General features: G+C 40.9%; 1 protein-coding gene across 1 annotated transcript; it reads left to right on the top strand.

The window, feature by feature from the left end:
- Nucleotides 1–38,181: 38,181 nt before the first annotated feature.
- On the top strand, nucleotides 38,182–129,534 carry LOC124132754. Its single transcript, XM_048397512.1, has 22 exons — nucleotides 38,182–38,316; nucleotides 47,030–47,299; nucleotides 52,311–52,512; nucleotides 57,598–57,662; nucleotides 62,393–62,520; nucleotides 64,188–64,413; nucleotides 77,134–78,043; nucleotides 84,679–84,779; nucleotides 85,494–85,691; nucleotides 99,292–99,496; nucleotides 101,849–102,051; nucleotides 103,360–103,545; nucleotides 104,114–104,281; nucleotides 105,000–105,686; nucleotides 107,556–107,957; nucleotides 108,705–108,845; nucleotides 112,820–113,041; nucleotides 115,204–115,404; nucleotides 118,804–118,922; nucleotides 122,137–123,947; nucleotides 124,692–124,862; nucleotides 125,691–129,534. Exons 2-22 carry the CDS (start codon nucleotides 47,098–47,100, stop codon nucleotides 125,854–125,856), a joined length of 6,714 nt encoding a protein of 2,237 aa, XP_048253469.1. The 5' UTR covers nucleotides 38,182–38,316; nucleotides 47,030–47,097; the 3' UTR covers nucleotides 125,857–129,534.
- Nucleotides 129,535–144,179: the final 14,645 nt, after the last annotated feature.

Raw genomic sequence — 144,179 nt, 5'->3', positions numbered from 1 at the left:
GAAAGAACTGACATTGCCAGAGAACATTTAGAGCTAATTGGGGAAATTTTCGTCAAATTCAAAAAGAGATTAGTAACGGGTGATGAAACATGAGTCAACCACTATGAACCCGAGTCAAAACGTCAATCCATGGAATGGCACCATTTCGTGGATCCGGCACCAAAGAAATACATGTCTTCAAGATCAGTGAAGAAAGTTATGGTCACTGTATTCTGGGATGCAAAGGGCTTGATCCTTGCTGATTACTTAGAAAGTCAAAATACGATTACTGGTGCTTACTATGCTGATATGCATCATCGCCTGAGAGATTTTATCAAAGAAAAGCGGCGAGGAATGCTGACTGCTTGAGTTCTACTACTTCATGACAATGCCTCTTCTCAAATCTCTCGACTTGCAAAGGCTGCTGTACGACAATGTGGGTTCGAAGAGCTTCCTCATTCTCCATTCTCGCCAGACCTGGCACTAAGTGATTTCCATCCGTTTCCTTAACTGAAATAACCCCTTCGTTGACAGCGCTATGACGACAACGATGACCTCACAGCTGCTGAATGGGGTTTTCTGGGTGGCTTCAGAAAGTTTCTTCCTGACTGGAATTGAAAAGCTTCTCTATAGATATGAAAAGTTGTCTTTAATAGCAGGGAAATTATGTTGAAAAATAAAAATTTTGGTTTTGTTTGTTAGGCTTAGAACGTTTTGACCAGCCCTCGTAAATCGTTTGATATCAACACATATATACATGTCTGCTTGGGATATGAACATCTATCATATAATGGGTACATTTCTCGGCAGAATAAAGACAACGGATAAAAACAATATCCGTTGGGGTCATATGCGGATAGAGATAAAAAATATCAAAGGTCAAGTCGGGACTACTTTCATTGTTTACAAACAAATATGGCGTCGCCCTTGTCATGCGGCAATCCAGTCAGAATAACGCATCAGGAATCTGGAGATACTACTGGGATAATTGTTATCATTATCAAAAGAATAGTCTAATATACTGAAGATCAGTATCTAGCTGTGACGTAGCTAATGCATTTTACATGTTTTGGCAACTTTGGAGATATAATTGGCGAAACAGTTTAGCGGGGACACTAGTCTGGACGGATCAGTTTCCGTATCTGAACATGGGCCTTCAGTGTGACTAGCGAAAAAGGCTTTCCACAACACCCCTGTCCCCACCAAATCTTTCTGTAAATTGCATGCCATAAACCCATATAACTTTCACTGCACATACCTTAAAATCTGATTGCTTATTTCCTTCGGTGGTTGTAAGGTGAATACATATATTTACTTTGTGCACTTATTGTTTTGCGGTTTTGGGGCGAAAACATAAGAGTTAAGAAGAAATCCGTTGCGTACAAAGGTTATCAGATCACTAATTGATATGTAATAAATTAAAGAAAACGAAGAAAACATTTATTATATATAAAAGAAAAGAGCCCAGGAAAACTCTTCATTTCGAGGAACCAAGCAAATCTACAAAAATATATTTTCTGGGAACTGAACCGATGGTGGAAAGATTCTATCACCTGCGTTTGTGACAGGAATATGTATGACCCTCAGTGCCTCCACCCAAACTGAAGCAATTGGACAAAGTATTCTCGACTTGCTTGGGATTTATCGGATTTGTTTTCTTGTTGAGGCAAATACAAATTGCTACACATTAAAGGATCAGATGTTCGAAGGACCGATTCAGGTCCAATATAGTTTGTGGACTGTGGAAAATGTGTAGATGTTTTATGAATGTTATTATAATGTCCTGAGATTTTCAGGTGAATGAGCCAAACTATCAACCTTTGGTTTAACCATCCAACAACAGCATATGTATATGTAGGGCATAAAAACGTGTTTCTTATATTTGAACATGAGTCTCCCAAAGCCAAACTGATGTTGACTTTCTAAGGTCAAAGTCATGTCAGAAGCAACATGAGATGAATACTTCATCTCAACGGACCTGCTCAAAACAATAATAAAATGCAACAGACTAGTCGTGAGTCAAAGGAACTTGTCCGATAACTGCCAAAACAATACTTGAAGTCTTCCATAATGTAACATTGTATGTTGGACAAAAGGTCCACATCCTTCTTCACAAACGGTTTGTTCTTTGAACACAAACTTAGTAATCTTCGTTTACCAACTTCTATGCCCCTAATATTAAAACTTCGGTTTAACCGAATTCCTCCTATGTTGACCTCGTTATATCCGGGGATTATGTTGAAGGGGAAGAAGTTGGAAAGCAATTACAAATGTTCGTCATTAGAATAAAAAGAAACAATAAAAAAAAATTAAAAAACGGTTTTGAAATAAAAAGAGCGATGTCGCTCTGAATAAGTGAAACACTGCATGTTTTGAAATGTGTATGTGTGTGTGTGTGCTTGTGTGTGTGTGCTTGTGTGTGCGTGCGTGCGTGCGTGCGTGCGTGCGTGCGTGCGTGTGTCTCTGTGTGCGTCTAAATACCTGATGAAATGTTCAAGGAAATCAAAGGAGTAATTATCCCTCATGAACTTTTAAATTGCTTGCTAACTCCCGGATGCGTCGGACAAATACCTACCTCATCCCGTTTATACCCCATGAATGCATGTAAAAGAGGCAGACAGTCGAAATGTTAATAGGTCTCATTGGACTAGTGTAACATTAACACATTTATTGACAATCGGAACATGATCGACCAGTGATCTCAGACGCCCTTACTGATGGTCAACTGGAACATCTGCCACCGTTATCAGAAACAACTCCAGCTCAGAGCAGGGTGACTTGAGGCAGCATGTTGTTGTCAAATGATTCATTCCTACTCGAGTTTTATCAACAATGTCATTTATCATCCGCTTTTTGACATATACCTTCAAACATGGAGATCTACTGTAGATGTTTCTAGCAAATGCGAATATTATAGATATTTCAAAATGCTAATATATGCGCAGAAAATTATTGAAATAAATGTAAATATAAGAAAATACAGAATACCTCTTGCATAATGTGGATGCAGCTCACACAGATTAATGGTTGAAGTTGGCAGGGACAAAAAAATACCAAATTGTTTAAGATTATATGTAGACAATTTTCTTTAAATGTCGTCGAAGATTAATTTCACTTTTTGCTTGAATGTTGTAAATATGATGATTTTAAGGAAATACTATATTGAACAAAAATACTATGTACATCCAAATAAATACAAGTTTATCTTTTACCACATGTGAGCCAAACGGCTATACGAAATCTATCTCTATTTATATATCCCTCCATGTTATTAAGGAATGAATCCTTGCAACACCTTTAACCGCTTCCACATTGTCCTGTATTCTGTACTATGTGCCTGTGGCATTCCTGTTTTATATAAATAAATTGAATTGAACTGAATATACAAACGGAAAAAAGTAACCCTGCTTTAAATAAAGTGTAATGTTATGTTATTGAAAATAACATAATATTTGGTCATTCGTCTGATCAATGTAAGACACCGGATGATTGAAAACAGCCTGGAGGATGTTGTTCCAAACATCAACAAATGACATGTTCTATAGGGGAGTGGTATAGAGAAAAAGCCAGTCATGATTTACAGGAATGTTATGCTGCTTCAAAAAAATCTGTAAACGGCATTACACTGCTACAACTTGACGTTACGCCCCTGTATTTGCACAAAAGGAAGAACAAGATCTCGAACGATGTAATCGGGGTAGCACAAGCCATTAAAATTGTCATTAAAAGTGATGAGTTGTGTTCTCCCATGAGTTGTCTTTCCACCCCATACCATTAAACTTCCAACCCCAAAATGACGACGTTGAGTAACGAAAGCGTCGCTAAAACGTTTCCGGACGCCAGTGGATCCTTGCACGACCATCAGATCTGTTCATGAAGAAACCTGGACTCATCTGTGAAGAGCATACTGTCCCGGTCTCGTCTTCTGAACCTCAGATGCTGTCTACACCAAGCTAGGCGTGCCCTGACGTGGACGTGGAAACAAAAATTGGCATATTGCTGGACGTCGGGGCCGGAAGTTGTGCTCCCTCAATCGGTTGCGTACGGTTCTGGCACTAATTGGTCTTAACCCTGAAATTGTCCGAGCTGTTAATGGGGCAGTTTAGTATCGATTCCGTAGATGCACCAACCGAATATGTCTGTCTCGTTGACGTCGGGTCACACGTGGACGATCGGCCCGTGGAGAGTCAGGAGTGTTACCCTGCTGTAGATAACGCCTGCAAAAAAATATTGTTTTTCGATGAAAATTAAAATTCCTGTTTGCGGCGTACCCACTGGGCGTAAACGCTGACTTTCAGCAAACCGTGGCATGACGTAAGCGATACGTTTAAAGGGCAAGTTCACACGGAAATGAACCAATTTTTCTTGTACTTTTTCCACATTTAAAGTGTTAACATAGAAGTGTCATAGACAAAAATATAAAAACATCATATTTAATTAACATATTTTTTGCATTAAAACGATTTATATTTTTCACATTTACCAAGTGTTCTATTTCCATAACAAAAACACCATGGCTTATGCCCCTTGCAATATGACGTCATTGGTGCCAATTGATAAACATTATGACGTCATCATGCTTTGTTAGAGCCGCTTCACGTGGTGTAGGTCTAGGTGTGTGATTCTAGCGTCTCAGATGCCAGCCAGCATAGTGTTATGCTGAGTCACCACTGCGCCGGAGTGTGTCGTAGGCCATGTTGTTTTACCGCAAACTGGTACTTGATATCTTTTGCGTTGAGAATAGACAGGGACCCAGTTGAATTGGCACCAATTACGTCATAATCTAAGGGGGATAACTCAGGCCTGTTTAGCTCGAAAAACGAAGGCCTCATAACGGCATATCATTTTCACACTATTGTGAGCTTCCTACTTTCACTGTGAAAAAAATGAGTGTATATTTTCAAACACAGATACTAATTAATTCTAAAATTGCGTTTTGTTTAGAAAAAGAAAGAAAGTGATTTTTGCGTGTACACTTCCCCTTTAAGCAAACGTGTTTTAATGAGCACCAGTTAGCTAAACATTCATTGTGAGCTGTTCACATTCGTAACCAATTGTGTGAGTATCATGCTCCAATAAACAGCACACATCCAAAATGTCTCTATGAATACGTATTTTAAGATCTGTTTTATTGAGCTTCATATAAAGCAGACTTGTTTTGTTTCGTTGTAACATGGTACCCGCCCTGACACACTATACAGATTCATGCTGTCTGAATTAAATTTAATCATTTTCGCATTCACGGCACATTGTGGGCTGTTGCTTATAATCAGCTGAAGCTGTCAAGTATTGTTCCGTTACAGAGAAGATCTATAGGTCAGGACATCTTATTATCTAAACGTCAATATAGGTACTGTTTTGTGAGAGAACTAATTTGTTGTTTTTTAAGGACAGACAACTATTATTTTTCAGTTCAAAATGTTATGAATAAAAATACCTACGTAGTCGGCATAGCCTTTCCTTATCTCGATCCATTCATTTTTAATTTTTCTTGTTAGTTAAGACAATTACTGGAACGTATATATACTATATTTATAAGAAAAAGAATCACAACAAAGGAAATAGATTATTATTATATATATACATGTATATGACTCGGGGGGTTTTCCTACCCCAAACCTGTAACATTTCCACGCATCTGATACTAAATTACATACGCAAATGTTACAATGCATGGCGTTGGTAAGCGGAATGCAGAAAAAATAAACTTCATTGATCTTTTAACAATAAATTGTAATTAATAATCAACCTGTTTTCATGTTGCCATGCCAGTGCCACGTTTTTTCAAATTTGAGAAATGAATCTTATAAAAAGGTGAGGTATAATGGGGTTTAACGTCGCTTCCAAGATTATTGCATGCACGGTGTGTGTGTGTGTGTGTGTGTGTGTGTGTGTGTGTGTGTGTGTGTGTGTGTGTGTGGCTGCTTGTACTAGTCCGGACTGACGCCGATTTATAGTGCTAGCCCACTGAGATACCATGCCGCAGTTTTAACATGAATACCCCAATCAGACACAGTATACTGACTCCGAGCCGACCAGTCCTTGTTTTAGCCCCTTAATGCCGAGCACCAGGCAGGTTAACAACAAGTACCATCCTTTAACGTCTTTTGGTATGACGCGGCCGGGGATGGAACCCCGGACCTTCCGCTCTCCGGGCGGACGCTCTACCACTAGACCACGGAGGCGGTCGAACTTATAAATAAATAAAGTATGCAAACGTAATAAGAAGATTGACGCGTACCAAATCCCAGTTATTGTACATATATTTTCGAATTCTTTCTTCAGTACTATACAGGCCATGTATGTCAGGCTATGTATGACATATTTATTACAACAGTCACAATGATAAAATACGTGTTCTTTCTTCTTTAATGGGATACAGATATTTAGCGATATTAACAATGAGCTTTGTGTTGGTTGTAGATAAAAGAATATGAAACTTATTGACATTTGGGTGAAGATAATATTTTGAAGAAATTTAGATATGGCATAGGTGAGTATATGCAGGGCACACTACCACGAAATGACACACACACATATTTATATATACTCGTCAAAACAATTTAGGGAACACTGACATTTTGTAGCACTGTTCATTCTATTCCTTTTAAATTTGGTAAATGGCCTCCTGGTCGGCGGCTAACGTACTGATATTGAAGACTACCCTTACTCAAGTGACTTCATGACCAGAACAAAGAATTTGAATCATACTGGACTCGTCAACGTTCATTTTGACCAGCACTCATTTTCATGGAATTTTTTGTTGTAATCTCCTCCTCACAGCTCCGTAAAAATGGAGATCGTGCATTTGCTCACTTATTCTCATGAAGCACGAGCCACAAGGAATTTTTGTGCGAAATTTGGGTTGATAAAGGCAGGTCGCTATGAAACTGCATCACTGTGTTCAACATGCCACAACGTCGACACCTCACGATTGAAGAACGAGCCAGAGCTATTGGGTGGCTAAATGAGAATGTTTCACAGCGGGAAGCTGCTCGAAGGTTAACTGTTAGTCCATCCGTCATTTGCAGATTACGTCAGTGATTCCAACAAACACAGACAGTACGTGATAGACAAAGGTCAGGGCGCCCTCGTCGGACAACAGGAAGAGAAGACCGGTACGTCGTTGTTGAAGCATTGAGGAGGAGAACAGTCACAGCAAACCATCTTCGAAGGCAACTGAGGGCTGCTACAGGAACAAATGTCAGTGACCAAACTATAAGAAACCGAGGGAAAGAAACATCAGGCCTTGACGTCGAGCCGTTAGACCGCTTCTTCTTTCGCGTCATCAACGGGCATTTGAATGCTGTTCGCTACAGGGATGAGATTCTGAGACCAATGGTGATTCCTTGTCTTCATCGAATAGGCCCACAGGCGGTTTTGTGGGATGACAATGCTAGACCTCATCGTGCACGCATAGTCACTGACTTTCTGGGACAAAACAATGTTACTCGCATGGAATGGCCAGCATATTCTGCTGATATGGCAGCCATTGAACACGTATGGGATCTGTTAACGAGACGTGTTAGGGAGAACCACCCTCCACCTCAAGATCTGCGCCAGCTTGCTCAATGGCTGAGTTCGGAGTGGCATGCTATCCCACAGAACACACTTCAGACATTAGTGACATCTATGAGGCGTCGTTGTGTTGCACGTGTGGCTGCTAGGGGCGGACACACTCGTTACTGACTTTTCTCTCATGGCCTGGATTTCCAATTTTGACCCCAGTGACATTATTGACATCAACACTTGTTCACGTTATGAAATGTAGTGGATTGTTCATGATTCTTTCTTACTGTATACTCGGTCATTATTGAATTTACTACACATGTCTTCGTCTTCTGTTCCTTTTTTATTTTAAGTGCAAACATATCAGTGTTCCCTAACTTCTTTTGAGTAGTATACAAACAGGTTGTTTCCTTATCCTATATGGATTGTCTTTTCTCATATCTATATTCCTAAGGATAGTTCTGTTTTGGGATAACAAATGAGTTTTCAATATGATCATTTTTGGCTTATGTCAGTATGCGTTCGGGAGGTAATAAAGTTTTTAAGCACGCACACATTGATAAAGAATGATACTAATCTTCTTTTCCAAGATAACAGATCGGACGTATTCGTAATGACAAATCAATAACTAACCGTCTCCCTGGTTCATCATTAACCTTATCATACCAGACATATTGTTCATTAATTGTTCTAAATTTCCTCTCCCTTTTAAGATTACAATATAGTTCAGGTTAAAATGCTCTTGAATTGTTTGCATATAATCTATTTTGTGTCACTTTGAATCGTACAATAACAAGTCGGAAAGAACATATTGACAATTACACTCTTATATGCTCTACGGAAGGCAGTTCTCCGTCCACTAAAATAACAATGCTCGAACAACAGGTGAGGTGAGTTGAGGTGGGGTTTAACGTCACGATAAAGATTATCGCACTTTTATAGCGACGTGCAGGCACGTGTGTGTGTTGCTGCTTGTAATTGTCCGGACAAATGTTGGTTTTATAGTGCTAGCCCACTGAGATATCAAGACGCAGTTTAACTTGAATACTCACTCGACACATCATACAACCAGTCCTTGTTTGATTATCATGCCGTGCGCCAGGCAGGGTAACCACAACTACCATTTTTTAACGGCATTTCGTATTGCGAGGCACACACACACACTCCGCTTTCCGGAGATGCGATCCATCACTAGTTCATGGAGGCTACATATGAGAGAAACATAATGGTTATAACCAAGAGTGTTATGGTACATAAGCTTATTGTAAATATTGTTCGGAATGCGACCTTCGTACATTCAATAATTCTCAATCAATATGTTAAAGTTCGACACATTGCAGTTAAAGCATGCTAGGATCTTTGTATTTGTCCAAACATTTAAATGTTAGTAAAACATCACTTGGCAATTTCAGAAGTTATTTTGTTTGATTGCTTTTGATTTTGGACTAAACACTTTCACAAAATCAGCATCGAAGGTTGGCGAATGTCATGGCGATATGGAAGAAAGTATGTAGATAAATAAATATTTACTGACATCACGACCAACAGTTAAAATTTTTTTATGAATGGGAATAGACTCGATTATTTACCGACCGCCGTATATATAGCTGGAATATTGCTTAGTGCGGTTACACAACAACCAAAAGGCACAAAAATATCTGCTAAAAGGTCCCCAGGGAACTGGGAATCCCCTTGAAATGCATACTCGTTTTACAGGGTTAATAATGTTATCGGCTAATGGAATATCCTTCCTTGTTGTTCAGTGTTTATAATAATGAATGAGTGAGTATGGTTTTACGCCTCTTCAGCAATATTCCAGCAATATCACGGCAGAAGACACCAGAAATTGGCTTCATACATTGTACCTATGTGGGGAATCGAACCCGGGTCTTCGGCGTGACGAGCGGACGTTTTAACCATAAGCTATCCGACCGCCACACGCGTTATAAAAAAGCAACAAAACACCTTCCATAACCACAGGAAATCTCTGCGAAAAACAGAGTTCATTGTGCGAGTCCGACAACATCCCTTAACATGTGTTAATGAATCACTATCAAATAGGTATTCGCGAAAAGGTCAACTATCCCGACCCAGACATAAAGCCATGTATATTTTACGAGTTGACTGGGACCAGTCTTTATTCATGAAGGTACGTATTATGTTTGTTTATTTGTTTCAACGCCACAGTCAGCACTTTTCCAGCTGTATCACGGCAACCTGACCACCCATCAGTTTAGTCGCCTCTCACGACAAGCATCGATACTGAGATCCCATTACCTTGATTCCTCATGAAGACTGTTATGTTGTACTTTCTACTAACAAAACATACAGCACGCTTAAACGCTCATAAGGTTGGTAAAACTCCGGGTTAGAATTGGTCTTCAGCAACCCATGCTCGTCAGAGGCGACTAACGGGATCGGGTGGTCAGGCTTGCTGACTTGGTTGATTCATGTCATCGATCCCAATTGCGTAGATCGATGCTCATGATATAAATCCCTGAATTGTCTGGTCCAGATTCGATTATTGATAGACCGCCGTCATATAGCTGGGATATTGCTGAGTGCGGCGTTAAACAACAAACAAAAATTTTATGTTTGACTCAAGATGATGCCACGTAGATGTATACTGGCTGGCTACAAGAACCGACAGCAAGTGCCCGACAGCTTACCATTATGGCACGCAGGTGATAGCTGTTCGTTTTTCTTATTTTACCTGACGTTATATTCAACGTACACCTGATACCTTATCCAAAAATAACTCCACTACACACACACTCGCCATGGATTTCAAGAGACTAGTTCACTAAAAATACATCAATGTCATGCCCATTTATTTTAACCATTGTTCACAAGCTAACCATAATGTATTTATGAACATATAATGACTTTTCAACTAAATTCAGTATATTTGCAAACATGCTAAACTGAATATACAGAGGATATCTCATGTGTCGACTGAAATATCTCCTTTCCCCTGTCACGAGATGAGAGAAACATGATATTTCACGAGACACATGGAATATCTTATTTATTATATACTTTTTGTGCAGTTGTCTCCCGGATGTTTTTTCATTACAAATGTAAAACCTTGAAACGTAAATTCTCGCTACCACAGAGGGGCGTGTAGTTGCGACTTAAAAATAAAAATAAACATTTGGAGTCATCAAACTTCATAATACAATTGGATATGATTACATACAAAATCAACTTTAACAAATTCTTTGAAAGCTACGAGTCCGCCGTCGGAATCGATGGGATACACGCTGCTCACGTAACAAACACGGCGCTTTGCGAAACGAACAGTCTCGGTTGACGAGTTAAATGCTAAATTTACAATTTATAACGAAACATTTTCAAGAGAAAGACGAACGGCAAGAGGCGATATTAACTCTAGATTTGAACAATACATACAAACGTTATCACAACGTTACTGGACTGAAAACAGTCGCCGAAACACTGCAAATTAAGGTCCAAACTATGATATCGGTATCAAATACATCACCATCGAATAGCCGTTTCTTGTTTGTAACCATTTTTAGCCTCTATAAAACATGGGCGTATACATCTTTTGCCCGGTAGTGTAGTCGGAATCGTACAATGGACTATGCTTTTAGCAGAGATTTCCAAAGGTTAATGGAGGTGTTTTCTTACTCAACACTACGGATGTATATGCTCTAAGCGGATGACATTATTACCCCAGTTAAACAATGGCATTTCAATGGCATTCTCAGCTCCCTGAGGAGTACACAACTCAATCTGTACGCAAACTGCTTAACTTTGTTTGATTAATTCCCTGTGTGTCACACACAGTGTCACATGTCAACACAGTTAATGGAATTGTATTGGCAAAGTGGGTTGTGAAATTTAAGCAGCGAATTCTGTAAGTATGGTGGTCCTTTGAATTCCGGCGGCGCCATTTGATCCGAAGACAAGAATACATCAATAGACTGTGGTGGAAACTTTTTACCGCCAGTGTCTCAGAGGGACGACAGATGAGAAGAATAAGATGGGTCTTCTCTAGCAGTCAATACATCACATTTCCATTCTAGATCACTATGAGTGAGTGAGTTAAGTTATAACGCCGCTTTGAACAGTATTCCAGCTGTCAGGTGTCGGCGTGTCAGGGTCTCAGTGATGCAGGTCTCGGACATTTACCACTTTGGTGAAACCCATGACCACGGTTATTGAGCTGACAAACCTAGAAACATAATCGGATCGAACGAGGATTCGAACTCACGATCATAGGTTCCTGGCGTGTCCATGGGACGCAACTCTGCACAGCGAATTGCAGCACCTTAGACGACTGGGCCACCCGTACCCTAGTCCGTGTAGGTTGCTGGCAAACGAAGACATAGAAATAAGTGCGAAATTTGGAATTCGGCCCGGAACGGACCGCCTCCGTGGTCTAGTGGTGGAGCGTCCGCCCGGAGAGCGGAAGGTCCAGGGTTCGATCCCGGGCCGCGTCATACAAAAAGACGTTAAAAGTTTGTATTTGTTGTTACCAGGTCTGGCGCTCGGCATTAAGGGGCTAAAACAAGGACTGGTCGGCTCGGAGTCAGTATACTGTGTCTGAGTGGGGTATTCATGTTAAACTGCGGCATGGTATCTGAGTGAGCTAGCACTATAAATCGGCATCAGTCCTGACTAGTACAAGCAGCCACACACACATATACACGTGCATGCACGTCGCTATATAAGTGCAATAATCTTGGACGCGACGTTAAACCCAATTTCACCTCACCTTCCGGAACGCCTAAGTGACGCACCTCTGCACGGCAAACTCGTACCTCGTTTCTCTGAGCTGTTATCAGCTGCAGACAAAAACAGATGGTTTCGTGTTTCCAAACGTTCTGTCTCATATTTATCAGGTAAATATTTATTAGCTTTTGGACGTGGAACAAGGACTTATAAAATGATTAAAGTTCACGTTTTTATCGCGTCAATCAACTTTTATCCCCAACTCGTACATAATACACGACCCATACAAGGCTGTGATAGGAAAACTTTGATGTCAGATAATGTAGAAGACAATTGAAGACATGCTGAATGGTTTTCCCATATACACTTTTGAAAAAAAGAAATGCACAGGTAGCTTTGTAGTACATTTATTGAACCTAATGACGTCGATATATTTAATTGAATAGCATAGATTCAAATATGAAATGTTGAAGCTCGATAGTCACATGTTGTCGTGGTACAAAGGCATTGAAAACTGTTCATTGTCGTGTCACATAAGGCCACAACGTTGCGCTGAACTGTGGTGGACGAGGTGTTCGATTGGGTTGAGATCTGGAGATCTCGACGGCCAGGGCAAATCGTTGATGTTGGCATTATGAAGGCAGTCTGTCGTGACACGAGCTGTGTGCGGTGGAGCGTTGTCCTGGTTGAAGAATTTGATTCATGTAGCGATTTGCTGTCAACTTTCCCTGAACCACAACCAACTCAGATCTCGTGGTGTAGGATATGTGTAGGATAGTGTAGGATAGTGGTGAAGTCTTGTATTTACATGTCAGCAGTACAATACCTTGGTGAAGTCTTGTTTATACATGTCAGCAGTACACTACCAAGGTGAAGTTTTGTATATACACGTCAGCAGTACACTACCTTGGTGAAGTCTTGTATATACATGTCAGCAGTACACTACCTAGGTGAAGTCTTGTATATACACGTCAGCAGTACACTACATAGGTGAAGTCTTGTATATACATGTCAGCAGTACACTACCTAGGTGAAGTCTTGTATATACATGTCAGCAGTACACTACATAGGTGAAGTCTTGTATATACATGTGAGCAGTACACTACCTTGGTGAAGTCTTGTATATACATGTCAGCAGTACACTACCTAGGTGAAGTCTTGTATATACATGTCAGCAGTACACTACCTAGGTGAAGTCTTGTATATACACGTCAGCAGTACACTACCTAGGTGAAGTCCTATACAGACACGTTAAGTACCAAACGAGTAAATGTTCTAATACAAACACATATAAGATTCACTGACGACAAAATGTCGTGGTCATTGCATATTGATCGCGGATTTATTTATTCTGGAAAGATATTAATACATTCATTATAGATTTGTTCAATTTCGTACACAGGCAAGCTGATCGGAGCACCATCAAAACAACCCGAAATATCCAACGACAGGCACATCCCACTTCCAACCCATCTTGAAATTATCAGTGACAATAAATCATATGCTTCAGTCAGATATAAATGGAGATCGTAAATGTTGCATCGCAGAATGCAAGCGATTTACTGACGTATGAGGCGTTATTGATATGTTCTCAGTGTCACATAGAAAGACTTAAAGCCATTTAAATTATTTTCTTTTCAACATAATCCTTTACGACGTTGATATGACTTTGCTAACTAACGACGTTAGAGGGATTTGAGCCCAGTTTCTTGTAACTCATTTTTCTTGCTGTCCATGGGGCACGGGTGGCCCAGTCGTCTAAGGCGCCGCGATTCGGTGTGAAGAGTTGCGTGCCTTGGGCACGCCAGAAACTTATGATTGTGGGTTCGAGTCCCGGTTCGCCTCAATTATGTTTCTAGGTTTCTCAGCACCATACGCAGCTCACTCACTCCTTCTCTCCAAGAGGTACTCCACAACGGCTATGACGGCATCGTTCGAGTCGCAATGGGCTCTGTCTAGAGCTTACATCATGCTTGGGCGCAGATGGAAATCTGACGGAGCCATATTAGTGTTGGGTGCTGAAGGAGCAATGGCAAAAACTAGTTTGTGCACTGGCGCATTGTCCTGGTGGAAGAGCAACCTTTTCCGAGCTCCTGCGTCTTAGTTTCATCCCGGAATTGCCGACAAATGATGCAGAACATGCACCGTTTGTCTGGCCTTTTTGAAGATCGTTCACTATGATGCCACCCTCGGCATCCCAGACAACGGAAGCCATAAGCATAGTGACAGGCCTTCCAGGACGGGGAGGGGGGCGGTCGGGTAGCCTAGTGGTGAAAGCGTTCGGTCGTCACGCCGAAGACCCGGGTTCGATTCCCGACATGGGTACAATGTGTGAAGCCCTTTTCTGGTGTCCCCCGCCGTGATATTGCTGGAATATTGCTAAAAGCGGCGTAAAACCATACTCACTCTCACTCACTCCAGGACGGGGGTCGTCTTCAAGGCTCCCCCTGCTACGCTGAAACTCTGCTGCCTTCTTCTTTACGGTGGCATTGGAAGTTACATCCTTCTCTAGTGTTGTTCTCGTATTTTCACAGACTGCCTTCCGCGTTAAGTCCCTTTTCTGCAAGTACTTGATCACTGCACGTTCTTCAATATTTTCCCTTTTCCAGAGGTCTCTGAACCCTGTTTATTTCACCGGCTTGAATACACTTCTAGGACATCATGTAATGTCCACAGCAACGTTCACTATTGCGTATTTCCTTTTGTTTGAACCTTACTTGAACGTATCAGTGAGCCCTCCTACTTCACCGAATTAATAAATATTACCGGTATTGTTCATTATTTGGAAGTTTCCAACTCAGTAAAGTATAATTCTAACTAAAACTGTTTGAATTTTGTGAATTTATCCCATCAATGAGACGATGGAATCAAAACCGTTTTACATAATTTTGACTCCAGTATACACGTAAACGGCATTTTCCATCTGCCAGTTAATTCCATACATTGATGTTTTCCGAAATATTGGGCAACAGAGATGGGCAAATGGTCATAGGAGTAAAGGAGTTCTTACAAAGTTTAACAATAATGACACGTCAAACATATTAGATGATTCAGAAACCATCTGAACAGCGGCTCTAGACATTGTAGTATGAGAATTTGATTCCACAGTTTCTCTTCAAAATCCCCGTTACAAAATGCCTGATTTTACCCACTTTTAACGTCTCCTTTCATTACTTCCCAACCCAAGCAAAAACGCTGTTAAATACGTTCATTTTCTTTCACATGGAAGGGGTAATGTGATTGCTAAAATATAAAACTAATAAATTAAAAAATTTAATCAGATAAATCGTTCCAAAAACAAAAAATACAATTGAAATCTGAGCATTCTACTTAAAAACATAATCTGCTAGTCAGCAAAATAATAAACTCGTTCTGGAAAAATATAATTCAAGCTGGGTCATCACAAGAACACTGAAAACACTAAGTTTTATTCCAGCAATATCAAGGCAGGGGACACCAGAAATGGTCTTCACCCATGTGGAGATTCGAACCGGGGTTTTCGGCGTGACCAGCGAACGCTTTATCATCCAGGCTACCCCACCGCCCCGTTACGGAAGATGAACATATAATATAATCCAAGTCAATATATTGGACAAACGATAAACAAGACGAAAATAAACACTATGTAATTTATGGAGTAAACTATCTTCGAGCTGAAAATAAATCTTATATAATTTATTGAGTAAAATATCTCAACGAGGTAATAAACAACAGTGGATTATTTTTAACGTTCGATGAGTTCAATGATAAATAATATCGGAAGTATAAAATCAAAAAGAGAACAATCATACCCCAAAAATTTTAAATTATCCCCCCAAATCTACAACATTTATACAGATCCGTTTCGTAAGATAGGTTCTGAGCTATGATAAAAACACAAACTTGTAGTGAAACTAAATCCAACTCAAATAAAAAAACACACACGAATACACAGTATAGTATTACATTCAGGATTTGATTTGATTTAAAAAACGTTTTGGAATCAAGCTCACAAGACAAAACACAACCCTTTCCGGGCCCTTCCTTTACTTGCAATTATATATGTAGTTACAAGAAAGATACTTTTCATGCTAATAACATATGTTATACAATTAAAGTCTGTATATGACCACAAAAAATTAAAATGTCATTTGCCTTATTAATTCGATCCAAACCTCTTAGATGGCTTTCTGAATGAGTGAATGAGTGAGGTTTTACGCCGCTTTTTTAAATATTCCAGCAATATCAAGGCAGGGACACCACAAATAGGCTTTACACATTGTACCCATGTCGGGAATCGAACCCGGGTCTTCGGCGTGACGAGTGAACACTTTAACCACAAGGCTACCCGACCGCCCCATATGACTTTCTGACTTAAGGTACATCATAACGATGATGACAAGAATAACGTCCGATGCAATTCCTTATTTTTACATGTACCATTCGTTAGACTCTGTGTGTTTTAGATGAACCGTTGACTGGCCTTTGCATGTATTTGTGCCGGGTGCCACCGATGGGGCAGGATACGCTCACCTTCACCTGATATCAGCTCTATTTGATGGTGATTAATAAAACTATCTTGTGATGTAGTCGGAATCGTACAATTGAGATTTCTCATGATTATGGAAAAATTTAATGCAGTTGTTTCAGAGTGCGCAGGACCACAGCCCTAGCAACTCTCAGGAGTCAAGCTTGCCGAGCACGGTCACCCATCCAGCTACTCTCCGCAACAAACGTTGCTGACCTTTGCCTTACTTCATCAATGGTGAAGTGATCTCCTAGACATATTGATTTAAGTAGGCAGCACAATGTACCAAGAACGTTTAGTCTTCCCCAGGGGCACCCGTGAATATAAATAATACACGAGAAAAATAAGGCTGAATTATAAAGTGAGTGATAACAATGTGTACTGTCTTTAGTGGTGAGACTGACTGTAGCTGGCGGGGAAGTGTCTGGTTCTTAAGTAACTATTCAGCGTAGTATTGCAAAGATTGAATTATCCCCCCAGATTCAACATGAGGTAGGTATCATGTCCATACTGTATGTTTGATTTAATACCTCTTTTAGCTGCTTAAATATTAATATCATCAATTAATGTTAATTAGGTTTGGTCTGGACATGTATTGTGTGTCAAGGGCACGAAACCTTAAATTGTCTTGCCAATCTGACGATCCGCACTGAAACACTAATGGGACTATACACTGAGTCATTAACTGACATTGGTGACTGTGTTTAATAGAAGGCAGGGTTTAATTTCGATGAAGTTGTTCAATATTCATTTTGATATAACCATATTACCACAGTAACAAATACTTGACTTTATTCAAGCCGAATGATTCAGATCGGATTCGGATCAATCAGTCCTCCAACACACAAATATGAAACAATGTACAAAAACAGAAGTTTAATAATTATCCGAAAGTCATCAGACCTCGAGTGTAGTGAAATGTGGAACGTTTACACGGCTGCAACATAAGTGACAGCCATTTTTCCTATTGACATACTACTAAAATAGACAGACACGTCTCCAGAATACATACAGCGTTATGATTAATGTCTATATCTATATATATCTACAGTTTGGCCCTACTCTCCCCGAGGCAAGGGGGGTTAGTTGTCTATAAAAGTCCAGTTTCCACTCTTGCCGAACTAGACTGGAATTTTGTGGCTCGATCGTAGCGCCACCAGTGGCTATTACGAGTGATGTCCCTTCTATGTCCCTCCTATTGACCAATCAGATTCCATCTCTAATATCACTTGCATTTGCTTCAAGCAAAATGGCGGCGCCCAGTCAAAACGTTCCGATCGATAATTGAGATCTATATTGTAATAAAACGGGACTTGCCTCACAAAGTGCATCAAATCACTTCAGCACCTTGATTAAAGACATGAAAAGATTTGCAAAATAGCTGCCGATGACCAGGAGACGGTACACATGCAAATCCGGAAACATGCACGTTAAAATTCACGTTGTTTACAAACCTGATGTCTAGTTCGTTACGCGAATTTGATTGGAATTTGAATAGATTCGTTAGTCCAGCCAAAATGTAACTCCGGAATTCCAGCCTAGTTCGGCAAGGGTGGAAACTGGACTTTTAACGTCCTTGCCTCGGAAAGATGATACTCGTGAGAAAGTCGGAATCGTAACGGAACGAGTTTTATGGCCATATTTCAGTTTACAAACCTGGAAAACACACAGTTCCGATTAACGAGTTTTATCTCCATATTTCAGTTTACAAAACAGGGAAACATAACCGACCACTGGGAGTAATTTGCAACTGAGTGCCGGGTTTGAATGTCTACAACATCATTCCCGACGCAGCTTACTTGAACTTTTAAGTGATTTTCCCTTAAACTGTAAGAAATTGTAAGAAATGTGGTTTTGGGCCTTGTCAGGACGTATTGTTGCTTGGCGTGTCATCGAAACGACAAATCTTGGAAACGACATAATTGTCAACGGCGTAGGTATTTCTTGTTTATCGATTATTGTGGAATTTATCTGTAGAAGATACAGGTGTGCGTGCGTGTGTGTTTCTTATCCCGGATGGAGTATCCATGAAATTCATTCATAATGTAAACTTCCATATTTCAATGTTCGAGAACAGCACGAGTATTTATTTCTATTCGTCTGGTAATGGTGACATTAAAATGACAATGCATAACTCTTCAATTCTATTATTAAAAGACTTTAAATATTAGTAGATCACTTGGTAGACACGTGGAAGGCACTTCCTAATTTAACGCATCAGTGACAAAAAATGATAACTTGTACAATATGTTCCCGTGTTTCGTCAGGTGAACAATTGACTTGCCTTTGAATGTGTTCGTGATGGATCCCACCGATGGGCCAGGATACGCTCATCCTTTCGCGAACACCTGTAATTATCACTATTTGATTGTGATTCATAACACATGCTCATGAACCTTCCCGAGACAAGGGAGTTAACTGACTACAATAGTCCAGTTTCCACTCTTGTCAAACTACGCTGGAATTTCGTGGCTCGATCGTATCGCCACAAGTTGCTATTACGGGTTATGTCCCTTCTATGCCCAATCAGATTCCACCTTTCATATCACTTGCATTTGCTTCAAGCAAAATGGCGGCGATAATCAAGATCTATGTTTTAATAAAACGGTTATTACCTCGCGAAATGCAACAAATCATTTGAGTACCTTGATTACGAAAAGCATAGTCGCCTTGTACGGCAAGAATAAGTTGCTGAAGACCTATTCTACCCCGGATCTTCACGGGTCGCAGGGACTTGTCACATGAACAAGATTGATAGTGTATTAGTACAGAGGCATTGTCACAACTATATAACATATCCAATAGTACATCAATAGAAAAGCATCATATTACATTCAATGTATGAGTTAGCGTGTCGTGAAGTCTGGCGTATACATTTTCACGCGTTGCTTCGCAACTGGGGCAAAATTAATGTCACTTCGTGAATTATTGATAGTATTTGACAAAGAACATGCAACGTACACAGCATAAACTAGCGGAGGAAAAGGGAAACATCTCATGCACCATAAAAAAATCGCATAAAACCATACTTGCCATGGAGCTTTCTGAAACGTGTTTTGGTAATCACATGTACCAACACTTTGTCACGAGTAACCATGATTACCCATGTTGACCCTGACATAACACGGTCATTACATGCATAAAATCACATGAGTGAGAAATTCGACACACATTCGCAGTACACGTGGGGCCGAGTCCATTCCAACACACAGTAAACCGCTTAAGTGTTGCAACTGTGAAAAGCAGCTTGGATGAAGCCCGAACCTCGAAAAAATTATGCCATTCCAATCTGAAAATGAGCGGATGCGTGCAATTGCAATGCTTGAAACCGGAGTGAGTGAGTGAGTTAGTTGGGTTCTACGCCGCTTTTAACAGTATTCTTGTCATATCACGGCGTGTCAGCTTAATGTGGGAGGAAAGCCCGAAGTGATGCAGGTCTCAGACGTTTACCACTTCGGTGAAACCCACAAGCACGGGTATGGTGCTGACAAACCTAGAAACATAATCGGGGCGAACTGGGATTTGAACCCACAATCATAGGTTTCTGGTGTACCCAAGGAACGCAACTCTGCACAGTGAATCGCCGCGCCTGAGACGACTGGGTCACCCGTACCCCAGCTTAAACCGGAACTGCATGAAACATTGTTGCTGAGCGTTTTAGTTTCGAGTAATAACACCATACAGGTAGGCACCCAGGGGTCGGTACCAACAGACTGGCAACACCAAGGACCGACTACGTTTTTGACGTTCACGAGTAACGTCACGTCGGCAAGGAATTTCGAAACATGCTCCAGCAGATATGGACAGATATCCCACAGGACTTTGTGCGACGCCTGGTCCATTCCATGAGACGATGATGTGTTGCTTGCATCGCAACCAGAGGTGGACGCACACGCTATTGATTTGTACATTGACATTTTGGCTTTTTCATGTTGTTGTTTTTATGAAATCACGCATTGTCTGAAGTCAGTACTGCAAATTAAACCATTTGAACACTTACAGGACTCTTTTATCTGTTGCAAACCGAAATTGTTTCAGATTTGGTAAAAAATATAACTTTGCATTAAATCTTATTCAATGTCACAGGAACTTTTGTTGTTCAGTATGTTTGCTTCCGCTGTAATGCGTATGTAAAATGGAATGATTCAAAAAGAGGTGATTTGATACCAGTGCTTGACAATCGGAATTCAGGATTTTCTAAATTCATGAATATTTTGTGTGGGTATGTTTTAGTTATTCTTGGGTTTATTTTCCAATATGTAGAATGACATAAATCGGTTGTTAATCTTCTCACTATGTACTTCCATGTCAACTAAATGATACAATTCCATGATCAAAGGTTCCGATTCTAGTCGCTTTGTTTGTAATGTATAATCCTTTTCATACAGATACACGCAAATGCCCTGAATGTATAGTACATTAACCTTTAACACCGTAGAAATACATGCACATATATATTTGAATTGATATAGCTGAAAAACATTGTATTTCAAAATAATAAATGCAATGTGGAATCTAACACGGTTTTTTATGACATTTTGTGTTGAAGGTCGGAACATAAAATTGAATTATTTATTTATTTTTATATTTTAAATATATAATCGATAGGACATATCCATTGATAAGGAGATACAAAAAACTAATGGTATAGTCAGCGGAGACTTTTGGTTTTCATTATCCCTAAGACCCGTAAGGATCTGGGGTAGATAGGTCTCCAGCAACCCATGCTTGCCGTAAAAGGCGACTATGCTTGTCGTAAGAGGCCACTAACAGGATCGACTTGAAAATGGGCGCCCCACAGGAATTGATCGGCATAGAAAGTTCAATAAACCCATAAGTGATTCACTTGCCTCAATTACACTTTCTCACGATATGCAAAACCGTGAAGAAAATGTTTACATTGACTGATTTTGTCTGTCGGTATTCGCAATTCCATGGTCACTGTATATCAATTTCACATCCAAGGAACGTGAAACAAGTGCATGGAAGTAATGTCTCTGGCTGGCAATAGGACCTCCCAACTTCTGACATAGTGATATAATGGTGACAAGAGCGCCTGGCAAATTTCCAGGGTTATGTGAGCTACCAAAAAGAAAGTCATCCGAATAGTGAAGTAATGCCCCTTGTTTCAACCTGCATTGAGTAGCCCAGTGTAGAAAACTTGCTACTTTTTTAAACTCTGCACAACTTGTGCGGTGTCCCAGTGGGTGGCACATTTCTACATAATAATTGTCCTGGGAGATCAAAATCCGCTTATTGATTGAACCAAACCAACATGCGCGTTTAATGTCTGCCTTTGCTAGCATTGCACCTTTGCCAAATTACTTGACTAAAGCCACCGCTTCCTAAATGTACTAGATGTACACTCATCATCAATATAATCATAGACTGATGTAGCCCCTGGGTATGACAAATTGTGAATTAAACGATATTTGCCTTGTTCTTTCATTATAACGAGTCGAATTGGTGACACCCTTAGGTTTGGGAATGGTAGGAACTAAATGGCCCTGCCATCTACCTGGTGTGATTTCTTTCTGTATTTTCTGCTGGACTAATTCTGGTATCTCTGTTCATGATTTCAAGTTATGAGAAAGACGTGATTCACCTGGGCAAATATATTTCACACTAAAAAGAAAACCAACACCCTGCCATAGGTATTCAGCTGCATCTAGGTCTGGGCAAACCTGTCAACTAAAACGATGGAAAGTCTAGATTGACTGGTGATTTACCTCTATCTGACAAAACTAAGTTTCTTTCCCATTTGTCAACTTTGACGTGCTCTTGCAAAGGCAAGAAGGGCGAGGCTTACTTCAACTGGTACACACATATATGCACACACTGCGGCTACATTTCGTCAGATTGAAGCCATAGCATTTTGCCTGCTAGTAGTGCTTAACATAGTGGCCTTGACCTTAGTCTTGCTTGTAGTATGGATTGATAATACCACTTGATGAGGGTGTCGAAACATAAGCCAGAGTTCATTATTGATGACAGACCATGGTTCGTGTCGGTTGTGAGCGTGGGCTAGTCGAAGCTGATGATCACGGGAGCGTCATAACCTTTCATCCTGTTAACTGCCATGCGTACAAGATTCATGTATTTAAGCATTTGCTGCCCACACATTTCTCCAGATAAATACTGACAAAATATTAAAAATGCATCCGTCCATTCCCCGACTGTGTTGATTGTGGGATAACAATTCAATACCCCCTTGTGCAAAGAGGCCCATCAGTTGTCATACGTCACCTGTCTGAACCCTTTAGTTTAGATCCCTAATTCGATATTTTTCCACATTCATCCTTGATATTTTGAGGGACAGTTAAGTTATCTTGAGAGAATACGATAGGCTGAGGAACAATAAACGTTGAGAAATTATGCACGCCAAGCGCCTGAATCTTCCCGAGGCAAGGGAGTTAACTGACTGTAAAAGTCCAGTTTCCACCCTTGCAGAATTTGGCTAGAATTCTGGGCTAGATCGTAGCGCCACCTGTGGCTATTACGAGTTATGTCCCTTCTATGACTCTACCAGTGACCATCAGATTCCACCTCTCGTATATCTTGCATTTGCTTCAAGCAAAATGGCGGCGCCCGGTCAAGACAGTTCGGTCAATATTCAAGATACATATTGTGATAATCACATCTTATTTCGCGAAATGCATCAAATCACGAGAGCACATTGATTTAAAAAAATGAAATAAAAGGTTTGGAAAATATATAATGATGCCGAGTTGGCGGTACACATGCTTTTCAAATCCTGCAATCGACCGAAATCTGGACGGCAGTTTAGGAACCGGATGTCGATTTCGTTACGCGATTTTGATTGGACTATGCATAGACTCTTTCGTCTTACTCCATAATTCCAGCTTAGTTCGGCAAGGGTGGAATCCGGATTTTTAGTCAGTTAACTCCCTTGTTTGTTTTTTGTTTGTTTGTTGTTTAACGCCGCACTCAGCAATATTCCAGCTATATGACGGAGGTCTGTAAAATAATAGTCTGGACCAGACAATCCAGTGATTAATGTCATGAGCATCGATCCACGCAATTGGGATTGATGACATGCATCAACCAAGTCAGCGAGCCTGACCACCCGATCCCGTTGGTGATGCAGGTCTTGCCACTTTGGTGAAACCAGCAGGGATGATATGATGATGTGAAACGTAATGATAGGTATTCATATCCACCATAACAGGGAAGCCTAAGGAAACGATTCTGCATAGCGAATAGACGACCTGGCCACCACGACCCCGCTCCTGATCATGGAAGAGCCATGTTGTGTGTTAGATGCCGCAACACACTAGTTGTAATGGAAACGGTATATTGTGACAATATAAATATGTATTATTCACGTAAATGTACCTCTTTAGGTATCTGTATCTCAAAAAGGACATTGATAATGAAACCTTAGCGTAAGTATCTAATAATTCATTGATACGTCAAACCATATATTGCATTGAGGTGAGGTGAAATGGGGTTTTCACGTCGCGCTCAAGATTATTGCACTTATATAGCGACGTGTGTGTGTGCGTGTGTGTGTGTGTGTGTGTGTGTGTGTGTGTGTGTGTGTTATATTCCGATTTCTAATGCCGAATTTATAATGCTAACCCACTGAGATACCATGTCGCAAATTAACATGAATACCCCACTCAAACACAGTATACTGACTCCGAGCCGACTGGTCCTTGATTTGGCCCCGCAATACCGAGCATTATTAACAGGGTAGGGAATATATGGCAGGGTATTAACAAGTACCATCTATTAATGTCTTTTGGTATGATGGAGCCGAGGATCGAATTCCCGACCTTCCGCTCTCGGGGCAGACGCCCTACCACTAGAACATTGACCAGATGGAGAGCGATATTTATATAGAATCTGTTGAACAAGGCTTCGTCTCAGTCTATGTACAGAGTTGCCACCATAAGCGACACCAGGATGCGCCCATCTACGTTCGAATCCATTATCATCTGTCAAGACTGATTAACTATAGTAATATGAATATCAATGACCCACTTCGTTCGTAAGAGCGTGCATGAGTGACTGAGTTTGTGAGTGAGTGAGTGAGTGAGTATGGTTTTACGCCGCTTTTAGCAAAATTCCAGCAATATCATGGCGGGGGACACCAGAAATGGGCTTCACACATTGTACCCATGTCGGGAATCGAACCCAGGTCTTCGGCGTGACGAGCCAACGCTTTAACCACTAGGCTACCCGACCGCCCACTGAGTTTGTGCGTAGCTGCTTGTACTATTCCAGACTATTGCCGGTTTTATAGTGCTAACCCACAAGTAACAAGTACCATAATTTAACGCCATTTGTTATAACAACACCGTCTTTCCGCTTTTCGATTAGACGCTCCATCCACTCAATCTCATTAATATCAGATCTTAGTTCTCGCTTTCGCTAAACAAAGATCTGAGGACATCTCATTACGGGTCACGTCTGAACGACCTTTCATCCGACCAATCAAAGCGTCGCTTACCAGATCATGAAAGCGACAGTCGGAATCTGATTTCTAATCATGCAACCTCGAAATCGTTAACACGGGACCCGTGAAGATTCCGGGGTAGAATTGGTCTTCAGCAACCCATACTTGCCGTAAAAGGCGACTATGCTTGTCGTAAAAGGCGACTAACGGGATCGGGTGGTCAGGCTCGCTGACTTGGTTGATACATGTCATCGATCCCAATTGCGTGGATCGATGCTCATGATGTCAATCACTGGATTGTCTGGTCCAGACTCGATTATTTTACAGACCGCCGTCATGATAGCTGGAATATTGCTGAGTGCGGCGTTAAACAACAAACAAACAAACAAAACAAACAAACAAACGTTAACACGGGGTATTCCGAACGACAGTTCCAGTCCGTACGACTGATTCCGTCAAAATTATCGTCTGTCTCTCGCTTCCGTTGGATAAACATTAGAACGGAGGAGGCGTTGCACAGTACGTGGGAAGCACTGCCAAACAATCGCTAGACATTCCGGAAATTCAGTTGTTTAGTTTTCAAAATTTTAATCGAGAACTCTGTCAACATATTTTCAAGCGTAGTCTGAAATGGAAGTCGCCGGGTTGAAATGAGTGCCGTAAAGCTCGAGAAAGCTGCTTTCTAATTGGCTGATGTCAACTTCTTGTTAGTCATTTCAGTGATCGGTCAAAGTTCGCGAAAGGTCGTTCTGACGTGACTCGTAATGGGATGTCCTCAGATCTTTGTTTAGCGATAGCGAGAACTTTGATATGATTTTAATGAGACTGTGTCCACTTGGCCACAGAAGATGTCCGGCCCAAACCAACTCAAAAGAAGGAAGAATTTGGTCAAAGACCACAAGGTGCTCCTCTGTCCCAGATAAGTAGAATCAAATAAATAATTAAAACGACAACTGAGTCAGCAAACCATTCCATTCCATTGACAGCAAACATGTCATATACTCAAAAAGAAGACAATAATCATTATAACAGCATAAGAATAATAAAATAATTAACTAGTTTTCATAATCATTGAATCCCGTTAGACGCCTCTTCCGACAAGCACAGTCGCCTCTTACGGCAAGGGTGGGTCGCTGAAGACCAATTCTAAGCCGGATCTTCACGGGTATGTGTCTATACAAATGGTGCTGCACCAAAATGTCTGACTTCATCCGGTGAATGAATGCCAGGATGCAGAGAGCATGTTTATATACATTTAAAAAACAAAAATATGTGATTAGATAACAACGGACAAAATTCCCCATTTGAAGCCAACAGTTATTAGCAATGGACAAATTGAAGCCAGGAGTTTAATTAGCACAGATAGGTAAGAAGCAATTGGCAAATAGAAGGTAGGGGGTTATTAGCACTAATTGGTAATTAGTAATGGACAAATAGAAGGCACCAGGATAAATTAGCCCCGATAGGGGGGATAATGCGATAGATAGTTGTTGGCACAGATTAATTAAATCAATAAGTCCTAAGAATGGATTAGCATTGTAAAAGTTGGTGAGTAAATAAAACAACAAACAGCTTTGTGGATAACTACATGTACTTCCGGTTTATTGCATTTAGCGACGTTGGTTTGGTTTGGTTTGTTGTTTAACGCCGCTATATGACGGCGGTCTGTAAAATAATCGAGTCTGGACCAGACCATCCAGTGATTGACATCATGAGCATCGATCCACGCAATTGGGATCGATGACATGTATCAACCAAGTCAGCGAGCCTGACCACCCGATCCCGTTAGTCGCCTTTTACGACAAGCATAGTCGCCTTTTACGGCAAGTATGGGTTGCTGAAGACCAATTCTACCGACGTCCCGATGTAAATTCGTAAACCCTCATCACGCTGGAGTATCACCACTAATGACTTCGAACAGATGACGTCCAATAGGAAAGAGCTTCTTAGTCAGATGACACAGATGATGAAGAAATTAAATCGTCACAGATATCGTCACAGTAGATTTCGGAAAAGTGAAGTTGAATGTGGATCGCAAATACAAGAAGAGAGGAAACGAGTTGCTTAAAACTTACAACATGAAAATTTCGAATATATATTGAGTGCGGCGTTAAACAACAAACAAATAAACAAACAAAAATCCTATATATTCGAAATTTTCATGTGCATGTCATCATATCCCAACTGCGTGGATCGATTCTCATGATGTCAATCAGTGTATTGTCTGGACCAGACTCGATTGTTTACAGACCACTGTCATATAGCTGGAATATTGCTGAGTTCGGCGTTATACAACAAACAGGCGTTATACAACAAACAAACAATCAAAAGATATAACGGTGGCCTACTCATTGCCAACACTTCCCGTGCGACTGCGGGGCTCTGTGGGCGCGTGGCATCCAGGTTATACAACATCGACTCGACTCTGAACGACCTGGCGTGACTCACAGTTGACGAGCTGCTATTGGAGTATGGTGACAGCACGTTGCAACGTTCTCCGATACATGACTTCACGGCGCCCGATCAGTCGCCCAATAGTCTGTGGGCGAGACGGTTGTTCGAGGCATTCGACAGCACGTGACTGTTTTAATATTGCACATACACAAAAAACTTGTTTTATAGGTATGTGAGCGTGCGAACGTAGTCTATCTCACGTTGAATAAAACTCTGTGTCCGCCCTTGCGTTAGGTAAGGCCGTCTGTATAATATTATTGTGTTTCTCATACCTCGCTTTTCCTAAACTTCAGTCGAGTTTGATTTTATCAAATTGATTTTATAATTAATAAATCCATTCGCAATCTTTTCCATAAATATGTTACAGTCAATGTGTAAAATGACTGAAATATTCACTTAAACAATTTACAAAACGCAAAAATGTTTCAGTCATTTTTCAATTTATTATACTATGATAACGAATACCAAACATATTCACGCTGTTTCATCACCCAGTGGCTGACAAATAATTAAGCATCTCCAACTGTATATTTCCCTGCAAAATAGCAACTTTTTCAAATCGTATCCACCCGTGGAATAGGTCTTCAGCAACCCATACTTGTCGTAAAAAGGCGACTATGCTTGTCGTAAGAGGCGACTAACGGGATCGGGTGGTCAGGCTCGCTGACGTGGTTGATGCATGTCATCTTATCCCAATTGCGTGGATCGATGCTCATGATGTTAATCACTGAATTGTCTGGTCCAGACTCGACTTTTTTTAGAAACCATCGTCATATAACTGGAATATTGCAGAGTGCGTCGATAAACAACAAATAAACAAACAAAATCGCATCCTGTATTTATTATCTGAAGAAACATTTTTATGTACTTATACTTACATGTTTATTAAAATACATAAAGTACGGAAAATATGTTCTACTCAAATAAGTTGAAGAACACCCACGATTATTTACAGACCGCCCTCATATAGCTGGAATATTGCTTGGTGCGGCGTTAAACAACAAACAAACAAATGTTGTGCCCTTTACGTACAAAGAATCCGTTCCGGCAGATTATCGAGATCTGATTATTCCCAGGGGTTGACGTTGTATATTTACAGCTAATCGCCACTGTTACAGTGAAACCACTTTGTACGTGTCTCCCGTCGCTTTTATCGTGTCGGTCATTTAGATGTCGTGTACTTGGAAGTGAATGCACCACCGCACGCTGTGGCTGATATACCAGTTAGTTCTAAACAGACATTCTCCGTTAATGGTGATATTATTGAAATCCATTTGTTGGAACCAATCTTCAAAGAAAGTTCCTGTATATCATTTTGAGCATAATACGCTTATAGTATCATACATCACGTAATGGGTGATACATGATAAGTTAAACTTAATATGATTGTCAGTGTGTCCTAATGTACATCTGTGATCTCACGTTGACTAGAATACACAATGGATTTGTGTGACAATTCTGTGAGGTGTATATATTGAAAACAAGAAGAGTCATCCATGTCCCGGCTAAATAAACAGTTCTGTTTTCTGTGGAATGGTTAGGCACTGGTCGCAACTAGCCTCATTCATTTGCAAAGTTTCATGGAGAAATAATGAAATGTTTAGCACAAGACAAAAACTACCCTAATGTGAACTTGTCTTGGAAAAGCAAATGTTAAACCAGGAAAGTACCATTTCAAGACCTGATTTATACGTTATCCTTTCGAATCCGACCCTCGGAGCCAACGTAAAAACACCCAAAAGGAAAGTCTGTAACATAGTAATTGTTAGGGGCTGGTTTCAAACTGGATAATATATTCCTCACTTAATGATGTATTTAAGTTTTTGGTTTGGTTTGTTGTTTAACGCTGCACTCAGCAATATTCCAGCTATCATGACGGCGGTCTGTAAATAATCGAGTCTGGACCAGACAATCCAGTGATTAATATCATGAGCATCGATCCACGCAATTGGGATCGATGACATGCATCAACCAAGTCAGCGAGCCTGACCACCCGATCCCGTTAGTCGCCTTTTACGACAAGCAAAGTCACCTTTTACGGCAAGCATGGGTTGCTGAAGACCTATTCTACCCCGGATAATGATGTATTTAAGATGCCATACGTAGTGGCATCCGAGAAAAACTTCCATTTGGGGGTTCAGTGCACCATGTCCAAAAACATAAAGCAATGGTCATAACTCTGTTAAATATTAATTCCCGATGTTTGGTTTCGAACTCGATCAACATATGACGGATGCAAAAAATCATCCTTGTATCCACAGTGTTTTCCCAATGAAGTCGAACGAACGAAGCCCAAATCTACATCATAAAAAATCTAGTCATCTCAGTTATACAGTTAATTGGGAGGGTTCGAATCTCGGTCCGCTTCCATTATGTTTCTTGGTCTGTCTGCACCATGCCCGTGCTCATGGGTTTCGCCCAAAGTGATAAACGTCTAAGAGCTGCATTTACGTCGGTCTTCAAGCAGATACGCCGTGATATAACTGGAATGCTGTTCAAAGTGGCACAGCAAATTGCTGCCCCTCCGACGACTGGGCCACCCGTGCCCCTTGTAGGTTTCAGGCGTTCACTCCATTGATGAAATCTGTGACCACATGTATAGTGCTGACAAACCCAGAAGCATAGTCCGGGCGGGCTGGGATTTGAACCGACGATCATAGGTTTCTGGCGTGTCCAACGACGCAACTATGCACAGCGAATTTCCGCACCTTAAACGACTAGGCCACTCACTCACTCACTCTTAACCCAATTTCTGTACTGGGGTCTTAAGGCCATTGGCAAAGCTTATCATTCAATTTTCCCAATTTCATATGAAACTATTTGGTTTCTTTTAGCGAGTCTTCTCAATTTCTTATCAAAAGAAACTATTTGGTAAGTGTAACCTTTCTGATCGTGTAAAGGTCCATTTGACATAAAAAAAAGAATAGTTTATATAAATTTGAACTTCATGTTAGTTATCCTTATTATTCATCAATTTCGTTATATGGTGAATGAATTGAATTATTTATATAAGTTTAGTTTAAAATTTATAATCTGGCACGGCTTTATTAAATAGAAGTATTGATATATTTCTATTTGAATGTGTTAAACAGGAGTGATATATATAGACAGTATTTTCCATTTTTGATAGACATGACTAGGGTGAGTTGCTATCTATGTAAAATACTAGACAATATTGGCGACAGGATTGCAAGATCGAGTGAGTGAGTTGGGTTTGGGTTTGAATATTCCAGTAAAGTCACGGCGGGAAAGCCCGAAGTGATGCAGGTCTCAGACGTTTACCATTTTGGTGAAACCCATGAGCACGGGAATGGTGCTGACAAACCTAGAAACAAAATCGGGGCGAACCGGGATTTGACCCTTGAAGATTCCGGGGTAGAATAAGTCTTCAGCAACCCATACTTGCCGTAAAAGGCGACTAAGCTTGTCGTAAAAGGCGTCTAACGGGATCGGGTGGTCAGGCTCGCTGACTTGGTTGATGCATGTCATCGATCCCAACTGCGTGGATCGATGCCCATGATGTCAATCACTGGATGGTCTGGTCCAGACTCGATTATTTTACAGACCGCCGTCATATAGCTGGGATATTGCTGAGTGCGGCGTTAAACAACAAACCAACCAACCAACCAAAGAACCGGGATTTGAACCCATGACCATAGGTTTCTGGCGAGCACAATGGGCGCAAGTCTGCACAACGAATTGGAAGCGCCTCAGACGACTGGGCCACCCGTGCCCCCTCGCAAGTGGGTACCACATACATTTGCAAAGAGACTGTATGCTCTTCGCTCCACGCTTCGACCATCCAATTCACTAAATGTTAAAATGACCAGTCCCAGCAAGAAGCTTTTAAGGATATATTAATTTCTTGTCTTTAGCTTCAGCTGTAAAAACAAGATGGCAGTACAAAATGTTTTTTGCAACGAAACTTACGGATATATTTAGGATGCACTGCCAAGCACATCCAAAATAAGAATAAACAGTGTTTATTTAATCTGCAATCAATATGCCACATATATATACTGATTTCGGTGAATTCTCAATAGCGTGTGTCGTTAAGTGCAAATTTTGATAAGTATCATGTTATGTCAAGCCCAGAAGAATATATGATAAACAGATTAATGCCTGTTATTAACTATTGTTTTACGCTATGGTTGTAAAGTCAAGCGAGTAACGACAGTTACCTTTGCATTAATCCGTAACCATAGTAACATTCACATTGCTTTGCATTTCAGCGCTGGCATCAGGAGGTGTCAGATTTAATCCGGTCCTCGTCTGTGTGCGTCGCTCGACGGTCGATAGACATAACACTAAGGTTGGGCGTGGCAGCGATGCACGGATTTCACGTGATGGTACGGCCTGCTCGTGTTTAGTACGTGTTCAACAGGTGTGCGGCGGTGCCCGTTATCTCTCAGAGGCAAAACAACGCAGACGACAGAATATCAGGTGTGAGGATTTTACAGATACTTTGTGAAATTCAAATCGTGAGGATTTGTCCTTAAGGATGACTTAAAATGTGTGGCTTCTAAAATGGAGTCTTAAAACAGACCCTGTGGATTTGATTGTGTGATATATTTCAAATGGAATTAATTACCAAATATCATGATATGATGACGACCTTCTGAAGTGGAAACCTGGATGACCACTTTGGAAAAGGTAAGTTTTTAACATTCGATTCTTTTTAGACCAAGAGATCGTCAAGTGATATGACTTGTTATCCATTTTGTATACAAATTATGAACACCCGCCATATTTGCATACTGTCTGTTAGTATTGTAAATCAAAAAGCTTTGACTGGAATTACAAACGATCAGTGTGTATGTAGCTCATATTTGAGTTTATTACAATTAATATTTTGGGATTGCATGTAACATTTAAACTTTAAATTGTTAGTGTAGCTACCCAAAACGTATTATTCATGCTAATCGTTATTCTAAATGATATATTCTGAATTTTCCACGTTGTCACGTTTACCTGAAATGCTGTCATGGCTGCGTCGTATCTTGATCAGCTTGAATAACATATTGATAATGTGTGCCTGTTGAGTATTGACGTTCACAAATCTTTTCATGTTTCTGTTACGATGATATGAATATCATGTTCTCTGTAGCCCATGAATGATATGTTTAGACAAAAGGTTGGTTGGTTGTTGGTTGGTTGGTTGTTGGTTGGTTTGTTGTTTAACGCCGCACTCAGCAATATTCCAGCTATATGACGGAGGTCTGTAAATAATCGAGTCTGGACCAGACAATCCAGTGATTAATATCATGAGCATCGATCCACGCAATTGGGATCGATGACATGCATCAACCAAGTCAGCGAGCCTGACCACCCGATCCCGTTAGTCGCCTTTTACAGACCAGGGGGAGAATACATTAAATTTGTATTGAATACACATACTTGGTAACTGAATGAATACGAATACAAATGCTTTTTCCTGTGCAATTTTGTTTGTTTATTGTTTAATGCCGCACTCAGCAATATTCAAGCTATATGACGGCGATCTGTAAATAATCGAATCTGGACCAGACAATCCAGTGACTGAAAACGTGAGCATCAATCCATGCAATTGGGATCGATGACATGCATCAACCAAGTCAACGAGCCTGACCACCCGATCCCGTTAGTCGCCCCTTACGACAAGCATAGTCGCCTTTTACGGCAAGCATGGGTTGCTGAAGACCTATTCTATACCGGATCTTCACGGGTCCTGTGCAATGTATTGAATATTAATACATTTAAAATGTATTCGAATACATTACTAAATACATTTAATACGAAAATACGATATAATTCAAGGAAAACCAAATCCAAATATCATATACATGTGTATATGTTTTTATTATGTTCACATACATTCATATATTTATACGCATATTGAGAAATATTAAGTTTAATGAACATGACAAGTATTGAGCTTGTTAATAGTAAATACACATGAACACTCTGCATGAGGTGAGGTGAGGTGAAATTGGGTTTAACGTCGCGTCCAAGATTCTTGCACTTATATAGCGACGTGCATGTACGTGTGTGTGTTTGTGTGGCTGCTTGTACTAGCCCGGACTGATGCCGATTTATAGAGTTAGCTCACTGAGATACCCTGCCGCAGTTTAACATGAATACCCCACTCAGACACAGTATACTGACTCCGAGCCGACCAGTCCTTCTTTTAGCCCCTTAATGCCGAGCGTCAGACAGGGTAAGTACCATCTTTTAACGTCTTTTGGTATGACGCGGCCGGGGATCGAACCCCGGACCTTCCGCTCTACCACTAGACCACGGAGGCGGTCACACTCTGCATGAGTCAATAAACTAAAGCTGAATCATTTCACATCCGTAACTCCACTGACAGGTGCACATCTCTGTGTTTTCTCTAGGAATAGATAATTAACAATTTTATAGTTATCCAATAATTAATAAGATGTAATGTTGTGTGGTTTACTCTTCACGTCAGGTACTGTTATATATTCACCGACAAAAGAAACGCGAATATCATACATGTTGGTCAAAATATGAAGAATTACTCATATTCAAGAGATATTAGATTGGCTCGATGCGCAAACGAACATAATGTTATGTTGTGTGAACCGACGCTCATGAACGCATCACATGTGACGTCATAGAACCATGACTCGAGATGCACCATTTGTCTCTTGCATGATTAGCGTGTAAAGTTTGGAAATCACGTGCAGCATATCGTGATAAGAATGAAGACACTGTGATAACACTCGACTGAGTGTTCGTTTTGTCATTAAGTGGTACACATGGGAAAACCTCTTCGTAACATACATACTTCTGTATTTGTTTCTATGGTTCGCGTTTCTTTTGACGGTGAGTATATAAAGTACAACAGGAAACAACAGCATTGATGAATACACAATGCCATTTAGAAAGTGGTCAAATGTAACACATGTTATACTTGGTTTAACATTTCCTTAGTAAAGTGGGGGCACGGGTGGCCCAGTCGTCTAAGGCGCCACGATTCGTTGTGCAGAGTTGCGTCCCTTGGGCTCGCCAGAAACCTATGATTGTGGGTTCGATTATGTTTCTAGGTTTGTCAGCACCATATCCGTGCTCGTGGGTTTCACCGAAGTGGTAAACGTCCGAGACCTGCATCACTTCGGGCTTTCCTCCCACATTACGCTGACACGCCGTGATATAACTGGAATACAGTTAAAAGCGGCGAAAACCATCTCACTCACTCACCTTAGTAAAGTATACAAATACCTTTTGGGTTGAATCCCATCCGGGATTCGAGACACCTAATCGCCATCACACGAAGTCAGCGATCTCACACACTCAACCAACGAGGCTTCCACAAAATGTAAGTCCGACAACTGGTAGTCCGGATCTTTGTGTACCCCTCTGATAAGTGTAAATTGTCACGGATCCCATGGTCCACAGCTTTGCATCACTGATTATATCAACTGTAAATAATTTTAATACTAACATCAGATCAAAGTGATGGCTGAGAAATATTTTGAATACACAATGCCATTTAGAAAGTGGTCAAATGTAACAAATGTTATATTTGGGATAACACTTTCTTAGTTAAGTACAGATTCTCGTACTTTTTGCGGTTGAGTCCCGTCCGGGATTCGAACCCACACTTGCCAGAATGGGGCTCCTAATCGCCAGCACACAAAGTCAGCGATCTGATGGAGAGAAATATTATCTCCCATACCTTTAAGGGCCAGGTGTATTGATGGAGAGCATGAAAGGGAGCGGATGGAGGAAATTGGAAGTTTGCTTAAAGGGGGCGGGGGGGATAATACTTGCTGCTAAGTGAGAGAAGTGCTTATTAAGCCTATTGTTTTCATGCAGGCATGTGGGTCGTATAAATTGTAATTAGACAATTTGTGGTACAAGCAAACGAAAGGATGTAACATTAACAGATAAGCTATTTTGTGCAGGACAATGGTAAATAAATGGCCCAAAGGTTTAGACATTACAGATGAGTAACGTAACTTTAGGTGAGTCAAGAAGTTTGAGGTACTGTTTTTAGGACCAGAGATAGTTGATGTACAGTGCTTACACATGGCTCGGACTGTCCCTGTTAAATGTTTTGGTGTCTCGAAATGTGTGAACACACCTGACTGTTTTTTACCAACCATGATGAAATAAGTAATTATGTTTAACAATGGTGATGACGTGTAGGCTAGGGCAGCCAGTGAACGACTGGGTAAATACTGACGTGAAGGCTTGGACAGCCAGTGCGAGACAGGGTAAATGCTGTCACAAAGAACAATGACACCCCAGGTGGACCCCAAGTGTAGATGGAAAACAAACCTGCCATACGTTGATTACCAGATGATCCATGGATGTCCAGATAAGCAGCCTTGCTGTACATCACATGTGTCATGAGTACCAAGAGCACAGTAAGGGAACTTGGCTATATTGTTAGATGTTTGGTAAAGACAATGTTAAAATTACTGTAGTCCAAACACACAGTGACATCAGTTAAGTGCCCAGCATGATCAGATGTTGGCCAAGTGCAGGTTAGAGAAATAATAAAATGGAGCTTTTGTAACTGCAAACAGTTGTGAATGAAATAAGGTGTATTTTTAATATATGTACAAAAGTATTCAAAATGTATTCAAGAAGACAGGGGTTTTCAAGTGTGTATTCGAATACAATACGAATATATATATATTCATGAGTTGTTATGAATACTGAATGCATGTGAATACTAGTACTCATTTGTATTGAATAATATTCGAATACGAATACCCCGGGCCTGGTGACTATCATTACAATAGGTAAACAGGTGCGTGAAGTGTCGCCTGGTGAAATCATTGTTAATAGATATACTGTTGCAAATATGTGTACACATGTACAAATATGGCTTATATATTTTTAGGATACGAATGACGAATTGCTAGAAGAAATATTAGAAAGCAAAATAGTTCATGTGTTGATGGCGAAATAAATAACATTGTTAAAAGGGTTTTGTCGCTTTTCAGTTTATCTGTGCTGTTACCCTTTTTGAGAACACCTGGTGTCATCGCTGTTTTTCAGTGATCCATGTATTTCATTTGTATCACTATTCGTTGACATTTAATATTGGTATTTTATTTTACAAGTCAAGATTAAACATGTTACTTGAACGCTAGATACTCATGAAAATGTCACTCAATGAAATTTTTAATTTTTAAATGTTTAAACCCAAATCAATTAAACCTAGCATGCGTCTTACGGTAGGAAGAATGCTTCAAGGCTTCAAGCTGAGACCTTATTGTTCATCACCCTGCCATATCCTAAAAAGTGGAAGTATATATAGGGATGAATTTTCCAGATGAGGTGGATCATATGTTGTTTGTTTAAGGCCCTGGGGTCCGTTCCACAAAGTGGTTGTAGGGCAAAGGTTATCGTAAATCACATACTTTAACATAGACATACGACAGTCGTTGCGCTACGATCGCCTTGTGAAACGAGACCCTGCACTACTTTCGTTTTCCCTCCAGACTCCTCCTGTAAGACCCATTGAGAAACTTGCCATTTTTTCACAGCCTCATACAGTAAACGACGTTTATATAACGAACACGCTTTTAACGAACTGGCCGATATAACGAACTGTTTTCGGGGGGGGGGGGGTATGGCTTCCGTCCATATGCTGTATACGTGCTTACAACGAACTACGGTTGTGACGAATTAAATGAAGTGGTCCCTTTGAGTTCGTTATAACCGTAGTTTTCTGTATGGTGAAGCGTATTTTGGCCCTCGTGAAACCAATTTCCCCGCGTTTCAAGTCTGACATTATGGTTCAGTGACTCAGTGAAAGCTGATTTGTATTGGATAATTCTTTGGGTAAACGTTCTTTTGACGAAAACTCTTAAAGGTTACCGTCAAGCCTTCAAGAGTTAATATTTATTTATCTTTCACCATATGACGTGCTTCTGTGCGTAAATGTCAAGCCTTCGAAAGTTGCAATTTACATACTGAAATAATGTTTCGACTGTTTTAAAGAAAATTATGTTAATCTGTTCAAGTCGTACCATGGCACGTGTGTTTATTTGATGAGTATGCTGACAGGTATCACCCTAATGATGTCAATGATTATAGCTTAATTAGGCACCAGCTGCATTTTGGGGATATTCGTACTCATCGACCCCTACACAAACGGAAGTATTGAGGCGCACAAATAAGATGAACGGGAAAGAACGACAGGTGCTGATTCGGTTGATCAAAGGTGACTGACTCTTTATTGACTTGCCTTTCACTGTGGTAATTATATGCATCCCCGTTGTGATCCACAAATTCGAGTGAGTGAGTGAGACTCCGCTTTTACCAATAATTCAAGAACCGACAAATAATAATCAGGTTGTCAGATCGTGTGTCCAGGCTACATGAGTAGGTGTCAGATTTAATCCGGCCCATGTCGGTCGACGGTCAATAGACATAACACAAAGGTTGGGCGTGGCAGCGATGCACGGACTTCACGTGATGGTGCGGCCTGCTCGTGTTTAGTACGTGTTCAACAGGTGTGCGACGGTGCCCGTTATCTCTCAGAGGCAAAACAACGCAGACGACAGAATATCAGGTGTGAGGATTTTACAGATACTTTGTTAAATTCAAATCGTGAGGATTTGTCCTAAAGGATGACTTAAAATGTGTGGCTTCTAAAATGGAGTTTTAAAACAGACCCTGTGGATTTGATTGTGTGATATATTTCAAATGGAATTAATTACCAAATACCATGATATGTTGACGACCTTCTGAAGTGGAAACCTGGATGACCACTTTGGAAAAGGTAAGTTTTAAAAAAACAATCATCCAAGAGATCATCAAGTGATATGACTTGTTATCCATTTTGAATACAAGTCATTTGCCTACTGTCCGTTGGTATTTTAAATCTAAAAGCTGGACTTACAAACGATCAATGCGTATGTAGCTCTTATTTGAGTTTTTATTTCAATTTGAATCGGTTTTAGAACACTCTTTTGGGATTGTCTGTATCATTTGAACTCTAAAATGTTGATTATTCATGCCATTGTCACGGTAAGACAAAGTACATTGTCTTGTTATTGTATTTCACGATAAGCGACACTCAGGATCTCAGAATGTGGTTTAGTAAACTGTCTGTTCACATTTACCTGATATGCTGTTATGGCTGCGTCGTATGTTGATCAGCTTGAATGACATATTGCTAATGTGTACCTGTCGTTATTAACGTTCACAAATCATTTCATATTTCTGTTACGAACATATGAACATCATGTTATCTGTGTCAGTAACACTGGTCCTGTAATGGAGATGTGCTCAATGGTCAAGGGTGTCTAAAAATAAGAATAGACTAAGGAAGAGAATTTTTGGATGTCAACTTCTTTATTATGAGGAACACAAGGTTTCGGAGTATATCCTTATCCCTTAATCAGTAGGAGTAAGCATATACTCCGAAATGTTGTGTCCCTTATGATAAAGAAGTTGAAATCCATAAATTCTCTTCCTTATGTGTATCACTTCTGTGAACGCCTTTCTGAACAACATTTTTGTCACTGACACGTCAAATTTGGAAATGTCCTCCACATGTCGACTGTACCATAAATCTTTTCGAAAGATTTACAATGCAATGCAAATGTTGTTGCATTCTTGCAAATATTCTTGACTTTTACATGACGTAAGTTGCCTATTATGGAAGTTCTGAACGCCTTTTAAAGACTTGAAGAATAAAGTAATTTATGAAAACGTGGCAATAAGTACCCAGGTTTATTAATAACGGCTAATTGTACTAATAGATGACAATAAAGGATCGGATAAACACAAACAGCGCTGACAACGATAACTGATTAATTGCATCAGCGCAAATATACGACCGGCTTAGCTAAACAACTTATTACATTCATAAAAATGAGTAGCTACAACAACACTTTGACAAGATACGGAAAAGATGCGTTGACAGTCAAATAAGTCGGCTGCGACCAATAAACACCTGAGTCCATTAACTCACCACTCTAATAAGTGAATAACCTCGGCTGGGTAAAATAACTGGAAATAAACACAGAGGGCCTCTCCCTAAAATAATCCCAGACCATAAGCTATCCAACGCTATCATTAAGGATACACAACAAGCTATGTACAGTTATTGAGGAGGCAAAATTATCATAAATACAATCATTTTGCCTCCTCATTATTCTCAAACAATGAGAAATTGTGTGTCCTTTTTTAAACATGAGGTCTATGTCACTGCCAAAACCTGCTTTTTAATATTACAACGCAGAAAACTATTGCCATATGGGTAAAACGTTTTTTATCGGTATATATCATCGAGTTCTGTGTATCGTCTCTCATAACTTTATATGTGTGGCGCTGTATTATTAATTTTATGACTAAACGTCTATTTTATGCATGTTGTTTATGATGTACAGCAGTGAGACGAAAATAAAATATCTGTCTGACTGTCTGAGAAATATCTGAGTGTACATATAAATTCCCCTGAGATTTGAAATTCATAGTTACAAAAACAATACAAGAATAATGTAGCAAACATATAAGAGATAACATACATCAAGTCAATACATGGTTTCAGAGTGATTACAAGAGAATGAAATAGTCGGGCCACTAAATCTCTTGCACAAAATGTAATCACGCAATACGTGGACGACCGCCGGACTTTGCCGAGCGGTGCCGGAAATATAGCCGGTCACTTGGCCGTGACACGAGCAGATCAATGCCCCGATGATAATCTGCAGCTCTATGTGATATGTTTAGACAACAGAGACGATATGACTCATGATACAATTCTCCGGAAGAAAAGGAAAAAGAAACCCTTTTGTTATTGACAGTTTAACGCACAATTCTTCAAGTGAATAAACAGCACAGCTTCGGATTATATGGGATGAGTCTTTTACGTGGAGTGTTCATTGCTGAGTGCGGCGTTAAACAAACACGCAGAAAACGAGAACTTTAATATTATATAAGGTTGTATCTTGGTTATTGAGAAGCCAAAAAAAACATATGTGTTCATAGCTATTGAAAGCATATTTTGAAAACAATAATGCTTCCTTACATCATCGTTGATTGCTTTTATGGACTGCAATGTGACATACACACTTCTAGTTTTGTGGCGCTCTGCAACATACTCTTGTTGAATGTCCATAAAAAATATCCATCAAAATTAGAGTCAGTTGCACGATTCCGACCGTAACATAACATGTGCTTATGAATCACTGTCGCGAAAAGACGGGAGTATCCTGCCCCACCGGTGGCACACGTCACAAACACAAGTCAATTGTTCACCTGAAAACACATGGGAACATATGGTACAAGTCAAAATAGAGAATTGCATCGAACAACATTTTTGTCACTGACACGTCAAATTCGGAAATGTCCTCCACATGTCGACTGTACCATCAATCTTTTTGAAAGCTTTACAATGCAATGCAAATGTTGTTGAACACTATTCTTGAGTTTTACATGACGTAAATTGCCTATTATGGAATACAATTTTTTTTAAATTTGAAGTTTACACGACATACGGCTTTTTCATTGGACGAGAGGTCGGTCACACGAACGCAAAATTGACGTTCATTTATGTGTATGAACGACACAATTTGACGTTCTTACGTTTTTCACGAGGCCGTGTTCTGAAATGACGTAAACACTGACTGACTACTTCCACATCCTGGGGGAACCCCTGGGATTTCCCGAGGACGAATACATACAGAAGCGCTGTTTCTGATCATTTAAACCCTTTAATCTTGATTTCATCGTTTTGGGAATACACTGAGAAAAGTCAGAAAGTTTAACTGCACGATCTTTCACGAATATCCTCGCTACGACCCATCCTAGTGAACAAAAAAATGAAATGCACATCCAAACTATCGTAGTTTCGACTCGGTCCGTGTCTAGGCTGACAGTGACAGTCTACAGCAATCTATAAATTTTAGTGTTTGTTTAACATATCTTTAAACCACCTTTCAATGATCATTGATGACTAACACATGTAACCGCCACAGCTTCACTAACAACTTCTGAAATCTCAAGATCCCCCGTCACGTTGTCAGCCATTTTGACATCTTGTACTTGATGTAAATGTATTACGTCACGCTGTCTTTGTGACTGACTTACTGACGTAGTTCTTAACAAACATTTCTCATCTTATGGTGATACTATTTAGATACATGTGTTGCGTCAGATGTTTCTGAAGAGCAAGTTGTGCATCCATACGCCCATGTCACCTCTCTTTTTGAGGAACTATTGTATTCCGCGATACAACTTGTTGTTGTATGGCTATCAGTGTAAACATGAAGTCACACGTCCTAAATAAAATTGTGTAGAGTCCAAGGCCTACATCAGTCGAGGAAAAAAAATGTGCTAAAAATTATAAGAATTGGCTCTCACTTTTGTGAGTTCTTTGTAGTATGAACCTTCGTAGAGTGAGGGCCAAACATTGTATCAACGTCATTTCAAGCTCCGACGTTCATACAGTTTGGCCCTCAATCTATGAAGGTACATACTCCAATGAACTCACTCAACGTGAAAGTCAATTCTTAATTAAATCGTATTATAACATTTACACAGTGTAGCTAGGAGAAATATTAGAAAACAAAATAGTTCATGTGTTGATGGCAAAATTATATTTTTTTAAAGTGTTTTGTCGCTTTTTATTTCATCAGTGCATTTACCCTTTTTGCGAACACCTGGTGTCATCGCTGATTTTCAGTAATCCATGTATTCCAGTTGTATCACTATTTTGCAATTTACACCCAATGTAATGATCTGTTTTAACGCATAATCGTGACTGATTCTCTTTCGTTGACATTTAATATATATATATATTTATTTTGTCCGTCAAGATTAAACATGTTACTTGAACGCTAGATACTCATGAAAATGTCACTCAATGAAATATTTAATTTTTAAATATTTAAACCCAAATCAATTAAACCTAGCATGCGTCTTACGGTAGGAAGAATGCTTCAAGGCTTCAAGCTGAGACCTTATTGTTCATCACCCTGCCATATCCTAAAAAGTGGAAGCATATATAGGGATGAATTTTCCAGATGAGGTGGATCATATGTTGTTTGTGTAAGGCCATGGGGTTCGTTCCACACGGTGGTCGTAGGGCAAAGGTTATCGTAAATTCAATACTTTAACATAGACATAAGACAGTCGCGCTACGATTGCTTTGTGGAACGGGACCCTACACTACTCTCGTTTACTCTCCAGACTCCAGGAAAACCCATTGAGAAACTTGCTGTTTCTCACAGACTCATATGGTGAAGCGAATTTAAAAAACAGTTTCCTCGCGTTTCATGTCTGCCATACTCTGAATAAATGCTGACTTTTATTGGTTAATTCTTTGGGTAAACGTTCTTTGACGAAAAAGTTACCGTCCTTTTATTTAACGTATTTGTTGTGGCAATTATAGTATGTAGTTACCTTTCCCATTTATATCCTTTATTATCCTTTGTGCAGTGGAACCCGAATGCATGTATGGTTGTGAACCTAAATGATGACAAACGAGTAGGTGCTTGACTGGTACGAATCAATTAAGGCCACAAACAGTCGGGCCCAGCTATCTCCAACTCAGCGGGACCGTGTTGTAACGTCAAGGTATCCGGACATTCGAGGTTTCGAGAAAGTTAGACTTGGACAGCCATTTCAAGATAGTTCGAGATAGCGCTATGTATCTTATCTCGAATTCGAGATAAGCGGTCAAATGAATATGCATTTTTATAGTAAGGAGGTCTTGACCGGAGAATAGGTTTAATATTTCCGCACATTCGAGAAAATGAGGATTGATATAACGGGATCCGTCTGTATCACACTATTCTTCTTTCTCACCACTTTTGCTTTAACAAAACATGGGTATTATTAATTATTTCGATACCCCAATCACTCCAACATAAATTCACGACTTCTTTACTGTATGAAAACAATGATACAAAAACGTCTCTGAAATATTTGCATGTAACTTAATCTACAACGACATAAACAGAAAAATGGCGCTGACATGTGAGACTGAAGGTCCTGTGTCCTCGACCTATGACTGCTCGCTGTCACGTGACTGCCGATTTGCACACGGATAGCAACCACGTGATCAAAACTCGATGTTTATCGCTGGCAAAAGGGATATTTCTTGCAAAGCGCTGTTTGTATTATTTGTCATTACTGTATATTGCGTTGGAATGGCTTGTTTTCTCTTGAAGTCTAATTCTAAGCCGGATCCCCGCGGGGGCGGTGTAAACTGTAAAATCGTTTCTTTAACATTCATGCATTAATTTTAATGCTGTTGAAGACGAATTTCACTTTTTAGTCTTGTGCTCATTTTATTCGGATTTAAGATATGATAGATTTGACAAAATTGCCCAGTTTAAACCTGTTTTCCTTTCCATGCAGCTCTAGATAAACGTCCTATAATATGATTAACAATCTATTTTCACAATCTGTTGCTGTAACACTTTTGCAAAATGTATAAAAGTTAACAAGCTAACTACACTCATCTCAAAGTTATCCTACTTAATGTTAAGTCGTCTTATTTTAGATATTTGTTGTTTGAACATGTTATATGTATATTATTATGGTGCTATTTGTCTCATAAACCTTTATAGACTGGACTTGGCATTTGAACATATATGAATGATAATTTAATTCCAATGTTGTTTTCGTGCAAAAGTGTGACACATTAATAAAATAATTTTCTTCTCCAATTTCTTGTCATCATTCATCGCGACATTTTGTGAATCTGTTCCTAGTGGCGAGGACTAAACACATGGGTATGCATTTTGTCAAGGGCCAGTGTTTTTGTTAGTTTGTCTGTTTAACGTCAAACTCAGCAATATTCCAGCTATGTGGCGGTAGTCTGTAAATACTTTAGATCAGACAATCCAGTGATCGACATCGATCAAGAGCATCGATCTACGCAATTGGAGATACGATTACATGCCCCAAGCAAGTCGGCGAGTCTAAGACGTCCGGATCCCGCCTGTCGCCGCTTACGACAACCCTGGAGTGAGTGAGTGAGTTTGGTTTAACGCCGCTTTTAACATTATTCCAGTTATATCGCGGCGTGTCAGCATAATGTGGGAGAAAAGCCCGAAGTGATGCAGGTCTTAGACGTTTACCACTTCGGTGAAACCTACGAGCACGGGTATGGTGCTGACAAACCTAGAAACATAATCGGGGTGAACCGGGATTCGAACCCACAATCATAGGTTTCTGGCGTGTCCAGAGGACGCAACTCTTCACAGCGAATCGCGGCGCCTTAGAAGACTGGGCCACTCGTGCCCCCGACAAGCCTGGATTGCTGAAGACCAATTCTAACCCGGATCGTCGCTGAGGCCCTGTATTCTGTATGTGCGTGAAACAGCTCCTTTGCTTGGTCGTATCAGTACCCTTAAAGTACTGTATCTAAATGTCAACTTTTCCCTTTGGTTATTGATATACTTATCAATGATACCAGTATATTTGTATTAGCTTGAGTACATAGATGTACTGTATTGCCCTCGTACATCGTATTTACATTGTCGCTAGGGTTATAGTAGGAGGGAAACAGATAACAGTACTCGTTTTTCACAAACCTACTCCATCATCAATAAGAAGTATTGAACAGTAGAATAAAACTGATCAATGTGATCATGTGTCTGGTATTGACGTTTGTTCCGTGTGCTGTCATTACCTCATACTCACGTTTCCCGGATCAAATAAGACAAGTCAGTGTCCTGTTATCATGGCGTGCGGCTTCTAGTAAATGAGCTTCATCGATGGGAAGTGCGGAAGTCTTCATTAAAATGGGTACACTTGCAGTCAGTGATTGCTATTTCCGTCATATATTGTACACGTTTTATCCATACGTATTCTGAGATGCTTGGGGTAAAATATATATTATATATATATATCTATTTTGTTAAATCCTCTTCATATAATTTGTCACACACCATGGAAACACTTTTAAAAAGAACTTGTTCCAGAAGATACTGGTAAAAAGTAATTGTGGGTGTGGTTAGTGGTGTGTGTCCTCCCTTCAAAGGGAGACAAGTGTCGTTTGTACTGTTGTGCAACAGCCTCGCATGTCGTCAGCTGAATTTCAAAATCATCAACCATCCCTCGCCCCGCAGGCAACGATTTACCCTTGCTTTCATATAACGAACTAAATTAAGTGGTCCCTTTGAGTTCGTTATAACCGTAGTTTTCTGTATGGTGAAGCATATTTAGGCCCCTTATAAAACAAACCAGTTTCCCCGCGTTTAAAGTCTGCCATTATACGAAAACTTTTAAAAGTTACCTCAAGCCTTCAAGAGTTAGTATTTATTTGTCTTTCACCATATGACGTGCTCCTGTGCGTGAATGTCAAGACTTCCAAAGTTGCAATTCACAAACTGAAATAATGTTTGTACTGCTTTAAAGAAAATTGTGTTTATCTGTTCAAGTCGCACCATGGCACATGTGTTTATTTGATGAGTATGCTGACAGATACCCTCCTAATGATGTCAATGATTATTGTCAAATTAGGCATCAGCTGCATTTTGGGGATATTCGTACTCATCGACCCCTGCACAAACGGAAGTATTGAGGCGCACAAATAAGATGAACGGAAAAGAACGACAGGTGTTATGTATAATTCGGTTGATCAAAGAACTCTTTATTGACTTTCACTCACAATGCTTACCTGTTGTGAGTTAAGGGTGTTAATTTGTGGATGGATTAAATGAACAATCCATCTGTCAAGATATACTATGTTGACAATGCATATGGCTTTAGCACTTTACATTATAAACTTACACCATCTGTCTTTGAGGCTATTGTAAAACATGGCAACGTGTGGGTGACAATATCGATGGGTGTGTTACTGCTTCGCGTTGTGTAGAGTTTTGTCTTCCAGATAACAGAATCCACACGTTGTAGAAGGAACTTCGAATCCAAGAATCGATCTGATATTGAGAGAGAGAGAGAGAGAGAGAGAGAGAGAGAGAGAGAGAGAGAGAGAGAGAGAGTGTGTGTGTGTTTGAGTGTGTAATAAAGGATTAACTCCGCTTTCAGCAATAGTTCATACTTAATCGCAAAAAATCGACAAATGTGAATCAGGTTCATACATCTTGTTACATTGGCTAGGCTGCACGAGAGTGTGTCACGCCTCGTCGGCCAACCACGTGATCAAAACTCAATGATGATGTTTGTCGCTGAGGAAATGGATATTTCTTGAAACGCGCACTTAGCACTTATTGTCACTTCTGAAAGTAATATTCCTTATCGCCGGGATGGCTTGCTTTCGCTTTATATGTATTAGCCACATACAGCTATCTTCGTTAACTAATCATCGCGATATTTCGTGATTTAATTTCAAGTGGCGATTACGATAGATAATATCATGTCCAGTTGGTGGATCAAGGCTACATTGATATGTCTGTCTTGATCCATAATATCACAGCATCAAGCTTAAATAATGGAATTATTAATATCATAGGCATATCATTTGTTCGTTAAGATAATGATCTCTATAGATTCATATTTGTGATTTTCAGAACGGCAACCATGGCAACGTAAAGAACTCAAAATCTGCTATGAGTGTTTACAATGAGACCGCTTCAGAATGTCGTATCTGACCCTTCTATTGTGTTTGGTTTTACTGAACTCAATAGAAAAATCAGGGCACGTCATTGGACATCTCATATCATGTGGGGATCCCACTTGGCAAAGCGCGGACGTCGTAGAGGACACAGGCGTTACGATGTTGGTTTCTCATTCGTTGATGCCCAATGACGTCGAACTCATACCAAGCTTGGATTATGAAGGTAAGCTGAAACAGAATAAAATCCTTGACTCAATATATCAACAAATACGTATTCTAACTACCACGGGCATTAATGAGATGGCACATTTCATAGGTATAAATGTTTAAAAGTGCATTTCTAACATTGAATGCACTTTAGTGAGGTCACGGTATACAGGCGTGATAAAAATGATATCGTTCGTACAAGAGGACGAGACGAATTTTATGCAATTGGCAGACCCAACTTTCAAGCGATAAGATCACTTTGTGTAAAGGGATCCTTTAGTTTCAGATAAATTACACCAGTCATGTTCCGGAACCAAAACCAGGAAGAGTTACGTATACAAGGTAGATAATATTGAAATTAAATAAACGGTGTGTGAAATAAAAGAGACAAAACCCTTTCCACGATCATAGCGACGACACCAAATGTTCGCGAAAAGGTGAGAATAACCTGCCCTACCGATGGCACCCGTCACACACAAAGGCATGTCAATTGTCCACCTGAACAAAAAGTCAAACAAGGGAACTAAATGGAACCTCTTTTTTATACTGATAACACCAATTTTGAACTTTCCTCCACGTTCAAGAGAGGAACGTCCATAAAACATTTTGAAAGCTATAGTTAGGCCTTGAATGTTGCAACCCCGATCAAACAATTTTGTTTAAGAGCCGTATGACGCTCTTTGAAATCTCAAAAGTTGTGAACAGCGTTTTTTCACTCTGAATAACTCAAATGTGTAACTATAGATAAGGCGGTTTGACTGGACCCTTCTATTACTAATTCCTTTGTGTAAACCAGTGTAATACACCTCAAATAATCGAATCCGGACCGTACAATCCAGTGATTTATATCATAAACATCGGACTATGCAACTGGGATACAATGACATGCATCAACCAAGTCAGCAGACCTGACCACCCGATCCCGTTAGTCGCCTGTTACGACAAGCATAGTCGCCTCTCAGAACAAACAGGGATTGCTGAAGACCCAATCTAACCCGGATCTTCACCGGTCTGATGTTATCTATAAACACGCTCAGAATTTCAAATATGTTTTCTCAGCAGACTTCAGGTAACAATAAAAGTTTTGAGGAAACTTTACCCAAACTTCACTTAAACTTGTTTTTCATAATGTGTAAACAGTTAAGATGAATAAAGATATGAAAGACATAAAACCCGAAGTAAACCAAAAGGTATGCAGAGTTGCGTCGTATGAGCACGCCAGAAACCTATATATAGTCGTGGGTTCGAATCCCGGTTCGTCAGTCGACACACGGCCATCCAGTTTAGAAATATCAACGCCGTGTTTATTACAAAGTATACGAGAAACTATTTCAAGATGTCGCCATGGTAACCGGTTGTAATTTGAACATCTTCTGCGTCTAGATTTACAACAACAGCATAATCAGCAATAATACCGATTCCCATCCTACTTCAGTTTGGCACAAGTGTTCTGCCTTGAGCTACAGTAAACTACGGTTATAACGAACTCATAGGGACTACTAATTTTAGTTCGTTATAACCGTAGTTCGTTATAAGCATACATCATTACTACAGCAAATAGTCGGGACCAAAAAAGTAAGTTCGTTATATCCGTCAGTCCGATATAAGCGTGTTCGATTTCATATTTTAATTCGCGACAGGTTTTTTTGTGATCACTGCAAGTTTCTTAAAAACATTGTTCTTGAATTGAAATTTGACTCCCTCATGGAAATAGATTCCCAACGACTTCTACAAATGTCAAGGGATTAGTTATACAGCATCAACGTGTTGTCATGTAGACAGGTTCGGTGATTTTCTTTACTTTTCTGCGTCTTAGATTTCAAAGTGTCACTGTCATAAGGGAAACATGTGTATTGTAATTTTACTTGTGATCGGCGATTCTGCATTAATAACCTGCGTATCGTGGTATTCGAAGAAAACGGCGTTGGCATTATAAGAAGACTGTTATAAGATGAAAGGGAAAAGAAAAAGCAACGAAACCAGGAAGTTTACATTCAGTCGGGGCCCTCGTCTTCTAAAACGCCGCAATTCGCTGTGCAGAGTTGTGTCCCTTTGGCACACCAGACACATATGTATGATAGTGGGTACGAATCCCGGTTCGACCCGATTATGTTTCTAGGTTTGTCAGCACCATACCCGTGCTTTGGGGTTTTACCAAAGCGGTAAACATCTGAGACCTGGATCACGTCGGGCTTTCCTCTCACATTAAACTGGCACGCTGGGGTATAAGTGGAATACTGTTCAATGAGGCGTTAAACCCAACTGAAATAGTATAATTGAAATCCTCAAAATGTGTTGAAGTGCTCCTTTTGGCTGTCTTGATAACGCTTTTGTATTTTGCTCATTATCTTCTATATCACTCAACATGTGCTGATATGGCCCTTAGCAGATGTTGAGCAGTATATTTAGAATGAATTAGAGTGAGTGAGTTGGGTTTAATGCCGCTTTTAACAGTATCCCAGTCATATCACGGCGTGTTAGCTTAATGTGGGAGGAAAGCCGTAAGTGATGCAGGTCTAAGACGTTTACCACTTCTTTGAAACCCACGAGCGCGGGTATGGTGCTGACAAACCTAGAAACATAATCGGGGCGAACCGTTTTTCGAACCCACAATCATAGATTTCCAAGGGACGCAACTCTGCACAGCGAATCGCGGCGCCTCAGACTCCTGGGCCACCCGTGCCCCCACAATGAATAAGAAGTTCTGATATATTAATAACTATACTGATAAGCCAGCAATACGTGATGGCCTGCATAGCTCTTAAACCATGTACAATATCGATAGGAAATAAGAAACTGCATCCCCTCCGACCATTTGCTATTGAATACATCTTTTAATTTGAAAAACTTAAAAAATTTAATGATCATATACTCAGACACAATACTCCCAAGAGAATTCAAACTTTATGAGGTTGTGTAATATTTGACATGGAATAAATATCATATTGGCATGGCATGAAATTGTAAAATGTTGTTCTTAACTGGGGAAATATCCATCTTCGGAAACCATTTGGCTTAGAAAGCTCGGAAGGGAAATAATTATTGTAGCACTATTGTTGGTTTCAGATGTAATCGTAGCTCTTAAATAAAAAACATGAAAACTTTCTGAAGCAATTCAATAGCCTGTAATGATAACGGAGCTGAAACTTGCGAACGAAATATACATATCTACATATTTCGTAACAGAAAATGTTCAGCTCATCAGATGTGCGACCCGTGAAGATCCGGGGTAGAATACTCATGCATAGAACTATGCTAACGGGATCGGATGGTGAGGCTTGCTGACTTGGTTGATGTATGTCATCCTATCCAGTTGTGTGGATCGATGCTTATGATGTCAATCAGTGGATTATCTGGTCCAGACTCGATTATTTACAGACCGCCGTCATATGGCTGGAATATTGCAGCAGGCGGCATTAAACAAACAAACATCAAATGTGCAGTGTCGGAATGGGCAGAATAGGTTCCCGGTAGCATACCCTGATGGCAAGAGGCTCGTTTCTTTATCGGATGGTAAGGTATCGTATCTCATGATATCTATGACTGGATTGTCTGGTCCAGAATTGATCATTTCCAGGCCGCCATGCACTGTAAAAATGGTATCACTATTTGATAGTGATACATAAACACATGCCGATGATATAGTCGAAATCGTACAATCGAGGATTGTCATCATGAAAGACATGTTTATATCTGAACATGTTCAGAAGTGTGTTTAAATTCTGAACGGAATACACATTTGTTGTGTTCCATGTTGACACATGTAGGTTCAAAACACATGAAATGAACCATCTTCCCACGGCCTAAACACCACTTCAACACAAAATACCAATAATCTAAACGTGTAGAATTTAAAAAAGGTATTTTATTCCTAAACGCCATAACATTATGGGACTGGAACGCCCTGAGGTTTGTTGACCTAAACACATTTTTTGCAGGGCATGTAGCTGGAAATTTGCCTTGAATGTACCTGGTGAAGCGCAGTGCCATGGCGTTATTTCTATTGTACCTAAGTTAGAATCAGAGTAACAAAATAACTTGTATGTAATATATATGTAAGTATAATCACAAGGGTATTGTGCCCATTTACTTCTAATAATAAACGCTTCCACTTTGTTGTTGAATATATCAGATACGCCAAATATCAAAGTAGTTTCAACGCAGTATGCGGGGGCTGTGATTGTTTGTTTGTTTGTTTGTTGTTTAACGCCGCACTCGGCAATATTCCACCTATATGACGGTAGTCTGCAAATAATCGAGCCTGGACCAGACTATCTGGACTATCGATCCACGCAATTAGGAAACAATGACATGCATCAACCAAGTCAGCGACGCTGACCACCCGATTCCGTTAGTCGCCCCTAAATACAAGAATAATCGCCTTTTACGGCAAGCATAGGTTGCTGTAGACCTATTCTAATCCTGATCTTCAAAGACCGCCTCCGTGGTCTAGTGGTAGAGCGTCCGCCCGGAGAGCGGAAGGTCCGGGGTTCGATCCCCGACCGCGTCATACCAAAAGACGTTAAAATATGGTACTTGTTGCTACCAGGTCTGGCGCTCGGCATTAACGGGCTAAAACAAGGACTGGTCGGCTCGCAGTCAGTATACTGTGTCTGAGTTGGGTATTCATGTTAAACTGCGGCATGGTATCTCAATGAGCTAGCACTATAAATCGGCATCAGTCCGGAATAATACAAGCAGCCACACAAACACACACACGTGCATGCACGTCGCTATATAAGTGCAATAATCTTGGACGCGACGTTAAACCCCATTTCACCTCACCCTGATCTTCAAGGCTGCGTAGGCTAAGAAACGACTCGTTTAGTCGAGCACGGAAAAGCCTATGCATTTTTGTTGATTAAATACAGTTTAAGATTTTTTTAAAATGGAGTGAACGCTTAAGTCGATATCATAACGTGTGTTCACCATAATTGGTTCGCATAGCGTCAGTAGCCAAGTCAAGTCGTTATTTCGAAAATAATTTATTTCATTCATATGAGTGTCAAACATTTTTTCGATTTCAGTGCATGTGTCCTCCACCCGCTCGGATGTTCGACTCCAAGGGTTCTTCCTGTCAGCTCTCACACACTCGGACAATACAAGTGCCATTAGCAGCTGGCCAAGCCCATCGAACAGCAGCTGTCCATTTAATACCACTGATTACAATCTGCCAATCACGTTGGAATGGACAAGTCCCATAACAATCGATTCCTGTATCACGTTAAGGTAAATGACACTTATTATCACTTGCTTGGTGCGAACGATTTTTATCAATACATGTGTTTGTTGTTTACCTTAGGTGGTCGGCGAATGGTGAGGTGTTGATTAATGGTTAGGCTTGCGATTTGCTTGTGTTGTTAAGCATAATCTGTACACGCTAATGTGACGTTCGTGATTTACGAGGGGCGTTCAATAAGTTTTGCAGCTTCAATATAAGACAAAGTCGCAGAATAGCTTTTTCACTTTTATTTTTCAATATAATCTCCATTCACCTAAATACACTAATTATTCCATTTGTCCTTCAAGGTTTTAATGCAAAATTTATAGAATTCCGCAGATTTGCCCTCTAACCACGTTTCTGTGGCAGCCTTTATGTCGTCATCCTGGAAGCGTCTTCCACGTAGGGCAGATTTCATTTGCCGGAACAGGAAATAATCCCTGGGGGCTAAGTCTGGGCTGTAGGGTGGGTGATTTAACTGTTCGAATCCACATTCACATAATTCACATATGGATTTCTTTTGCTTGGCCTCTCTCCTTGGTAAGGAACTTTATTACAGCGCGTTGTTCATGTTTGAGAGAATCCATTATTGTGACCACACTTAGGTGAATGAAGCCATCACATCTAAGTTATTGTTGTGTCTGGAACTTGTTATAACTCGTGTCAACCTGATGTTATGACTAGTGTCACATCTGCCACAAGTTGTCATTGTTTGTGTAAACACAAACTCCCAAGTTGCAAAACTTATTGAATGTCCCTCGTACCTATTTTTATTAATTGAACGCACGGAGCTGTACTACGATGCGGTCTTTACTTGCGTATCAGATTGACCTGAAATAGCACTGTTTTCCCTGTGGAAGTATCGGAGTAAAATAGGTCCCCAAGCTTGTCATGCGAGGCGAATAAATAGGTTGGCTGGTCAGACTTGGTTAATTGTGCGTCAACGAACCCCGTTGCTCATAACATCAATCACTGGTTTGTCTGGCCCAGATTCGATCATTTAGGCCCACCAAATAGCTGAAATACTGCCGAGTTCGGCGTTTAAAAATAAACATGCAAGTATGTTCGATGAGGTATGCTTTCTCGTTGGGAAATCGTATTTGGACTCATAAGTCGGAACATTTTGGATGTAAATAAAACATACGTCAGTTGGCGTGAAACATCAAACATGCAAATATATATTCAAAATGTATGCATGCTCGTTTTCAAATCGTAGTTTTACTGTTCAGTTAAAAAAATGTGAGGAAGCAGAACATATGTCAGTTTCACATTTCAACCTGAATTCTTTTGCATTCATCTGTATGTGCCATTTTGGGGGCAATTGCAACTTCATATATTGGCCTTAAACTCCATAAACAAGAAATTAAATTGAGTGTTTTGAGTGGTAACCTCATGGTTAAAGCGTTCCCTCGTCACGTCTCTGGGACGGTGGGGTAACCTCATGGTTAAAGCGTTCCCTCGTCACGTCCCTGGGACGGTGTGGTAACCTGGTTAAAGCGTTCCCTCGTCACGTCTATGGGACGGTGTGGTAACCTCATGGTTAAAGCGTTCCCTCGTCACGTCCCTGGGACGGTGTGGTAACCTGGTTAAAGCGTTCTCTCGTCACGGCTCCGGGACGACGGCTAACCTCTTGGTTAAAGCGTTCCCTCGTCACATCCCTGGGACGGTGGGGTAACCTCATGGTTAAAACGTTCCCTCGTCACGTCTCTGGGACGGTGGGGTAACCTTATGATTAAAGCGTTTCTTCGTCACGTCTCTTGGACGTTGGCTAACCTCATGGTTAAAGCGTTCCCTCGTCACGTCTCTGGGACGGTGTGGTAACCTCATGGTTGAAGCGTTCAATCGTCACGTCTCTGGGACGGTGGGGTAACCTCATGATTCAAGCGTTCCCTCGTCACGTCTCTAAGACGGTGTGGTAACCTCATGATTCAAGCGTTCCCTCGTCACGTCTCTGGGACGGTGGGGTAACCTCATGGTTAAAGCGTTCCCTCGTCACGTCTCTGGGACGGTGGGGTAACCTCATGGTTAAAGCGTTCCCTCGTCACGTCCCTGGGACGGTGTGGTAACCTCATGGTTAAAGCGTTCCCTCGTCACGTCTCTGGGACGGTGGGATAACCTCATGGTTAAAGCGTTCCCTCGTCACGTCCCTGGGACGGTGTGGTAACCTGGTTAAAGCGTTCCCTCGTCACGTCTCTGGGATGGTGGGGTAACCTCATGATTAAGGCGTTCCCTCGTCACGTCTCTGGGACGGTGGGCTAACCTCATGGTTAAAACGTTCCCTCGTCACGTCTCTGAGACGTGGGGTAACCTCATGGTTAAAACGTTCCCTCGTCACGTCTCTGAGACGGTGGGGTAACCTGGTTTAAGCGTTCCCTCGTCACGGCTCGGGGACGGTGGGGTAACCTCATGGTTAAAGCGTTCCCTCGTCACGGCTCCGGGACGGTGGGGTAACCTCATGGTTAAAGCGTCCCTCGTCACGTCTCTGAGACGTGGGGTAACCTCATGGTTAAAGCGTTCCCTCGTCACGTCTCTGAGACGCTGGGGTAACCTGGTTTAAGCGTTCCTTCGTCACGGCTCCGGGACGGTGTTGTAACCTCATGGTTAAAGCGTTCCCTCGTCACGTCTCTGGGACGGTAGGGTAACCTCATGGTTAGTGCGTCCCCTCGTCACGTCTCTGGGACGGTGGGGTAACCTCATGGTTAAAGCGTTCCCTCGTCACGTTTCTGAGACAGTGGGGTAACCTCATGGTTAAAGCGTTCCCTCGTCACGTCTCTGGGACGGTTGGGTAACCTCATGGTTAAAGCGTTCTCTCGTCACGTCCCTGGGATGGTGGGTTAACCTCATAGTTAAAGCGTTCCCTCGTCACGTCTCTGGGACGGTGGGGTAACCTCATGGTTAAAGCGTTCTCTCGTCACGTCCCTTGAATGGTGGGTTAACCTCATAGTTAAAGCGTTCCCTCGTTACGTCTCTGGGACGGTGTGGTAACCTCAAGTTTAAAGCGTTCCTTCGTCACGTCTCTGGGATGGTGGGGTAGCCTCATGGTTAAAGCGTTCCCTCGTCACGTCTCTGGGACGGTGGGGTAACCTCATGGTTAAAGCGTTCCCTCGTCACGTCCCTGGGACGGTGTGGTAACCTGGTTAAAGCGTTCCCTCGTCACGTCTATGGGATGGTGGGGTAACCTCATGATTAAGGCGTTCCCTCGTCACGTCTCTGGGACGGTGGGGTAACCTCATGGTTAAAACGTTCCCTCGTCACGTCTCTGAGACGTGGGGTAACCTCATGGTTAAAACGTTCCCTCGTCACGTCTCTGAGACGGTGGGGTAACCTGGTTTAAGCGTTCCCTCGTCACGGCTCGGGGACGGTGGGGTAACCTCATGGTTAAAGCGTTCCCTCGTCACGGCTCCGGGACGGTGGGGTAACCTCATAGTTAAAGCGTTCCCTCGTCACGTCTCTTGGACGTTGGCTAACCTCATGGTTAAAGTGTTCATTCGTCACGTCCCTGCGACGGTGCGGTAACCTCATAGTTAAAGCGTTCATTCGTCACGTCTCTTGGACGTGGGGTAACCTCATGGTTAAAGCGTTCATTCGTCACGTCTCTGGGACGGTGGGGTAACCTCATGGTTAAAGCGTTCCCTCGTCACGTCTCTGGGACGTTGTGGCAACCTCAAGGTTAAAGCGTTCCCTCGTCACGTCTCTGGGACGGTGTGGTTACCTCAAGATTAAAGCGTTCCCTCGTCACGTCTCTGGGACGGTGGGGTAACCTCATGGTTAAAGCGTTCCCTCGTCACGTCCCTGCGACGGTGCGGTAACCTCATAGTTAAAGCGTTCCCTCGTCACGTCTCTTGGACGTTGGCTAACCTCATGGTTAAAGCGTTCATTCGTCACGTCTCAGGGACGCGGGGTAACCTCATGGTTAAAGCGTTCCCTCGTCACGTCCCTGCGACGGTGCGGTAACCTCATAGTTAAAGCGTTCCCTCGTCACGTCTCTTGGACGTTGGCTAACCTCATGGTTAAAGCGTTCATTCGTCACGTCTCTGGGACGCGGGGGTAACCTCATGGTTAAAGCGTTCCCTCGTCACGTCTCTTGGACGTTGTGGTAACCTCAAGGTTAAAGCGTCCCCTCGTCACGTCTCTGGGACGGTGGGGTAACCTCATGGTTAAAGCGTCCCCTCGTCACGTCTCTGGGACGTTGTGGCAACCTCAAGGTTAAAGCGTTCCCTCGTCACGTCTCTCGGACGGTGGGTTAACCTCATGATTAAGGCGTTCCCTCGTCACGGCTCCGGGACGGTGTGGTAACCTCATGATTAAAGCGTTCCCTCGTCACGCCCAAGGTCCAGATTCAATTATCCACATCGGTACAATGCGTGAAGCCCATTTCTGGTGTCCCCATCCGTGGTCTTACTGGACATTACTCTTAAAGCGGTACAAATCCCAACTCTCTCACTATTACGTCTCGGTAGTTTTAATTGGTTAGCGCTTTAAACTTGTACTAAGTCTCGTTTGGCCATAACGGATTAACGGACATGAAGCTATATACATCTTCTTTGTTTTTAACCGGAAAGTGAAAATTACAAAAAAAAATCAATGCGTTTTCAGAGACCAATATTAATCAAACCTTCCTAATGAATTATCATAATAATCGTAACTCTTATCCCGGGTCGGATCCTCAGTATCTCGTGCTTGCTGTAATCTTGAGCCAAACTTGCGATCAGGCTGATTGAGTATATTTGTGCCCCGACAGGCTTGGGATGCTAATAGTAATGTTGCAGAAATTGTACAAACTAGCTCTTGCGGGGCACGTGTCACGTCGCGTGTGGCCGTGCATCAACTACCGAGAGACGTTTAGTCAATAATTGTCCGTTTGTCTTATGTGTTGAGATGGTAACCTAATTACATGTCGAATAACCTACACGCTCTTTTCGCATCTATTTACTCGACAGGCATGTATATATGTTCGTTAAAGGTGCAACATTGACGCTGGTGTGTTCATAGGACTGAGGGTTGTTCAGGTAACTGGCGAGAGTTCTATGTTCAAACGCTACCCAGCAGATGACGACTTAAATGTAATCAATATTTCTTGTTTCGATTTTCAGATTAGAAGTATTTTACAATTCTTCAGCGAAACAAATTTTATCAACAACACTTTGCAAGCCAACAGGTAATTATTTTGCTTTTTGTAACTGGTTGTAAAAATTATATTTTCACGCCAACAAATAATATTTCATCATCAGGTCATAAGCACAGCTAGCCTTATGATGTCTACCAACGGCGAGATCGCATTGAAACTAGCCATTAGGCGTACAGGTGGACTAGCCCTCAGAGGCGCCACATTTCTCTGTGGAGAGTTACGTCCCTTAGGCGTGCCCGAAACCTATGATCGTCGTTTTCAAACCCCATATTTGCACTGATATGTTTCCTACTTTGTCAGCACCATACCAGTCCCCAGTCGTAACAGGCGCCGCGATTCGCTGTGCAGAGTTGCGTCCCTTGGGCACGCCAGAAACCTATGATTGTGGGTTCGAGTCCCGGCTCGCCCCGATTATGTTTCTAGGTTTGTCAGCACCATACCCGTGCTCGTGGGTTTCACCGAAGTGGTAAACGTCTAAGACCTGCATGACTTCGGGGTTTCCTCCCACATTAAGCTGACACGCCGTGATATAACTGGAATACTGTTAAAAGCGGCGTTAAACCCAACTCACTCACCATACCAGTCCACGTGGGTTTTACCAAAGTGGTAAATGGCAAAGACCTGCGTCCCTTTGGGCTTGTCTCCCCCATGAAGGCGTCAAACCGTTATATAACTGAAATACTGTTCAAACCGGCTGAAAATCAAACTCATTCAGTCACTCAACGGCCAACGTTTGACAAGGAATCTTTTTGTTAACTAGAAAAGAACTTTATTGCACGTTTTTGCTATGCATCTCGAACTAACTGCGGTTTGTCGTAATAGACCATGCAGTGCCAGGTTGTACAATATTACACAGGATTACGGAATGATGAGTCCTCACCTTTGTGAAGGCATGGAGTATATTGAACGCATATATAACTGGATGCTGTAACATTGTTTGTAGACAGATCCAATCAAAAGCACGTAATTGCTAGAGTTTATTAACACGTGATGCACGAAACACAACCCATAGAGACATTAATTGTGTTTGTCAATAAGTCGATTCTCAACCAACCGTTTCCGTTTCCAAGATTCACATTATTGATTTTCGCTAAGGTTGTTGGGTTCGCTTTACATCGTCATTAATTTCAATACCATTATTGATTAATTATAGGGTAGCCAGAGGCAGTATTGATCATTAGAAGTAAAATACTGTTTTGCAAACATTTATAAGTTGTATGAAGTCTAATAATGTTAACTTAGGGGCAGGTCTTTTTTTGTTTACAATGTTACTTCTTAGAAAAAATAAATAAGAAATAAAATATAATGTTTTGATGCAAACATTTTTTGGGTCTTCTTTCATTCGGTAGATTGAAATAATGGACTTTTAACTAATAATTTGATTTTGGCAATAGAGTTTTAAATTCCAGTTTTTAATTCTGGTCTGCTATACGCCTGATCATATCAAGACACAGGCTGACCAAAACATTTCTTAATGAGATTAGCTAACAAGGGATCTTTTTTTGCGTTTGTTTCCATAAACCGAAAACACAATATTGAACAACTGTTTCCTGATGGTTGATAATAGAATCGTGGTTTGCATTGCTAGATTGCGCTGAACAAAGTACAGTAAGCTCGTGTTATAACGAACTCAAAGGGACCACTAATTCTAGTTCGTAATAACGTAGTTCGTTATAATCATATATACAGCATATATACAACAAATGGTCGGGACTAAACAATAAGTTCGTTATATCGGTCACTTCGTCATAAGCGTGTTCGTTATAAACGTAGTTTACTGTAATCCATTTCGTAATGTTCTCTACTGTTTTATGTGTGTTAATGATTAAATAAGCCGCTGTGAATTTGTCATTGTTGACCAATATATTTATAAGGATTGACCTTAATTGAGGTATAAACGGGAAATCGGCTGTGCATACTTCGCGTAAATCTGCTATGTGGATTTAAACAGTGTAACCAAGCAATTTACATTTTGCGTGTGCACACCGATTGTTACGTTCCTTTCTTCATAAAGGAAAGAAATATTGACGTCAATTCTTAAATATCTCTTTGCAACGCTCTAGGGATATACACCGTCAAGAATGGTCCTGCACATATTCATCAGCACATTGTCTATGTTTCAAGTAGCTTTAGAGGCAGAATGGTTTCTTTCTGACTCAACTCTGTGTAAATTCATTTGCTCGTGTTTGAATTGTGTTCACGCAATTAAATATTGACATTTGGCGACAATATAACATTCATATATAGATGTTCTCGCTGTACACTCAGCCAGTCTTATGACGTTTTGTAATTATTTTTCCATCAATAGAAAATAACACATACCTAGTAAATATATACTCAACAACAAAAGCTTCTGTGACACCAATATTTTAGCGTATTTTTCAAACAAGTAAAGTTTGGTTTTCAATATTGTAGTACATGTATGGAATCAAGTCACAAAAACGCAACTTCTACTGAAAAGCATGCATTCAATGCAAAAGTGTACTTTTATGCAAGCCCCATGCATTTCACTACCCAAGAATGGGTATAAAAACATGTGCGTTGACGGGATTCCATATGCATTGTTTAGCATCGTGCTGACAACAACCACACAGAAAAACAACAAAAGTACTCAATTATTCATCATTACGAAATGCCACGCCTGTCCGAAAACGAGCTTCTGCGAGCCATTTGTATGCTTGAAGCAGGATCGAGTCAACGTGATGTTGCAAGAAAATTTAACGTCCACAGAAACACCATTTGGTGTTTATGGCAACGTTGGCATCAGACGAATGCAGTCAGAGACCACCCTCGGAGTGGCAGGCCACGCGTAACCAAAAATCGACAAGACAACTGGATTCGAACAACACACCTACGAAATCGATTCCAGCCAGCAACAGTGACTGCAAGAAGCATCCCTGGCCTTCGACGAATAACTTCACAAACCGTACGTCGCCGCCTCAGATGTGCAGGGATTGTCGCCATAAGACCCACCAGACGTCCCATTTTGACAGGAAACCACCGTCAAGCACATCTACAGTGGTGCAGACAGCGTCTACGCTGGACGGTCATGCAGTGGGAGAAGTTCTATTCACTGACGAGTCTCGTTTTCACCTCAGCCACAGCGATGGACGGATTCGAGTGTACGTCGAGGCGAACGTTACGTCAATCATTGTGTCATGGAAGAAGATCGGTTCGGGGGCGGCAGCGTTATGGTATGGGGTGGGATTACAGCAAGACAGAGGATTCGTTTGATAGTGGTAGAGGGAAATCTCAATGGACAGCGCTACCGCGACGAGATCATCGGCCCTGTTGTTCTACCGTTTTTGCGTCGTCATGGCACAGGCATTACCTTTCAACATGACAACGCCCGGCCTTGTTCAGGATTCTCTTCAACAAAACAACGTGAATGTCATCCCCTGGCCGGCTCGCTCCCCTGATCTCTCACCAATCGAGCACATGTGGGATGAGATGGATCGGCGCATTCGACGTCAACCACGTGTTCCACAGACACTCCAGGAACTTCGAAACACGCTCCAGCAAATATGGACAGATATCCCATAGGACTTTGTGCGAATCAGAAACTGTAACAAAAGATTACACTATGTGCTATATTCTACGTATCTGGGCCCACTTGCACAAAAGCGATCTTAGCACTACGACTATTGTAAGCCTATGTTAAAGTATGGAGTTACCATCATCTTAGCGCTAAGATCGCTTTGTGCAAGTGGGCCCTGGTCCTAAAGCTTTGTGAACTGTTTTTAGGTCGGTAGTTCCGTAACCAAGTAACACAAGATATCAGGTCTTGTATCCATTATGCATTGTGAAGTGGGTTAAGAATTTAGAGATAAACTAGGCTTTTAACAGTGTTGCAGTCATATCGATCTGGTTGCCAGCTTAATGTGTCTGGAAGAGAAATATGTCTGAACAGCGGGATAAGATTATTATTACCATGGGAATTTATATTATTCTATTTGCGTTGCTATGTCACTGCAGCAGTTGATCAGCAATACTTTCTTTTCTTTCATCAGAAATTGCTGGATAAGTATGAGTCGTAACTAAGTGTTTCTTAGTTATCACAGTTGTTATGGATGTATTTTAAATATATACTACTCAAATTACTAAAGAACCGCCCGATATGAAATATTAACCTATTTCAGTGGCATAATACGTGGTGATTGGTGTCCAGAAATACGGGCAGAAAAGTAATACGTGTCAGTTAATTTTTGATGAATTCTTTCAATGTTCATAGTATGCTATTGGGCTGCATTGTCGTTAAGTACCAGGTTCGATTCCTGTGTTCATTATGTGAAGTCAGTTGTAAGTGTACTCCCCGGGCACAACTACCCCCTTCTTATAAACGAGATGTGAAACATGTAAACTTACTCAGTGAATGGCAATGGTTCAGAATGAAATAGACCCGTGAAGATCCGGGGTAGAATAGGTCTTCAGCAACCCATCTTTGCCGTAAAAGGAGCCTATGCTTGTCGTAAGAGGCGACTAACGGGATCGGGTGGTCAGGCTCGCTGACTTGGTTGATGCATGTCATCGTATACCAATTGCGTAGATCGATGCTCATGATTTCAATCACTGGATTGGCTGGTCCAGACTCGATTATTTACAGACTGCCCTCGTATAGGTGGAATATTGCTGAGTGCGGCGTTAAACAACAAACAAACAAACAAACAGAATGAAAATAGTTGATTTTGACAATGCTTTTGTCGAGCTGCACCGTTGTTAACCTGTTTCTCAGACTAATTATAATGCGTGTTTCCCTACAGGATGCCTCCAGTACCTCACCAAAGATGCAGGGCGAGTGACATCTCCATTATTTCCATCAATGTACCCGGATGATGCGAACTGCTCCATCTACATTATCGTTGATAAGGGAGACACAATCGATCTACAGGTAAGCACTCCTACTTCAACTATCGTAAATCCGTGGGAGGGAATGGAAAGTCGGGTTGTCATACCAGGTTTCGATTTGCAAAAACTGTGTAATGTGTGTAATTATTGTCATTTGTCATAAAGCATTTTTTTCGAAATATTACTAATTAGTTGCTGGGGTGAGGTGAAATTTTGTACTTGCATGCACGTGTGTGTCTGTCTGTGTCTGTGTGTCTGCTTGTGCTAGGCCATACTAATGCCGAGTTTTTAGTGCAAGCCAACTGAATAACCACGCCGCAGTGTAACACGAATACCCCACTCAGACAGTGTACTGACTCCAAGCCGACCAAGCCCCTTAATGTCGACCGTAAGGCAGGGTAACAACAAATACCATGTTTTAACGTCTTTTGGTTTGACGCGGCCGGGGATCGAACCCGCCACCTTTCACCCAGACGCTCTATCCACTAGACCACTAGACCTCAGAGGCGGTAATAAGCAGTACAATATATGTACGTGATGGTATACTAACGGGACTTTCAGCGATGAATGTTTTAATCCAAAACAAGTCTGGATTGGGTGTATTTCTATTGCCTTTAAGTCTAATTTATTTGGTCGTATACTAGTGCCGTATGTTGCGACTTACTGGTTTGCCTGCTCCTAGCTTGATCAAGCATTATCATATTTTGGTCATCTAATATAATGTATTGGATATATATTAAGGGTACAGAGGTGGTCAAATGATCGATGGTGCCAACATTCGCTTTGTCGGGGGATGTCCATACTGTTTCATTGTTCCCAAACAATATAAACGACAATGCTCCAGAATGATTCCTGTATGCGCTGTGAGAACGCACAGTGGATTTAGCGGGAAATAAGTAGTAGTAGTAGTAGTAGTAGTAGTGGTTCAGACCCGATTATTTACAGACCGCCGTCTTCTTGCTGGAATATTGCCGAGTGCGGCGTTAAACAACAAACAAACAGTAGTAGCTATGGATTTAGCGGAATATAAATAGTAGTAGTAGTAGTAGTAGTATCCATACTGTTTCATTGTATTACATACATTATCTAAACGCCAGTGCCCCAGAATGATTCCTGTAGGCGCTATGAGAACGCTAAGCTTTTTTAGCGGTATATAAGTAGTAGTAGTAGTAGTAGTAGTAGTAGCAGTAGGTTTTTTTTGGTTTGGTTTGGTTTGTTGTTTAACGGCGGTCTGTAAATAATCGAGTCTGGACCAGACAGTCCAGTGATTGACAACATGAGCATCGATCCACACAATTGGGACCCGATGACATGCATCAACCAAGTCACCGAGCCTGACCACCCGATCCCGTTAGTCGTCTTTTACGACAAGCATAGTCGCCTTTTACGGCAAGCATGGATTGCTGAAGACCTATTCTATCCCGGATCTTCACGGGCCAGTAGTAGTAGTAGTAGTAGTAGTAGTAGTAGTAGTAGAATACTTATGCTCGGCGATGTCATCAGAGTTGTGCATGAAGCTGCTAAAACCATACTCGCTCATAAGAGAGGTAAACGTACTGCGTCAATATGGTCTCATATAAGTAAAATAAGATGCGTTAAAAGCCACTTCATTCATTATTAAATGCTCATTGACATTGACAGTGTACACCAAGCCTGTATTGCAGTGGACATCCAATGTGTGGATTTAATACCACGAGAGTGTTTTATCAGTTTCAGTACATGGATCTGGAAAGTCCTTATTCATCCAAGTGTTTTGACATGATGGAGGTGTACGGTAACAATGCCACGAGGGGACCATTCTGTGGAAAATGGACTCGGGAACGATTAAAAGACTTACGATTCCTTGCAACTAACTTCCTCAAAATTCGATTCGTCAGTGACAACAAGCTCAACAGCGATGGATTCCAGGCTGTGTATCAGACTACTCAACTGAAAGGTAGGACTCTTTTAACTTCAAGTAAATTTCGTAAGGAAATATAAGCGACAAAACCATTTTCCTTGCCACAGAAACCTTTCCAGAGTCGATTGTACGATTGCGATCTGTGACATTATTTTACAAAACGCCGTGATTAGTGTATTATGGATGAAATGAGATATCACAAATGTCGCAACCGAAGATGAGCTGATATTAATGTACATGTACAATCACACAATTACCAAGAAGATATGCGCTTATCGAAGAGTAATCCTGCAAGCTAAGTGTATGATTTGTTCAGGGCTATCATATGAAATCATGCCTTTTACAATGAAAATATACACGTATGGAATCAAATCCCTTTCCAAAGAAAGGTTGATTACTCACGAAGCACTCAAGGACCGTAGATATATATGACATATCTGTTTATTCAGTTCAATCCGGGACAAGAAAAACTGCATGCCGTCGCATAGATTACTATTCGTTGTTTAGTTTCAACAAACGCAGTAAGTGCGCTATAATGTCACTGGATCTTTTGGTCCATTATTTGATGGTTTGTTGTTTAACGCCGCACTCAGTAGTATTCCATCCATGTGCCGGCGGTATGTAAATAATCGAGTCTCCACCAGACAGTCCAGTGATTGACATCATGAGCATCGCTTCACGCAATTGGGACACGATGACATGTGTCAACCAAGCGACCACCCAATCCCGTGAGTCGCCTCTTACGACAAGCATAGTCGCCTTTTATGGGCCACCGTCGCATGGCAGGTGTTCTAATGTGCGGCGTTAGGCAACATACACTTAGTTGATAATGCAATTTGCGTGAGCTAAGGTTGCTACCGATAGGTCAGGATATGCTTACCCGTTTCGCACACACCTGGTTTCATAATTGGTTTTCATTGATTTTCATTGATTTTCATTGATCCATTCATACCTTTTTCATGACCATTTCGCCTTTTACGCCCGATGGAGTCCGTTTCGGTGAATATTCTATATTGATGACAATTAGTTTCAGTCGATGCATAATGATATATGAAGGATGTTTTCAATTTCACATGGTCTTTCATATTACTGTGCTAAGGGAACATCGGCTCTTTGCCGCATGTGATTGTCGTACGCATGCACACACATGATACGTTTGATAGATACTTCACCTTTAAGATAACGACCAACGCTATTATCACACTATTTTGGGCAATGGTTGTTATTGAAAGTTATTCGAAATGTGTGTAACCTGGCAACAAATGTAAAAGGCATTATTCCCATCTAAATTCAATGTACGGTCACCCTGGATAGTCTACGCTGTTTTCTATTTTACAATGCTGTATATTTCTTAATTGCAAAGTGATTGGTCAAAGTATGTTTGTATAACCTATTAAAAAGCTAAAACGATTATACAGCTAAAGCTTTTTTTAGAATCCAAGCGAAGCAATCATTTAAAACAATTTCTCGAAACAGGTCATTTTGTGAGAACTGTCAACAAACCTCGTCATATGTGTCAAGGTTGAAGACCCCACATATATGGCTTCTGTTAAAACATATTCACTTACACAAATAACATTGACTGTCCTCGGCTGTCTTTCAAGAAACTTTCTAAGGCATTGTTTAACACCTATTTCCAACTGTTTTTTATGTTGTGTTTGCGAACAACAAAATGTTGCAGGTATCTCTTCGGTAAACTTCCAAATGTGCCCTATATGTACTATGAGTTATAATGCAACAATTCGTTTATTCATCGACCAGAGAGCCAACGTATTGGTGGTCAATATATCATGCTTGCCTCACACACAAATTACCATGGGCGTGGTTCATCTGCGAGGACATATATATAACTCAATTTAGTAAGTCGTTGATGTAAGCTGCGGTTATTTGTTGATCATATGAGATGCATGGCTTAGTGCTAAATATCAGACCCGTGATGGTCCGGGGTATAGGTCTTCAGTAACAGGACATGTGCTATTGCACACCACCTTACAAAGGTCTTCAGTAACCCATGTTTGCCGTAACAGGCGATTATGTTTGTCTTTAAAGACGACTAGCGAGATCGGCTGGTCAGGCTCTCTCACTTGGTTGATGCATGTCATCGTATCCTAATTGCTCATGACATCTATCTCTGGATTGTCTGGTGCAGACTCGATTAGACCACCGTATGGTTGGAATATTGCTGAGTGCGGCGTTAAAGAACAAACAAACATACAATTAGATATTTTCAAGACTGATAGTTAATCCGTTTATGAATAGGGATATATGTTCTTAAGGGACCGACAATTTGATAATCGGCTTGGATTTTGTATTGAAATTACATGTAGATATTTTTTGTTCGCTTCTGCGATAAGACCATATATTTTATCATTTAAAATTATGAGCCTTCACTTTTTAAAGAAATACACCTTGTTGGGATGAACAAGTCACCCACGTCAGCGAACCTGACCTCCCGATCCCGTTAGTCGCCTCCTACGACGAAGTTCTATTCCAACCCGGATCTTCAAGGGTGTCATCCCTTAATAAATAGGAATACCTGTTATTTATTCAGTTTTCTGCTACGCATTGAAAGCACAATCGATAGATTCAGGGAAAAAAGAACACATACAGATAGAAATAGCTCTATTATCATAATTAGGGCTGTGTTTATCATGCACAGGATAGTTAGGTGATTGATAAACACGCTCTATGTAGTGAGGTGGTGAGGTGAAATGGGGTTTAACGTCGCGTCCAAGATTATTGCACTTATATCGCGACGTGCATGCACGTGTGTGTGTGTGGCTGCTTGTACTGGTCCGGACTGATGCCGATTTATAGTGCTAGCTCACTGAGATACCATGCCGCAGTTTAACACCCCACTCAGACATCGTATACTGACCAGTCCTTGTTTTAGCCCCTTAATGCCGAGCGCCATACAGGGTAAGAAACAAGTACCATCTTTTAACGTCTTTTGGTATGACGCGGCCGGGGATCGAACCCCGGACCTTCCGCTCTACCACAAGACCACGGAAGCGGTCCCGCTCGAGTTGGACCTTTATAAAAAATCGTATACGCACCCGTGCCTGGTCTGAACAATTATTGCCACGTCCTCGTTCTCTAAGTATGTGCGAGAGAATTTCTTAGGGAAGTTACTGATAAGATCTGGAGATCACCTGTGAAGCCAAACTATGAAATAAGTTTAAGGTATTTACCCCGTTTATATAATGGAAATATAATACACTGGATAATCAAAGATGGAACCGATGGCACAAAGACAGGTGTTTTTAATTACATAAACGAATCTATGTTTTTAAAATGGTGCAGCGCCAAGGACATATGTTCAATGTATATCAACATCGTAATTCGAGTAATCATGTAACACGGGCAAGTTTTATCCGATAGAAAAACGGCAACTGGTATTTGATTTTATAGTGGATTAATTTTTAACAACTTCAAGAAGATAGACTTGGGCAAAAAGATTTGTTTCAAGGTGTACATGTCAATGTGTATGCTGCAGTGTCGCAGTGATTCATCTAGACGCCTCCATAATCACGTTCTCAACGTCAGGACATGAAGTGTTGCTCTTACACACCACCTTACATGGCGTGCTCTGATATTTTCTTGTGTAATAAACAAGACTGTTCGAATAAGCCTCACGATCAAATTATTACCAACGTCAGAGACTTCAATCCGAAGAAACCAAATGAAATTCCCAGGTGTAACTCATGGAGTTGTTATTTTGTTATGGTTGGAGAGGTGAAATGGGGTTTAACGTCGCGTCCAAGATTAATGCACTTACATAGCGACATGCATGCACATGTGCGTGTGTGCGTGTGCGTGCGTGCGTGCGTGCGTGCGTGCGTGTGTAGCTGCTTGTACTTGTCCGGACTGATGCCGATTTATAGTGCTGGCAGACTGAGATACCGTGCCGTAGTTTAACATGAATACCCCACTCAGACACAGTATACTGACTCCAAGCCGACTAGTCCTTGTTTTAGCCCCTTAATGCCGAGCGCCAGACAGGTTAACAACAAGTACCATCTAACGTCTTTTGGTATGACGCGGCCGGGGGTCGAACCCCGGACGCTCTACCACTAGACCACGGAGGCGGTCCGTCTTGTTATGACTGGAGTGACTGTAGGTCATATACCTGTGATAATCCTAATAGTCACATAACTCACAGACGATTAACACATAGCAAACAGTTTACCTATACCAGCTGAACTAAGCTTCTCAATCAAGGTTTCACCCATCTTCGTTGCGCGATTTTGATTGGACTACGCATAGAAGCGTTAGCCCAGCCAAAATGTAACATCATATTACCAACCTAGTTCGGCAAGGGTGGAAACTAGACTTTTATACTCAGTTAGCTCTCTTGCCTCGGGAAGATGGGTTTCACCAGCACGGTCTGGTTGATATAAAACGTCAACGCAAGAGCATAACCAGTCTCGATTATCTAACAGTTTCCATTGGGTTTTAAAGGCAAAATGGGGCGGTGTGGTAGTCTAGTCGTTAAAGCGTTCGCTCGTCTCGCCGAAGACCCGGGTTCGATTCCCCATGTGTGTACAATGTGTGAAGCCCATTTCTGGTGTTCCCCGCCTTGATATCGCTGGAATATTGCTAACAGTGGCGTAAAACCAAACCCACTCAATCACTTAAAGGCAAAATAGTGATGATCTTGTTTTAACCTAAGTCATTCCAAAAATATTATGGTAGACATTCAGAGGTATTTACTTAATTGGCCCCCTCCTGAGCAAGATGTGTGAAGCTATGACATGTACATGAAGTTTCCATACCTCCTTACAAGCTCCTTACTTCTTCTTATGAAAATTGCCTGAGTGGTGGGCTTCGTAGTACACCAAACATCTGGTGTCATCACTGATATTCAGTGATCCATTCATATATGTTTCCATCACTATTTTGCCTCCTACGGCCAGTGGAACCTGTTTCGGCATATAGTCGTGACGGTTGCTTTCTGGCGTTGACGTGTCGAATTCTCATATCATTTGTTTGAATCTTGGACATGGAAGCTGTATCCATTAAAATCTAACAGTTTACCGTGTACGAATTGGAATAGAACACAATGCATCCAAGGCTCTGTGAGCATCATCTCCTCAGAAAACACAGGACCAATGAAGCTGAAACTTGACTTGATTGTTCCAATCAGTGATGGGGCGGTCGGGTAGCCTAGTAGTTAAAGCGTTGGCTCGTCACGCCGAAGACCCGGGTTCGATTCCCGACATGGGTACAATGTGTGAAGCTCATTTCTGGTATCCCCCGCCGTGATATTGCTGGAATATTGCTAAAAGCGACGTAAAACCATACTCACTCACTCCAATCAGTGATCACACCTAGGGTGCGTTGCAAACAGCTAATCGATTGCAAGCGATGTACAGCGTTTCGCTTTACAACGGGGCCCAAACTTTCAGTTGCTGGCAATCGTACCAATGGCTGGCTGAACTTGCTTCGTTCTCGAACCAAAATGGCGGCTGACTGAAATTTGAGTTTGACAACGGAACAAGAAATTCTTGACTGGATCGACTGCGAAATGACAAAGGCAGTTCACCTAATCCCATCACCCCCAGTCTGCTCTACATCTTCAAAGCAGTCACCAATAGTCATAAATTCATCGGCTTGTTACCGAGCCTCTTCTACTTCGTTCATTCAGGCAAGCGGAAGTCTCGCCGTCATTTCGGGAGTTTGCGCAAGCGCTTCGAGCTGTTGCAAACCCCGGGATGAGCGATTAATTTGCTTACTCTAAAGCAGGGAGACTTCACAAAGAGCCCTCTATGCAGACTCCCTGTTCTAAGCGATTCGTGAATTTGTCATGGTTGGTTGTTTAACGCCGCACTCAGCAATATTCCAGCTATATGACGGCGGTCTGTAAATAATCGAGTCTGGACCAGACAATCCAGTGATTTATATCAACCAAGTGCATGCATCATGCATCAACCAAGTCAGCGAGTCTGACCACCCGATCCCATTAGTCGGCTTTTACGTCAAGCATAATCACCTTTACGGCAAGCATGGGTTGCTGAAGACCTATTCTACCCCGGAATCTTCACGGGTCGAATTTGTCATGGTGGTTTAAAATCTTATGGCCGCCATAGTAGCCAATTTGACAAACCTATTTATTGCTATCATTTGGCCAATTTGGTTCAAAATGTAATGAAATATCTTTCATATTTGGTTAGTTGTGAGAATTTTCCGACATTTCAAAACTTGACCTTTTGTCTCTGTAAACACGATTGCGAAAACTGAGGAAGCTGAACATTGATATATATTTTTTTCTTTAATGACCACATTTTTTCAACTACATAGAATTAAAAATTGACTTCTACTCCCCGTAAAAATATTTAATGAACATCAATGCCAACGGCAACGTATTTTAAATGTCAGTCTTTGTCTGTCTATTTCTGTCTTTCACCGCCAGTTTGCGATTTACGCCCAGTGGAACATGTTTCGGGGGATAATCGAGACTGGTTAGTCTCTGGCCTGTATATGTATGATAATTAGTTTCAGTCGATACAAATATGTTTAATTAGATCTACGAGGGATGTTAGTTCCGCATCATCTTTGAATTTCCTGTGATAAACACACTTTAGATCTTTGCACATATGTTTTTCATACGCGTACGCATACACTAGAAAGGCTTAATAGATAATTGACATTTCAGATAACGACCAGAAACGGGCTATCATCAGCTATTTTGGGTAACTGTTGTTAAAAGCCGTTTGAAATGTGTGTAACCTAGCAACCAATGAAAAAAACCCATTATTCCCATCAAACTTCAATATCCGATCAGAGTGTACAAATGTCGACGTTTTGTATTTACAATGGTATAGATTTCTTAATTGCAAAATCATTGTTCAAGTATGTTTTATTTGACGTAAATCCTATTATACAGCTAAAACGAGCTGTTATAGCATATATTTAAAGCACCAATATCCTAGAAATAAAATATAGGGAGCAACTTCTGGACCCAGGCGATTATGTCAGAACTATCGATAGCACACGCCATGTATGTCAAGGTTGAAGACACCGCAGACATTGCTTCTAAACAATTGCTTGAAATTGTCCGATGACTACATTGATAAGTGTTGTTTGTTTGTTTCTTGTTTAACGCCGCACTCAGCAATATTCCAGCTATATTACGGCGGTCTGTAAATAATCGAGTCTTGACCAGACAATTCAGTGATTTACATCATGAACATCGATCCACGCAATTGGGATACGATGACATGCATCAACCAAGTCAGCGAGGTTGACCACCCGATCCCGTTAGTCGCCTTTTACGACAAGCATAAACAAAGTGTGTTGGAACTATTGGACTCTGTTAATAGGGATGAACCGATTCTTAAAACTGATATTGTGCGATCACACCGTCTCGGGGTACGAGTAAGGGGTAAACCAAAACCAGTAATTGTCCGATTTGTCTGTAATGATAGTAAAAAGTTCTGACGTCTAATATCGGGCTTGCAAATGATATGACAAGAAATCAACGCGACAAACTGAAACGTCTGAGAGAGCAGAACATGCGCGGATACTACAAGGGAGGTAGGCCATTCATTGTGGACAACGAGGACAAGGCTGAGTCCAATTCGTTCCCAGTTCACACAACCGACTCAACCAAAAACCTCCTTATTAGATTAGGGGTAGAGGTTCAGGGCGCAGGGGCCCAGGATCCATAGGTAGAGGAATCAACACGGACACCAACCAGCGGTCCCTACGGTCGAATTCTAAAAGAACTGCGAAATAGCGGCCTGGCCAGGGCCCCGAGTGTAGTGATAGACAAGACAAAGTGTCATTCCTTTCATAGAATGTGGACGGACTTGAAAATTAAAAACGTGATGATGATTTTCTATCCTTTGTTACTAGTTTTGACGTTATAGCTTTGTTTGAAACATGGACTACAGAAAAAGACTTCAATGCTATATTTTCTGATTTCCAGTTATATAGTGTGCCTGCAATCAGACTTTCACAATATGGGCGTTTATCAGTTGGAATTATCGTTTTAGTAAGAAACTCTCTCATTGATTTTGTCAGTAATATTGTATACTACATACGAGAAATGCTACATTTGGCTGATAATATATATGTACATCCTGAACGTTCCAGCTGGTATGAAAATAAGGAAAACAAGAATGGTATTGAATTACTTCAAAATGATATTTTTGAACCGTTTCGGCAATATCCAAATATTCCTATTGTTTTGATGGGAGACCTTAATGCAAGAACAGGCGAAAAAGTAGATTATTTAGAAGATGACATTTTCCCATTCCTTGATAATAATGGGTGTTACTCAGATTATTTTCCAAGGTTCTGCCAACCAAGATATTCCTGCGATAAAGTAGTCAACATGTATGGAACATGCCTACTTGAGTTGCGCTTAGTATTAGACATTCACATAGTGAATGGTAGACTAGGTGCGGATAATCAAACAGGAGAGTATTCTTATGTCAGCCCTAATGGTTGTAGTACCATAGATTATGTTGTATGCTCATCTGACCTTTTTATCATATATGTGATTTTGAGGTTGTGCCTCGATGTGACTCACTACATCTACCTGTAACTATGGCAACGCCTGTGGTAAAATGCTCCGCGGAAACGCAATCAACAGACCGTCGTGTTCGGATAACAAGAAGGAACAGTTCATACATAATATGGAATGGCCCAAAATTGCAACGAATCTGGAAAAAACGAGTTTAGAAGCTCCTTCAGACATAGACAAGAGTGTATCAACATTTACGGAGGCAATTCTTTCAGCAGCATGTATGTTCAAAACAACTTGGAATAATAACAACAATCATCAACATATTTGTAAAACAAGAAACCCGTGGCATGATGATGACTGTCTGTTAATGAAACACGAACGCTGTCGTGCACTTAACAAATATATAAAAACTAAAGACAATGAAGATTTGCTGAATTATCACCAAATTAGGAATGACTATTAGAGTATTTGTTGAAACAAACAAGGTGATTACACGAACAGTAAACGTACCACACTGGAACAAACTTCTGATTCAAAGATATTCTAGAAGAATATCAAGGACTTGCAGAATACTAAAAGTAACTATAATCCCATAGATTCAAAAGAATGGATCGAATACTTTGAAACTTTATTTAATCAATCTACAATTGAAGAAGATAGTGATTACTTAAACGACGAAGGCGAACCACTAATAATAGAAAGCTAGGAAATCTCCCGCGACATCTTGGATGGACCAATCACTAAAGATGAAATTATTGACAGTATAAATTCTCTCAAAAACTCAAAATCACCTGGTATGGACAATATTCTCCCAGATTTGCATTACCTAACATTGTCCCTCATGTTGAGATCATGTTCAATTGTATCTTTGATAGTGGTGTTTTTCCAAAAGATTGGGATACAGGTGGTATTATCCCGTTTCACAAAAAAGGCTCAAGATAAATCAAAGATAACTTTTGAGCTTTTAGTTTATTGAGTACTTCGTCTAAAGTGTTCACAAGTATATTAAATAATAGATTGGTTTTTTTGGCCGATATGCATGACAAAATATCAGAATGTCAATCTGGCTTGAGACGAGGACACTCAACAATTGACAATCTATTTATTTTAAATGATATTAATAAAAAATATTTAGGTATGTCTGGTCGTAAGTTATATTTAGCCTGTATAGACTTTTCAAAGGCGTTTGACTCAGTCCGTCGTTCTTATTTGTGGAAAGTATGGGGAAAGCACGAAGATGTCCAAAATGTTAAAGTCAATTGATGGTAATGTTACGTCATGTGTCCGAAGTAATAACCTGTTGTCAAACCAATTTCAATGTAATTTAGGTGTTAGACAAGGTTGCGTTTTAAGCCCCTTCTTATTTCATATATTCAGAAATGAAATTGTACACACAATGCAACAGGAGCACCTATACGGAGTACAGTTACATCCTGATATTATAGTTTAATTATTGCTCTTTGCAGATGATTTGATATTAATTTCTGACACTTATGGGGGGCTACAGAAGGAATGATCTATCTTAGATAAATATTGTGTGGACTGGAGTATGTCAGTTAACATTGAAAAAACTAAAATTGTAGTTTTTCAGAAAGCTGGGCGGCTGAAAAAAGTGAAAAATAGTATCTGAATGGACAACTTGTGGAAGTTGGACAAGGGTATAAATATTTAGCAGCAGGCTTTCATGGACACAAGTTTGAGCAACATAGCAGTTCAAGCTAAAATGGTACTAATCAACCTATTAAAAAGCATTAATTGTTTACAACCTTATTCTCCAAAATTTCACCTATATTACTGTATGGGTCAGACATATGGGCATTCCATAAACTGAAAGAAGTTGAGAAAGTTCATTTATATGCGTGTAAATGGTTATTGAATGTTAAACAATGTACATCAAGTAGCGCTGTATTGGGTGAATGTGGCAGATTCCCTTTACATATCAATGCAATGATGAGAGCTTTTAAATATTGGCAACGTTTAATGTGTATGCCGGGTAACTGCGTACCTAAAAAGTGTTATGAAATGATGTATTTAAACAATAGTCAAGGAAAGAAGAATTGGGTTACTAATATTAGAACAACGTTATTTTCTCTCGGATTCGGCCATGTTTGGTTATCACAATCACCCGGTAATCTACAGGTATTAACTTCGATGTCATTTCAACGTTTGACCTGTTTCTGTTTCTGTTGATAATCGAGACTGGTTTATCTCTGACGTTGATGTTTTCTATTTACAGCAACGAGAATATGACCCTACTGCAGTGATCAGGTGTCGCGACGTCTTTCGTCGTAACTCCTTGTGCTTAATACGTTAGCTGGTCACGCCAAAGACCCCGTTCGATTCCTCACATGGCTACAAGTTCAGTTCGCGTCACCCGCTGTGTCGTGATTGAGAAAAAATCGGCAAAAAAGGCAGCATTAAACCCGACTCACTCACTCACCCTATTGATGAAATAAGAATCTGAATGCACAAACATTACTTTTTTATAAATTCCCATATATTATTGTTATAAGTATTACATTATATCCCGTATGACTAAAATAGTCTTGATACGATGTAATGCTCTTCAACTTCATATTTACATACGGAATGGTCAGGTAGCCCAGTGGTTAAAGCGTTCTCTCGTCACGCCGAAGGCCCGGTTCGATTCCCCTCATGGGTACAATTTGTGGAAGCCCATTTCTGGTGTCCCCCACTGTGATATTGTTGGAATATTGCTAAAGTGGCGTAAAACTATACTCACTCATAGTAACAAACAGTATACAATCATCTTCATCCATCTTTTAATGGTCTGATACTGATTTTTGTATTATGCTTAACTAACGTCTGAAGTGAGCTTTAGATTTATATGTCATGTAAGCGTTTGGCATGAGATTACATTTGTCTTATAATGTGATCCGTATTCAGAAAAAGTGTTGAGCAAACACCTGGTGTCATCACCAGTGAACCGCCAGTGAACCATTATGTCTACCGGTATTTTGCCTTTTTCGCATAATGGATTTATTTCGCCGGGCAATCGAGACTTAATTTCTCTGACGTTGAAGTTGTGACACCACAATTCGCTGTGCAGAGTTGTGTCCTTCGGACTCACCAGAAACCTATGATCGTGGGTTAGCATCCCGGTTCATCCTGATTATATTTCAAGGTTTGTCAAACACCATATCCGTGCTCGTGGGGTAAACCGTCTAAGATCTGCATCACTTCATCACTTCGGGCTTTCCTCCTAAATAAAAATGACACGTCGTGATATAACTGAAATACTGTTCAAAGCATTACGCCTTTGTTTAATACAATAAGAACTTGCTTATGAGATTATTTATTTTTGGTACTTATTTATGTTTTATATTTGAAAGCCTTCATTTCTCATTTTAGCAAGATGCGTATTTTGTGTTTCTGTAGACTTCATGTCTTGTTTCCATGGACAAGTGGAACATAAGTATAAACCGTGAAGATAGCCACGTTCCTTCCGCGAACATCTAGTATCATCACTATTTGATAGTGATTTATAAACACATGCTCATGATATAGCGGGAATCGTACAATCGACTCTTGGCAGATATTTCTGATGGGCCCGTGAAGATCCGGGGTAGAATAGTTCTTCAGCAACCCATGCTTGCCGTAACAGGCGACTACGCTTGTCGTAAGAGGCGACTAACGGGATCGGGTGGTCGGGCTCGTTGACTTGGTTGATGCATGTCATCGTATCAAAATTGCGTCAATCGATGCTCATGATGTCAATCACTGGATTGTCGTCATATAGCTGGAATATTTCTCTCAGTGCGGCGTTAAACAACAAACAATACAAGACAATATATATTTCTCATGAATATGGAAAGGGTTTTGTCGCTTTTATTAAGATAACGGATGAGGTTACATATGCATGAAGTCTTTATCATAAAATCTTCGCGTGATAATGATAATGGCCCACTGCCCTAAGGCGAGGTAATTCACTGAATTGCCTCCCTTAGTCGTCCATTATCAATGATCGTGGGTTCGTATCCTATATTATCAGCATCTGGTAAATGCGTTCGGTCTTTGTCACTTTGAGTTTTGCGCTGACATGTATTTGTAATGTTGTTCAAAGGGGCGTTAAACACTTGCAATCACACACTGTATGGAGACTCCAAGTGGATTTGCCAAGGAGAGGTTTTAAAATGTTGTTTTGCTTAAAATAAGATGTATGGTTCAAGTTAATGCGTTTCATTAACACATTACCCATTGTAAGAACACTGTTATTTTTACGGTTCGAATCGTGATTCTAACAGCTAGCTTTTGTTTTTCAGTGTGTAACCAGACTCTGTATAACCTCAGTGGCGCAGTATCAAGTCCGTTCTACCCCCAGCTTTACTTCCCGAACGTCAATTGTGTCATAAGGATCGTATTGCCGTCAAATTACAGGATACGTGTTAAGGTGATTGACCTTGACCTGGAACATGGCATAAACAAAGATTGCGTGTATGATAAGCTTCAGATCTATGATTCCCGCTTGAACAGAACAGGCAAAACCTGGTGCGGATCTACGGAGGGCTATTCCCAAAGCGACCTTCGATATGAATCAAGTGCCTCGGATATAACCATAGAATTTAAGTCTGATCACGTGAATGAATTCAAAGGATTTAATCTGACCTACTTGGGTGTACCATCATGTCATAACGAAACCTTTAATACGAGCAATGGATCCGTGTCAAGTGTGAACTTTCCTTCGTACTACCCCAATGGACAAGAGTGTTATTACACTATCAAAGTCGATGAACCTACTGAGAACATTGAACTGACGTTTGAGATGTTTTATACAGAATCGGACGACGATGCCCGTAAGAGAAATCACCTATGCAACAAAGACTACATCGAAGTGTTTGATGGCAAGGTCAAACACAGGGTTTGTGGTAACTGGCATGGTCAGGAACATCTGCTTATGTTCAGATCATTTGGGAGTACCTTGGTGTTCAAGTTCGTCTCAGACGAGCAGACCACGAAACCAGGTTTCTATGCAAAATGGCGGACGGTGGATAACAAAGGGGGCATCCCATGTGTTTCAACGTGGTTAGACACTGGAAACACTTGTTTCGAGATTATTTACCAGAGGCAGACCTGGTTCGAGAGTGACATCGACTGCCGTTCACGTGGGGGTCATCTTGCAACTATCGCAGATCTAGCAACGGAGGTATTACTCAGTGACCATTTGGAAAACAGGTAAATAGTAGCCGGTGTTGTACGTGTTGTGAGAGTATAAACTTCCATAGCGGAATTAATAGAGGTAACTGTGGTTTAAGAATTATATAAGTGTTTCTTAGCAGGGGTTATATGTAAACGCTCATCCACAATCAGATCTATGGTCAGCAATAGCAATACCCTCTTTTAAAGGGCGTTAGGGAGTGCTCAGATAGAAGCTCATCCACAATCAGATCTATGGTCAGCAATAGCAATACCCTCTTTTAAAGGGCGTTCTTGAGTGCTCAGATAGAAGCTCATCCACAATCAGATCTATGGTCAGCAATAGCAATACCCTCTCTTAAAGGGCGTTCGGGAGTACTTAGATAGACGCTCATCCACAATCAGATCCACGGTCAGCAAACCCCTCTTTTTCAAGGGCGTTCGGGAGTGCTCAGATAGAAGCTCATCCACAATCAGATCTATGGTCAGCAATAGCAATACCCTCTTTTAAAGGGCGTTCGGGAGTGCTTAGATAGATACTCATCCACAATCAGATCCACGGTCAGCAATACCCTCTTTTAAAGGGCGTTCTGGAGTGCTTAGATAGACGCTCATCCACAATCAGATCCACGGTCAGCAATACCCTCTTTTAAAGGGCGTTCTGGAGTGCTTAGATAGACGCTCATCCACAATCAGATCCACTGTCAGCAAAACCCTCTTTTAAAGGGTCTTCGGGAGTGCTTAGATAGACGCTCATCCACAATCAGATCCACGGTCAGCAAAACCCTCTTTTAAAGGGTCTTCGGGAGTGCTTAGATAGACGCTCATCCACAATCAGATCCACGGTCAGCAATACCCTCTTTTAAAGGGCCTTCAGGAGTGCTTAGATAGACGCTCATCCACAATCAGATCCACGGTCAGCAATACCCTCTTTTAAAGGGCGTTCTGGGGTGCTTAGATAGACGCTCATCCACAATCAGATCCACGGTCAGCAAAACCCTCTTTTAAAGGGCCTTCGGGAGTGCTCAGATCTATGGTCAGTGTTCTGGAGTACCCAGAACATATTGTGTAAATGCGCATGAAAAGATGTAGTATTTATTGAAATGCCATATTACCCAGACAGACACGGGTAAAGGTGAAGTCAGGTTCAGTGCTTTTCAATTAGCATTATTATCATCTTCATGTTGATTGGCAATTCGTTTCTCTCGTAGCAAGCTGGGTTCGAAACTCACAAAGTTAATTCATTAGGGACTGAAAAACCATACTTCCAGATTATTCTCTAAATACTGCGACAGTCAACGGTACCTATAGTCAATGTTTTATTTTTACGGTGGTCAAAAGATCGACAGTATCTTGTGCGTATAGGCTTGCGCTAGAAATGCCAGTGTGAGACGCTTTTCAAGAGTTTGCATGTAAATTCCAAGATAAATATATATACATTGTTTATAAAACGACTCTATTACGAAACGTCCATATATGTTGTTGTTTACTGTTCAGAAACCAGATACGGAGAACGTTTTTTTGTGTGTTTTCTCGGAAACACAAGTGAATGTCGTTACTTTCAGAATAAGAAAATATGTTTAACATAATACTGGTGTTATGTATTATGTCTTTTCCCAAGTGTTTCTTTAAGATGTTTGCTGAACACTACTTATCTTGGTAACTTGAAATATAGACCTTTCACAAGCTATCAGACATGTCATGAAATTGATATGTTTGAAAACAGCAGCATTCTCTTTGTATTCGTAAGTAGCACTAAATCCGTTTTACAACGTTTGCACAACATATGGATCCTGTCGGTTTGCGTCGTGACATTTAGCGTGTATTTGATGCTATAGGTCATTAAATCCCTGGGTGTTTCCCAACTATTCCATCAAAGCCTGTTGGGTTTCTAGGAGATGAAATGGCTGATAACACATTCAGGTTGATTGTAGAATTATTATTTGCATTAGCTCTCCTTGAAACTGTTTCCTACAACACAAAGTACCGTCCAACCTTTTGTTGTGGTTTACAATAAGGGACTAAGTTTGTGAGGACGCAGACGCGGGTTTTGTTATATGGAGAGTTATAGAGCTCACTGCTTCAAGACATACATTCTTTCCTCTGAAAGGACGAGACGAACAACATACTTATACTGATATAGTCAGAATCGTACTAAATCTTCAATATATTTTCACATTTCTTTATTATTTTTTGTTTTATTATATCTATATGTTTTATTTTTTGGAATGGGAGGGCGTAAACTAATTACCAGCATCTTTTTACAAATACACATATTCATACTTGTGTCTACATGTATTTATCAAACATACTTTATTTGCAAAGGGTGCCAGTGATAGGACAGGACCTGCTTACCATTTTCATGAACGCCTGGTGTCATTACTGATTTTCTGTGATCAATTTAAATAATTTTCATTGTTTTTTGGCCAATGTGTTTTGTTTCGTTGGAAAATGAAGACTGGATATTGAATTCTCTAGCGTTGACGTTTATTTCGCATGATAATGCACTGTTGGTATTTTGGGCTCGGGTCGTTTGTGCATTTCGTTCATTTCTTTCACATCCGTGGGTGAGAAATTCATTTGAGATAACTGGTATCAAAGATATGTATGAGATCGAATTCCCGGCCCGTGATTGGCGATGACCATGGGGATGACCTGAGGTCAGATCATGTCAGACTACTTTCCTGATCGTAAGTCATTGCTAAGTTACACGTGCTTCAGTCGAATGTTCACCTACGTCTGTGTGAACGTTATGGTTTTAGAGTGTTACCCCCGGATGACACAGCAACACATATATGTACCTCTTCATCAAAGACCACTTCGACGTCGAATCAAATTCAAAATATATTACGCAGACATTACACTTCACATTTTTTAATTCCGTGGGAAATTCCCTTTTTGTTATATCGTCTACTGTTATTTTAGGCAAAACTACTGAAAGTGACCTTTGAAAAGTAGTTACATAGTAAATCTCGACATTTTTTATTCATTACTAAATCATTCATGGCGTGTTACTGTATGTCTAAAAATCTAAATATCGGATATTTACTCGAAGAACTTTATTTCAAAATTAGCATATTAGTGATCACGGGTAGATTTCAATCTGTTTTCATCAAATCACCAGTGAGAAATGTGAAACGTCGCTGATAAGCCTATCATATAGAATGTTTTGAAAAATACGCAATCACGAACGCTGAAGTGTACTCTCCGCCGGGGGCACGGTTGGCCCAGTCGTAACAGGCGCCGCAATTCGCTGTGCAGAGTTGCGTCCCTTGAGCACGCCAGAAACCTATGATTGTGGGTTCGAATCCCGGTTCGCCCAGATTATGTTTCTATGTTTGTCAGCACCATACCCGTGCTCGTGGGTTTCACCGAAGTGGTAAACGTCTAAGACCTGCATCACTTTGGGCTTTCCTCCCACATTAAGCTGACACGCCGTGATGTAACTGGAATACTGTTAAAAGCGGCGTTAAACACAACTCCGTTAACTCACTGTACTTTCCGCCATGTTGGATATAGCGTTTACAAAATTACATTTCACGTCTGACGCATATGGGGCGCCTATTGCATTGCAAATATTTCAAACCCAGCTGCTATACATAATACATCCCTGAATTCCCCGTTCATCTTATAATCAACTGACAAACTGGCTTTGTCACCAATACCAATTAACTAGATGAAATCAAGCGAAATAAATTAGTTGTGAAACGCTGTGTTCGGAAAATTGTTTGAAATGTAAACAAAGCAAGATTCAGATTTTACACTGTGAAGCATTCTCTCCTATTTTGAGAGATCCATTCGTCTAGTTGTTGCATATATTAGCTCACGTGTTTGTAGCTCACGCGTTTAATATTCACGGGAAGAGTATCGTAGCACAAATTAAAACTAATTTCCATCACAATGATCATGTAAATTCAACAAAAATCGTTAAAGGTTTCGTCCTGTGTGACGCCATGGCTGACGCACAATCACGCTCAACGACGACGGTAGTTATCTGTATTTCCCGACTAATTCCCTTGGTTGCATTGGAAAACATAAAATAAATAATTGTACGCAGATTGTCAGACTGTTTCTGATTACATACATGACACATTTATGTACATACGATCCCTCGATCAACGAAAATTCTGTGAAAATCCCGCGTAGTGTACACGCCATTTCGTAAAAGTCGATCACCGGTAGTGACCTCATACGGAAGTAGACAATGTTGTACATGTTTGGTAATTTCTTTGAGGTGAAAATTATTAATAACCCATAACGTGACACATGACCGTTATACAGTAAACTACGGTTATAACGAACTTAAAGGGGCCACTAATTTTAGTTGGTAATAACCGTAGTTCGTTATAGGCATATATACAGCATTTATTCAACAAATGGACGGGACTAAAAAATAAGTTCGTTATATAGGTCAGTTCGTTATAAGCGTGTTCGTTATAAACGTACTTCACTGTATATTAATGCGCCACTGCGATCATGACAATAGACAGAATCGGTTCGATGCTAAAAAGGTGCGATTTTAGGGTGTGTAAAGACAGATTACTGCACCTTTGCCTGGCAGATACCGTACATCTTACAACTTTCTTTCAAAGCGTATCTGACTTGTTTTTGCCCGTCAGATACGTTTTGAAACAACTCGTAAGATATATGGTATTCGTGTAGTAATCTCTATTTATATCGTATTATGTAAAAAATGTGTTGGTTGGTTTAACGCCGCTCTCAGCAATATTCTTCCTATATGACGGCAGTCTGTAAAAAACGAGTCTAGACCAGACAATCCAGTGATTGACATCATGAGCATCGATCCACGTAACTGGGATACGATGACATGCATCAATCAAGTCAGCGAGCCTGACCACCCGATACCGTTAATCGCCTCTTACAAAAAGCATAGTCGTCTTGTACGGCAAGCATGGGTTGCTGGAGACCTATTCTACCCTGGATCTTCAAACGTTTCGATACATTAAGTGCATGCGAAAGAGGTTTTGATTTCTATATGAAATAAAACGTGTCCCTGTGTCATCAATATGGGCTGGAGGTATTCAAAAAGGATAATACCTTCCATGGGGATGCCGTGGCGGAACAAATCCAATGGGCACCTCACTTGTCGTGACAGTTTGCTTGCTTGTTGTTTAACGCCGCACTCAACAATATTCCACCTATATGACGGCGGTCTTTCAATAATCGAAACGATCCAGTGATTGATATCATGAGCATCGATCTACGCAATAGGGATACGATGGCATGCATCAACCAAGTCAGCGAGCCTGGCAACCCGATCCTGTTAGTCACCTCTTACGACAAGCATGGTCACCTTATACGGCAAGCATGGGTTGCTGAAGACCTATTCTCACCCTATCACTGGATTGTCTGGTCCAGACTCGATTATTTACAGACCGCCGTCATATAGATGGAATATTGCTGAGTGCGGCGTTAAACAACAAACAAACAAACATTTTATTGTGATCAATGCCCTTGACAAATTCGCCGCCATAGCTTCTCATTGGAAGTGACGTCACCAGCACCGTCTCTCTAAGCACTAACAACAGCACATAATAGCTCTCACGCAAAAGCTAGGAATCAACATCCAATCAAAATACCTCTTTTGAACAAGGGCTATGCAGAGCTCACCCGAGCGAGCCCTCGATTTATTTAAACATATGAAAATACTGTCATAAAATATTTTGGCTGGAAAAGATGATTTCCAGAGTTTAAGACGAGGGAAATGACGTCATGAATGGTACAAGACGTCCCGGTTGTAAGACTTATAATGACTGTTTCCATAAATCATTAAATATCGTTTAGATCTGATTTGTATGGACTATTCAGTACTTGTAGGCCATGGGCCATTTTGTACCAGATAAAATACAATTCAATCCCGGCCTCAAGAAACACGGCGAATAGTTCCGTTTATCATAATGGAATGGCGATATGACAAACTTGTTTAAACTCGAATCAAAATAATATCTGTCGTCTAAGTTTGCAGTGAGGCTCTGTGTGATAACTACAGCCTTATGCCATACCTTTGCTACACTCATGCGCACATGTTGCTGGGATACAGGATAATCATGATGTAATATTGAGGGGACTCCTTCAGTTGTTGTCATACCACGTATATCGTTTGTGCCAAGTTTCATATGATGGTTTCTCTGGCTTATCTGGAACTATTACCGTAGACTCTGAGACCAATCATCTACGTCAATGGTCTCTCGCTCTTATCGATATTTCGATCCGATTTCCATGGAAAAATTCAAACGTATATTGTATATTTATCAGCATTTTCCGCATTGTATGTAGTTATATATACAGTGTAATTAGACTGCGGTGGATTTCATACTACAATTATTCTGTGAATGGTTATGGAACGATTTACTCAAACGATTTTCCTTAATCTTATCAATTTCAGTTACAACCAGGTATACTATACATGTCATGTGTTATGTGACCATATGTTCTATCAATGTTATATTGTCCTGAATGAAAATTAGAAAACGGAAATATACAGAAATTCTGCAAATTCGAAAACAAATATTACGATTTTTCGAATGATATACTTTGAAACCTGGTTAATCTGAACCATCTTGTTTCAAAGTCTGACTGTATCATGTGTTGTTTAAGGTAAATTATAACAGGTGACGAATGTATGACGTACTGTCTTCCCTCCACTGCTTCAGCAACTGCACAAAGCCAGATGATGCTTTCTGGATAGGGGCCAGCGACCAGGTGTACGAATCGGATTTCTATTGGACAGACGGATCTAAAGTCAAGTTCTCAAGTGAGTGCCTTCGTTATGTAACTGTTGCGCACAGATCCTTCCCCGTCTTAAGCCTAATACTGTAATGACTGGATAGAAATATATAAAACATGTACGTCCGTGCAGAAAGGAGTCTAGCCGCCGCAATTCGCTGTGCAGATTTGCGTCCCACGGGGACCGATCATTTGATATTATAGGGACAGCCTGTAATTTTGTACTTTCAGCTACAGCCACAAAACCATATATTTAATTCTTTAAAACCTTGAGCCTGATTTTTTAAAGGAAAAACACCTTGCAACAATGTTGTTGTTTTTTCTAATGTCTGAAGCATTAATTTTCGGGACAATTTATTGTTTTCGTTAAAATCCCAGCCCACCCCTGCCCCCATAAGAACATGGCCGGTCCCAACGTGGTAAAATCTGAGACTTGCATCGCGGGATTTCCTCCCAAATCAAGCTGACGCCTTCTTAAATGAATACTGCTCAAAGCTGCGTCACGCCTTTGCTTAATGCAATTAGAACTTCCTTGTCTTGTCAGCGGGAACATCTACAAACGTTTCATGTCGATCAGACTGACTTTGCATGGCAGCTGTTGATCTATGTATTCCAATTCTGTTTTCTCTTTTTGAGTTTGCACATCTTCTCATCATGAAACGTGTGATACCACTCAGCAGATGTTAGGACATGGTTTGAACTGGCTATAAATCTGAACTATAAATCTTCATTTTGTCAACAGATTGGTTCCAGGGTTGGCCTCATTTTGGTTATGCAAATCGTCAACCGAGTGATGACGGCTTGTCAAATGAAGACTGTGTGGAACTGAGAACAACCTTCAATTATCCCCACAAGGGACGGGGAAGTAATCGAAAGTTCTGGTGGAATGACCGGAACTGCAACGTGAAGAACCCGTATGTCTGCCAGTGCTACAGAAATGGTGAGAAATGTTTCATTAAACCTTTAAAATGAGTAATAAGTCTATGTTTGTTTCTGAGTTGGGACATTTTAGGCTTATACACAATGCTTAAATCTTGCACAGTATGAATTTTCGTTATTTATTGTTCATTTTATTACAACCCAAACTAAAAAGGTGGGGGTATATAGTTATACCAAGGAATTCCGTCCGTCCGTCCGTCCGTCCGTCCGTCCGTCCTTCCCCGGACATTTTCTTGTTTCACTTGAAAACTACTGCATAGATTCTTTTCACACTTGGTGAACCATTTTTGTACCAATAGGAGAGGTGCAGTGGGAAGTTTGATTTCAATATTTGGATTTCCTGAGAACATACCTCTTTTAAATTTTTGTCCTTTCTACTGAAAAAAGTTGACCTATAACTTGAAAACTGCTACATGGTTTCTTTTCATATCTAGGGAACAATTACCATTCTAAAAGAAGAGGCACAGTGCAAAGTTTAATTTTGAGATATGTATTTTCTGAAAGAAATATGAATTTTTTCATGTGTTGAACTTATAAAATATGTAGGAGTCGAAGTCGGGGTATTAGTGAGCTCTAGTTTTGTTCAATATGTAACATTATGTGAAGCCCATTTCGGTTGTCCTCCGCTGTGATGTTCCTGGATACCATACTCACTCACTCACTCACTCACTCACCCATACACTCACTCACTCACTCACACATACACTCACTCACTCACCCACCCACCCACCCACCCACTCACTCACTCACTCACTCACTCACTCACTCACCCATACACTCACTCACTCACTCACCCATACACTCACTCACTCACCCACCCACCCACCCACCCACTCACTCACTCACTCACTCACTCACTCACTCACTCACCCATACACTCACTCACTCACTCACACATACACTCACTCACTCACTCACCCATACACTCACTCACTCACTCACCCATACACTCACTCACTCACCCACCCACCCACCCACCCACCCACCCACTCACTCACTCACTCACTCACTCACTCACTCACTCACCCACCCACCCACCCACTCACTCACTCACTCTCTCGGATGGACCACTACGCATCACCATAACGATTTCTGTCGTTTCACGAATAATTCACGTGTTTATATATTCTTCTTTCTTAAACATCCACATTGACAAGTGAGAAATATAGTATCCATATCATAGATAGTCAGACCAACAAAATATGATCGTGCTGTCATGTTGACAAAATATCAATAAACCCGCACACACTTTCAGGGCAGTTCAACACCTGTCTCCCAATCTAACTTCCCATTATGTGGAATAATCTGTTCTTTGTACCAGAATACTCATTTCGGAACGACTAGGCAGTATGGCGTTGGTTATTACCTAAAGCGTGACTTGTGATCACTGAATAATAGATAATTATGTCTTCGTCATTTGCAAATGTAGGCATGCAGCCGTCACTACTGTCACCATTGATCCCGATATGACATCTAATTAGTGTAATTACCCATGGGAGATGGGCAGCGCGTAGACTACGATACATAATAGCATGTGCCCTGAATAGATACGGACTTGGTACTGATGAGAGACATCGGAGAAGATATTGCAATCCTTTGTGTCATGTTACATTTGTCGCAGAGTTTTGATCAAAAATGTTTGTCCTCTGATTTTTAACAAAACAAAAATAGTTCAGTAGACATGCTGGATGTCCGTCTCTAACAAAACTTACACAGTCAGTCGGACAGTTATTCATAGACACGTGAAGTACCGGGTTAATCATCTTCAGCAACCCATGCATGTCGTAAGAGGCGACTAAGGGGATCGGGTGGTCAGGCTCGCTGACTTCGTTCATGAATGTCGTATTCCACTTGCGTAGATCGATACTCATGATGTCAAGCACCGGGTTGTCTGGTCCAGATTTGATTATTTACAGACCTCCGTCATATAGCTGAAATGTGGCTCAGTGAGGCGTTAACAAACAAACAAAACGAACTAATTCCTAAAAAACAACACAACGCTATATATTGTACTATAAAAATAACTCAGAAACCTATGGTAAAAATGTAGGTCCCCAGGCATAGGAGGCAACTAAATAGATCGGGGGGTCAGGCTCGGTGACTTGCTTCATTGTATGTCATCGTATACAAGTTGCGTGGATCGATGCTTGTGGATTGCTTTGTACGTACGCGGTTATTTAGAGACTACATCATACACGTACAGCGCGGTGAAAAACAACATGCAAAAGCAAGAACGCACACGTAGAGAAAGGAATAAATCCTAATATATATGAGTTTCCTGCGTTCTTGGAGAGAGGAAGTTCCTGACTCTTCCAGTCGTTGATGTAGCCAAATTTAACTAGTGTTTTACCAAGCTTATACGGTAAGGATGCCTTGATAAAAATGACAACCAACAAGTCTTACCAAGTGGCGAATAGAGAGGAGGCGAGGTGCTGCTTTTACCAATGCATATAGCCCCAGAACTCGACCTGAAAGCTGCATGTAACTTGATCCTCCTACTACGTGTCATGCTGCGTGGGGGGGGGGGGGGGGGGGGGGGGGGGGGGGTCGGGTAGCCTAGTGGTTAAAGCGTTCGCTCGTCACGCCGAAGACCCGGGTTCGATTCCCGACATGGGTACAATGTGTGAAGCCCATTTCTGGTGTCCCCCGCCGTGATATTGCTGGAATATTGATAAAAGCGGCGTAAAACCATACTCACTCACTCACTCACTCACTCACTCGCTCATGCTGCGTGGAAGGGAGAGAACGCCTGATTTGCCTCTTGTTCAGCTGTATGCTTTCATGTCTCACAATATAATATTTACAGAACACACAATGATTGTCGTCTTTATTCTATTCTTCCTCGGGGGCACGGGTGGCCCAGTCGTCTAAGGCGCCGCGATTCGCTGTGCAGAGTTGCGTCCCTTGGGCACGCCAGAAATCTATGATTGTGGGTTCGAATCCCGGTTCGCCCAGATTATGTTTCTAGGTTTGTCAGCACCATACCCGTGCTCGTGGGTTTCACCGAAGTGGTAAACGTCTTAGACCTGCATCACTTCGGGCTTTCCTCCCACATTAAGCTGACACGCCGTGATATAACTGGAATACTGTTAAAAGCGGCGTTAAACCCAACTCACTCACTCACTCTATTCTTCCACACACGCTGTCATCCGGGTTAGAATTGGTCTTCAGCAACCGATACTTGTAAGAGGCGACTATGCTTGACGATGAAGGTGACTAACGGGATCGGGTGGACCGCCGTCATATAGCTGGAATATTACTGATGCGGCGTTAAACAACAAAGCAAAACTAATCTATTTTTTCAGCTATCGATGTCATATAAGCCCGAGAAGCATGCCTCATTAAGCTTGGACGAAACATATCGAGCATTTTACGCGTCTGTCCCTTTATCAAGATCAAATGACAATTGACTAGCGTGTGGCACGCGACTGAAGACATAATGTTGTCAGATATTAAACAGGTCAGCTGTTCATGCGAAGAGGATAAAATGGCATCGTTCATTTAAGTGTCAATCTAATCTTTAGGTCTCGGGTTTTTTTTAAATTTTAGATATGAGTTTCAATCTAATTTATGGCTATTTTTTCATTCTGTGAATAGCTGCAATATTGCTAATGCTAATTAATCTCACAGTGAAGCCCGTCAAGATCCCGGTTAGAACAGGTCTTCAGCAACCTATGCGTGTCGTGAAAGGCTTCTATGCTTGTCGTAAGAGGCGGCTAACGGGATCATGTGGTCAGGTTCGCTGACTGGTTGATGCATGTCATCGTATACCAGTTGCGTGGATGGATGCTCATGATGTCAGTCACTGGATTGTCTGGTCCAGACTCGATTATTTAAGTGCGGAAAGTGAAACGTACGCTATTAATAACCCACATAAATCGCAGATGCTTGAACTGCACTTTGCCTGTATTTCGAACTGCCGTCATAAACCAAACCTCATTCTGATAACTGAAGCCACTTTCACATCCATAAAAAGTGAATTTAAGTGAGAGAGAACATTTTACATGTCACCTCACTGCAATGATGAGGCAAAGTGTTGTCGCCCCCGTGAGGTGCACCATTTGTCTCGCGCAGGATTAGCGTGTAACGTTTGGAAATCACGTGCAGAATATCGTGATAAGAATAAAGACACTGCGGCAACACTTGACTGATTGTTAGTTTTGTCATAAAGTGGTACACATTGGAAACATCCCTTCTTAACATGCATACTTCTCTATATGTTTCTATGGTTCGTGTTTCTTTTGACGGTGAGTATACACAGAATATCCTGCTAAAACCTGTCTGCCCCGAAGCTGCGTGGTGTTTGTTTACACAGCAACGCCGATGTGTTAGTTCATATTTCCAATTGAAAACAATGTCGAGAATGTGTGGACAGGTGATAGCACTTAGTGTGCAAATGATAGATCGACTGAAAGATGATAATGAGCGATGTGACACTGTATGGGCTGTATAGTCACGTGATCTCCTGTGTCTTTCTTGTCTCGTCACAAAGTGACTAGACAACTCTGTCCATTACATGAGCGTGTGTGTGTGTGTGTGTGTGTGTGTGTGTGTGCGTGCGTGCGTGCGTGTGTGTGTGTGTATTCATGTGCAGTACATGTCTGAGTCTAATTATAAAATGCCAACTTGAGGCACGCATTTGAGACCAGGCACTCACGCCAAATCAACACACTCGAGATATAGTCGGCACGATTGGATAATTTATCAAGGTCCGACCATCCAATATGTTTCGGCGGGTGGGATTTTTGTTACAGACTACAAACTTTCGTCAGAACACCCAGCATGTCTTGGAAACGATTTGGTATTTTTGTGTGTGTGGGTTTTTTTTAAAAACAATACAGCCTCATCTTCTATACCTCCAGGCTCACATTTCTGTAAACCTTCACTGTCCACTGGATCCATCCCCGTGATTCTCTCGATTTCAAATTATACGTCCCTGATTTCCATTAACATTTTACTGACCAATCAAACGTCGACATAAGGAAATGAGTAAGGAGGGCCACCGCCAGTTTTTTATTGGCGTGAAGACTTCCTCTCCATCAAAAATATTTTTAAGAGCTTAAGTGTCAGTCAATTTTTCAATGTTGATTTTCCGCAAACTCTATCGTAATCAATGGGACTGTTGTTGATACCGCCAACCCAACATTGAGGATGGTTTGTAACTCGCATTCTGATTGGTCAGTTAGATTGAGTAGCATAGCCAATGAAATTGGCTTATGAAAAACAAGAGAACCACAGGAATGGGTCTAGGGGTTACTGTAGGTTTCTCGAAATGCGAGTCTAGGAGATATATAGAGGATGATATTGCCTGATCTTCGACAATAACACGTCGTAACATTGTGGCTGTGAAGGTATGTGTAAAATAATTAGGAGATAAACATACTGAGTGTGTTTTCAATGTAGAGCTAGGTTACCCGGAGATTTAACAGCGCTAGATTGAATTTGGAATCGAACGCGGGTTTTCTGCACGAAATGTTAGTCATACATCCATTGAATATCGTAGAAACCGCAACTTTGCATTTTGTAACCTATAATTGTGGATATAATTATTTAAATATGCCAACCAACAATGACTAAAAAAGTACTAGTCTGTGAATATTAGCTGACGCGGTGATGCGAACGTCAAATCGGCTGTTTCAATCGGAGGGGGTTTAATGTGATTTAACCACCTCTGATTGACCAATCAGAATTGAGTAATCTCCAAATTCATGGTAGAATTGCAGTAAATGAGGAAAAAAACGGAAGAAATTTTAAATGAAACAAGGGGGTCGAATTTCTATCAACTTTCTTTCGAAATATATCTCTTGATATGTACTAATTTGTCTGCACATTTAAAGTGACGTTCTTTGACAACACAAATCCACTATAAGCAGCCTTGTTGAGAAGGAAGGAAAGCAAACTCACCCACCATCCTGCGAATCACGTCCATCCGTCCCATCTTCCATTACGGATAAATTTGGTGTGCACTTAAAACAAAAACATGGATTGAAATAAACTGCGTTTTCCAAAACATAGCCCATTAATCGTTATTTTCTTGAAGAACAAACATGTCACCAAATCACCATGTTTATTTACATGTGATTATAAGTCAAAAGTATTAGTATGCATCAAAAGGGTTGCGCGTTGGTGGTGGACTGGATCAACGTGCTGAATGTTGTGACTCGTGTGACCAATTTACCTAACACGTCTTCCGCTCCTCTTTAATTACAGACAAACCAGTTAAGGCAATGTAACTGCATGTTAAAATTGAAGTAAGGCAGGACGACACTCGCCTTGATAAATTGACCCTTGGTAGGCATCATCAGCCACAGCAATGTCAACTGATTGGCTTCGTAAACTGCTCATCGTGAAAAGTTGACTTAGCTTGTGGAAATGTTATTAGCACACCTCAATGTGGCGTTGCTCGTAAAGGAAAGGTTTATGATGCTGAACCTTTGCATGGTTGATCCAAGCAACGGTGTCTCGAGCCAACATAATTTTAATCGGTATAAATCGATCGTATGAACTGGCACGCACAGTACATGTAGGTTGGTTTGTTGTTTAACGCCGCACTTAGCAATATTCCAGCTACATGACGGCGGTCTGTAAATAATCGAGTCTGGACCAGACAATCCAGTGATTGATAGCATGAGCATCAATCCACGCAATTGGGATACGATGACATGCATCAACCAAGTCAGCGAGCCTGACCACCCGATCCCGTTAGTCGCCTTTTACGACAAGTATAGTCACCTTTTACGACAAGCATGGGTTGCTGAAGACCTATTCTACCCCGGAATCTTCACGGGTCGCACGGTACATGTACAGTATTGCGTGTGTGAGCGCAGCGGGTGCATATCGCGAGCAATGTTTTCTCTCCTCAAAACAAATGGTAAAATCACAGAGCCGTGTGATTAATAAAGGGATATTTTTTTATTTGGCGGCTAACTAGTGACTGTATAATTTGTACATGATGGATCATGTTGCTACTACAATAACACCAATGGTAGTGGACCGTCCGGGTACCCGAGGGATGAAAACGTTCGCTGATTACAGCGAGGTTCGAGTTTCAATACTGTTCAGGCCAGTCTCGTGTCTCCTTCGATACTTTGATGAACATAAACAACTAATTTGTTAAAATTAATTAATAAATTAATTAATTTAATTAATTTAAACAACTAGTTGAATGAACACAGGCACTTTAGGAATACAACCATCACTTTTGTACTTGTTTTCCTTGGTTATGACGAGAAATTCAATTTCCAATGACGGTTAGTCATAACTTGCAAGGGGCTACAGATTGTCAGACATGACATATGAATCAAATCACATTTTCAACAATAAAAATCAGACTGATGTCATGGTTGCAACGACGAATCCCATGTTATCACAATATAATTAACTTTCGATGTATTCATTGAAATTTCTGCATTCTGATTAGCTGAATTGGTGACGTGTTATTGCATCCATGTGCCAATGAATGTAAAACATTAAGCCACGCCCACCGAGCGGACTACTTTTATTACATCGGAATGTCGGGGAATCTCGATATTACAGTCGAGGGAATTCCCTTTCTGCTAACGTGTATCGTCATGCACGGGACATTTAGCGAAATTCGTGCATATTCATTGTCCAAACAACCCTTTGAGACCGACGCCGAGAAGGAATGAAACAGCAAACGTGCAGGCTCGCTCGCCTGTTTTGTTTCACGCTCGCCTCTGTTCCACAACTGTCACATCTTCGGGTTTCATTTCTAGCTAGCATTTTTTCCAACTGTGTCTTCCCGTCCTCAGGGAACTAATGTTTGAATCTGGCGGTAACTGACCATGTCATTTGAAACAGCCGCCTTCTCCCCGACATATTTGTTCCGGTTCGTTACAGTCTGACTGTTGCAGGTCTTCTTGCCTCTTGCCTTGATTGACAGGTCATATCAACATTTTTTTGACCTTATTCTCCGTTGATTGGCTACTGACTTTGTAGGCGTTTTAAGTTATGTGCATAAATTAAGCAATCACCTGATTAATGTCACGCCACGGGATGTATTCCTACACCTGGAATGTTTATCAATCTCGTAAATTTTTTGTCTGCATTGATACATACAACTGTTTTTGATTAATCTATTGTAGACAAAACCTGTCTTCATTGTTGAATTTAATTATAAGCATTGACTGTGTATTTTTTTTCCAAGAATCCGCTACGCGGTTTCATACTGTTTGCACATCGGTTTTTCGATTCATACCTCAATGAACCGAAAGAATACACAGTCAATCCTTAGGTAAATCACTGTATTTTAGTACAAGTGATCAATTTGTCAACAATAACCAAAACACACTATGCTCGGTAAACTGTAATCATGTGATATAACTGGTGATATAACACGACCAGCTACGTCTACTACAACACAGTATGGTTCAATCTGTTTGTTTGTTTGTTTTTGTTTTATAATCAGCACCGTATACGCCAGTCCTGTGTCAAATAAGTCCATCTAAATCTACCCCAGTGTATGTCTGTCAATGAAAACTCGATAACACGGTATACCTCCAATCCGAAGTCCAGCTAAGTCTACCCCGGTGTATGGCTGTCAATGAAAACTTGATAACACGGTATACCTCCAATCCGAAGTACAGCTAAGTCTACCCCAGTGTATGGCTGTCAATGAAAACTCGATAACACTGTATACCTCCAATCCGAAGTACAGCTAAGTCTACCCGGTGTATGGCTGTCAATGATAACCATGATAACACGGTATACCTCCAATCCGAAGTCCAGCTAAGTCTACCCCGGTGTATGGCTGTCAATGATAACCACGATAACACGGTACACCTCCAATGCGAAGTACAGCTAAGTCTTCCCCGGTGTATGGCTGTCAAAGATAACCATGATAACACGGTATACCTCCAATCCGAAGTCCAGCTAAGTCTACCCGGTGTATGGCTGTCAATGATAACCATGATAACACGGTACACCTCCAATGCGAAGTCCAGCTAAGTCTACCCCGGTGTATCGCTGTCAAAGATAACCATGATAACACGGTATACCTCCAATCCGAAGTCCAGCTAAGTCTACCCCGGTGTATGGCTGTCAAAGATAACCATGATGACACTGTATACCTCCAATCCGAAGTCCAGCTAAGTCTACCCCGGTGTATGGCTGTCAATGATAACCATGATAACACGGTATACCTCCAATCCGAAGTCCAGCTAAGTCTACCCAGTGTATGGCTGTCATTGATAACCACGATAACACGGTATACCTCCAATTCGATAAATGAAAATTGTCAGTGCTAGAGAATAACAAGTCTATATTATCAAACGAAACATTGATATTAATTTGACGTAAAGGTCAAAATAGCTGTGAAAATTTTAGGAATGGACCACTGAAAATGAGTTATGACACCAGGTGTTCGCGACAAGGGTAGGCCCATGCTAATGATACCACAATCACTTCATCCACGATAATGAAACACCTTTTGACAACTGTGTAACACGGAAATTAGCAAATGAAGGTGCTAAACAGGCATTTTCCACAGTCATTAGTATCAATATTTACAGTAGCGCCTTCAGAGTCTCGACAATATCCAAACAACAAAACTCTGTCCAGATACACATGTGGTACAACCCAAATAGGATTTGTAATGTAACCGGAAAAAGAACCAACTAAATTATTGTGTGGCCTCAGAGGCAAATAAACAATAGAAGGTATGGACATTTCTAGGGTTGGAAGAAACAAATACTAATAAGACAATTAGATGGTTACACATTGTTACACATTGTGATTCTGGCGAAGAAATTTAACTTAAGCTGCAAGTATATCGATGATCTGATATGGTTCAATAATGGTCAAGTAGCCAATTCCCTTTCATTGATTTAGCAATCCGAACTAGAGCTAAATGAGACCAGAGAAACCACCCCACCTGTTTCATATTCAGGTATTTGCATAAGCATTGAGAGAAAAATCGCCCAAAAGCCTGAATGCTTTTCCTTATTTTGTCGTGCGTTGTTCCAGCAGCTGCAGTCCTATATGCCTACATTTCAAAACGTTTGTAGTACATGCTAATAAACTCACCGTTCATGTAGCAAAAAATAAAATTATAATCCTCGAGAGTATCACTGTCAGAACTATCAAATCATCGTTGACAAAGACCTGGAAATAGTTTATCATTATAATTACCTTTGCAGCACAAAAGATTAATAATTGCTATTATACTAAAAGATTAAGTGAGAACACAACAAAAGGAATGTTCTACCAACTCCAAAAAAGCAAGACATATTGAATTACCATCACCTTGTTTTCTGAAAGCATCAATTACTGTTGTTTGTATCAGCGTCTGGGGATACGAGATATTAAATGCCAGCGAAAAAGATTCACTTAAGAATTATTAAACTTTTTACGGGTGTAAGGCCTTTGTTTCCGAATAACCATGAACAAGGGAAACTTGGAAGAATGTATTCATGACGCAACGTTCTTAAGATTTACATGGCAGATTTCAATGCCGATATAACTTGAATGGAGAACAGCTTGTCGCAATGATAGAGCAGAAACTGAAGGGTCGCGTAACCTTTTACGTCTAGCTCAAAAATATTTTTATTGGTACAAACAAATGACATTTTTCGAAGATTTTCTATATTTGACAAAGGCCGCTCCTGTCCGATTCTCCAATTCAGAACCTCCAATGGCACCCTCCCTATTGAGACTGATAGGTGGAATGGTACACTGAAAGAATGTGATCTCGATCTTAACAAGCCAATGTATCACATCTTAAGCATATTACATGCACATAAAACCGTAATTTGGGCCTTTACACAGGATGGCGTGCCTTCCGTGTGCGACCATAAAATTTGCCACATCGTCGTTGGAGGCTCAAAGGAGGCAGAATGGTTGCCTAGGTCGTTCCAAGGTGGTACACGGGAGGTTCAGACATCGCCATGGACGTAATGGTCGCCATGTTCGCCGTGAAGTTTTGAACATGTTCAAAACAGTCGAACAAAGGTCGCCGAGTAGGTTTGTTGCTCAAAGGTGGCTCGAAGGAGGCAGAAGGGAGGCACAGTGGTCGTCGAATGGTAGCCAGGTCAAAGATGCGTTCTGTTGCAATTTGTTCCCGTCAATCTGGGCGATGCTTGTGCCTCCCGTGTGGCTCCTTTGGGCGACCAACAGCGTGCATTGAACGATGACTGTGGCGACCGCTGTGCCTCCATTCGGCGACCACGGCAACCCTTGAGTCACCATGGCAATGCTTCTGCCTCTTTTCTGCCTAAACCCAGAAAATCATGTTTCTATGTAACTGCTCCTGCAGTTGTTCAGTAGTAACTGCTCGAGTTGTTCAGCGTCTGCAATCGCAATGAAACACTGCAGGTACACACCCTCTATTTATAGGCAGGCAGGGGAGGCACTACAGGTAGCTCAATGGAGTCAGAAATGAGGCAGAAGCATCGCCATGGTGTCTCAAGGGTTGCCGTTGTCGCCGAATGAAGGCACGGCGGTTGCCACAGTCATCATTCAATGCACGATGTTTGTCGCCCAAGCATCGCCCGGATTGACGGGAAAATATTACCTGGCGATCATTGGACAACGGCAATGTTGCCTCCCTTCTGCCTCATTTGAGCCACCTTTGAGCAATCAACCTCCTCGGCGAACTTTGTGCGACTGTTTTGAACATGTTAAAAAATTTACGGCGACCATGGCGACCATTAACAATGGAGTAAGTTCTAACACATATTAAATAAAGCCAAGTAAATAAATGCAACGAATGTCTGCCCAGTCGCCTGGAATCACATTGTATACGCTTGGTATCAATTGTATTCGTGCTCTTGTTCCGCTGATAATGGTTATTGGAGAAAAACCTCGTTAACTCACTCATTCATTCATCCATTTCCGGTTGTGAGATTGCTCTACAAATATATGCCTGGTAAAGTGGCCCGATGCGACTAACTATGCAGATGCTAACTATGCTATGTGATCCTGAGCTTCAGGAATCCGCTGATGGCGGCTTCATGTTTCACATTTTCATCGAGAATGATCCATTGTTTGTCGGAACCCTTCCATTAATTGTTGATATCACCTGCGACAAGAAGGCCTATGCTCCCACATAAATAACAATTCACTGCCCTGATGCGATGTTTATATTGTTAAATGCGACTTTGATCGTCACCACTCATGACCGTAAAAAGCCAAGCTGGCAACAAAGCTAGTGTGTAAATGCCCTGTGGAAGTTATGAGTTAATTGCGTCTGACGGTGGTATCTAATGTCAAGCCTATGAAAATATACTGCATTCATTTCCGCATGAACATGGCCAGTGCTCACAGTTACCTGTGTCCTAAGATGGCTAAGGAGCGTCTGCTGACCCGTGAAGATCCGGGGTAGAATAGAATAAGAGGCAACTAACGGGATCGCTGACTTGGTTGATGCATGTCATCGTATCCCAATGGCTTAGATCGATGCTCGTGATGTCACTGTATTTTCTTGTCCAGACTCGATTATTTACAGACCGCCGTAAAACAGCTGGAATATTGCTGAGTGCGGCGTTAAACAACAAAGAAACAAACAAACGAGCGTCTGCCCGGGCAGCGGAAGGTCGGTAGTTTAAACACCGGCAGCTCCTTGTAAAACGACGTTCATATTTGTTTTCTCCATTAAGTGAATGAAACAAGGGCTGGTCTGCTCCAAGTCAGTATACTGTGTCTGAGTGGGGTATAAATGGGGTATCTGCCGCCTCCGTGGTCTTGTGGTAGAGCGTCCGCCCGGAGAGCGGAAGGTCCGGGGTTCGATCCCCGGCCGCGTCATACCAAAAGACGTTAAAAGATAGTATGTTGTTACCCTGTCTGTCGCTCGACATTAAGGGGCTAAAACAAGGACTGGTCGGCTCGGAGTCAGTATACTGTGTCTGAGTGGGGTATTCATGTTAAACTGCGGCATGGTATCTCAGTGAGCTAGCACTATAAATGCGCATCAGTCCGGACTAGTACAAGCAGCCACACACACACGCGTGCATGCACGTCGCTATATTAGTGCAATAATCTTGGACGCGACGTTAAACCCAATTTCACCTCACCTCATAAATGGGGTTTCCATGTTAAACTGCGACATGGTATCTCATTGGGCGAGAGAGAAAGAGGTGAAGTGAGTTGAAATGGGGTTTAACGTCAAGATTGTTGCACATACATGCATGCATGTGTGTCTGCTTGTACTAGTCCGGACTAGTGCCGATTTTTTAGTGCTAGCACACTGAGATATCATGCCGCATTTTAACACGGGTACCCCTCTCAGACAATATTTTGACTCGGAGCCGACCAGTCCTGCTTTTAGCCCCTTATCACCGACCGCCAGGCAGGGTAACATCAAATTTCATCTTTAAGAGTTTTTTGTATGACGCAGCCGGGGTATATCAGTGCGGACGATCTACCTTTAGACCACGGGGGCGGCTTAGAGAGAAAGAGAGAGTGGGGTCCACAAATGTACATGTTAATCTTATTTACTCACAATTCAGTGTTAAATTCATACGAACTGGGAGTAATAAAATATCGAAATACGACTTTGGCAGTAAATGCCTTTAATGTGATACTTAGCACCACCTGCACACCAATAAAATGTTCTTGATTGTGATATTTGTTTATTTTATAACCAGGTGAAACTCCACCTCCGAAAAAAACACCTGATGATTGTGACAACACACTGGTCCTGAGCAGTGAAAACCAAAATACTGTAGTGACCAGTCCCGGTTACCCTGGCAACTACAGCAACTTCCTCGACTGTCGCATAGTGGTGAGCGCCCCACATGGATACAGTCTAGTTCTGGAGTTTGATGACTTTGATCTGGAGGAATCTGAAGGGTAGGTGCTCTCCATTTCATGAATTGAATCGTTATTTGAAAATAATATGAACGACGCCGGTTGGGAGGAATCAAAGTGTTTCTGATGTAGGATTATAACTGATAAGTCAAAGTACATTAGTGAGTAAGTGTATGAGTTGGTTTTACGCCATTTTAGCAATATTCCAGCAATATCACGCACGTCGGGGGTTTCACACATTGTACCGATGTGGGGAATCGAACCCGGGCCTTCTGCATGACGGCTCCCGCACAGAACCATACCTTGAAACCTCTACCACACCTCTGAAAATCATCGTAGACAGGTGTGTGGACTGGTTGGTCACAGAACCATACCCCACAGAACCATACCTTGAAACCTCTACCACACCTCTGAAAATCATCGTAGACATGGGTTTGGACTGGGTGGTCATTGGTTGTCGTTGGCGTGAATCGCTGTCCATGTTATCAACCATTGGTTCTCTTGTCCCAGACTCTGAATATTTACTCCGTGATATGGCTGCAATATTGCTAACTGTCGTAAATCAAGAGTACTAACACGTGAAACTACCAACATAAACTAATGTCGACCTGTATCATCGGAACGACACAACGGGTCTGTGAAAACACGCGAACCCTTCTCGGCGTTCAGACAAACATTTTAACGTGTGCAAGTGGATCAAAGAGTGTGTAATTCCGGTTGGGATCATGTTCGGGGCTGTCTAGTGTCACATGTACATTGCTCTTAATGACATGATCATAGTACACCTTTACCCTCCCCTCATGGTTATCTGTGAAATGATGGTGGACTTAAAAGCACGTTAGAATATATGGATGTCAACTTCTTTATTATGAGGAACACAACGTTTCGGAGTATATGCTTACTCCTTCATCAGGTGAATGAACAGTTTCATAAAAATCAGATCTTAGTTCTCGCTTTCGCTAAACAAAGATCTGAGGACATCCCATTACGGGTCACGTCTGAACGACCTTTCATCCGACCAATCAAAGCGTCGCTTACCAGATCATGAAAGTGACAGTCGGAATGTGATTTCTAATTATGCAACCTCGAAATCGATAAAACGGGGTATTCCGAACGACAGTTCCGGTCTGCACGACTGATTCCGTCAAAATTATCGTCTGTCTCTCGCTTCCGTGAGATAAACATTTGAACGGAGGAGGCATTGCACAGTACGTGGGAAGCACTGCCAAACAATCGCTAGACATTCCGGAAGTTCGTTTGTTCAGTTTACAAATTTTTAATCGAGAACGCAACATATTTTTCAAGCATAGTCTGAAATGGAAGTCGCCAGGTTGAAACGAGTGCCGTAAAGCTCAAGAAAGCTGCTTTCTAAATGTCTGATGTCGACTTCTTGTTAGTCGTTTCAGTGATCGGTTCGCGAAAGGTCGTTCTGACGTGACTCGTAATGGGATGTCCTCTGATCTTTGTTTAGCGATAGCGAGAACTTAGATATGATTTTAATGAGATTGGGTGAATGACACAACGTCATCATTCACCTGATGAAGGAGTAATATACGTTGTGTTCCTCACAATAAAGAAGTTGACATCCATATATTCTCTTCCTTATGTGAATCACTTCTAAATGCCTTTCAAAGACCTTAAAAGCACGTTGTACTCTCTCAGCAGGGTTTTATCTGTAAGATGATTTAGCAGTTGAATGGTTGGGGTAACCGGCAATTTGGTGTTCCGTGGAAGCGCTGGAAGGCATGAATTTGTACACTGGACATGCTCAGTGCCCCAGATAATCTTTTCAACCTCATGAGTACTGTACTGACGAGTACCAGACATATTTTTTTCAAACCAATAAGTACCATACTGCTCGTTTGTAGAATTGATGAGTACTGGTATGATAAAAATGTTATATACACATTGCAGTTATCATTTTCTATCTGTCCTGCCCTCCAGTACAGAGTTTATCAGGTCGTTAACGATTTGTGGACTATAACTAGACCATCTCGACATGAATTTGTAGGCATATTTGCTTGGACATTCGTCAACACACTTTGCGACGCAATCATTCAAAAAATTTGTGTTGAACATTCGGATTTTATAACTGCAACCATTTATCATTAGAGCGTATAGTATTTTTTGCCCACGTGTATGTTACGGTTGTAATTTGCAATTCGTCCGTATTTGACTTGTTTTCACCCCTACAATACGCCGATTCGACATATATTTGGAGCACAGCACGGTACTGGATGCCACTTTCCTCTCTTTCCCTCATTAAATCTCAAAATGCATTTTTGGATGGGTCTGATGGTTGTAACATATGGGATCGGGTTCTTAATGATTTGCTAGATTTCTTTTCGTTCATGAAAATAACTCAATTTACTATATATCGTTTGATTTTTCAAGATGTAGGTACGACTACCTGACGTTTAGCCCCTTTCCATGGAATTCCACATTGGCCGGAAACACAACGAGATTATGTGGCAATTGGACCACAAAGCCAAAGCTTTTACGGAAAGTGATTCCTGGCAACATCTTGTTTCTGCATTTCTCGACGGATCATTCTTTCCGGAGACCAGGATTCAATGCTACAATCAGCCTGATGAAGGGTAACGTCTTAAGTGAACGACATATTTATGTTCATATTTATCAAACTGTGTGAGAGTTATTTTCATTATAATATATTACTTTTACATAGATTGTCAGACTTTGTGCCTTTCTGATTGCGCAACACCATGTCCCGATAGCGTGGAGCGTTGCTCGTGGTTTCCGTCACTCGGTTACTAAGAGGTGGCCAAGATAAAACTGGAATATTGGTGTTGATTCTTAACGTAATCATAAGTTACAGGGACGTATTTTGGGTGACAGTATTAGATATGCTTTGTGACCGCAAGTGGACCAGTGTGACGTCATGATGCTCGTACAGGCCGGACAATTCTTGACCTACTCGTGTTATCCCGGAACAAGCCGAATAGCTACTCGTGCCACTCTCGTGGCCATTTTGCACCTGGGTTTCGTCTAAGTGCTAGCGAGCATAGCTAAAGAAGTGTCAACTCGTTGCGTAATGATTCACGCATATTTCACCATATGTCGTATATATTCCAGATGCTATTGAAAACACATCGGGACTTACTGTATTATACAGTATGACTGGACACATTTAACTGTATGTTGGGTATTTTTTAAATGCAAGACCTATGTAAAGTCAAAAATTATTCCTGATGGACTTTTTGACCGAAGTGCTTGAAGTCTTACGCGCATTCTGATTGGTTTGTCGTATTTTCGCACATAACATTTAGTCAGACAGGCAGTCAGTGTGGTTTTACCCCGCTTTTAGCAATATTCCAGCAATATCACGACGGGGGACACCGGCAAATGGGCTTCACGCATTGTACCCATATGGGGAATCGAACCAGGGTCTTCAGCGTGACGAGCCAACGCTTTAACCACAAGGCTACCCCATCCACCCGCACATAACATTCATCGATATGGGGAAGAGTCTTCATGCAGGTTACGGAAAGGGGCGAGTGGTAACGAACGAGGCCGGTCAGCCGACTTGTCTTGAGTTTTGAAAGGCGGCTACGGGATAATAGGATAGCTGGATTTTAGCACGAGTAATGTTGATAATGGTTACATCCACTGGGCGGGTCTGTGTTGAGATCACCTAACACTAGCCGTAGGAGCTAACTACCTTGTTTGGTGAAGGTCACTGTAACCCAACGCAAAGATTGTTTTTCAACTTTTGTTGTTTTGGTCCAGATTCAGACCATCTTTATATGACTGACTTTTGCGTTCATTGATTTTCCATGACCCTCACATATACTTTTCCTTTTACTCCCTATTTCGGCAGCTATTTGACACTTAACATTGTCTGGCGTGGACATGTTGAACTTACAAAACAATAAACTCCATTTCAGGAACGGATCGGTGTGGGGATGGACAGTGGGGCTTAACGGAGACAGCATGTGTGAAAGGAAGTACACATGCGGTTTCCATTACGGAGGCTGAAGTCGCCTGCAGCAGTAATGAGCAGTCGCGTCTGTTACTCGGCGCCGGTTTCCTGGGTTTCTTCCTAGATGCAGCAAAGCTTTCAAGAGACAATGGTTAGAATTTCGGTTTGTTTCACCTTTCATAGATCTACAAACAGTCAGTGTGTGATACACGTTGTTTTAATCACCTCAGTAAACAGCCTTTTACTTTTATCCCCTAACATGTTAATGTGATATCCCCGTAATGTGATACACACGGGACCCGGAACCTGGAACAACCTTTCAAAAGAAGTACACGCATGATTCTAGACTTAGAATACACTTACAGTGAACTACGGTTATAACGAACATGCTTATAACGAACTGACGGATATAACGCACTTACTTTTTTGTCACGACTATTTGCTGTAGTTATGCTGTATATATGCATATAACGAACCACGGCTACAACGAACTAAAATTAGTGGTCCCTTTGAGTTCGTCATAACCGTAGTTTACTGTATTTCGTTTCTTCATTCCCTCCTTATTAACAGGATTGTCACGTTCCATGTCGTGATGTACAGGTCCATCAAATGTCTTCAATCTTCATGTAATATATAGTTTGTATTCATCTTCAATTGTACATCGTTTTCTTTGAGACATATTACATATTTTAACGTTTTTTATGTTTATCATATTACAGATTCTGAAAGCCATGTGTTTTGGTACGATGTCCAGAATGACTCTTGTCAAGCACTTCGCGTCAATCAAAGTTTGATGTATGGAAACATCTTCGTGCCAAGCGAGGTCGTGGTCGAGAATGTCTCCTGTAACGACACCTTGCCTTTCGTGTGCTATAAAAACATCACAGGTTGGAACTACAAAATTATCATATATCTCTTTTATCGTTTTTATCACCCGTGAAGATCCGGGGTAGAATACGTCTTCAGCAACCAATCCTTGCTGTAAAAGGCGACTATGCTTATCGTAATAGGCAACTAACGGGATCGGGTAGTCATGCTCGCTGACTTGGTTGATGCATGTCATCGTATCCCAAATGCGTGGATCGATGCTCATGATATCAATCACTGGATTGTCTGGTCCAGACTCGATTATTTACAGACCGCCGTCATAAAGCTGGAATAATGCTGAGTGTGGCGTTAAACAACAAGCAAAACAAAACAAAAAACTTTCGGTGATTATGAAACTTTTTCGCAGTATAATGAATTTACCTTTACGTTTAGAAACAGCCCAAGTGCGCACCTTGTCGTACCAGAAAGTTGGTTTGAGTTTCAAGTTTTGCTGTTATTATGTTTCATTGTGTGTCAGCACTATACCCGTGCTTTTGTGTTTTATCACATGAAGCTTGACACGCCGTGATTTTCCTGAAACACTGTTCAAAGTGGCGTTATATTCACCCATTCACTCATTGTTAAATTCGCAGATTATGTAACACGTTCACAATAAGTGAATGAAACTTTATATTTTTAGAAACAGACTTTTAACCACAGGTGTGTCTGGAACCTGAATATATAATTACAATACATACCAGTTTGTTTGTGTATGTAGACATCTATATCTGCTTTCAGGCCTCCATCACACAGAAGAGCCACGTGTTGTCCCCAGTCGCCTCGGCACCCTGAGCAACACAGGCTATGCAGACTATGGTTACAGGGACGACTTAAAACAACTATGGCATTTCCAGTCGGACATGAATTTCCGAATCCTTATTACATTGATGAATATAGGTTTGGAATATCAGGAGAACTGTCTCTATGACTTTTTGGAGTTCAAGCAAACAATACCGGAAGGTCGTTACTGTGGAACTTCAGATGTCCCACGCCACTTGCTGTCAACGGACAACCAAGCTGACGTGACATTCGAAACGGACTACAGCGTCACGGGACCTGGGTTTCTGTTATCATGGATGTGGTTAGATATGAGGGAGTGTACCGAGAAAACGCTTACGGGGGAATATGGAAATATCTCCAGCTTTAATTTTCCATTCGCATTTCCAGATGTTATGAACTGTCAAATTGTCATACAAGGAGTCCAGGGCAATAGGATCTTCCTCGAATTGGAGTATCTGAATCTACCAGTTGGCCCGGGGAATTACCTTGAGGTGCTTATAGCACAGAACGCATCCCTTCAGGTCGGGAACTCTTACTCCGTGTCTCTACCCTTACGCCTTGTGTCTTCTTCGGCGAATATGACATTAATCTTGAAATCAACATCTGTTCCTGCGAACTGTGGATTTCGTGGGACATATAAACAGCGTAAGTCATATTCAGTTTAGGCGAACCCCCATTATCTCGATATATAGTTTGACGATGTAACGTCATGGTGCCGGCCCTCTCGTTTGTCTGGAGAGATTGATAACTCGACTTACGTTCGGTGGTAGTAACTAAATCTCATTAAAATATTTTAAAATTATTTAGCATTTATTTTGATGGTATTTTATTATTATTGAACAAAAACGTATTCTTTGAGGTTGAGCAAAAACGTATTCTTTGAGGTTGAGCAAAAACGTATTCTTTGAGGTTGAGCAAAACGTATTCATTGAGGTTGTAATTGTATCGAATAATATGTATACCAAATTGTTGTTTCGGCAGTATTAAGGCCAGTTACGCTTATATGGTATGCATTATTTCAATCAGATTTATCTTTTGTTGTCGACTGGTCTGAATAAAGAGAACGATGTGATTCAACTGGGCCTTGGCTTTGAGGTTCGCATAAATATTGAGTCGCATTTTAGGAGACAAAATGTCCCTTCCTTATCTCATTTGTTTTCCTCCCACCTCAATTTTGAGAAGAAATGCCCCGGAGTCATTTACGCAGCTCTAAAACGGTCCACATGAAGTATATGATTATTGTTCGAAACTGATCACGCAAATCCATCATGGCACGTCACAGTAGGACCTACCGTATTCGACGTAATAAGCGTCCAGGGCGCTCGTAAAATTAGGCATTTGGGGGTCTTATTAGAATATAATTTTGGTGGAGAAAAAAAACAGAGTTGAAAGATCGTAAATTTCGTTGTTTATGCTGACAGCCTGAATGATATAAAAGAAAAGTCTATGCGTTTTATACACGACAAACATATTTTTCCAGAATTTAATTGCCCGTAATTAAGGGTGCATATAACACACGAGTGTTTATTATACGCGAATAAATAAGTCTTGTGCACATTGATCAATCTGAAGGGGTGCAAATTGGGATTGTTCACCAGCCAATATATTAGCAAATATCGCCGTGGGCGGTTATTAGAGCAGGGCGCTTATTACGTCGAATACGGTATTTCTTAAAAGTGGACTAAACGGGTAATCGGATGGCCTGGCGCAGCGACTTTGATGATTGTGACTGTGTCAATGTACCCCGATGGAGTTTTACGGTGATCCTACTATCGACCACTTGTTTGCCTTGTCCAGACGTGATTGTCTACAGGATTCCATGATGTAGCAGCAAACATCGTTGCTATGAACTGTTTTAAATAAATGAACAAACAGCTAGCGTGCTTGATTATGTAAGGCTTTACAGTTCAATAACTTGGTAGATGCATGTCATTGTTTCCTAATTGCGTGGATCGATGCTCATGATATCAATCACTGGGTTGCCTGGTCCAGACTCGATTATTTACAGTTGTTAGTCGCCTCTCACAACGAGCATAGTCGCCTTTCACGGCATGCACGGGTTGCTGAAGACCTGTTCTACCCCGGATCAACAGCCTCTATGCTCAGCATATGTGTAATGCTATCTGCCACCAGCTGGGTCATCTCGACCATGTGATGCTGAAGAGCATTTTGCTCCATTTCAGAATTTGGATCGATTGTACCTGTGACGATTGTACATGCTTGCCGTAAGAGGCGACTAACGGGATCGGATGGTCAGGCTCGCTGACTTGGTTGATGCATGTCATCGTATCCCAGTTCCGTGGATCGATGCTCATGAAATCAATCACTGGATAGTCAATCACAGGTCCAGCCTCGACTATTTACATACCGCCGTCATACAGCTGGAATATTGCTGAGTGCGGCGTTAAACAACAAACAATACAATACAATACAGTTCCATAAGGTTCTAATACCCATCATCAGTTATCCAACAAAATTGAATACATTTTATTTGAATTTTTTTGTTTCCTTTAGTGCAACCGCCATTCACTGTTCCAACAAATACAGTGAAGATTGAACCAGGTCAGAAAACGTCGTTAACAAGCCTCAACACCCCATTGGCGTATCCACCGGACGTTCGTGAATCAACTATCTTCCGTGCTCCTGTCGGTCACATGTTGACCTTGAAATTTACCTCATTGAATCTCGAACCTTCGAAAAACTGCCACACTGACTATATTAGACTCAGTGATGTATCACTTGGCAAGTCATCAACCAGGGTCCTAACCACAGTCTGCAGCGACAACATCAACAGCACCAACATCACCTCAGCAGCGGTAGTATCTATTTACAACAGACTGGAACTATATTTTGTATCTGGGAATGAATACACAACGCCGAATAGAGGTTATTCGGCCGTTGTAGAAGCAATTGAAGGTAGCTATCGTTTTTGTTTTATTAATATACTTTAAAGTATTATGTCATGTTTTTATATTTTCAAATGATATCTACATTCTATTCTGTAAATTTATTCATTTTCTGTTATTTAGTTTCAACTCGGGATTTATGCTCAACTGTCTTTTTTCGTGCACTTGACTGTATGAGTAGCTCATCGTGCTGTCAGCCATTTGTTTGCCAGTAAATATTGCGGAAGTGGAAGGGGGATGGATATTGGAATGGGTGCTGTCCGTCCGTCACGTTTCGTTTCCGCAGCAGAATTCAAAAACCATGAGAGATATCCTAACCAAGTCGACAGATAGATAGGTCTAGTGGTGATAGTTTGAGATTTTTGAAAATATTTTTATCGAGTTTCCATGGCAACAACTTTGACTTAGACTGAAAATGGCGGTATTGGCGGGGAATATGAGTATTTCATGCTTGTTTCGGGGATTTATTTACTACGTCATAAAACAATATTCACCCTGTAACCACCAAGCCATGTATTGGCAAAGTGACGTCATCGAATCAAGTTTTTTTGTAAAAAGAAGAGTATTTTGTTTAGACACAGTGTTCGCCGTGAACAGCTGATACTCTCCAACTCGCTCACTCACTAACTCACTGAGATGCATGTCTTTTTTATGTAGATGTCAACGCACATAATCTGATTGTGTTAGTGCTGAATTTGAATACGAATATCATGTTTATTTTAACCAATACATGATTATAAATGGTGTTTCTTTTTAGATCCTGAATATTTGAACAAGACGTCAAGCCTGAAGGACGCATCTTTTGACTCGTGCAGTGAGCAACCGTGTGTAAACGGAGGCATATGTCACCAGATCTCGGGAAATGAGGCTAAATGTGAATGCCCTGGATATTACACTGGTAAATCAATATTTCATATCAGCATTCGCCAAGATCTAATGAAAAATTAATCAGATGGTGGAATCTCTAGGTTAAATACTATACTCAACAACAAAAGTTCCTGTGACACCAATATTTTAGCGTATTTTTCAAACAAGTAAAGTTTGGTTTACAATATTGTAATACATGTATGGAATCAAGTCACAAAAACGCAACTGCTGCAGAAAAGCATGCATGCCATGCAAAAATTGACTTTTATGCCCCATGCATTTCACTACCCAAGAATGGGTATAAAAACATGTGCGTTAACGAGATTCCATATGCATTGTTTAGCATCGTGCTGACAACAACCACTCAGAAATACAACAAAATTACGCAATTATTCAACATTACGAAATGCCTAGCCTGTCCGAAAATGAGCGTCTGCGAGCAATTGGTATGCTTGAAGCAGGATCGAGTCATCGTGATGTTGCAAGACAATTTAACGTCCACAGAAACACCATTTGGTGTTTATGGCAACGTTGGCAACAGACGAATGCAGTCAGAGACCATCTTCGGAGTGGCAGGCCACGCGTAACCAATAATCGACAAGACAACTGGATTCGAACAACACACCTACGAAATCGGTTCCAGCCAGCAACAGTGACTGCAAGAAGCATCCCTGGCCTTCGACGAATATCTTCACAAACCGTACGTCGTCGCCTCAGATGTGCAGGGGTTGTCGCCAGAAGACCCGCCAGACGTCCCATTTTGACAGGAAACCACCGTCAAGCACGTCTACAGTGGTGCAGACAGCCTCTTCGCTGGACGGCCATGCCGTGGGGACAAGATCTATTCACTGACGAGTCTCGTTTTCACCTCAGACACAGCGATGGACGGTTTCGAGTGTACCGACGTCGAGGTGAACGTTACGTCAATCATTGTGTCATGGAAGAAGATCGATTTGGGGGCGGCAGCGTTATGGTATGGGATGGGATTACAGCAAGACAGAGGACCCGTTTGATAGTGATAGAGGGAAATCTCAATGGACAGCGCTACCGCGACGAGATCATCGGCCCTGTTGTTCTTCCGTTTTTGCGTCGTCATGGCCCAGGCATTACCTTTCAACATATTGCCTCATATTGCTCGACTTGTTCAGGATTCTCTTCAACAAAACAACGTGAATGTCATCCCCTGGCTGGCTCACTCCCCTGATCTCTCACCAATCGAGCACATGTGGGATGAGATGGATCGGCTCCTTCGACGTCAACCACGTGTTCCACAGACACTCCAAGAACTTGGTCCAGCAGATATGGACAGATATTCACAGGACTTTGTGCGACGCCTGGTCCATTCCATGAGACGAAGATGTGTTGTTTGCATCGCAACCAGAGGTCGACACACACGCTATTGATTTGTAAATTGACATTTTGGCATGTTCATGTTGTTTTTATGAAATCACGCATTTTCTGAAGCCAGTATGGCAAATTATACCATTTGAACACTTACAGGAGTCTTTTATCTGTTGCAAACCGAAATTGTTTCAGATTTGGTAAAAAAACATAATTTTGCATTAAATCGTATTCAATGTCACGGGAACTTTTATTGTTGAGTATATTTTGATTTTTTCAATATCAAAAAGGTACCAGATTCCATGCGTGTACTGAGGGGAGCCACAGCATACACTGATCACTGGTTCAATCTTGTGCCTTCAAAATACACGATAGCGTACCTTATCCGTTGTTCTATCAAAAGATATTATACGTAATGCATTGTTCTTTCACGCGATAATATACGCTAAGCTATGTCTTGTTCCATCACAAAATATCAAACGTTATGGCTTGTTCCATCACATGATATCACACGCTATGTCTTGTCCCATTACATGATATCATACGCTGTGTCTTGTTCAATCACATATCATACGCAATGTCTTGTTCCATCACATGATATCACACGCTATGTCTTGTTCCTTCACATGATATCATACGTTATGTCTTGTTCTTTGACATGATATCATATGCTGTGTGATTTCCATCACATGATATCACATGCTATGTCTTGTTCCTTCACATGATATCATACCCAATGTCTTGTTACTTCACATTATAACATACCCACTGTCTTGTTCCATCACATGATATCATACCCAATGTCTTGTTCCATCACATGATATCATACCCAATGTCTTGTTCCATCACATGGCATTGTACGCTATGTCTTGTTCCATCACATGATATCACACGCTATGTCTTGTCCCATTACATGATATCATATGCTATGTCTTGTTCAATCACATATCATACGCAGTCTTGTTCCATCACATGATATCACACGCTATGTCTTGTTCCTTCACATGATATCATACGCTATGTCTTGTTCTTTGACATGATATCATATGCTGTGTGATTTCCATCACATGATACCACATGCTATGTCTTGTTCCTTCACATGATATCATACCCAATGTCTTGTTACTTCACATGATACCATACCCACTATCTTGTTCCATCACATGATATCATACCCAATGTCTTGTTCCATCACATGATATCATACCCAATGTCTTGTTCCATCACATGATATCATACCCAATGTCTTGTTCCATCACATGATATCATACTCAATGTATTGTTCCATCACATGATATCATATCCAATGTCTTGTTCCATCACATGATATCATACCCAATGTCTTGTTCCATCACATAATATCACATGCTATGTCTTGTTCCATCACATGGCATTGTACGCTATGTCTTGTTCCATCACATGAAACCATAAGCTATGTCTTGTTCCATCGCATGATATCACAGGCTATGTCTTGTTCCATCACATGGCATTGTACGCTATTCTTGTTCCATCACATGATATCATACCCTAGTCTTGTTCCATCACATGATATCACAGACTATGTCTTGTTCCATCACATATCACAGGCTAGGTCTTGTTCAATCATATATCATACACTATGTCTTGTTCCATCACACGATATCATAGGCTATGTCTTGTTCCATCATATATCACACGCTATGTCTTGTTCCATCATACATCACACACTATGTCTTGTTCCATCACACGATATCACAGGCTATGTCTTGTTCCATCACATGAATCCATAAGCTATGTCTTGTTCCATCACACGATATCATAGGCTATGTCTTGTCATCACAAGATATCACATGCTATGTCTTGTTCCATCACATGATATCACACGCTATGTCTTGTTCCGTCACACGATATCACAGGCTATGTCTTGTTCCGTCACACGATATCACAGGCTATGTCTTGTTCCATCACATGATTTCACAGGTTATTTCTTGTTCCACCACATGATATCACAGGCTATGTCTTGTGTCATTATATCATACACTATGATAAATTCCAGCACATCACGATATACGGTATGCGTTGTTCTAGCACATGATATCATACGGTATGCGTTGTTCTATCACTTGATATGATACGGTATGCGTTGTTCTATCACATGATATCATACGGTATGCGTTGTTCTATCACATGATATCATACGGTATGCGTTGTTCTATCACTTCCCCTTTCCTTTTTTCATCCTATATTTACTATCAATGTATCTTCTAGTCACGCCCAGAAACCTGTGATTGTGGGTTCGAATCCCGGTTCGCCCCGATTAAGTTTCTAGGTTTGTCAACACAATACCCGTGCTCGTGGGTTCCACCGAAGTGGTAAACGTCTGAGACCTGCATCACTTCGGGCTTTCCTCCCACATTAAGGTGACACGCCGTGATATAACTAGAATAATGTTAAAACCGGCGTTAACCCCAACTCACTCACTCACTCTAGTCACGCTGTACAAAATAACACTCTTCAATATCTCATTCAGTGAGACAAATACTTCTCACTGTTGTCAAGCAATAATACAACACACACAAAGGCTGTGTCATTAGGATAATACATTTTTTACAGTTTCACAGAACACGAATATCACGTGGTCCATTTTCAATCCCATTATTCACACCAGATATCTTCTCTTTTCAGGTTTATTTTGTCAGGTGACTCACTGTGAGTTGAGCCCTTGTGTCCACGGTCAGTGTGTACTGACCACCAACAGCTTCGCCTGTGGGTGTATCGGGGGATTCTGGGGCCCACGCTGTGATAAGGACGCACAGGGATGTCGCAAGACCTTCTGTGGCGGGCAAGGGGAGTGCATCGGTAACATCACAAACACCCCCCAATGTGATTGTGACGACTTCTGGGAAGGTGGGTAGCGCACCTGCAGCTTCTGTAGGGACCCACCATTTAGGAGCCTGGGTGGGTGGGTTGGTGGTGGTGGGTTTAGCTGGCTTATTCTTAAAAGGTAGGATATCTTTTCGGTCAGTGCTTGAAAACATGCAACATTTTTCCGTGATAGGGGGTTGGGCAAAATTATTTATTTTCGTAGAACAAATGTTCAGGATATTAACAACGCGTTGTTGATGAATAGCTTCCACTCTTAGTTAGACATTATTTTATCGAATATGTCATTTAATACGGTTTTATGTACAACTGAAATTGAGAAAATAAAAACTTCCCTATTAAACTATTACATTTACACATGCTGATGTCGACGAACTAAAACACAAGTGAACCTTGTATAATTTAAATGGATAGTTCATGGCCGTTTGAAGAAATCACCTGATGAACTTTAATAGAGCTTTTAAAAACAGTATGCCGAGTATTTTCAATATTATCGCAGTTGCGTCAGTATCGCCATGGTAACGAAGGCTACATTGCTATCAGCTTAAAATATCAGATCAATGGAGACGTTCATTGCCTCGTTAATGATTCATTTCATTTCTCTAGTTTGGCGAGACGATGATTTAATACAGGAAATGAAAAATTCGTCAATATTACATGATTACTTTTCAGTAAGCATGCATTTTGTTATCTTTCGTACGTTCCAGTGTTTGTTCAAGAGAACGCTTGTTTTGACTTGACTTTGCATGTGTTTGTGATGGGAACCTCCGGTTGGTGGGATACGTACATCTTACCGCGAACACATGTATCATCATTATTGGATAGTGTTTCATAAACACATTCTTTTATAACAGTCTGAATCTAAAATGAATGATTTCTTATGATTATGGAAAGTGTTTAGTGTTTTTATTTAGAACGTCATTGTTTCAACTTTTTATTATACTGTTACGTCCTCAGAACGACATGTCGCAAATATAAATTTACATAGTCACATTCATGTTGGACAGAAAGCCATACTTATATATATGCAGTGTAAGTGATCTCCAATCCGTCTTTGACGGAGGCAGGGATTGTGTATGGCAACTCCAGCTACAACTGCAAAGTCATACACATTTCCTGATTAAACCTTTAGCCCATATATTGGTTTTTAAAACATCTTTTATATCTTTTTATTGTGGCAGACAATGTCTTTTTTTTTTTAAGTCATTCTTAAAGCACAAGTATTGTTTTCCAGCATTCTGGGTCAATTTTTGAATACGATAAAATCCCAGTATGAAATGGTCAGTCCGGAGGATCATATTGTGGTTGTTTGATTATTATCAATTTATATATGATTGGGTTTTCGTCCAAATTTGTTCACAGCTTGCTTCATATCTTCCGCCCTTGGGCACGCCAGAAACCTATGATTGTGGGTTCGAATCCCGATTCGCCCCGATTATGTTTCTAGGTTTGTCAGCACCATACCCGTGCTCGTGGGTTTCACCGAAGTGGTAAACGTCTGAGGCTTGCATCACTTTGGGCTTTCCTCCCACATTAAGCTGACACGCCGTGATATAACTGGAATACTGTTAAAAGTGGCGTTAAACCCAACTCACTCACTCACTCACTCACTCATATCTTCCGACGGACCTGTGAAGATTCGGGTTTGAATTGATCTTCAGCAACCCAGGCGTGTCATAAAAGCGACTGACGGAATCGGGTGGTCAGGCTCGCTGACATGGTTGATGCATGTCATCGTATCCATATTGCGTGGATCGATGTTCATGATGTCAATCACTGGATTGTGTTGTCCAGATTCAATTATTTACAGAGCACAGTCATATAGCTGGACTATTGCTGAGTGCGGCTTTAAACAACAAACACATTTTCACATGGCCTTGATGATTGTGTACGATATCTAAACGAAAGAAGAACATGTATTTGAATCACGTTTCCAAATTAGTTTTGTTCAATATTAGCCTTAAGACTCGTGGCAATATATATTGAAAAAAACTTTGACATTTTATTCTTTTTTTTCTTTTGATGTTTATTTAAGGCCGCCTTTCATCATCCGTTTTGAAACATAACGTGCTCGAGAAGAAAATGATTATTTATTGTGTCCCAATAGTGTTTTGGTATTTACAAAATATCAAATGAGAATCGATCGAAGAATTCGATGTGTATTGTGTGCTTTTAATTATATCCAGGTTCACAATGTGGCAAGCCATTAGAAAACTCGAAGATGACAGTCGCCATCGGCCAGCGTCTGTTGGGTGAACCCATCTGGATTGGCCTCATCGTCATCCTGAGCGTCCTTCTCGCCTTTGGCATCTTCTACGTTATCCGGCGGAAGTGTGGCAAGCATTTTACCTGTTGTGACATCAAGGTCAAGAAGAAGGAGAAGACAGGTTCGTATGCTTGTGTATTACACGTAAGGCACGGATATAGTTGAAATTATTTCGTCAATTCTCACCCAGCACTACAACAATCTTTCGATTGTATTCATTGTTTAGGGGGGCCCTCAGTAACATATGGCGTCATATGACGCATTGGCGCAAGATGACGGCATCTACTGTTCATGACGTCTTGACGATTTAGGACCGGGTTAGAATTGGTCTCCAGCAACCCATGCTCGTCACAAGAGGCGACAATGCTTGTCGTAAGAGGCGACTAGCGGGATCGGGTGGTCAGGCTCGCTGACTTGGTTGATGCATGTCATCGTATCCCTAATGCGTGGATCGATGCCCATGTTGTTAATCACTGGATTGTCTGGTCAAGACTCGATTATTTACAGACCGCCGTCATATAAATGGAAGATTGCTGAGTGCGGCGTTAAACAACAACCAAACAAACAAAGTTTGGATGATATCGTAACAGAAATGTCTTATCTCTGTTGTTCGTTAAAGGTGCGCGCACTGTGGAACCTTCCCACCTGCCATTGTGTTGTTGCAGAATATATTTCATAACGTCTGTCATTACAGTTGTGCCCTCCCAAAGCACATAAAAGATTCATTGAAACAGACAATAGAGAATGATTGACCGTTCAACTCTTAATTAGTTCCATTTCCATTGGGATGTTAGTTGTAGTTTTATATAAACATTAAGTATGATTTAACCATTTACGTTCTCATTTGGAGTGTGGTGAGTCACTGAGTGCACATTCACACTGATGAGGTTGTATAATGTGCATCCGCTAATGACGTATTCGCCAGGCCGCTGTTGCAACTTGATTAGGACCTCCTTTGGATGAAAACGGGTTTAACGTCATTCGCGGACTAATTAGCGCTCTGCTGACTTTGTTGTCAAAGACAATAGAAGGATATCGGATTGATTGAAACATGGCCCTACATCGTGACAGCATTCGGTATGGGGATGGGTGTGTGTGTGTGGGGGGGGGGGGGGTATGCGGGGAGCATTGTTTTTATTGTTTTTATCCCCGTGAAGAAAAAAAAAAATAAGTATGCTTCATATTGCAAGATCCCAGCTATATGACCGCTGTCTGTAAATAATCAAGTCTGGACCAGACAATCCAGTGATTGATATCATGAACATCGGCCCACGCTATTGAGATACGATGACATGCATCAACCAAGTCAGTGAGCCTGACCACCCTATCCCGCTAGTCGCCTCTTACGACAAGCATTGTCGCCTTTTTACGGCAAGCATGGTTGGTAAAGACCTATTCTACCCCGGATCTTCACGTGTCTGGTGGCAGGTAGCAGTACACATATGCTGAACATGGAGGCTGTGGGCGTTCCTTACCTTTTAAATGTGCAGGGAACTTTCCGCCAATTATAGTGAATATTTTTCAGTATGTTTCTGCATAATTTGAAACTTGTTAAATACGTTTTCCACAAAATAAGTATGGTTGCTTGTTTTGAAGGATTGATTGTTTGAATGTGTGTTGTTTAACGCCGCACTCGGCAATAAACCAGCTTTTTGACGGCGGTCTGTAAATAATCGGGTCTGGACCAGACAATCCATTGATTGACATCATGAGCATCAATTCACACACTTGGGATACGATGACATGCATCAACCAAGTCAGTGAGCTGTTTGAAGGATTATATATCGACATATGCAACGGCTTCTTTTGTGCGCCGCGGGTGTGAGAATACCATTGGTTGGAAATGCCTACCATATGCTAACCCTTAACTCCGTTTTCCGGATATAGCCGAACGTGACCAGGAAGGGATGTGGTTCCTGTTTTGATCTCCTGTGTTCATGACAATAGACATCGAAATTAAAAAACGCCGGCGCTGGAGAATATCTGCCGACTTTTTGCTTAGAATTAGCGCACGATGTCTGTTTCCAGTCTGAGTTAAGGTCAACCGAGCCCTCAAAATAACACCAGATCGCCTTGGCAACATTTGATAAAAAACCCTGTTATGCTCGACTGTATCAAACCTTTTTAAATGTAGCAAATGCTTGTATAATGTATGTTATAGACATACATTATTTGATTCCACGAGAAGTCAGCTGCAGTCGAAGACTAAAATTTCACTGTTTCACATATGGTTAATTGTAATTAAAAGCTTTGATCAATTTTGCTATTCCGAGATGCACTTATGGACATCTCCGCAATGACAGATACAAACCATAAATGTCAAACAAAAGATATAAATAAATGCGTTTATGCCATTCCTTCCATAAAATCGAAATCCCATTCGTCGAGAACGATGCTTTCATATTGATGCAGATCTGTCCTTAATGGCGTTCTGTTACAGCAGCTGGGACTAAATCGTGATTAATGCAGCTCATTATTGTAAATTGCCTAAATATATGAGATACACTGAAGCAACTCACAGTCATAATATGTAATTAGAATATCAAATTGATTGTTCGTATCTCTCAAAATAAATGCATTTAATCTCCAGGTTTCCAAAAGCTGTCCAAAATATCTAATTAATAAATGGGCAAGGTAAACCTGGGTAAGAAAGCCCCTATTATATTGTGAAAGGTTAAGGAGGCTTAATTTTAACATATCATAAAGCGTGCTTGTTCGTTGGATGTTTTACGTCGTAGGCAGCAGCGATATTCCAGACATACTACTCAATAACAGTTAAGGACCACCGAACTATACTTCATCTGTGATGGCATGACATATTACCTGTAGTAATATGAAAGAATCCGATTGTCCTTAACTTAATTCCAATAGTATATATCGCTACGGCCTGTAAATAATCGGACAAAAAGAAACGGTGGTTGATGTTGTAAGCAACGTTTTACACCACTGGGATACGATGACTCGCATCCAGTCAAGTCTGACCACCTTCTTACAAGACTCTACCATGCAACTTCCACATGTAAGCGCGTGTGTGTTAAACGCCGCACTCAGCAGTATTTAACCTATATGACGGCGGTCTGTAAATAATCGAGTCTGGACCAGACAATCCAGTGATTGATATCATGAGCATCGATCCACGCAATTGGACAATTGGACAAGCATAGTCGCCTTCTACGGCAAGCATGGGTTGCTGAAGACCTATTCTACCCCAGATCTTCACGGGTTCCACGTTTAAGCAGGAAGATACTATCTGCTATACGATATAGTACACCTCATCTCCAACACCTTACCGCTTATTGACTAAAACAGTTCTAAACTAAAACACAGATTACGTATGTGTTGTTTTCAAATTTGTTTTGAAAATCCTCTAAAGTAAGTAAATCTAAAGAAATATTGATGTGCAAACTGTTTCAAAATGGATGTGTACTAATTTAAGCATAATGATTTGTTCTAGGCAGTGATCACTGAAATGGTTTCGTGGAAGTGAATACAAGGAATCCTATTTCGTATTTGTTTTCAGATGCCAAGTTTCCTCCTTCTGAGACGCCAACGCCCCTTGTATCATTCTCCGAGTTGAAGGCCAGACGTTGTACCATACCACCGCCTATCAAAACCCCGCCCGTCATCGCTATAACGAAGGTAATTAAACAGCCTCGGACATAAGCAAAAGTATCATAATTCATCACATTTACCAAAAATATATTTCTATGACATCGAACATATTCCCATCATGACAAACGATGACCTAGCAACACCGACCAGGAAGTGTCATTACAGAGATGACTGCAATAACAATCAATGTTTAACTTGTCATTCGCCTTTGACGTAAACTGGACCGGAGATAGGAGAGCCTTTAGTGTTCGCTCTTGATACTACAGGTCAGGGTTCGAGTCCCTGTAAGTGTAAAATATTTTGAGTCTGTATTTTGTGCTTCTATCATCATGTTGATCAAAGATCATCCCTCTGTCCAACTGAGGATCATTTGAATCGATTAGACAGCTTGAATGTCAATTAGTAACATTCTGAATCTTCCATAGCACACGTTATGAACATCAAACGTGTGTATAATTAATATACGTTATTCAAACGGTTTGAATGAGAACACCGCGTAGAAACTAACATTTTAGCCTACAAGTCCTTGCAATGATAAAACCCTTAAAGTTAGCAAATTCCTACTGGTTTGTTTGTTTGTTGTTTAACGCAATATTCCACTTATATGACCTCGGTCTGTAAATAATCTGGACCAGACAATCCAGTGATTGACGTCATGAGCATCGATCCACGAAATTGGGATACCCTGACATGCATCAACCAGGTCATCGAGTCTGACCACCCGATCCAGTTAGTCGCCTCTTACGAAAAGCATAGTCGTCTTTAACGGTAGTCGTTTTGATACCTTTACTATTTGGCAATTTGGCAAGGACTATTGGACTGTTGCCAATTTCTATCGCTGCAACACATGTACAATACGTGATGTCGTGCACGTCCATGGGTGGTGTGGAAATGTAATTTACTGGTAAATGGTACGGCAACTGTGACGTGTCATAGCTAAGATGTATTATTGTTCACATCATCCAAGTCTCATTTAGTATCATGACATATGTTTGGTTATTTATAGATTAAATGTTGCTCTGTTATATAAACATGGGCACGTGACCATATATATAGTTACATCCCTATCTTCAAAGGTTCTCAAAAATGAAAGTAAATGGCATCTGACGTTTACCGAAAACACACTCTTTGAAATGATGGGCTTCCTCGCAGAAAACATGCGAAATTTAGAGATAGGACATTCAGGCCAGAAGTAGGCATCACCATGGTCACCAAATGGTGGATTGGCAAAATTAAAACACGAGTATTTGGCCAATAATGATAAGTTCTGCTTCAGACAGATCGATGTTCGGATAATGGTCAAATAGCCAATTCTCTTTCACTGAACAAGACATAAAAAGATATCAATGACACCGCCTCATCTGTTTCATATTTTGATCTCTGTATAAAGATTCAGAGTGGCAATAAAGTGTCCACGAGACTGTATGACAAGAGGGATGATTTCAGCATTGCAATAGTCTACTTTCCCTGTATGTCGAGCAATAATCCAGCAGCTATAGCCTTTGATGTCTTCATTTCACCATCGAACGTGCTCTTTCTACAAAGGTTTCAAAAGGCGCCACTCGTCTCTTGATCAGAAGTAGTTTGTTTATGGTTCGAGCATGCAATGTTTTAGTAAAGATTTCAAAAAGGGTTAGGGTAGACATGTGGAGGACATTTCCAAATTTGACTCTTCGGTGATGAAAACGATCTCCGATGCGATTCCTTATTTTGACTTGAACCATAAGTTCTCGTGTTTGTTCAGGTGAATACTTGCCTTGCCCTTGTATGTGTTTTGACGGGTGACACCTGTGGGGTGGGATACGCTCACATATTCGCGAACGTCTAATTGATGGTGATTCATAGACACATGGAATCAGACAACGAACTCAGCAACAATTTCTAGTGATAAGGCAAATGGTTTTGTCGCGGTTGTTATCATCTTCGTTACACTTAATCGTGCAGAGTTGTAGGTGCTAATATATAAATACTTGCACGTGTACTGTTGTGTTAACGCTGTATGGGATAAGTACTATCCTGCCTGGGATTAAATATGATTTTGTTTCCATGTAGTCATACTTTTGTGGTTAAGTGATACAATTGCATTAAATAGAATATTCAGTTATTTAGATTCTCTGATTTGGTGTTGGTTATACAAGCCATAAAAATATAAAATAATAACGGCAACTTTTGGACGTCTCAATGAGTAGCGTCTGTCTCCCGCTAAATCTTTTCAGCTAATGAATATTTTTGCATGAAACCATTATTTTTCCAGTCTAAAATTTGCTTTTATTGGGTATTTTTATGTGCAAACACATTAACAGTAACAACTTGAACTAAGGTATCAAAACACGGCGAGGGAGGCATATGTTTTTGAGTAAAAAACATGATAGTACATAATGTTTTGTTCTGTCTGCTCATCCATTTGATGACTGTGTCCATAACATATGCAACCGTAGTAATAACGCTGAAGATGCCTTCAGTTGTTTACTCAGGGGATTATTCCAGGACGGGCATTTAATGTGTTGAATAGGCCGAGGGCAGCTGGTGTTTTATTACCTAAACAGGATGTTAGTAATAAAACGCTAGTTGCCGATTTTTATTTGTCATTTTAATTGTTCACAATGTCAAGATCAAAGGTCGTTTCAAACATTCAATGATATGTGCAATATTGTTATTTTTCTAGGGTTAACAGAAAGAGCAGAAAAAGTATATGTATGACGGCTAAGAATCAAGATAATTTATCGCGACAAAAATATCTGCCAATGAAAATAGTTGTCACCGCTGCCCCCATACCTTTAAGCCACGCCCCTAAATAGGTTTGTTTTGGAAGCCGATTACAGAGTATGTGATTTCAGTACTTTCACTTGGGCATTTAAATACTTTCTCCTAATATTATGAATTTTGAATCGGAGATTGACTAAATGTATCAAGGAAACTAGATTTCGCAACAAAATCTAAAAAAGATTTTTTTTTCTTCACTTGCCCATTACGACTGTTATACTAATTCATATAGATGTGGTCAGCTCGCTGACTTGGTTGATACATGCCATCGATCCCAACTGCGTGGGTCGATGCTCATTATGTCAATCACTGGATTGTCTGGTCCAAACTCGATTATTTTACAGACCGCCGCCATATAGCTGGAATATTGTGAGCGGCGTTAAACAACAAACAAACAAACAAACAAACACAACAAATCATATAGATGTTGACTACTACATGCTGGGAGAATCAACAACATTTTCACATTCAATTTTAGGCTGAAGACGCGTGTACCTCCACTCCTGGCTATAACGAACGAAGTGGAGATGTGGCGGCAAGGTTCTTCGCCTCCTATAAAGAGGCGGAGCGGACACCAATTGCTGCTCCAGTTGCAGTCGACTTTAACAAAACGACCGCTACATCCATGGCATCTGACTCTGATGACAACTCCATTGTCGGAGGTCTGGTTGGAGGAACGTTAGCCTTTGCTGGAACCCGTTTAAGAAATGAAGAAGTTCGCCGTAACGAGGCAAATAAGATGTTGCGGACAACGTCGTTCCTGGAAGCGCCTCATCCTGTTGGCAGAGATAGAATGAAACGATCGCATAGTACTGGACCTTTCCTTGTCAGGCAAGCGTCCTTGTATGATGACATGGCAGTTAGTCAGCGATCTCTGTTCTCAGCTGACACATCAAATGAGCATCTGTTTCCTACTGTGATTGTGTCCAATGAGGACAATTGTAACGTTGAGGTAGATGACAATAGCTCTATACAGATCTATTTAGATGAAACGGAGGGTGATGAGACGTTAGAAGGGGCTGTGGGTCCATATAGACAGTTATCTAAATCCGCGGGATCCGTCATTGAATTGCCTTATAAACCTAAAGTTTCTTCATGGAGATCTGTAGCAATTGACAACTGCCATTCGCATACTGAACTTTCAAGAAAAGAGAAAGCGAAACATTTTTCAAGGTCTGCAAGTCTGAATCTTCTTCAAGAGCAAAGTGCTAGATCTTGTAAATCTCGGTCAAAGTCGGAGGTGAATAGTTTTGAATCTACAATATCATGTGATTGCAGTCGCTGTAGGCAGAGAGCCCTCCCGACTGAAACACATTTGGGCAGAAGCAGAGAGTCCAGTCGTAGACATCGGCCTGATTCGGACAGTGTTGCCCAGATGTGTAATTGTGAAGGTGACAAACAATCCAGTAAATCTCGCCATTCAAAACGTCGGCATCATAGAAGCTATCGTATGATTCACTCCTGTGGATCACTGGGCCACAGTGGTTGTTCCAGTAGATCAGTGACTCGAGCCTCCAGCACTGAGAGTGAACAATATCACAAGAAGGCATATGCTGCACATAAACGCTCTAAAGCCAATAGCAAACGGACATCCAAACGTGATATGCTAAATGTGTTAGATACGAAACACAGTAGCGACAAAGACTCTGACTATGCAAGGCGTGAGTTGTTTAGGAAGTTTTTCAGCCAAGAGGTTCAATACAGTTCTGAAGTTAATGTACCGACCGACGATGGGAACGTGTTTCGATTTCCGGACGTGCCCAAACCACCGGAGACGGAAGATGGGAACCCAACTCCAACAGAACGAGGCAACAGTGAGGCAACCTGCAATGTTATCATCTACAACTGTGCTGCCAGAAACAGTAACAGGCATGTGAACATCAACAGAAACGACACTGCCGAGAAATCTGTAAGTCAGGAAGAAGAATATGTTCCCTCCAAGTATGAGAACGAGAACTCAGATTCAGCCATCTGTTCGTCCGAGGCTACTACGTCGTCAGACAGCTTCAAATCTAACAAGGACGAGAAGAAAGTTCTTGGCCCGAGTTCGTCCTTGCTAACGGTGACTACGGACACAGATTCAGCTTTGTCGTCGGCGCCCAAAAGTTTCCAGGCCTCTCCTTATCACGACGTGAGGCCATCGAGTTCAAGTGAAACACAGACGACCTTTATTCACGATATGAAGGTCAAGGACTCTGCGTACCAGACAAAGCAGTCGTCCGTGGATGTGATTGGTCCATTCGAAAGACCAGAAGAAGTCAAAAGAAAGCTCAGTCTACCCACAACAAAGTAAGATCAAGATTTATATATGAAAATTACGGTCTCATAACAAAATATCTAATTTTATGTTTGGAGAATCAAGTTGTATTCATTGTGTTATACATAGAATAGTAAATACAGAATTAATGTAAGTCGTGACGGAGATTTTTGTATATTTCCGTGACCCACAGCCGCCAATATACTGAGCCAATATTTCGATAAAATCACCCGATATAGGTAATAAATTGCCAAAAATGAAGGTTTGTGGCATGCAGGTCGTACTTGGAGGGCTGTGGGGAGGTATTGTGAACATGACATGCACACATTTAAACGATACAGCCGATTTCAACTCCGGCCAAGATGGCGAGTGACGTACCTTGTCTATTTATATATATGGGTCCACTGTTTCAGTTATATCACTATCCTGCTTTGGGGCCTGTGGGATATCTCTATGTTGGACATAGCGAAATAACACATGTCATGCAGTTGTATCGAATCCACGAACGATCTTTCGACATGCATTAAGCCCACTCGTACTTCCACTCACTGATGCCACACTCGACCTATTGAATCAACATTCATGCACTTGAACATCGCAATTATTTATAAGATTCTTTTTGTTAATTCGATATTTGTTTTACATGATTTTTAATAAAATTTTGTTTTTGAGTCTTTGTCTTAAAGCAGTTATATAACTGATTTTTTTCAGATATGAGGTATTTAAATGTAGGGCTAGGCCAGTTTCATAATGCGTCTGATATTTTTACAACCCAGGAGTGAGGAGTCAAACGTGACGCAACGCCTCCATCTGGCCGCCTACAAACTGTTCATCCTCCAGCAACGCGTGCGCAGAAGCCGCTTCTCAAAAGACAGCGCTGTGCACACTATATCGGAGGACGAGTTCCACTATAATAATGTGGAAGATGAAACAGGCACCGATCTGTTGTGAGTTTTGTCTATTGATTTTAATTCCTGAGAAGTGGCATTTCGACCAACGCCCCCATTGAAACATACACTAGTAAACGTGGCTCCATTGTGGGCAGGTCTTCTTGTCTTCTGATTATTAACTACCCACTAGTCGGGGAAGGATACTATTACGATTAATTGTGCAACATGAGATTTGTACTTCTAACGTTAATGGTTTTCCAGTGTCTGTGTTTTGTGATGAAGAAATATCTGGAATAGTTTTTAAGCGTACTTTTCTTCGAAGATGTCAAGCTTGCCGGCAGGTCACTTTTATAAGTCTGTTCTGTCGCTATTGATTTCCCCTGAAAAGAGTAAATGCAGATTATGTTTAAGGTGCTGTGTAGTTCACCATTCTTTTCCAAAAGTCATTTTAATTTCTGCACTCATTAGTACCATTTTTGACTGTTTTATAATAATGGGTTTTTTTCAAATTTTCTGATGATACTTGGTATTTGTACTTGAATGTCAGTGATTGGTACAGTAAGAATGTTTGTTTTTTAAAGATATTTCTTTATACGGCGGGGGGCGGTCGGGTAGCCTAGTGGTTAAAGCGTTCGCTCGTCACGCAGAAGACCCGGGTTCGAATCCCGACATGGGTACAGTGTGTGAAGCCCATTTCTGGTGTCCGCCGCCGTGATATTGCTGGAATATTGCTAAGGCGGCGTAAAACCAAACTCACTCACTCACTTTATACTGCGTAAACACATGCTGCTTATGACTCTATTATTTAAAACCAGTTGATTTTCAAAACATTTAAAATCTGAATTTCACTGCGTGTCTCATAATCAGCACTTGTTCATGTTTCAGTCCTCACCGACGATTAAAACGTGGCCAGATGCTGCCACTACGACACCTTGACAGCGACGGTGACGTCGGGATAGATGTGAGCCGTCTGGGTGTCCAGCTGAAATCTACAGCTACCCCTGTCTCAGACGTCGACCAGGGTTCTGAAGTAGGGGAGATCAATGTTTAGTTGGCGCCTACTCACACATGGAACTTGGTTTTTTTTGTTAACGCCTGATCACTGAGGTCACAATGGTATATTTCAATGCCTGTACATACGTCCATTCATACACCAAACAACATATTCTCTCTCAACATGTTCATAAATTCTATATCCATGATTAAAACAGCCTATACCACATCAGAATATAACATTTGAATTGTTAATAGTGGAACCACCTTTGATTATGAATATAATATTTCATAATTTGGGATTATGAAACATTTTTTATATGATTTATTGTAAAACTTAATTTAAAAATAAATTGTACATCTTATCGATATTTGACTTATTGACCACGGTTGTACACTTTGTCGTAAACTTGCTAAAACATGCTTAAATTCTAAACTTGTTTTGGTGAAGGGGATGTTGTGTTTAGGTGGTGTTTAGGCTGTGAGACGATAGCTCATTGCATGTGTGGAGACTCTAAACGTGTTTAGATCGACACACTAAATGTGTATTCCGTTAAGGATTTTAACATGTTTTTTAACATATCTTGTATGTGTTTACATTCTGAACTCATTTTTACAGTGTAGCCACACACGCGCGCGCACGCACTCACGCACACGCACCCACACACGACACACACACAGACACACACACGACACACACACATACACACACACACACTCATACGAAGTCAAACACTCAAGCGAAATTTTAGCAACACTTGGAACAAAGATTTGGATGCAAATTATCGTTAGCGTTATGAAATGTTCACCTGAATATTGCCTGAAATATCCAATCTGTGGTTTGATGTAGGTTTATTGTTTCGAACCAGAACTAGTCTGTCTATATTTCATTTATAGTAAACAGTGAATGTTGATGTATTTAACGAAATGTGTCGTACGTGGACAAAGACTGTCATTTCACATCTACGAAAACAAAACCTCTTCTGCACATGTTTAGTTATGCAATACCCGACACCAGAGATAACACGTTATATTTGTACGTCGCGATCAATATAACATTGAATTTGATTCTATAAATGTCATAAATAATACCCACCCACCACGGGACAATGGCGCTTGTGAGAATGCCATATGCAGAAGGGGCGACTTTCGTAAGCTTGGAAATTAATGGCGTTGATGAAAACCGTACCCCCACTCCTTCAACGAAAGAAAATATTGACTCTTATGTTGCTGATTCCTTGAAACTCCATAAAACATATACACTTAAGATAATATGTTACTGTTGAAATACTTTAGGCTATATTTGGAGTAATTTACTCGTCATGTTTCAAATCCAACTAATTTAAACTGACAAATCATTCGACAGGCAGTGTTTGGAAGACCCGTTGATCGCAAAAAGAAATTAGACACTGTGTAATTAGCGGATATTCACGGCTACAACTCTGTTTTTTGTTTTTATAGAATATAAAAGGTGCTGAACGAGTTGACTTCATTAGCTTGTCATACATTGTAACATTTACTAAGCACAGTTTTTCATGTCATTTTTGTATATTTCTGTCAAATTTTGTATCATTGTTGATCTGTATTTTGCACAAAGCCAAGAACAGCAGCATAAAAGCGAAAGGGGACGTCTGTAAATAGTAGACCGCACATAGTTGTTCACTAAAGTGTATCATATTGCGTAAGCGTGTTCAAGTGTTAAGGCCAGCTTGTCAGCCATTCATGATACACCCCAATCTAGGTACACGTGTGTGTTTCTGTGATTTTCAAGCATTGTTTTGGCAGTCACGTTTTCAATTTTGACAAATTGTTTAATCCGCGATTGCAACACTATACTATCAACTATGTGAAGAGATATTCAGATATACAAATAGAAGGAAATAAGGGCACATAAGCACTATTGCAGAAGAATGTTCACTGCTTTGACCGATGGAAGGGGGTCTTATTAAAAAGTAATACATTCAGTGAAATGTCCGTTTTCTTGTGTTTCTACAGGTTCCCGAAGTGTCTTGACGACCTTTCGCCTCAAAAGTATGTTTCCCTTTACGGCTGTTATCTTACTGTTTCCATTAGAATAGTCGTCAACGTTGTTAAAAGCTTTGTAAAACAACAATTTGGGCGTTTACGAATACATTGTGTTCTAATTCTTATAAAACAATATATCACTATTTTCGAGGATATTCGTGAACGATCATGACGTAGAACTCTCTAATTTTGCTCAAGGTATGCTAAAACGATGAGATCTGGACTCAAAGGTCTTAATGATCAGGAAAAGCGCTTCTGTGTGTATTGATGCTAGGCAATTCCAAGGGGTTTTCTCAGGAATGTTGAAGTAGTCCGTCAGTGTTTACATCATTTCAAGGATAAGGTTTTGTGATTGTTGTGGGGAATAATGTAGCTTGGGTGTGTCTAGATGCACAGTTGCACTGTATATGTATTCATGGCACAGTTGCATTGTACAGGTATTCAGGGCACAGTTACATTGTACAGGTATTCAAGGCACAGTTGCATTGTACAGGTATTCATGGCAAATGCCAAACCAGAAATGTAGGACACTGCCTGACATCATTCATTCCTGAGAGTGGTCTCACAGATCGATGCATCTCCCTGTTACAAGGTGATCATGTTCCTGACAGATCGATGCAGTTCTCTTATACAAGGTGATCATGTTCCTGACAAATCGACGCATCTCCCTTATACAAGGTGATCATGTTCCTGACAAATCGACGCATCTCACTGATACAGGGTGATCATGTTCCTGACAGACAGATCGAGGCATCTCCCTTATACAAGGTGATCATGTTCCTGACAAATCGACGCATCTCACTGATACAGGGTGATCATGTTCCTGACAGACAGATCGAGGCATCTCCCTTATACAAGGTGATCATGTTCCTGACAAATCGACGCATCTCACTGATACAGGGTGATCATGTTCCTGACAGATCGAGGCATCACCCTGATACAAGGTGATCATGTTCCTGACAGATCGATGCATCTCTCAGATGATGGGTCATCATGTTCCTGAGTTGTATGACAAACCTTTATATTATTTTGATCATGAGTCACCAGTTTTGCGTCATTAAAGTTGGGAGACACTGTATTGGTTTTCTTCAACTAATGTTTGTTTGCATTTGATAACACGATAGACATGACGAAAGGGTGAACATGTAACATTGGAAGTGATAGATTTACGTCCAACTCGTACCGATGACGAAGTACTAGGTAAGATGTTATTTGGGTGAGTGGGTATAGATTAACGCCACTTTACAGGACTCCAGTAACCTCGCGACCTTGGCCACCAAGGATTGGCTTCACAAATCATTCACATATGATGGAGTGTAGCCGCTTTGCTTGCCCGTCGAACTCGTCTCAGTGAATCGTAACTAGTTTCATAGAATTTGACCATGAGACAATATTCCTATTATTATTTATTTGTAACTTTGTTAGTAATATTTATGGAGATTTCAAGTGAATTGAATGTGCCTCGTCTCTTTCAGTGTGTTTCTTATATTCTTCATTAAAGGTTGGTGTCCAAGTAACGAAACTCTCTTACTTACTTATACGGTATATGTAATGGGCATAGTCAGGTGTTTTCATGAAAGAGCTGCGGGCACGGGTGGCCCAGCTGTCTAAGGCGCCGCGATTCGTTGTGCAGAGTTGCGTCCCTTGCAAGAAACTTATGATAGTGGGTTCGAACCCCGGTTCGTCCCGATTATGTTTCTAGGTTTGTCAGCACCATACCCGTTTCATCGAAGTGGTAAACGCATAAGACCTGCATCACTTCGGGCTTCCCGCCCACATTAAGCTGACACGCCGTGATATAACTGGAATACTGTTAAAAGCGGCGTTAAACCCAACTCACTCACTCATGAAAGAGCTATTGTAAATGTTAACTGTTTCATTTGGGCTTTCAAATGTGGCTCCAATTCAACACCACTCAGTGCCAGTTTGTATTTTGTACAAAATAGTAAGGAAATAACAAGCAGATTGTGATACACTGTACATGTATGCTTTTAATGAACTTGTAATTGTTATTGTTTGTTGATCGACAGTGCTGTGTCATTGGTTTCTATTAGTAATGCGAAATTATGATGATTACTATACATGTTTGAACTTGTTATTAGAACCTTTATCAGGTGAACACATGGTGTTACATATATATGTACTGATTGATGAATAAACAAACAGTTCTGAGTTATGTCAACTCTTTTCGTTTTAGAAAGTTTTAAATATAACATTCCATAGTCATGAGTAATAGAAATCGAGTCCATTGTTCGATTCCGACTGCTTCATGCGTATGTGTTCATGATTGTTTGGTTGGGTTTCTTTTGGAAGCTGGAATATTGCTGAGTCCGGCGTTAAACAACAAACCAACCAACCACTGGATTGCCTGGTCCTAGAATCGGTGATTTCAAGGCAACCCGTGAAGATCCGGGTTAGACTTAGTCTTCAGCACCCCATGCTTGTGGTAATAGGCGACACACGGGATCGGGTGGTCAGGACTTGGTTGATGCATGTCATCGTATTCCAATTGCGTGGATCGATGCTCATGATGTCTATCACTGGATTTTCTGGTCCAGACTCAACAGACAAACAAATAACTACAGGTCATCGTCATATGGCTAGAATCTGCTAAGTGCGGCGTAAAACAACAAGCAACTTCTACTCAAGATAGACACAATTTTATGGATAACAACTTCTTTAATACTGTAAAAAGCGACGTTTCGTTATAGATCCTTATACCGTTGTCAAGCAACGGTATAAGGATCTATACCGAAAACGTCGCTTTTTACAGTATTAAAGAAGTTGTTATCCATAAAATTGTGTGACAGTCTGTCTTGTCATCCGCCAACTTCTAAGTAATGCCTATCAAACAACTTCTACTCAGTAGGGGACGGGCTGTAGGTAGTCGTAAAACAACGCTCGCTGACTCCGCACAGCTGAGTTAACAGATGCCACAAAAGAAGATTCACTTTGTCCTGTAGAGAACGTCATCACATCTATGCATTATCATCAATATTGATGTAAGTAAGGATAAGAATTTATGGATGCACAACCTCTTTGTTACAATTAAGAGCGACGTTTCGGTGTAGGTTAAGCGCCGTTATCAAACAAGTCATATACAGAGTATGGTTGACAAGAATATATACAGGTAGGAGGCAGTGTTTATACAGTAGAGTAGATATCAGATGAAGTTATGCTGAAGTGGAGAAACCTGTTATGTACACACAAGGGTAGTGATGACAATCATCGGTGAAGTCAGTGACATAAACAATGGATTAAGCCAGTAATATAAACAACAGGATTATGGCATCAACATAAAAAAAACTCCAACCGTCAATCAACCTTAACCCCCGGCGTACCATCAACTCATCAAACACCCCAATCAACTATAATCCTGTTGTTTATATTATATATATAATTACTGGCTTAATCCTGTGCTATATATTACTGGCTTTGTACTCCAACTTCTAAATCCCCTTCAAAGAAGAAAATATATTATGTAATCTAATATGTGGGTGTTTTGTAGGAAATCTTCACGAAAATCATGAAGAGCAGTTTAACTGAGTCTGTAATTATGATCACCACTGGCTTGAAACTCATTTAAGGCATTAACAATAGAAATTGTAAACTAACTCAGAAAAAACAACAGGAATAGTATTCAAACATAAAAACATGAAACCCGCCTCCCCAATCCTCCAGCTAAACAATCAAATTTCAAAAACAAACCAAATTCTTAGGACTTATTTTCGATGAACATCTCACCTGGGATGCTCACATCCAAAACCTAACAACTAAATGCAGTAAAGACCTAAACACTCTAAGATGCCTAACTGGCTCTAACTGGGGAGCATCCAAAGATACCCTCCTCTCTCTCTACATATCACTAATTAGATCAAAACTAGACTACGGCTGCGCCATATACAACACCCTAAACAACACTCTATCTAAAAAACTTGACTCAATACAATATCAGGCTCTCAAACTAATTACACGCACCCAACATGGCACCTCCTACACCTCACTTCAGGCCTTAACAGGAGAAATGCCACTAAGTCTACGCAGGGAACAGCTAAGCTTAAATTTCTGGGCCGCGTCCCAATCAAACACTCTCATCCCAAACTTAATAAACCAAAACATCAGCCCCAAAAACCAAGCTCTAGCTCGTAAACACCCCTTACTTACCCCAATATCCCAAAGAATAACAAACTACCTAAATGAACACCAAATTAAAAATCTTAAACAAAACTGCAAACAATCAAATATCTTCACCCCTAAACTTAAAATACCCAAAATAGACACAACACTAGCTAGCCAAATAAATAAACAAACCGACCCAAACATAGCTAAAACTACCACACTAGCATACATACACGAAAATTGGCCAAATTGGTGTCACATTTACACGGACGGATCCTCAGATCCGACCTCCAAACACACAGGTTTCGGAGTCCATACCACACAACCAACTAAAACCAAACAATCCTTCCGACTCCCAAACAACCAATCAATATTCACGGCAGAACTAATGGGCATGGCCTCAGCCCTCCATAATCAAGAATCCAAAAAAACACCAAAAAATCCTAATACTTACCGACTCCCTAGTGGACTGCAAGCCCTCCAAAACAAAAATACCAAAAACCGACCTAAATTAATAAATCAAATACTTAAAAGCTCCAACGACCTAACTAAGGCAGGCAAACAAATAACCTTCTTGTGGATACCCGCCCACGTAGGAATATACGGTAATGAAAACGCCGATAAAGCAGCTAAACTATCCCTCAAAATCCCAGAAATAAGCTTAAACTTACCCATCTCAAAATCAGAAATTAAAAGTGTAAACAAGCAAAAAATCACAAAAAAATGGCATAACCTATATCTAAACTCAAATAGCCAAATCATAAAAGTGCTCAGCAAACCACTAAACAAACCAAAAATTCTCCATCCATCCAAAAAAATCGACAGAGTAATCACTAAACTCCAAACAGGACACACCAACCTAAATAACCACCTAAAAAAATTAAAAAACACACTACAGGTAACTGCCCACACTGCAAACAACCAGAAACCCCAGAACACGCACTCATCCACTGCACACACTACCTAACACATCGAACCGCATTCCAAACCACCCTCAATCTAAACAAGGCTCTAACTCTAGAAGCAATACTAAACCTACAAAATAAACTAGAAAACTTCAAGGCCTTAGGCGTATTCTTAATAAAAACGGAACTAATAAAACGCATCTAAAAACACAATAACCTACCAAAACAAAATCACATAAACAAACAAACATCCACCATACCCAGCTCCCTTAGTTCTCCTCCCCAATCCCATCGGCATCTATTCCAAATCTCAAAATTCCCAAATTCTATATAAGCAACCCCTAAAACCCCCCTCTTGGGTTGCACAGACCACTTTCGCCCCTTTCGGAAACACATTAAATGGCCTGGCCGGGCCCGTGTGCGAAATACGCATCAGTCGGAAAACGCACGTTAAATCTCCAAAGTAAGTAAGTAAGTAAGTACTAACATGACCCGTGTGCGAAATACGCATCAGTCGGAAAGCGCACGTTAAATCTCCAAAGTAAGTAAGTAAGTAAGTAAGTAAGTAAGAAATTGTAAACGATGTGTCGTCATTAGTGACATTTTCTCCTTTTCTCAGTTTGTCGGTCAAGGGAAGTTCTGCTCATCAAATGTAGGCTGCGGAGACCTGTGAATGTTTTTCGTTATCAATGATTGTGCGTGGTGATTGCGGTCCAAATCGATCAAAGTGCGTTTGTGAAGGATAGAGCACGACTCCGAGGTTATGGTCGAGGAAATGTGACCGAAGCAAGGGGGTTTCGGCAATGTTTCCGACTAAATGCAAGAAATACCAGAGAAAATAAGAAAACATCGTGATACCTAATAGTGAAATAATACAGTGTGTCGCGGTACAAAGGGAATTCGAACAAAGCGTGCGAGAGAAAAACAACGTGCAGCATGGACCAACTGGATTCATGACATGTGAAATTGAACAACCCAGTGGTTCAATGGGATAACTAAACACGATATGTGAGGTTGCTGGTTCGATTCCCGTCTTCCATAATGAAAACTGACATTTCTTGTTTCCAATTCTAGAAAATTGGACGTTTGAAACACAAAGTACAAATTTTATCTGCCACTCAACTCATCAGGTCAAGATGGGAAAAGGTAGAACCTCATACGAGGTCTTTCTAGGTAAAAGTAAAACGTCACACCCGGGCGGGATGAGGTCTTACTACGAAAAAGTAAAACCTTCCAAGAGGTTATTACGTAATAGGAAGATACTTACAATACGGTAGGCAATAGTGGCAGTAGCTTTATAAATCAAGTTCAAACTATTTAAAGAGTTTCTTTGTAAGACGTTAATACCTGGACAAAGCGGACCAATAAAACATCGGGTCGTACTCGTGGCATCAATCACTGGTTTGTCTGGTCCAGACTCGATTATATACAGGCTGCATTCATATAGCTGAAAAAACGCAGAGTGTGGCTTTAAACAACAAACTTACAAACGTTTGAGACGATCTCTAAAGAGGGTAAGGCTGCAATGTGTGACCCGGCTGCTGGTGTGTGTCGTCGCCGCCAGGCGCCATGAACCAATGCTCACTTATGGGTTCAGAGGACAGTTAGGGCGCCGGTATCGATGATCCGAGAAAGTCTGGGATCAGGCAGGGGTATGAACTGGTTGATTAAGTGTCGTCATGTCGATCGTTGTTCACGAATCACTGGTTTGTCTGATCTAAAAAAATTTTTTATTTTAATATTAACAGTTTTCAGCGATACTGAATGGAAAATTTATTTATACTTTCTTGTCAGATACAATGTGTCCCTCGTGTAATCAATACTTTTAACTGTTATCTCACTAGCGAAGCATGTCAGCCAAAAAACCTGTTCAAAATCTGACAAAATTCAGCACTGTGAGTTATTTAAGGACCAGCAGCGCTGAAATCACATCAACTGTAACAGTTTACAGATAAAAGTTAACTCTTTTCTCTATATCACGTGTGTAAAATTAAGCCTATTGCAAGGATAAGATTAACTCGAAAGACAGAAAGGGATAATTACTAATTAGTATCCAAGATTACTGCTTAACTTACAAATGATCTCTCGGAATGTTTGACATGTTCTTCCCTAACAAAGGTATTATGCTGTGAGTGACGAAAACTTTATTGATAGTAAAAAAATACATCCGATTCATTTAGTACAATGCCATATAAGCGACATGAAAAACAACTTCGCACTTCCTCTGTGACGTCAAAACACATTCAGAGAGAATTACGCTCAAACAAGGATGATCTCCATTATACTTTGTAACACAGACTAAGTGGTTTTTGCTTGGTAATATACTCCGTTATATATCTTCAAGATAAGCCATCCCCAGCCCTCTCTGCATAAGGATAGCACTGAGCCTGGTAATGGAATGTCATTTTGTAACTTGAAACTCCATAATCTCTGCTTAGATCCGAGCACATTCTGCCCACTGGAGGATATAAATTTAGTAATTAGTGGATTCGTTTCGGGACAGATGTAGAGTCACTTGTGCACTTTGTGATAAAAGCATGAAACTTGGCACAGTTGTAGGTAATGACATTCCAAATATTTCGGATATGGGGCCACCACAAAAATCCAATATGGCCGCCATTGAGGAATGAAACTCTAATATACCTCGTGTGAACATGACCCACAACTAAATATAGAATGAATATGGACATTTTGGAATGTATTTAGCCAACACTACATCTGTAAAGTAAATAACTTTATCATAATAGACTATTTATCTTGATTAAGGTAATGTAAAGTGTGAAAGAATGAAAATATAAACGCATTTCATTCTTCTTCGGCATATCTTTAAAACAGATTTAATTAAGACCAATTAACTATACCAGTATTGTATACTCATATGGTGAATACAATAACAACAACAGGATATTTGAAAAACAAAATTTGTATTTATTGAAATTTGCTGGAAATGGCTAATGGTTTGGTTGGTTATGGACAATTGAATGTGATCAAAGTCGCCACCGTATTTTCAAAGTGGTGCACCAATTAAATGCCTGGAGGCCGAAACAGACCTTTCCACACCAACAGGTAGAGGATGGGGAATATCGGTAGCACATGGCCATGAGCCTTTGTGGATTACACTAACACAAGCTTCTAAATAAAGCAACAAAACCCTTTTCCTATCCAATAGAAATCTCTGCATAAAGCAGAGTCGATTGTACGATTCCGACTATATCATGAGCATATGTTTATGAATCATTATCAAATAGCCATGATGTAGGTGTTCGCGAAAAGGTGAGCGTATCCTGTCCCACCGGCTGCGCCAGACACAAACACATGCAAAGGCAAGTCAATTGTTCACCTGAAAAAAACACGGGAACATATGGTACAAGTCAAAACAGGGATTTGCATCGGACATCATTTTTGTCACTGATGCGTCAAATTTGGAAATTCCCTCAACATATCTACCATAAAACGTTTTGAAAGCTTTACTGAGGCCTTGAATGTTGTAACCTTGATCAAACAACTTCTGATCAAGAGTCGTATGACGCTCTTTGAAACCTTGTGAGAAATAGCATGCTCGATTGTATCTCAAAAGTTGTGTAATGTAAACACCAAAGGCTGGAGATGCTGGAATATTGCTCGACATGAAGGGAAAGTTGACTATTGAAAGACTGTCTTGTGGACAGTGTATTATCACTCTGAATCTTTATGCATAGATCTAAAAATGAAACAGACGAGGCGGTCTCACTGGTCTCCTTTATTTCTAGTTCAGGTGGGTAAATCAGTGGAAGGGAATTGGCTATTTGATTGTTATTGAACGATATGAGATCATCGAAATACCTGAAGCTTAAGTTAAACTTCTTGGCCAAATTACCTTGTTTTGACTTTGCCAATCCGAATAGAAATTCCGATTCACATGCATGAAGAAACAGATCCACAAGAAGGGGAGCACAATTGGTGCCCATGGGGATGCCTACTTCTTGGCTTAATGTCTTCAAGTCATGCTAAGAGCTTCTGAAGTTAAAAAGTCTGAGAGTTAGTGCAGAGCAAGGTGGCACATTTGATGACTTGGTTGGTTGGTTGGTTGGTGGGTTGGTTGTTGTTTAAGGCCGCACTCCGCAATATTCCAGCTATATGCCGGCGGTCTGTAAATAATCGAGTCTGGACCAGACAATCCAGTGATTGATATCATGAGCATCAATCCACGCATTTGCAATCGATGACATGCATCAACCAAGTCAGCGAGCCTGACCACCCGATCCCGTTAGTCGCCTTTTACGACAAGCATAGTCGCCTACACCACTTTGTTAATGTGATCACATTTAATTGTCCATTTCCAACCAAAACATTAATGATGTACATGCATATTTCAATAAATACAATTTTTGCTCTTTGATATTCTGTTATTTACCATGTGAGTATACAATTTTGGTATACTGTAGTATGTCTTCAAAATATGCCGAAGAAGAATGAAATGCAAATGTGTTTCATTTTTTCACACTTTAGCTCACCTACATCAAAACAAATAGTCAACTAAAATATAGTTATTTACCGTATAGATGTAGTTTTGGGTAAAAACAATCCAAAATGTTCCTGTTTTTTATATATTTAGGTTGTGGGTCATGTTCAAACGAGATATACTAGAATGTCACTCCCACGTGGCGGCCATATTGGATTTTTTGTGGTTGAACCCTTATCTGGAAATCATTACTTACAACTGTGCCAAGTTTCATGCTTGTATCACGAAGTGCACAATTTTTCACGAAACGGCTGAACTACATATATAGTGCTTGCCTGAATGTCTTTGTTGTCATGATTCCAATAGTGAGGGGTGGTCGGGTAGCCTAGCGGTTAAAGCGTTCGCTCGTCACGCCGACCCCGGTTCGATTCCCGACATGGGTACAATGTGTGAAGCCCATTTCTTGGGTCCCCCGCCGTGATATTGCTGGAATGTTGCTAAAAGCGGCGTAAAAGCATACTCACTCACTCACTCCAATAGTGATCACGATTATTTGTTTTGTTGAATGGCCACACATTTCATCCCAGCAAAGTATAGATACTGCAAGTTGGTGAATTGAGGTCTTCCGATTGATTGATTATGTTGGGTTTTACACCGTGTTGCAACATTCCTGCCATACAATGGCGGGAAACAGCAGAAATAAGCTTTGCACATTGCGGTTTGCTTGTTGCTTAACGCCGCACGAAGCAGTATTCCAGCTACACTGATATCTGTCCAATTCTGTTTCCTCTTTGCAGATTGTACATCCTACCAATGATAACAACACGCACTGACTTACCCACTCTGATTTGTTTTGTTTGTTTGTTGTTTTACGCCGCACTCAGCAATATTCCCGCTATATGACGGCGGTCAGTAAATAATCGAGTCTGGACCAGACAATCCAGTGATTGACACCATGAACGTCGATCCACGCAATTGGGATCGATGACATGCATCAACCAATTCTACCCCGGAATCTTCACGGGTCCCACGCAATTGGGATACGATAAGATGTATCAACAAAGTCAGCAAGCCTGACCACCCGATCCCGTTAGTCGCCTCTAACAACAAGCATAGTCGCCTTTTACGGCAAGCATGGGTTGCTGAAGACCTATTCTACCCCGGATCTCTACGGGTCCTACCCACTCTGAAAGACATTCAACAGGTTCTTCTTCTCTTTTGCTCAAAATATTTTACATACGATTCGACTGCATCCATAAAGATTTTCAAGATTTTATCCCAATAAGTAACAGGCAGTTCGCGATATTTTGTTTGTTTGTTTGTATTTGACAATATTCCGACTGTATGACGCGGCCCGTAAAACATCGAGTCTGGACCAGACAATCCAATACTGTTTGAGACGACCCACCACGTCGGGATACGATGACGCGCTATCAACCAAGTTTGACCACCCAATCCATTTGGTCGCCAGCATCGTCTCTTACGTCCAACAGATGTTGCTGGGGATCAATTCTATCCCGGAATCCCCACATATGAGGATATAACCCCGGATCTTCGGCGTGACGAACGAACACTTTAATCACAAGGCTACTCAACCGCCCTTACACCACAATAACAGATATAATTTGACCTTATTTCAACATTCTTTTTGGGTACATTATATTTCATGAATAACAGAGATGTATACGCTTTGTCTTTGACGCCATAGTTTGTACTCTACGAATCATACGACTATGCAGACAGAGGGTCGAATCAGTCGAGTATCAACGACTGCGTTTTGAAACAGTTTCTAACAGATGTTGACACTGTTCAAAATCGTAATATAACTGTTGTTTCACATATGTACGTAAGGAATTTTTTTGACAAAAACAAATGATAAGGTTTGGGTTGTACGGAGAGGAATGGGTTCAGGTGGATGAACATTTTACGGGCGTTTCTTACACATTAGCTCGTTTGTTTTTGTTTTTTTTAGGTTCGATCAGTTCCTTTTTTGGAAATCTCATATTTTCATGTTAAGGAAGACTTGAATGTTGTAACGAAAGTATATCAAACATGTTCGTATCTTGACAACTTCAAACATGTTCATATCTTGACAACTAGACTCTTTTTCTTTCTAACGTTAGCAAGTATATGGTTAAATACATAAATAGGCTAACGGCAGATATTTCCACGCCCTTCAAGGGAACAAATCACCAAGAGCAAGTCTGTGAAAAAGGTTGAATCAAAGCCTAACTCTAATAAATATGAACAATGAAAAATGTAGACAACAATTTCTAAAATTTTGTTTTATAAACCAAAAGGTTCCGTCCCAAACCTCACATCGAACAGAAATTATGCACAATCGAAGGGAGACAAACTCGCATCAGTCGCTAATCGATAACAGTTTTGTTTGTTTGTTTGTTTGTTGTTTAAATCCACACTCAGCTATATTCCATCTATATGACGGCGGTCTGTAAATAATCGAGACTAGGCCAGACAATCCAGTGATTGACATTATGAGCATTGATCCACGCAATTGGGATACGATGACATGTATCAACCAAGTCAGCAAGCCTGACCACTCGATCCCGTCAGTCGCCTCTTACGACAAACATAGTCGCCTCTTACGTCAAGCATGGGTTGCTGAAGACCTATTCTACCCCGGATCTTCACAGCTATGTTCATAAAGCATTAATTAGCTCGCACCATGTTTTTGCTCAGCCTTTATATTCTACATTTAGGTTGGCTTTACTGCTAATAGCTGCAAGATTGCTGATGCGGTGTTAAACAATAATCAAACACGTGCAGGCTGGAAGCCTTGAATATCCAGATAAATCTCATTTTCTGAAGCTTTGGTATAGATTTCAAACGGACACACACTAAAGACTACCGAGTAATTTAAAACTGAACTACATTCCACGAACACAAGCGGGCGCACAATGACGTCATAGAGCTCAACCCGCACTCGGCTCACCTCAATCCAAAAGGTCATCTCGACCGACATTCGAAGAAATTCGTATTGAAACGTGAATAAGTTCATGTGATTATCACATTACGCAACACACTCTATCAGCAGTCGTGAGCTGTATGCATTAATTTAACGATCTCAGTTTGTACACCTAATCTATTTAAAGTTTTTCTCAAAATTGATTGTTATGCGGTAAGATTGAGTGAGTGAGTATGGTTTTACGCCGCTTTTATCAATATTCCAGCAATATCACGGCGGGGGACATCAGAAATGGGCTTCACACATTGTACCCATGTCGGGAATGGAACCCGGGTCTTCGGCGTGACGAGCGAACGCTTTAACCACTAGGCTACCCGACCGCCCCCTTATGCGGTAAGAGAATGCGGAGAGATCGGTCGGTATGCGGTTCACAGTGACATCATGTGCCTCGGAATGGCTCGTGTGGTCACGAATCCATGTAAGATAACGAAACATACCGATTGGACCCGAAGGCTCAAAACTTAATTTGACGTTTTCCAGACGCTTTCCGGACGCTGAAGATATCCTTAAAATAAGTTGTATAAGAGGAACAAGGTCAATTAACAGCACTAGCAGGTTTGATACGGGTCATTTAAAGCTGATATACGTTGTCATGACTTAATGTCTCAGTTTCACACACGACACAAATTATAACGTCGAGGCAACACGAGTGGTTCAGGTGTCCAGGGAGCCGCAGTTCGTTGTACAGAGTTGCGTCCCTTGGGCATGCCAGAAACGTATTGCACGTGCCTTATTTGTTTTTGGTTTGAGAAAGTTACATGGGAATGAGTAATAGTTGGAAAGATGTAACGTTTAAAGAAACTTTATCTGTCTCAAATAGGTATAATGATATTTGTTCAAACGAAATACATAAATAATTATGAAAATATTTTTAAACATTCCTAACCGTAAATTATTACACTTAACATGTTTATGTTATTCAGCAACAATTATAATAGGAAACGCACTCTGTTCTAGACTGGTATGCCTGCCCTAGAGCGCTTCCGCTCCTCACCTGCAGCGGCTAGGAGGCGAAGGGCAGGGTACCAGTCTAGTTCTATCCCACCTATTTCCCCATACAGCATTTCGCTGCGGTGAAACCTTTGACCGATTTCCGTGAAGCGGTTCTGTCTGTCGAGAGGGTCGGGGACAGGCCTAAAGCATATCGCTTTACGGAGGTAACGCTCATAAAGAAGCATGGTTCATGGTTTAAAATGAGCGCACTCACAACGTGGACTTCAATTTTGACAATATCTGCATGTCTCCACTGCTCTACTTCGTTATAAAAGAATATTACTGCAGTGTAGCTATCACTTTGAAAAGATAAGTCGGGAAAAGATAGTAATACCTTTACCAATGTAGATATATCAATGTCAACAGTATCATGTATACCAGGATGATTGTGTCAACTTTATACCCTTGTTCCTTGAAAAGAATAACATGTTTCAGGAAGTCATTCTTGTGAAAACATATTACTTGTGTTGTTTTCATAATATGTTTGTTTTCTACTTTTATATCACAGAAATATGTAAACTAAAATGTGCCATATTCTCATTCCTGATTCTGAAGGTACCACATGCAAATTACAATTTCTTTTATCTCATGTGCGTTTTGTGGCAGTATAGGTACTTGCATCAATAGGTAGGTATGCTACAAAATTTCTTTTGCGCCGTGTTGATTCTTTGGATCTACTTGATATATTTTCACAAGATTGGCACTGTCAAATATCATCCTCAAGGTTTTTATGCCATTATACGAATATAAAATCATTAATTACTTGTTCCTGAAAAATATGTATCTGTACTTCAGGATAGAACTTTGAGAAGATCTTTATGTAAATTACGTATATCATTACATAATCTTAATATTAATAATCTCAGAAAGAAAAATGTACAAGATAAAGAAAGTAGTTTATGCCGTTATTGTAATGAAGGCTATGTTGAGGATGAGTTTCATGTACTTCTCATTAGTAAATATTATCATTTTCTTAGAAATAGATACCTCCCTATGATTTCAACTATGTACAAAGATGAACAACTGATGAAAAATTTGTTGTGAACTCCCGCAATGCTAATACAATATCATCTCTGTCAATACTCCTGAAGAAGATTTTTGAAATAAGACGTTGATATTATATGTCAACTTATTATTACCTACACGTGACTGTACAATGTTGATACAAAAACAAAACACTTCTGTACTATAGGTCATATGGCCTAAAATATTGAATAAACTTCTGTCTGTCTGATTCTCTGGATCAAAGTTGTTTTGCATCAAAGTGGGTTAGAATATCATTTTAGCCGTGATTGTATTTCTAGGTTTATCAGCACCGTACCCGTGCTCGTGGGTTTCACTAAAGTAGTAAACGTCCACATCAAATATCCACGTACCGTGACATTACTGGCAAACTGTCTAGAGCTGTGTTTATCAAATATCACTCACTTTAGAGATATTGAATCGGCATCGTCTTCAAGCAAATGGGTATTTTAGAAGCACTCATAAAATCTAACGTCATATCCGAGTTGAGATCTGCCATGACATGCTTGATAACTACAAACAAGTTTTACAGTGCCGCAGACCCGTGAAGATCAGGGTTAGAATAGGTCTTCAGCAATCAATTTTGGCCATAAAAGAGGCGACTAACCGGATCGCCATACCAAAAGACGTTAAAATATGGTACTTGTTGTTACCCTGTCTCACGCTCGGCATTAAGGGGCTAAAACAATGACTGGTCGGCTCGGAGTCAGTATACTGTGTCTGAGTGGGGTATTCATGTTAAACTGCGGCATGGTATCTCAGTGAGCTAGCACTATAAATCGGCATCAGTCCGGACTAGTACAAGCAGCCACACAATCACACACACACGCAGTGTAACAGGATAGATACCCAACTTAAAGTAAGACGAATTGTCACCGAGCCGACCATGTGTACACGTGTTATATCTTATAACACATGGTAACAGGACCCGTGAAGATCCGGGGTAGGATAGGTCTTCAGCAACCCATGCTTGTCGTAAAAGGCGACTATGCTTGTTGTAAGAGGCGACTAACAGGATCGGGTAGTCAGGCTCGCTGACTTGGTTGATGCATGTCATCGATCCCAATTGCGTGGATAGATGCTCATGATATTAATCACTGGATTGTCTCGTCTAGACTCGATTATTAACAGACCGCCGTCACATAGCTGGAATATTGCTGAGTGCGGCGTTTAACAACAAACAAACAAGCATGATAACAGTCATGCGCAGTCGCCGCTTCTTTCTTCCCAAACAAGGGAGTGGATGACTGTATATTACCGCTGTATCAGCAGTATTCCGGCTTGATCACAGCAGCCTGAAAATAATCAAGTTTGGACCAGACAAACCAGTGACTGACAGCATGAGCAACGATCCACGATCCATTCTTCCTGCTCAAACGTACAATGTATCTTCTAAATCGATAGGGGCGGTCGGGTAGCCTAGTGATTAAAGCGTTCGCTCGTCACGTCGAAGAACCGGGCTCGATTCCCGACGTGGGTACAATGTGTGAAGCCAATTTCTGGTGTCCCCCGCCGTGATATTGCTGGAATGTTGCTAAAAGCAGCGTAAAACCATATTCACTCTCTCACTCACTCTAAATCGATAAATGTTCAGTCATAAAGTTCTTCCATATACATCGTCGGATCATAGGTTTGACGGCCATGTTTGTCGCGATTACACACGCTTTGACGGGGGTTAGCATCAAACAGAAATTGTAAAAACTCAAACGATGTTTTTTTTTAAGAGAAGTTGTCTTTTAGAAGTGAATGAGATGTTTTACAGTTGTTATATTAAAGAGAAAACACGATTGTTTCTTAAGCGTCCGAAAACCCAACCACTTAAAAAAATGGTACTATTTAACCATGTTAACAATAACAGTAACAATAAAACAGTATGGCAAATCTTTTTA

This window comes from Haliotis rufescens, unplaced genomic scaffold, assembly GCF_023055435.1.
Source record: "Haliotis rufescens isolate VD_foot unplaced genomic scaffold, xgHalRufe1.0.p SCAF_17, whole genome shotgun sequence".
Classification (NCBI taxonomy): Eukaryota; Metazoa; Mollusca; class Gastropoda; order Lepetellida; family Haliotidae; genus Haliotis; species Haliotis rufescens.
Note: the sequence above shows the minus strand (reverse complement) of the source record. Positions and strands in the feature narration are given on the sequence as shown.

Excerpts from the sequence above, each read along its gene's own strand:
- LOC124132754 (XM_048397512.1), top strand. The coding sequence starts at position 47,098 with ATGTCGTATCTGACCCTTCTATTGTGTTTGGTTTTACTGAACTCAATA. Across the intron at positions 84,780-85,493 it reads ATCTAAAGTCAAGTTCTCAA|ATTGGTTCCAGGGTTGGCCT; the intron begins GTGAGTGCCTTC and ends TTTTGTCAACAG. Across the intron at positions 107,958-108,704 it reads CGTTGTAGAAGCAATTGAAG|ATCCTGAATATTTGAACAAG; the intron begins GTAGCTATCGTT and ends GTTTCTTTTTAG.